Source organism: Struthio camelus, chromosome 6 (genome assembly GCF_040807025.1).
Source record: "Struthio camelus isolate bStrCam1 chromosome 6, bStrCam1.hap1, whole genome shotgun sequence".
Classification (NCBI taxonomy): domain Eukaryota; kingdom Metazoa; phylum Chordata; class Aves; order Struthioniformes; family Struthionidae; genus Struthio; species Struthio camelus.
Window position 1 is genome coordinate 31326445 of NC_090947.1, and position 144179 is coordinate 31470623.

Consider the following 144179-nt stretch of genomic DNA (forward strand, 5'->3'; position numbering starts at 1 on the left):
GATCTGCTGTTCAGAGCTTGTCAGTCACTCTGTTGGCAGCAGCCGAGATCAATGTGAACGGAGACTGGAGAGAATTTTTCAATAACGGTAAGTCAGGAATAAGAGGGAGGTGCAAAAACCAGCCAGGAGCAGGACTCTTTGAAGTCTTTCAGTTTTGATCTGTTATGACTTTCAACAGGAGATGTAGAGTTGGGAGCAGTGTAAAGTTTGTTATAATTCCCCAGCGTAAATGTTCCCTTAAAATGCTTGACACTGTACATTAAAGGTCTGATGCAAGCCCAACAAAGTCAGTAAGAGCCATTATGTCGATTTCACTTGGGTCTGGATTATAACTTTACCAAAAAAATGCTTTCTTGATTTGTCTGCAGAAACCCACTTAAACAACAGTCTTTTGAAAAGTGCATACAGAGAGTAAAGAAATACATGTTAGTGCCCTTATTTATGCTGAAGTGTATTTCCTGATGATAGTAGTCTCTGTTCAGTTATATTTAATAATGCTGATAAGCGGACTTTAATGTACCACTACATGTCAATCATCTGCTCACAGTGTGATTAAAAGGGCCTGGGAAGATATTCCACTTTTCCTAGAACACACCATTGGCAACTCTTATTTTTAGTATAGGAGATCCTTAGGGGTACAAAACAAATGATTTAGCAGATGCCTGCAGACTTTGCATTCTCTGTGATCATCTCTTCTTCCATTTTTTCCTTGGGCTTATGGTATGCTTGAGCAAAGAGTAACCAGACATAGACACACCTTTTGAGGGATTTTGTTAATTTCATGTTCACACACAGATACACCATCAGTCTGGCTGTTCGTTATTTCTGGATGGAGTTAATTCCAACAATATTTTTTCCAGACTGTCCTGAGCTATTTCTAAACGACCACATAACACTGCAAAAGAAGTCACTCCAGTGAAATCAGTGCTTCAGAAAACATACAGAAATTGCACAACTGAACATTTTTTAGACATGTTTCTCATCCACAGCTTGCAGAAATTAGGCTGTACTTATGCCTAAGGGCATAAGAAAAGATATTTTGAGGGAAACATACTCAATTAACCAATATTTTGCCCATAGCATTCCCTTTACCAAGGACGAGAAAAAAGTGCAAGACTTTTCTTTCTCTTAAAATGGATGACAGCTGGTTTATATTATGAGAACTCTGCACTCTCATTACCCAAGGATGCCACTGGCAAACAGGTAGCAAATCCATGCTGTATCTTCATATTTCTCTGTAGTACAACTGCTCCAGTGAAGCCACCTGATTGTAAATGTCTTGGTGTACTAACGATTAGATTTAGAAGAACCAAAAAAATGCTACTAATGAGGTTCCACGACAGATGAACGCAGTCATAACTCTGCTAGAATAACAAAAAGTTGTTCAGCTTAGAGAACAGAGTGGTAAAGTACCTGTAGGATGTCATCCAACTGAGTTATTGGCAGAGTTGCACAGACATAAGAATTCGAAAGCTCATTTACTCTTCAGCAGGGTGCTCTGCTTTACAACAGGTTCTTCCACAAAGCAAACACTTTCCAAAGCTTAATAAGACTGAACAGTACAGAAGCATCCACAAACCAGCATGAGAAAAGGCAATGCTACTCACACTGTGCTGTGCGGCATAAGGGCTAATTGCTGATTCTGAACCTGATTACTCACTATTTCACTGCAAGCTTATTTTTGAAATCATGTTGATGGAAAACCAAACATGAGGGAAGCAGTGGGGAATCAGTCTAGTGTGTTTATGAAGGCCGGAAAAAGAAAGACCATGCAACACTGATCCAAAATAAAGCAGCCACACTACAGTTCTAGAGCTGGAGTTCCCGCCACTCAGCTATGTCGCATCTTGTCAATGCCTTTTGGTCAAATCAAGAGCTTAGATAAATTTTACTTGTTCCAGTTCTCTTGTTTTTCCAGTGCATTTAACACGAGCACAGTGATTTTCCATTTTGCTGAAAAACAACAAGAGAGAGTAAATTGACTGGTTTATTCTTCGGATAGCGGGTGACGTTCAAAACAACACTTGACTGGCATCACTGGCCACTCCGTCAACAACTGTGCCAAAACTTTCAGCAAGAAAACTGTCATCAATAACTACTTTTTTTAAAGCAATAGGCACATTTTTGAATGTTCTCAGAGCGTTTCCATACTCCTTTAGCCGTAAGAAAACTACTAACAATAATGACAGCTGTGTGGCTGACGGAGATATAACTTCTTTCGGTCCCTTGAATGCTATTGGAATTTCAGACAACTGATAAGGGGAAGAACCTCAGCTGTTTTAGAATCATCAGGGCTCCACCAAGTTTGAAGGAGCTCAGTTGAACTAGTTGAAATTCTTACTCAGTTAGTTTCAATATGAACTGTGTTGGTTTTTGATGTGGAGAATCCAAGTTCCTTCTGCCCTCTTTTTACAGCTGCTCAAAAGTGCCTCCCTATAATACATGATAAAGATGTTGATATGTTCCATGCTTAGCCAGTAAGAGGGTTAGTCTGATTTACAGAAGTTGAAGTTCTTACTTTATATTAATACTGAATTAAAAGAAAAATGTTTTTCCCAAGAAGGCTACAATGGATTCATTTTGTTCTAGCTGGAGTCCCTCCCAGGAAGATCCAGCTTCACTCTTCTGGTTTGTGTGAAGTCTGTGGAGTGCATAATCAAATGTCATTATTTTGCTCCTAAAGGATAATGTTGTAATCAGCCTAAAGTGCAAATACAATTTCTTTCTTATGTTCCTCCCTTTTTTAATAAAAATATCATGTAAACATCCCGTTCTTTCAGAAACAAGGGAAAATAAAACATAACCAAAACGTAGTCCAACACTGCTCTTGTAAATGCCAGGCTACTTCCTCAATTAACCTTATGTGCAAAGCCATCTCTTAAATGCTGTATACTATAGTATATCGTTTGCAAGTCACACTGAACTCTCTGGGCTAGGAGTTTTCGATTATACTCACATAAACCAATGTCAGGGGGTCTTCTAGGAAAAGGGATTTACATTCTTGTGGGAAAATCAATGCCTTTTCTTTTAAACCGTAGAAACATCAAGTCATTAAGGGCAGCAACATCAGAGTACACTTTTTTAAAGTAGTTTTAATTAGAATTGGTCAGGAAAGGATTATATTTCTCCTGAAAAAATTTATATAAAGCCCCAAAATGTTTTCCCACCAAACAAAACCATTCTTGCAGGAAATACTGCTTCTGTTCTTTATGACCACTGAAATTTGGATGCTTCATTCTGTCATTCCTTGTTCATGGTAAGTTCTTTTTTGTCTAGCATCATCTCTTAAGATACATATTGGTCCTCGTTTCCAATAAACTGCAAAATGACAGCTTTGCAACTGTACACTTCTGTTTTGCTGAATAGTTCAAATGGTCAAGTAGCAATAAGTGAGCAAAAGAATATAGCACAGCAGGGGATAAAAATTAAAAACTATTGAGCTGTCACTTTAAATCCCAAGAATGTCAACTGTGACTGTATATATGCATGATTCAGCCTAGAAGAATATTATCCTTATGATAAATGTCTCAGAGAATTTATATATGACTACCCACACTTACATTACTATTTATAACGCAATCATGGCCAAAAGGGCTGAGATTAAAGACCCTGTTATGAAAATGAAAAACTTCTTGTTGAGGGAGAAGACATAATTATTACCAGTCTGAGGTGATCCTAAAATTGTCAATAGATAAATGAAAGTCTTGTTTTTATACATATTCTGTTATGGAAAGGTGTATTGGCAAGGTGTCAATGAGGGCTAGAAACCCAGAAGTGGCAGTTAAGACTTTCATAGAAATCACCCAACTCCAGGAGCTGGATCCTGAACAAAAATAACTGCTCAAGCTTCTATTGCAAATCTGATGAAAGCTGGCAACAAACAAATCAATGAGACAAGGAATATGACAAGTTGGAAGCAAGTGTAAGGTTTGAGGTTATAGAAATATTAGCACCATAAGAATTGGTTGGAGCTATTGGCAAAAGTTTTGTAGCAAAATGAGAGAGGTGAGTTTTAACAGCAAGATTCTGAGTTTGGCTTTCCAGTATGAATCTAGATTTTCATACCATGTGTAGAAACAGGAAAAAAAGCAGTGTTTTGAATATTCTCTGCTGAAGATCTTCAAATGTTCTTATGAAGATATTCTGGTATACTTGAATAAATCTTCAACATAGCTTCAGAATTTAGAAGAAAAAGCTTATACATATGCATTCAAGCACAAAAAAAGTGTATTTTTTTGTTCATTTGTTTGCTTTTAAGCTGGTAAGTATACCTGATTTTGTGTTTCATGTTTGGTTCTCTAATAAAATGCCCAAATGCAATTTTATGAAGCTTTCCAAAAAGTGCTTCACCCCTGGGTAAAAAAAAAGCATGAGAAACCTCAGCCCAGAGGGCAATTATTTTATAGTTTTAAGTGCCTGAAAGCAGGGACTTGATTCATCAATCACAACAATGGCAATATTGCCACAATGTATTCAGGAGGAAACCAATGTTACTCTTTGTAATAGAGGAGGCTTTTACCATGGAGATGGGGAGTGATTCCTGGATAGATGAGAATAAAAAATAGTTTGATTGGCTCAGGATAGAACTGGATTTGTTTAAAACAAACAGTGGAGTAAAACAAAAAATATGGTAAAAAGAAGGGAAAAGTTTTGATATCCAATACAGATGGCTTGCCTTCCTTCTGATCTTCCTGCCCACTTTTCACCCTCTCTCTCCATGAATTAATATTATGTATATGCAACTTGTTTGGTTATCTTGGTGTCTCAATAAATGGATTTCAAGCATGACATTTTTGACAGGGCAGATGAATCACTCCATCATACATTTCAGCCAACAGGATATGAACTCAAATGAACAGTGGAATAAGAAAATTCCAACAGATCTTCTTCACTTCATGGAAACTGTTTAAGTCAGTCACTAGATAAAGTTACTGAAAGTAATATTCAAATTTAGTTGGTAGAGTTGATTGTACTGTATTTCAGTAATAACCTAAGCCTCTCACATATATCAATGAATTTATCCACAGCAACATCCATTATATAAATGCATGACAGAGGGGAGTGTTATTATCTCCCTCTGAGAGATGATGAAGAGATCAAATTGACTCAGAAGTCTACGTCTATGGATATCAGCTGGCAAATCTTCAGAAGAGCTAGGCCTCTGATGTGGAAGCTTTTGTGATACACACAGGAACTGACCTCAAATTTCTTCATTCCCACACCTAGGAAATCCAGTCCTAACTGTATGGATTGAGAATGCCCAAGTTAGTTAATTCTCTTTTCAAGTTTATTACTGGTAGCATGGATATCTGGGAAACTTGATACTCTCATTCTATCTAGGAAATAGGATAAATGGATTCAGAGGGGAGGCATTTTTTTGTTGTAACCATTATTCATACTCCTTACAGTTCATAACTTTTTATGTAAGCAAATTATCTCAATTCCAGTTAAACACAGAGCTCATGAGAAAATGTCTAAAGCATTCCAGCTAACTGAAAAGGTTGAAAATATGCTAGGTTCCATTTAATACATAAAGTAAGACCTACCTGTAACTGAAACCGTACCTACAATCTTGTGTTGATTCCCTGTGCAGAACTAAAGGAAAACCCTGATTGTCATTATGCACCTTTGTTTTTCTTTCCTGTCAGACACCTTCTAAAGTAATCTTCAATATCCAAAAACGTCATTGATGGATCCAGTGATCACACAAATATTAATTATAATGCCATTCTACCCAAGCCACATAAAACGTGGTATCACTACCAATGGCTGGATTTCAAAATTAGTACAAGCAGTTTTACTTTGAGTCTCTAGCCTGACTATATTGACACTGTTCTTGGATACAGTTACAACATCTCCTAAGAATTTCACTTTTAAAACTACCTTAAATATTAAACTACTTGTTTACATGATTACTGATTCTTTAACAGCACAAGAACCAAACGATTCTGGGTCCCAGCTGATCAAGAGAACTTCTTTAGCTGTAACAATAAATCTCTACAGATTCCTTAAAGCTAAATTGTTAGCTTTCAGTAGAGGGTTTTTTTTTTCCTTAGGAGCTGAACCTGCTTTGATTTTTTCAATGTGATAGATACTTTAATTTCCTCTCGCTTTTTAATTTAAATTTAATTAAAATCTAGCCTCACTGACTTTAACTTTCAGGTCCCGAGTTCTCACTGTGTTTACCCTCCAAGTGTTTCCAGTACCTTGAGCACATTAGGAATATTAAGCAGTTAATCAAGTGTAAAAAACATTAATTTGTTCGCTAGCATCTTTCATCAACCTTTTTTTTTTTTTTAATCAGAAGAATATCCAACAACTAAGCCCACAGATTCCACAGCAAGCATTTCATCAACAGGCACTGATATTTTGCTGCGTCCAGTTTTCAGGATCGTGAAATAAATCTCTGCTGACATGACTGAACTGTGTTCTGTAAAGGAAACTAAGTAACTCCAGTCAAACTAAGTGTGTGTGTGTGTGTGTGTGTGTGTGTGTGTGTGCGTGCGTGTGTGTGTGCGTGCGTGCATAAACAGAACAAGCTCATTCCTTGAAGTTACATTAAATTCTCCACTCTGTTCTAAAAGCTGAATGCAATTCAGCATATCATAAGCCCTATCCCACTCCATGCGATCTTTTCTAATCTCTCAAACTGGTGTCAGAATTGCCATCTGTCCCAGTTCTGCCAGTGAACCTCAGATAGCCCTTTTGCAGGCTAAGTTCCCAGACTTTGTTCAGTTAAATGGCAGATGTCAAACCCATTGTACATGGTGGATCCTATTTCCTGGCACATGCAACAAAGTTATTAAAAGAGGCAGAGAACTTTCAAAGGCTGAACTGTGCTCATACCTTTATTTTTATTGTACTCACAGCTACTGCTAGCCCAAAATATTTGGCACATCGTAGTTCAGAAACAGCACATCTTCGAGTCTGGGATATTCATTATCTCTGAACTGCTTTATGTAAATGTCGGTAAACTATTGCCTGGCACAAGTCTGGTTTGTCTTCACAGTACTGAAAAGTATCAGCAATACTAATCAGCTCTGGCTACTGTTAGTTCATGTAACTTTGCACTAGAATTCATTTTGACCCTCGCAAAATGTCAAGTCTTCATCGGGGAGGAAACTCCATTCAATGGGCTGGAGTGAGGCTATACTTTCTGAAATCCCTAATTTAAGCCTATATAACTTTGTGCAATAATTATATAACTAATATAATAATTGTTTAGGTTATGAATAAGAACCCTTAGTCATTATGCAGGGATTGGTTTCTGTCATATAATAAAATACCCAAAGAAATGATCTTCCACATTTCCCCATATTCTACTGAATCAAATACAGTGTTTTCAGGTCCTCGCTTGAGCACAAATCTTCAGTCGGGGGCAAGGTGCAAAAGCGATTGCCATATAAACATACAAGCTTCTGGAGACTCATGAACAAAACCTGAAGTTCTGAATTTCGCAAGATATAAGATCCAGTCACTGGAACTAAAAGAAAATGCATCAAACTATTTGTACTGAAGTCCTTTATCCCTCTGTGGGCAAACAATGTAAGCTCCTTCCAGTTCACTGAAATCAATACAAACAATATTGCAAGAACTGTTTGGAAATGGTTTTTGTTCCTGTGTCTAAATATGAATATTTTTTTTGTATTTTCTGACAAAACTTATTAATCTGATTTAACTTGTATCTTTCTGATGAAAGTATGTAAAACTAGTCAACATTTTAAAAGACTTTCAGGAGTTTCATCAAAAGCTTTTTTGACAAATATGTTTTATTCTTCTTCTTCTTTGCCATGGAAACCTGGGACAAAAAACAGCTAATATTAGAAATTTCCCATTGGGAATTTCTGATTTGGCAAAAAAGTAATATTCACCACTTTTAAAATTTAGTATCTCATTCAGGCCAGTGAACATAGACAATAACATGTTTGAGGTTTTTTAAAAGGAAAATATAGGTAACTGCAAGCAGCAAGGTGATTGCCTTCACTTTTTTGAATTCCAAAAATATAACGCTATTTAATGAAAAAGACTAATGCTAGGGAGACATTTTTATCACTTTGTGATATTTCCAATATTCGGTTTCTCTTATTTCATCTCATTTTCAATCCCAGTTGGTCAGTCTGTGGTTTTCTGACTAGAAAATAAAAGATTTGGATGCATCCTGACACAAATGATAGAGAAGATCAAACCATTTTTTCCAGAATTATAAAATACTTCAGTCCACATATTTTCCACATATTTCAAATGACTTCTGCCAGTACAAACATTTACACGTGTTTAGAAAGATTCAATTATTCTGACAGCTAATTTTGTAATCTTTGAAATCAATCTTAACTCTAAAAGAATAAAGACCTGCAGGGTAGTCTACTAGTAAGCATAAACATACTCGTGGAGTACCACAGCATATATACAATTCCAGGGACAGATTTCCTCGAGAAATACAGTCTACATAGAATAAATATCCTTATACAAAACTCTGATGAACAGGTGGCTTTGTATGCATTCAACGGATAGCTGTTTACAGGTTAATTCTGAGTGACTACAGTGATTATATAGCTAATTCTTTTTCTTTGTGCAGTTAATGATGCAGTATCCCATACAAGCAAACATGAATGTATTCCCATAGCTTGAAAGGTTGCTTTTTAAAGTGGGAAATATTAGCCCTCATCCCCATAGGAAAGTTTTGTAACAGATGAGTTTTGCAGTGCACAAAGTGATTCTGCAAGCCTATGGTGTTTACTAATTCAAAGGTAAAGTAATTCTACTCCAACCCTATCTCAAAGGCAGGTGCAGGTAAGCAGCGAGCAAACCAGTTTGCAAATCACCTAACTTCCCAGTCTGTTGGTCTGAGGCAAGCTGGTTGGCATTAAACCACTTGACTGTATGCTGCAGGAGAGCAGGAGTTGCCTCATAAGCTGCTCACCTGATGTCAGAAGCAATAGGTCAAAATGCTAAGTGGTGCAATCTCATCAGCTCTGTCAATATAAATTGTTCTTTTCATGAATCAGAGCCTTAGGCATGTTTATGGAAGAAGACAGGGCAAAACACTAACACACTGTGAACTCCTGCCTGGGCATACTGCACTGAGATCCATATGTAGACAAGCCCTTGAGGCTGAGGAAAAAATAATAACAAATAATAATAAACATCTGAAAGATGTGTGTGCCTTTGTGAAAAAAAGACTTTCATCTTACATTTATCAATGTATTTAGTATACTGTCTTACACATACTGCATTTTCTATACAATGTTATATGCAACATGTTATAATAAGCACACACAGATCAATTCTTTCCAGACTTGCCCATTGGTAGTCATAAAATAATGTAGGCTGGAAGGGAGCTCTGGAACTCATCTAGTCCAGCCCCCCCCCGTTCAAAGCAGAGCTAATGTAAAAGTTAGATGAAGTTGCTCAGGCATTACCCAGACGAGTTTCAAAAATCTCCAAGGACGGAGATTCCACACCTCTCTGCGCCCTGGTTCCAGGGCTTGACCACCCTTACTGTGAATTTTATTTTCCTGTTATCTAATCAGAATTTCCTTTCCATTGCTTCTTGTATTTTCACTTTACACCTCCAAGGGTCTGGCTCTGTTTTCTCTGTCTTTCCCTTTAGGCAGTGAGAAACTGCAATTAGATCCCTCCCTCTCCACTTCCCCCTCAGCTTCCTCATTTGCAGGTTGAACAAATCCAGCTCGCTCTCCCTGTATATATTGCAGTCCAAAGCCTTAATCATCATGGTGGCCCTCTACGCTCAAACTGCCCTCTATGGTCTAGATTAAAAATCATGATTTTTAAAGGTAGTGAAATCTGATGTATGAAATATTTCTGAGGTGCTGAGGTTGTGCAGTGTTCCAGAAGATGTGCTTTATGTGTGTACACTGCTGAAAGGGGAAAAGACTTAAATTTATGAAGTTCGTAACTTAGGTGTCTAATACTTTTCCTTAACTGCAATACACCTACTCTTCCAGTGTGAGGACTGGAAGAAAGCCAGTGTCACCCCAGTCTTCAAAAAGGGCAAGAAGGAGGACCCAGGAAACTACAGGCCTGTCAGCCTCACCTCCATCCCTGGAAAGGTGATGGAACAGCTCCTCCTGGAGGTCATCACTAAGCATCTGGAGGACAAGAAGGTGATCAGGAGTAGTCAGCATGGATTCACCAAAGGGAAATCATGCTTGACCAATCTGATAGCCTTCTATGATGGAATGACTGGCTGGGTAGATGAGGGCAGAGCAGTGGATGTTGTCTCCCTGGACTTCAGCAAGGCTTCCGACACTGTCTCCCATCACATCCTCGTAGGTAAACTCAGGAAGTGTGGGTTGGATGAGTGAACAGTGAGGTGGATGGAGAACTGGCTGGATGGCAGAGCTCAGAAGGTCGTGCTCAGTGGCGCAGAGTCAAGTTGGAGGCCTGTGGCTAGTGGTGTCTCCCAGGGCTCAGTCCTGGGTCCAGTCTTGTTCAATATATTCATCAATGACCAGGATGAAGGCACAGAGTGCACCCTCAGCAAGTTTGCTGATGATACTAAACTGGGGGGAGTGGCTGACACACCAGAAGGCTGTGCTGCCATTCAGAGGGACCTGGACAGGCTGGAGAGGTGGGCGGAGAGGAACCTCATGAAGTTCAATAAAGGCAAGTACAAGGTCCTGCACCTAGGCAGAAATAATCCCATGCACCAGTACAGGCTGGGAGTTGACCTGCTGGAAAGTAGCTCTGCCGAGAAGGACCTGGGAGTGCTGGTGGACAACAAGTTGACCATGAGCCAGCAGTGTGCCCTTGTGGCCAAGAAGGCCAATGGGATCCTGGGGTGCATTAGGGAGAGTGTTGCCAGCAGGTCGAGGGAGGTGATCCTGCCCCTCTCCTCAGCCCTGGCAAGGCCTCACCTGGAGTACTGTGTCCAGTTCTGGGCTCCTCAGTACAAGAGAGACATGGCACTCCTGGAGAGAGTCCAGCGGAGGGCTACAAAGATGATGAGGGGACTGGAGCATCTCTCCTCTGAAGAAAGGCTGCGAGAGCTGGGCCTGTTCAGCCTGGAGAAGAGAAGACTGAGAGGCGATCTCATCAATGTCTACAAGTATCTGAAGGGAGGGTGTCGAAAGGACGGGGCCAGCCTCTTCTCCGTGGTGCCCAGCGACAGGACAAGAGGCAACGGGCACAAACTGAACCACAGGAAGTTCCACCTAAACCTGAGAAAAAACTTCTTCACTGTGAGGGTGACTGATCACTGGAACAGGTTGCCCAGAGAGGTGGTGGAGTCTCCTTCCCTGGAGAAATTCAAAACCCGTCAGGATGTGATCCTGGGAAATATGCTCTAGGTGACCCTGCTTGAGCAGGGGGGTTGGACTAGATGATCTCCAGAGGTCCCTTCCAACCTAAACCATTCTGTGATTTTGTGATCTTTTTAGCTGAAAAATAATACTTTGCTTTGATAAAGAATATGCTCACTGTAGTAGCTGAAACCAAGATGAAAAACTGAAAAGAAAGTTGCCATTATTTTCTATTATGAATAGGACAACTCTAGAAAAAAAAAGTTATATGACTTGACCTAAGTCACACAAGAAAACTGACAGAGAGAAAAGCGAGATTTTAGTTAAGATTAGTTACAGGATAATTTCTTGTGTACTATTACATTTCTGGATTAGATAAATATCCTATTTGCACTCAATCCTGTTTCCCAGCAACATACTGTAACACAATGCCATGTTCGTGAGAAATGAAAAATAATAGTTTGTTATGTGTTTTCTAAACGTTGTGTTGCTGTATTTTTAAGTAAGTCCAACTTTTAGCATCAAAACAAATCCCATCAGTTCATCTCTGCCTGTAGGGACAGAGAATCTGAATAAGAACCTCTAACAAAGGCTAACATTGCCCTGATTTACCAGGAAAGAAACTTCTTCATTGTACTCTTTCAAGTGTTGAAGAGAAGACCAGGAAATTAAAATATTTGTGAAGCTGCCAGGCTAATTGCATGGCAGATCAGTCAGAAATGGCACACAAAAATGTCATTTTGGGCATACCTATTAATGCTCTAGCAACTCATTTGGGGGGAAAAAAAATCATCAAAAAGAAGTAATCAAAAGATCCTCCAACAGTGAAGACATTAGTGCCAGGTATTTGTCACTAGGACTATAACAAGTTTACTAATCTTAGCAAATTGGAACAAGAGATACATTAATTCTGTTCATTAGGTACCTCCTGCTGTTACGATTTGATTAGTATTCATAGTACTTGGACACTTCACTTAGGACTGGGTAATTAAGAGTTCTAAGTACTGCACATAAGCATAACAAAAGTCCAACCCCAGCTCTGCTTTATAGGTTTACAGAAAAAAGGACTTGATTTGCAGTTCGGGAATGGGCACTGAACGAGGTTAAGCAATCTGTGCCCTAGCTAAGAACTGAATAAAGACATTCTCCATCAGACAGACCAGTACCTTAACGCCCTCATACCCTGTCTTTCCAGTGGGCTCCTCCCATTGCAATGATATTTGCTTTAGCTTTGACTCATTTATAAACATCCAGCTAATACATGTCAGCGGCAGCAGCCATCACACACGCAGAAATGTTAGTGGAGAATAACACTGATACATTTGCATTGCTGTCTGTATCAAAGGACTTCAAACAGTTCCAGAAATGCCTGCTGCTCAAAGCAGATCTCTAATAGACAGCGATAGCTCTAGTGTTACGGTCTAATTCCATTTTTGGTAGCGAAGTTCTGCCTCACTGACAACCTTAGCAATTACAATTAGGCAGAGCAGGGTTATTTTCTTCTTTGAATAACTGCCCTTTATTGTGTTTTGAGGTTCTTATTTCTGCAAGAACGCTGCAAAATATCTAAGGTCTGCAAAGGACCAGATTTATATCTGCTGAAAGTCCCGTGCCTGGAGAACATGAGACAGAAGATGATATAGACCAATGTCCAGGGGAGACCAGGATCTTATGGGTTTTCATCAGCCAGATTGGGATCTATAGATCTATATGGTGCGATCCGTCAGAACATACTATAGGCCAAAATTATATATTCAAAATACGAAAGCTGGAAAGTGCATAACTGCATTAACTCTGTTAATATGTTCCTCTTCCTTATCACCATAAATATGAAATATATCTGATTTTTGATTAACCAGGCCTCAGTCTGAATTCTGAAACTCTTTGTGATTTATTTATCACAAACCTTGCTGCTAGAAAAGTGATTATCTCAGAGGGCATAAAAACTTTGTGTTACCTGAAAAAACAACAAAAACTAATGAAAAAATATGCAAGCAAAGAAACAAGTTTCTACTTCTAAACTAAGCAGGATACATATGAATCAGAAAGACACAATGAAGTTGGATTCTCCAAAAAAGCTGCTTTTAGACTCCACTCCCCAATCAGAAGAAGCACTTTGGGGGAAATTGAAAACCTAGCACTAGACAATTCACTTTTCTTTCTGGGAAAACAAATTAAAAAAAAGATAAAACAGGGCTTCCTCCAGACAGGCAAGGTCTCCCTGTGAACTACTACCAAGCCCTGGTAGGAAATTTCATCAGATGTAGGAATGACCATTAATAAGAGAAAGTCTCACTCTCTGGCAACTTTCTGCAAAGGCGTCATAAGTTTGTTGGATGCACATCCAGTTTCTGTTTCATAGACGGAGTTCCCAGCTAATGCAGACTAACTGAAAAGATCTAGATGGAAAATGTGCAAGTGCAGAAGGCCTAAGTTGGCTATTTCTTTGTATTTGTACAGCACCTATCACAATGCACTCTAGACAGAGTCTCTGGAAGCTATGCTGATATATCTTTGCTGCAGAAGTTATCACTAAGGATAGCATTCATCTACAGATTAATATACCCAAATCTCGGTATCTACATGGGCACCTTATAGTTTCCACTAGTCAATGCAGATCTGATCAATCCTGATCCTTGGTAAGAAAAAATCCTCTTGATAGCACCAGTTGCTGCAGAAGGTAGGTTTAAGTCTAAATTATTTTGCAGATTAAGTATTTCCCCACCAAAACTGTCCTGCTGCCTGGTTACAGGAGCAAGGTCATCTGGAAGATGAACACAGATCATGTATGCTTCTACGTCTAGAGAAAAGGTGAAAAGACTGGATTTCCAAAGAACCAATGTTAAGAGAACCTCGTGGACTAATCTGCCCAAGAGTGAATCTTGAAGTCCAGTTTTGAGACTAAGTGTGCCCACAGTGCAGACCTAAACACCATAGTTCTAATTTATCCCTGTTTCAGCATTTATGCAGTCAAGCAGTAAGAATAACTGAAAAAACAAGAGACCGAATAAAAATTCCTCAAGGGCCTGGTAAAGATAAAATTCAATGTCATGTCAACAAGTTAAACTGCAGAGGGGAATTGGCTAGTTATCTAGCTGTGTACTGAGATTTTCCTTATGCTTTTGATGCAGAAGGCCTGAGATGACGCAACAGTGTCTGTCCTGCCCTTGGAACAAGCCCGTAGGACTTTCTCTTCCCGTAGTATATAGTGGTGTAAATCCAAAGCAGCCAATGTGAGAGAGGAATCACAGGGAGAATTTTTAGGTTATGAAAATAATTCCTTCTGTCCTCAGACTCTGTTGTATCCTTTAAAAAAATAAGTATATATATATTTATATATATATATATACACATACACGTATATACACACACACACATATATATACATACACATATATATACCTATTCACTGAAATCCATAAATAACACACTTTGAAAGAATAAATATCTATCCTATCAGGTTTCAAACACAAGTCCAGAGATGCAGCAAATTATCAAAAATCTGTTGATTTTTCAACAGTTCAGGTAGGACTGAGATGAGGAACAGTGACTAGTTACCCTAGGCCAGAATCATATCCAAACAATTTGCCATGAGCCGGAGCACCAAACACTGCTGTCAGCATACTGCCCAGACCCTGTTGTTAACCATTATGGAAATATCAGATACAATAAAACAAAAAAATTTTGTGTCCCCCCCCCGACTAAAAATCACACAATTTGCAAAGAGCTGAAAGGGAAAGGATGAAAGGGACTATTTAATCAGCATAAACCTAATGCATTTCTGCTGGGAAGAGCATGCTGGAGTCTGAGAGGCAGTATTCATGTGGAAGAAGTTAAAAGGCATGTTCTAATTTCATGTAAGTCTTTATGTAGGAGGGGAAGAAAAACCTAATACTTCAATTTAGATTACATTTTACAGCTACTGCTAGTATAGATAAAATTTATAGTTTCACAGCTGTAAAGGTTTTAGATTTAATTAGAGGAACTTGTTTCCCTTTATGCGACAACTTTTGCAATGAGGTATCCTCTGACAATTTGCATTAATGTGCCTTATATAATTTTTACTGAGTTTTCTGCTGTGAGTTGCTGTGCAGTATCATATTTCAGGATACAAATGAGAAAGGAAGTCTTCATTTTTTCTTCGCTGCATTTGGAATTTGGCTGTTAAAGATTTATTTTAAGAATGATAGCCACTGACAAAAGATTTCTATCAGCAGATATGGTAACTAGTTTTCAGTAAGAAACTTTGCTATTAATGAAGCTAATGAAAAATTAAGCCAGGGAGTCTTCCAACAGAGTTCATAGGCGCATTCATACAATAAAAACTTAGATCTTCTGATAAAACTTTTTGTTCACTCCCTGAAACATATAATGTGAGGTTTCAAGATTTTCTTGAATATGTATAAGTTTACAATCCTTCAAGGTACGTGGTTTAAAATGTTATATACACATTTTTTTGAAGTTTGACAAAACCTGTTTTCTGCAAACTGTTAATGGGTTCTAACAGCTGATCTTTTATTTTAACTAAAACCAGTGTTGAGTTCATCTTCCCCTACTTACTTGAGTCTAGGCATCTGCCATTTTTAGTATTGCCATAATACTGGCCTACCAACATTCGTTTTTAATACACTACAGAACACAAAACAGCTTTCAGATCTCAGCATGCTCTTTTAAGACTCTACATTTCAAATGATTAGTGCCTGTTGCTTTGAAATTCCAAATGCCTAACAAGTGCTGGTTAATATTCTACTTTGTATAAATAGACTAGAAAATTATAATCACTGTCATATAACGCAGGTTTGTATATATTCATATATTACATAAATATGGGCAACTATTTATTAAACACACCTACATTTTTCTGCATTGCTAACAAATTTTAAAACTCCACCAGGCACTTTTTTTCTGTTCCAGGTATTTTTTCCTCTTAACTCTGCCAAATACATATTTCTCTGACACCTTTTAGCTTCCCTCATCAACTCTCTACTTCCGAAGTTTTAATTTATATTAATATCATCTTCTTCCTCTTTTTATCTATTTGCTATTGTGTTTTGTTTATAACTTCTGCCTTCAACATTGAACAGCAATGGGCTTGTAGCCAAAGTTGTCTTCTTTCCTAACTGTAGAATTATAGCTTTTTGGCCATCAAGCTTTCTCTTCTATTTCTGGTTTTCATTCACATTCTTCCTCTTAATTGTTTCCATCCCTCTTTCAGAAATCAACCCTTCCGAAACACTAACTGCGTATGTAAACATAATAGTGGTTGGGACACACAAAACAGTGTCCTTTATTTACAAAATTTACTGTAGTTAGATCATCAACAGTATTCCCAAAGCAACTATTAACTTCTAGTGTGGTGATTAAATCATCTTCATCTTTCAGCATATGGTAGCAAACAGATTTACTACTCGAGTTTTTATTTTTTAAGCTACAAATCATCTCTAATTTGTAGTAACTAACGACATTTTATTATTGGCTGCATATAGCTTCCAAACAGAATCGTCTACTCATAACATTTTTTCTCATCCACACACTATTATCAAAGAGGATATACTATATACCAGGAGCTCAAAAAGGTGTTCCTTCACTTGATTTGGTGACCCATAGCAAACCTCTCTGAGTACTTCTACATGGGCTTTGTAGCAAGTACATTGACCAAAATCATCATGAACCTGCTGGTACAACTTATCAATAACACTTAAACAGCTAGGCAAGTAAAGAATGAGCACCAAGAAGGTAGGGAGCCAAGACACTGCCTCTGGTTGCACCTCCTGCAAAAGTCTCATGTGTTTGAAATTCTACTCATGTCAGAATCACCTTCCCAGGTGCAGCCACTTTCTGGTAGCTGGGGAAAGGCATTTTCACTCTTCCTAAACTCACTCATTTATTATTATTTTTTCTCTTAGAAAATGAAATTATCAATTTCCTTCTGGCATCAGGAAGGTTTTTTCCAAAAACCTCAACATTTTCTGTGAAATGGAACTTCTTTCTCTTGGCAAGTTCTACTCAGCAGCATATACACGTACGCAAATCAGGAAAAGACTAATTCATCTCCAGAGACAGAAGTAAGCTATAGGAAAGGAAAATGGTCCAAAGAAATGCAAGGACAAACCAAATACCAGCCTAACATTGGATTGTGGGGATAGTCACTGGCAATGTAAGACGGGGGAAGTCTTGTAGGTGCTCCATATTCTGATGTCCTTGATTTGCCTTCTTTTTAGGGGGTGAGGGAGGAGGGGGTTAGTTTAAAAGAAACAGTAAATCATGTTTTTTGTTTCTTGTATTTTGTAGCATTTATTATCTCATGGTAGCAAGAGAAAACCGGACATTCTATATGCCTAACTAGAAAAAAAGCTTTTATACTGCAGATATTGAGGCTGGTCTTGCATTTTTCCTGTTCTGTAAGCAACTAAATAGAAGGAAATGCTATTATCTGTCACTTGAATCATAGCAGGCTGTATTAGCAGGCTGGTTCAACAAAGGGAAATTGTACACACAAACTGCTTTATTCCAGTTTGTCAACTTTTTCCTTAGTAGAACTTAAATATATAGCCTAATTTTCTAAATAATAAATTACCAAACTTCACACTAGATTAGAATATTACTGCAAAGATGTCTATACACTGCTGGAAGAGGCCTTTAGATGTTCTTCAGGTGTTCTTCAAACACCATCTACAGTTGCTGAACACCAAGATCAGCTTGATTCACCGGTTACGTTAGATGTACTGTTAGGTGAGCTGTTTTAGTTGTACCCCTTTATTACAATATCATAACTGAGGGGAGTGCTAGGTACCTCAAGACACAAGCTCTAAATCTGAGCTAACATTTAACTAAATTCAAGGTCCTTGGTGCTCTGTTCAATCTATATGTTGGTTCTCGTTCTGGCTTCAGCCTTGAGTGAGTGACCGATGCTTTAGAACTAGGTGCTGGGATGGGATGAGAGAAATAAGGAAGTACTAGCTTACACTCACACTCTCTTACAGGGATTTTGTCCTGGAGGTCACTGACAAGTGGCACAAAACAAACAAACAAACAAACAAAAACCTGTTCAACTTGGTTACCAGAGGTAGTATAGCAATAACCCCACTAGGGCTTTTAATTGCACATTTCAGCAGACCCTCAAGCTACTGTAGCCTGAACATGTGGTTTCTACATCTTCTCTCTCAGTTCTATTGCAAGCTGCACATACAATACATTTTATTTTATTTAGCCAAGGGTGATATAGTTCTTGACTTTTTTTTTTTTTCCATCTCCATAAGGTATACAGCAGGATTTATGGGACCAATGCATATGCCTAAAATAAGCAGTTATCCTGCCTACCTTCCAATTGCCACAGTAAAAGAGTATTGTGTCTTGTAGTTCCTAGGTCATATCAACCAGCTCCAAGTGTATTTCTCAGGATTACTAAAACAGATGCCTATTAAACACCTGAATTCTGGTGACAGTCTACAGTTTTTTCTATGTATATAACATGATAACTCTTTTTGCAGCTGACTGAATATTCACATAGATGTCATGAACAAGCAGGCTTATAACATCTGGATGCTTGGAATCAATTCATAAAGAGCTAATCTCAAGCTACAAACTTGCCCCATGTCTTCAGGCTGTTAAAAGACTCATCAGCTGTTTCCCAAACAGCACATGGCTCCATTTGTCTGCTTTGAATTGCAGATGGCCACATGCTCATGCTGCCAAGAATGCACAGTACTGTCTTAGGATACTGTGTGTTCATAGTCTGAAGGCTTTTGTGACTTTTATTAAGCATCTCACTCCTTTTAATCTCAGTTTCTTAAGGTATTTGCCTAAATCATATTCTCTGGGGCTCCACTCATCCTTCATGAATTCTCTGTTATGCTTCAGAGATTGCTTCTAATTCCTTATGTACATCAGGGTAAATTTCATCAGGCTCCACTATCTTGAGCAAATACAACCATATATTTGTCTGTCTACATAATCATTAGAATTTGCAGCTGTTGTTCACCATTAGTCACAGCATATCCTGTAAAGGCAGAACAAAGCTGGAGAAATATACTTTTCTCCACTTCTGCAGGCATTTGGATATACTAAGAGATGGAAATCAGTTGCAAATGGGTTTTTTTTGTTCAAATTATATGTGCTATAGTAGGATAGATAAACCTGTCATATACGTATTTAAATCCTGTCTCCAGAAGTTTCTCTAAAATATTTTGTTGTTCTTTTAAAGTATATAATGAGTCAATAAAAAAACTGCAAGCACTCTGTGTTTAATGAGTTATAAAGCTCTTCATGATACCTAAGTGATCTCTTCCCAACAGCATTCCAGTAAGAATGAAGTCATATATCCATTAGACATAAATCCATGTATTTCATAAAACATTTTTTGGCACTATCCCAGACACTTTCACAGAATTACTCTCATCCCTTTTACATCAATAACCACCCCTCAGCTTCCCAGTATCCTCTGCAATCCCCTTTTTATCACATATTCTGTTGCTGAAAGTTGAAGGCTTTTTTCCCTTATCACCTTACTTGACTACTTTACCTCATTTTGTTTAGTCTTTTTTTAAGTTGAACTGATGGGCCAAATTATTCACAGTATTGCATACAAACACTAGATGAATTATAATTAAATACAATATGCCTTCTAACACAGTTTCACCTGAAATCTCACAATTAGTCCAAAGAAATATACTCCTTAGACAATTCATTCTCTGCCTTGTCTGGCGCAATAGGTCCTTTTAGGTTCTACAATTTGTTCTCTGCCTTGTCTGGCACAACAGGTCCTTTTAGGTTCTACTGGAGTACAAACAATCACCACATTCTTTGGGTGTTTCAGTGCCACAGTGATGAGCTTCATCTAAACAGGTACACAGTCAGAGGAAAGAAAGACTTAATTGGGTAACTCCAGCCTCTGAATACCTGATCGGATTTTTCACCTCAATTAAAATTATCAGTAAGCTCTAGCACACTTGCCACTCTTGTCCAGACTAAATTGGACTTCTCTTAACTGCTTAGAAAAGGCTAACGGTAGAATTTAGTGAACAAAGTAGAATGAATTCCTCTGTCTGAAATTCCAGGGACCTGCCTAGAGGTTGCAGTGTAACAGGATTTGACAACACAATGCAGTGCTTTCAGTCAAGCGAACTACATAATCCACTTTAGAGTTCATGTGACTCCAACCCAATGAACAAAATAATCCACTCCAGATTTCAAACCAATGAACAATATAATCCCAATTTTGATTAGAAACTATGGGCAAAGAGTAAAGGTTTTATGTGTAATCGACCTGTAACTGTGGTCTATACAGCCAGAGAGGGAATTTGTATTACAAGACATTAATAAACTAGTGTTTTAGCACTCAAAACCTCTATGGATGTCTTTCATTAACTCCAAAATAAAAATATAATTGTTTCTGTTAGCCATAAAATGAAAATTTCTTTGTTTCATCTGACCTTTGTGGATTATCAGCCAGGGATGACTTGTTTGTCATTTCCAAGTGTGTTCATTTCACTTCTTTCTTATCACCCAAACACACAGATTTTGGATAAAAAGTGTCCATTAGTTTTGAAAAGCATAGCAGATAGATGACAGACACTTCAATTCAGTGAGTTTGATTTCTTCATTAGTCTGTCTCTTTATATTTTAATTTTAAATCTGTTTTCATGCATTCTGTAAAGGTCTACAGCTTTCTCCTTTAAAGTAACAGAAACCTCTCAAAAGTTGTCAAATGTCTGCAAAAGCAATTCTGGGAATTGCTTTTTGAGTAGCCAGGTTGGGTGCTGAGAATGTTTACTGATGAAAAAAAAGAATGCTAAAGAGGTCATGTCTGGAGATGAGAACTATGAACACTATGAATTTGATAATGAGGATGCTTGCTTTCAAAACTGCTGAAACTTCTAGAATGGCACACAGCATGCAAGTAATAATTACCTGGAGAATCATGGAGATGTCAAACTTTTTTTAACAATTGGCAGTTTCAAAACTGCATAAGATTTGAAAATAAGACAACTTTTGCTCAAAAATACTTACATATGGAGGGACTGATCCTACCAAACATACCACAGCTTACCGTTCGGTACGTCTTGACAAGCTGCTTACATGCCTAAGTGCTCACTGACTTTAACGAATCTTGCCAAATGTAACTGTTCTACACGCTATATAAAATAGTTGCAGTTTTAATCTCTAAAATTAAGGTGGTTATTATTGGACTATGATTACTATCTGTAACTGCTGATGAGTACGATATCGGGTTCATCTGTAGCCCTACTATCTGTCTGACATCTCCACTTTCTATCTATAGTTTCCATTAGCTCCATTTGAATAGAGAGAAATTAACACTCCTTCAAATAAAGATTTGTATCCTACAACATACTATATTTGTACAGGTTTACTTTGGCTCTGGTTCATTGCTTAGTATCTTTGGTCTTTTCACAGTAGTAATCACAAAGAAAAGGACAAAGCGCTGAGCAAGCTGATCTAACTTTGAAGTTTGCCCTGCTTTAGCAGGAGGTTGGGCTAGATGACCCCTAGAGCTCACTTCCACCTAAATGAATCTAAAAGAAAAAAAGATGAGTGAATTCATTTGTGTGAAATGAAGTCAAAGATGTGCTAAGTCAACGAAGGAAGGAGTTAACATTTGCAAGAAGATTTCTTCTGAAGTCACTGAAGTAAAAACTAAACTCTGAATGTAGATGAATGTCTCTGTGATTCTAGTATTTCTCGCTGTATCGCATTTTATTGCTTCCATTGCCTGTCTCTCATTAAGGGTCATTTTTCCATTTGTTCCAAATATTCCATTTGAATCTCTGAGAGTTTCCTAATAACCATTGATGTATATTGATAGAGATTTTATATATGGTTATGCTGAAATCAGGATTTTTCAAAACAGCATCAGAAAAACTCAGAATAACATTTCAAAATGAAACAGTTCATTAACAAAAATATTCTAACATTTTACATTAAATGAAATGAAATGTTTGATCAATAATTGGTATTTTAGGGGGAAAAAAGGCAAACACTCATTTGGTTCAGACCTCCATTTTGATGTTGAAGTATTTAATTTTAGGACTCAAAATAATGGTGGCTTGCCATTTTCTGTCAGTCTTCTGTTTATACTGCAAAACTTCTATCATTAACAATTTTTTACATTAAAAATTGTCACTATTTTGCATGGAAACACATATCAAGATACCGGCTTTTCCCCTGGGGGGCAAATTATTTTCTGATCTGTTTAAATTGATAAATATTAATAAAAATATGTTCTCACTCTAAAAATATCTATTCATCTGTATCAAATATATAAAGTGTTAGCACACTGGGACGGGGACTCTATTCATGGCTTGCAGAGCTCAAACTGTAAAAGGAACCATATTACATGTAGGTGTCAGTATAATGTGAATAATATTAAACCATAAGAGTGTATTCCTGGCTGCTCAAGGTACTACCAATATACTCTTGGAAATGACCTCTGGCTTCCCTATCCATTATTTTAAGATTCCAAAACCAAAAATGCCAAAGAAGAGCAAAATGCTGCTATAGTGTTATTTTTTACTCAGTTCTAGCTATATGACTTTCATTCACTTTAATTGGCACTCAGAAGTCTACTCAGTTACCCCTGTGCTTGACTGTTAGTAAATGGAGAGTGAAAACAGCTCTTTAGCATCTTCAAAACAAGGGTGTTTGGTGAACAGATTGTCTGGCCGTTGCAGTATGATCCCCATCCAACTATGAAAATGTTTGCAAGGAGTAACCTAACAGCCAAAGGTGTTTAAGAGCAGTCAGCCAGTTTAAAATGCTACAGAATTTAATTTCCTGGCAAATGGTCTAACAAGCTTTGCTACAAAGTGTCAACATTTGGATTCACAGCATCCCAAGATACCTGTTAGTTGCAGCTCTGCTGAAGCTCTGAAGGTTTAACTCTCTGAACAATGAAAAATTAGTTAAAGATGGAAATATAACAGCATTGACATCTAACTTCTCTTGAAAACAATGCGCCAAGAACAGGCGAGAATCCATTTGCGCTGAAACAAACGCGCTAGAACTAATATGATTTCCGTGCTTTGACAGTGCTCTCTTCTCACAAAACTTAGATAATTTAATTAACTTTAGGATGTAAACTTTATCTACTGGATTGCTCATCATGCCATCGCGTTCCAATAATAACACTTAGATCTCTGTTTTAGTTATAAGAGAGCCCATTGTAGAAGTAAGTTAGAAGTAAACAGACATAAGCAGTTAAATAAAAAGTTAGTCTTTTTTTTTTTTAATCTGATGTGGAAGCTTGGAACCCATTTTCACAAAGTACACAAGAACAAAATTTCCAGAAGTCTTTGAATGTGTAAATATGCCTTTATAAGCCTGGCCTTTGGCCTAAGCCATAGCACTAGACCCCAGGTTTAACAGGCAGCTGTGAATTTTGCCACTTGTGAAGACAAAGCTTAAATCGCATTTTTGAAAGTAATTTAGAGATTAGGAATTTCAGTCACCTGGAGACCCTGATCTTCAAAGGTACTTACGTGTGTAAATACCTCAACTAACTTATCTTTAGGTTCTATAGTTCCTTTAAAATAGAAAGTGTGGATAGTAACAAAATGAAGAATAGTTACGGGCACTACAGTGTTAGTGCATAATTTTTCAGTAATCCTAACTAGAAGTGTACTCCTATTGTGTTAGGCACTGTACAGACAAAGCGATAAGAGCTTTCAGTCGAAGGGATATTCTGTCAAACAAATGCTAATGGATACCATGGCAGAAAACCAAACAGGGGTTGGCCCTGATTAGCACAAGACTTTGGGATATACAGATCTGGGCTTGTACAGAGAAGCAAAAGGAGCTGCCTGCCTAAACAAATACATTTGTCACAGCTTTTAGGAGAGATGCAGGAGTGGTGGGGAGCAGATCTCGCTTAAAGTTTTGTCTTCAAACATGGATTTTGGAATTGTCATGTCATTTAAATGACATGACAGACAAAAATTATACATTCACACATGCACACGTACTGTATCAGACTTACTAGCAATTGTGCGTCATTTTGTCTTGTCTTGGCATTTTTTCTTGTTTCCCAGTGCCTTGCTGGAAGTCATTTCCCCTCATAGTACCCAGGTGCGCAAGCACTGAACCATGCAACAGCACATCTGAGTATGTGATGGCAATATGCAGACAGGATGGGGAAATGCAGAAGATCTGAATCAGGAACCTTTAGTTTCAGTGAATTAGATTACCCATAAAGAACAGGTGAGGTAGTATGAAGTCCTCAGTCCCTCACCATACCAGCATAAAGCCCCCTCTTCAGGGTATTGGAATTGAAGTTTCGCCCTCAGTACAGAAACATGCCCTAACTGCAAACTGAGAAAAGTTTTGTCTCAGATTCCTCTTTGTCCATATGCTCATAATTAGTAAGCCTTGCCATTCTGTGTCATCTGGCACCTTTCATTCCTTGAAAATCCCAGTCTGGACATAAATGATTTTTGCCTAAACTCTCCATTTTCTCCCAGGTTCTTGACTTCAATGTCACGTCGTCTAGTTTTGTTAGAACTATACATATATTTTAAAAATAAATTTCAAAATGTCTCAGACAAGGTTATCATTTTATTATACTCTCTGTCTTCATAGTAATTCAACTATGGGAGAAGCCAGTTTCCAGTAAGATTTCACAGTTAAAAAGAATTCCAGAAGTCATAAAAAATAATTTCTACTACACATTAAACCTGTTAGCTACACATGTTTAAAAAATTAGGCTTGCACTGAGTCCCATTGGGGTAATAATAACTTAATAAATAAAGTAATCTCTGAACTGGACAGATTAAATATCTTATTGCCCTGAAGTGCATCAATAAATATATTTTTCAGTGGTTATGCAATAAAAATGGCAAAATCTAATATTATAATGCCTTTTGTTCCTAAGGATCATTTTCAAAATTGATGCTGCTCCTTAGCCTTCTGCAGTAGGTGCTGAATGTCACAAGTCCTTCATCACATTTTTCAAAGGATTTTTAAGGACTTTTAAGGATTTTGATTTTGGATCACTGAATCAAGACAACATATTCCATATGGCCTATTCCATATCCATGCCAAGGAATTTGAATCTACTTAGCAAAGTACTCCCAGACTTTCTTCTGGACTGTAACATTGTTCGTTGCCCCACTTACAAAGTGTATTCAGGAACAGATCCTTGATAATGAGAAAATATGTAAAGACATAAAAGGATACTACAACCATGTGATTAATGAATATAAATATATATTAGGAAGCTAATTAAGTAAAGCAGACAAAAAAATTAGTTTTCATTGGACTGAATGGAAATGGTTGTATTTTATTTATTTGGATCCTCCAAAACCTGACTAGCCTTTAGTGTATCTGAAGACATCTCTAGGAAATAAAGTTTTTACATGTTATGTCTTTCATGCAGTATATTTATTGGCGTATTTTATGAACATGTCATTGAGGAAGTCATGTAGTAGTAAATAAAGAAGGTTTGGCTTGAAGAGTTAATAGGATAGTATATAGAACTACCACCGTGACATAAAAGGAAATTTTTTCCTGTTCTAAGGGTCCCACATCACATCAGTTTAGAAGTAATATTTTTATCCTAGTCTATTGCTCTATAAAATGTTCCATCCTGCCTATAAGCTTAATTGCAAAGCAATGTAATAATAATTTTCTTGTCAAAAACTACCAGAAAGAGAATCTGAGAGACCTTTTTCATATACGTATAGACCAGAGCCTGTATAATTACTTTGTTTGACTGTCAAATATCTATGATACTTGAACTATTAAATTGGAAAAAAAAAAAAAAAAGCAGAAAAGTGAAATAAAATATTAGAAGTAGTTGAACATTTTCTAACAGAACAATTCTCTATTTGAAAATACTAATAAAATAACAGCTTTTCTGATGTGTTTTAGTTTAGTGGAATATTTCTAGGGAATTTCTGAACAAAATATTTTAAGCCACATACTTAGAGATATAAAGTGTATGTATTTTGTATTTTTTATAACAAGATAGTTAAAAAGAACAGTATAAGATAGTTCAAGAATTCTCCATTTTGTAAAGAAATATCGGATGTATTCTTCATTTGTTTTGGTGCTGGAGCAAAAGAAAACTACATTTTTAAAAACTAGGGAATCTCTCGCAGATCTGATATTTGGCTGCTCTAGAAAATATCATGTGTATTAATTTTATTATCTGCCTTTAATGTAGTTAGCCTGAAGTGATGCTGATGTGTTACAAGCCTGAAAGCTTCTGCAGTATGTCATAGTTCACAGTTGAGAATTTCTTCATCTGTCTGCAGAAGGAGGAAGAAAGCATAGTTCTATGATGAATTTTTCTTACTCTCTATTTTGCATGGTAAGGTCAAGTAACTGGTAAGAAGTGACAGAGAGACAGAGAGAAGGTAATGATTGGTCTCAACTGTTTAGGTAATGACTACCTCTCTACCTAAAACAATAGACTGTGATTTTGTTTGGACTGCAAAATGCTAGCATAAGTCACAAAACTTTTCAAATTACTGTCACAAAATCAATCCTCCTTTCCATCATTATAAGGCCTCTAAAAGGTTAGTAAAGAGATATTATCTTTGTTAAGTCTAGACATTTTACATTATGATGATGCACAGAGTACTGGAGAATCTGAGGATGTATAGCTCTGTATCTAGACTGACTAAATTGTCCCATACAGTTGACTGACTCTAACTGTCCCATAAGGATATGTGAGGTTTCCAGCATGAACATACAGCTGAGTCTTAAATGAGGGCAAAAAACAGTCCTGACAAAGAAAAGAATTTTCCAAGTTGTGTGGCATACCTGTAACCAGTACACCTTTAATATAAAAATTAACTATAAAGATGTACAATATATACATCTATAACTACTACTGAAGGTTATTAGAACTCTTGACTACAATTAATATTTATGCTTTTCTAAACTTGGATTTAGTCACAGGAATGACACACCCAAATCCTGTCATTTTATCAAGATGTTACTTATTCACTGGAGTCATTTGTATCTGGATTGCAGTGGCTTGCAGATGTGACTGCTTCTGTCACTCCCAAGAGCTTGCTGCACTTAGCATCTCTAAACTACCACATCACCTTCTGAACAGTGTCGAAAAAGATGACAAATGGGTCCTGTCAGGATAACAGAGATGATGTACTGTAAAGCAGATGATTAAAACCAGAGTTTGGACTGGCAAATACACAGTGATCCATTCCCTACTGTTCCTAAAAGTTGATTTAAGACCTAGATCTTTGTATGTCCAGCATATTTCATGAGAAGGGACATTGCCTGTATGGTTCACAAAGTACACCCTGTGCCAAGCCATGCAAATGGGTATAACTCCATTGATGTCAGTGGATATGTGACGATGGCATCACTTGAGACCTGGCCACCTATCTCAGTTAAAATTCATGAGATCCCTTTTCTACAGTATTTTCATTTCTGCAGTGAGACAGCAATTAAGAATAAGAGAGCCTTATGGCTCCACTGTATTAGACCTTAGTTTTTGTATAAACCATCTTAGAAGATGGCTATAGGCATACTGAAAAAGTGGCTCATAAAGAATTATTTTGTACAGTGTTTATTTTATGCTGCTCTCTAAACTAATAAACCTGCCTCCTCCTTTTCATTAAAAAAAGGCTTATCTACATCTTGCATTCTTTTTCTCTGCTCAGCCGTTCCTAGAGAACATACCATAATTAGTCTAGCTTTCTGTGTATATTGTTCAGTTAATTACAGTTTCCTCACATTTTCTGCTGTAATTCTAACAGAGGCAAGTTTTACTACACTACCTTAAGAAATCAGACTAACAGGAAAACAGTCTTATTTTTGCAACCTATTCCATACACATTACAATAGTCTTTGGGGAATAATATAGAAATAGATGTAAAGAGACTTGAGGTCTACTCCCAGCCCTGCCATATGTTTTCCATCTCACCTCAGACAAGTCACTTGACCTCCTTGTACACCACTTACTGTTTGAAAATGTGAGAACTAATGCTAAGCTACTGAACTAGACAAACACGGTGCAAAAGAGTATTGTGCAAATTTAGCTCAAATAAATGCCACAAATTTACGCTAATAGCATCAAAGATATTTTAAAATAATCTGTATTAGCAAATGCGTTGTTCACAAAATATTTAAAGGACTCGCAGCATTTTTTTCTTTATTATGTTACTTAGAAATGCAGAGTAATATTGCTGACTCGCTTGCCAGGCAGAACAAATGGGTCCTATTAGTTCCAACTCAGGAGTATAAAGGCATATATAAAAATTCTTGTCACGAGAAAAAGGGAAAAAAAAAAAAAAGATTAGCAACAGCAAATGTACCAGGTTTTTGTTTCTGATAAGCACTGTATTTGAGAGTGATTGGGAGGGAAACAGAAAGAGATACCCAGCAAGCTCAACCCAGTTAACAATTAAAATCTTTCAAGTGAGATCTACTCAAATCAATTTTTGCTGCATATTCCGGGACCTCTAGCCAATGAGTAGTATGTATGTATGCATGTATGTATATGTCTATATATATGTATATATACATATATATGTATATGTATCATGTTCCTGATTACTGGAATCTCAAGTACAAAACATTACTTCCTGATTCTAGAGAGGTAAGAAGGTTTGGAAGATGAACAATTACATTTTTCAAGATCAAGCTAATAAATTTTAGTATTAGTAAATGACAACGCTCTTTCATTCCCAGCAGGGGAAGATTTTGCTCAGGGACATAGTTAACCCTGTTCATGATTCTACAGTTATATTCCTACTGTCATTCAAAGAAACCACATCTGCAAACCATCTTACTCTTGTTTCTTATTAACACTGATAACCACTTATCACATGAATGTTTATACGAACTTAATCTGGTAAAATATAGAATTAATAGGTACGGAACCTGTGATAAGAAAAAGGAATAAGAGAGGACTTACTGGTAGATCGGTTAAGATCTGCAGGGCGAAAATGAAATGCTATTTCACATGTGGGTCATTTTCCTTTCTAGATCTACAAAGTAAATATTAACAAGTTGTTTAAAATGAAGCAAATCATTTACATTTCACCTCTTCTAAAAATGCTTTTCCAATTATTTCAGCAATTGCTCTGTTCTCTTAATATGATTCAATCGTTGCATATATCAGCTTTAGCAAGCCACAAAAAGTAATTTTGGGCTTCAGATTTTGTGATAAATTTATCATCAGAAAATTACACATCAGTCTAATTTTATGGCCTGTATTATCCTTCTGTCTAAAAACTTAAAGAACTAATTAAATTCTGAATTAACTGACATCAAAATACGCGCCAGGCACTAGCTTCTAATCTAGACAAGCATCTCTTGAAAGAAAATAGAATGAATATGTGTTTCATGCTTCAGGAAAGTTTGCAAAAAGCATTCAACCCCACTGTTCTAGCAGCATGGCCTTGTCTCTACCACAGGTGCCACTTGCTATTAAAGTGTTTCTTCTTGGAAGAGGTTAAGGCACTTTCTTAACAAGTGCTGACCCTGATGTACCAAAGGGATGTGAACTGTCAGCCTAGAAACACATTGTCAAGTCATGGAGAAGTAGTGGTTCACCTTTTTCTTAAAATAACTAACTTGTGTAAAATTGAGTGCTTCAAACCATAAAATGCTATGCAAACAATTTACAACTATTAGGATGCTTGTAGAGCAAGCATGTTGCATCTGGCAGAACCTTTTATGAATAGCAGTAGGGGAAGCCTGATGAAGAGGATATCCCAAAGGAAGCCTGGACAAGGAAATACAAGGAGATGAAAGAAGGGACTATGAAGGCACATACATAATTCTTACTGTTTCTCTGTAGTTTCTAAAGGAAGCATTCCTCACCCACACGCCAGCTAGGTGATACCCACAGCCCAAATGGCATTATGCAGCTTGGTGAATAACAGTGTTAGGGAATGTCATTAAAGTTCTTTAATAGCATTGAGCAATTAGATGAGACCAATGGCACATCAATTTTATTTTATCTCAGAGGCTACACCAGCAGAAAAATAATGGTAAAACTACATGTTGAGGTATAGTGTAGTGCTGCTACCATTCAGCCATTCCTCCCTACTCCCCAGCATCATCTCATCAACAGACATTGTTTCTTCTCTCACTCCCTTTTTCCCTCTTCCAGGGGGACTATAGATGCAACAGAACCAGTAAAAGTAGTGGCATATTGCCTATCTCTGGCATCTCCTTCAGATGGATGCTTGGGTTAAGCTCCTACCCCTGCTATAACCATCATTTATTGTATATACAGAAGCTCACCCACACAGCTGGAATAGATCTTACCTTATTGCATGGCCTATCTGGTAGGTCTGCATGTGAACATCAGATGGGAGTGATTCTCACCTCCCAGTCCCCTTTGTCTGCTTTACTTTCTTATTAATTAACAGCTTTCACTCCTGAGGATTATATATGTCCTGTGGCTCTTGCCAGCAGGACATCTTCTCATTGCTGCCTCCTGGTTACATTTAAATGTTAATGACTACAGGTAATACATGCAGTTGATTTTATCTTAATGCCTACCAGTTTTAAATGTCAGTGATTAGACTTGTCTGAAATGAATTTTGCCAAACTATCTCCTGTTAATTATCTTTTAGCATTTATAGCTCTATCTGATGGCCTGTATTGTCAACTGGGCTGCTAAGAGGCAGTTCAGCTTTCTGCCTTCGAGATGGGGGGAGATGGAATAGTCAAGCCCTCAACACAAAGTGGAATTTGATCTTCCTTGGCGTGGAAAACATTGTCTGGAAAAATGCAACAAATGAACTCTAGCATCTAATGCCACAAAGTTTATGTACCTCTTCAGCTGTAAACGTTTTACATAAGGGATTTGTCTAATGTTTGTTCTTCAAGTCCAAGAGCAGCCATAATGTGCAGAAAGAAATGATGACCCACAATCATTAGTATCTTGTAAAAAGAGTAAAATATAAGCCTGGCATGTATACATCTGTCATTACGGCAACATTCTTAGCCTGCAGGAAAAATCAAAATTGTTCCATATTCATATTTCTAGGCTAGTGATGATGGAGAATTTTTCTGTAAAAATAGTTCTGTTCACCAAATCACAGGCAGCTTTGAAAAGAAGGGGATCATTAAAAGGAAAAAAGAATTTGGAGAATATTTGTTTCCAGTGTTTTCTTTTCAGATTTTACTATTGCCTGAATAACATCTGAAAATATCGTCAGTTATCTAGTATATGAGAAGGCTGTTCTCAAGTGGAAAGGTATTTCAGGGGCCAGAATTCTAGCCTGGTGACAGGAAATCCTATAGCAGGTTAAATTCCCTGTTCTGCAGACTCCTCATGTGATTTGAGCACAATAAAGTGAAGAGTGAATGTAATTTTGAAGAGCTCGATGATTTGTTCTTTCTATCAAAAACTGTGGCCAAGATAACATAGGTAGGGTTAACACAGAGCCCAGGCAGTTCAACATATCCAAACTGGGACCTAAAAGAGCTGATGTCAGGAAATTTGGTGGTGTTAAAAAACATAGTATATTTACTCATGCCCATGCTGGATCACTCAGAGGGCTTGAACAAATTCTAAAAGTCTCTGGGCCTCCAGCTACCTCCAGCGCTTGAGCTGACATGGCCTCAGAACACAGACTTTGGCCTTTACACTTTGAACAGTAACCAGTGCTGGTCTTAAGAGTGGGTTCAGATTTGCACTTAACAGTCACAATGCAGAGAAACCTCAGCGTCAGATTTACAAATAAATATACTGAAAGATGAAAACAGGTTACGGGAAAGGTGCGCTCAGGGGTCTGGAAGAGGGGCAGAGATTTGAAACAGCAGCTAAAGTGTAATACAGTTTTGGAAAGAGTTATAACAACACCCTGTTGTCATCAGTGAATGCACCAATAACATGGCAAATAGGATCCACTGCGCCTTGTTTCTACAGCTGCAAATTGTAACGACAGAACTTTGCTGTATCATAAAGGAATTGTACAGTGCTCAGATATCATGGGTGTTATGAGTCACATATACGCTTTGAAGATTGTCTACAGAAAGGTATTTGGACAAATTAAATCCTCATAAAGACATTTAGAAGTGGAATATTACTTTCTGATTAAATTGTTCCTTATTAAACAACATTAACCCTCGCTAGGACCCTTCTACAATGCACTAATATTTCTTACCTTTTCTTACCTTTTCTTTGTCTCAGCTCTTTTTCAAAGCTAATCAGAAACTAACCACTCCACTGCAAATATATATTTTCTGTGTCACGCAGACAAGCCTTAAGATCAACACACACGTATGCCAGAGAGACTTTCAAGGGCAAAAGTAATCGACTGCTAGGCTTGAAATAGAAGGCTTGAGTGTATGTTCTGAGATAGTTGTACATTTTTACTACAAGGAGCTGACAATCAGTGGAAAACATCATCTATTCTAACAATTTTTACTGGTGTTAGAAGGCAGTGCTACCATCATCGATAGCTGGTCCAGTTGTTTTAAGTTCCAGCAGAGGCCTAGGCTTGAACTGAGAGTAATCAACAGTGTATCATCTTCTTTTCTAGATCATAATCAATCATAAACTAAGGCATTATGAAAATCTAATCTTTTCCTGCCAGAGATGAGTTGTTCATGTTGCGATACGGTACTTTAAGCACTGCTGCCTATTTCTTTTCAGTTTTTAGGACTGTATTTCATAGAAGAAGAAGAGAATTTTGAGCAATCCTTGGAGCAAAAGCTGTGCTGCTCTGGACACTGAAAGTTTCTGCTCCTGCTTAGCTATGTGATAGATTCCTCTGCTTTATTGAAAACAGTGAGTTAAAACCTTTCCTGTGCACAGCACAACTATGCTGAAAAAGCCAACCCTTCTACAGACTAAGAAAGAAACTCAGAGTGAAAGGAGCATGTTCCAGTTGCCAGTAAGGCATTGTCTTTCCAGTCCTACAATGCAGTCGGGTTTTGGAAGAAAGAATAAGCTATCACTAACTATTCAGCACATATCCAGCGCTATTCAGCACAGGAAGCTAGTGTTGTTGGTTTGTTTTGGTTTTTTGCCTTCCCAGAGGTTTTAATGGAAAAGCCAAGTACCAAGAAAATATCTGTAAAGGAAGCATTTTGCGAAAATTGGTTATTTTCAACAAATGCCTGCAAACATTAGCACGTGAGAATTCATTCTGTCAATAAATACACATCTTTGTGACATACTTGTAGTTAGCATGTAAAAACAATATGGAAGTCAGAAACAGAAAGAACTGATAAAAAAAGATCTCTGCCTACATAAAAGTCTGTATGAAGCTTACTCTAAATATGTATGTGTGAGCTCTACCTACACCGTATGCCCTTCATACATACGTAGATACATCGTCTTTGTAGATTTTGTAGAGATGGGTGTGAAAGAAGATTGCATTCATTCTGGGAATCACTCATCCATAGCACTTCTTAGAAAGAAGTACAAATTGAAAACGTAACACAGCTGGTCAGGCCAGCAGCTGCTGACACCTAGAAAAACATCATACATGTTTGTGACTGGTGAGGGGGAGAACCTCAGGGAAGATAAGTCATATCTCAGGTGCCAGAATGTCTTGATATGTGTCCAGTTGTATCTGATTGGCCTGTCTACAACTGCCTAGATATTTTTCACAAACCTTGGTACAGCTTCCCTGCGTTTCCAAGAAACAGTAGAGGATTTGCCCATTCGCAGAAGCACCTGCTTGCTAGAAATAAACATCTTTTTCATGTGGTCATGAATGCAAGAGAAAGTAATGAGATCTAACACCATTTCCTTTCCTTGGTAAGTGTTGTTAATGAAATGTATTTAATCATTCACAAGCAGGTTCTGCTCCTTATTTACTGGGAACAGTTTGACTCCATAGGATTTGACAGTTTTCTGACATTCCCCAAATTGTTCCAATAATAACAGGACAATGACAATATCATTTAGAAATATCTCACATTCTGTATGTGAATAGAGCTACATATCTACTGTAAGTACCAGAATAATGGTACAGCAAATTGTTTTGTAGAGGGAGCTGAAATTAGATTGTGTCATGCTGCCAAGAGAGACAAAAGGATGGATGAATTCTAGAAGGAAGAAAAATTGTTATACCTATGAGAACAATGGGTTGCTGTTCCCTACCTCAACAATGTACAAGCTTTTCCCATCTGGGTAAGAGGCAAAAAAGCCTGATCAATTCGTAAAACAGAACAAATTGCATGTGTTCTATAAACAGAGAGGAAGCATGCAGTTCTCCCAAAGTGCTGACTAAGCTGGGATTTTCAACCTGTATATTTGCTGATTAAGTCCTTTTAATGCCGCTGAAAATTCAAGCCCTCAGAAGTAGTCCTACTTCTAGAAGTACCTAGTAGGTACTCCTGCTGACAGGAGTAACACCTCCTCCCTGTATAACCCATCAGACTTCCTGCCTAAAGGCAAACAAATGCTTTCTTTCCCAGCACTGCAAGGAAGGCCTACAGCTTGAACTGTGCTGCAAAAACAAGCAAAGCTAAAGGCAATGCCAGGTGGGAAACAGGTTGAGCAGAAGAATTTTTATAAGGTGCTGGACTCAAGGGATAGCTTACCCAGTGCCCTGTTCCTGATTTCAGCCGTTATCAGATTCTTTAAAAAGCTACCAGAAAATCCAGGTATAGGAAGGCATTGCTCCTAACCTTGGATTAGTGCTTTTCTTAAACACAGACGTTGTGTTCTCTCCCTTCTCAAAAGTATTGTTCTTTTTTTAATGTACAATTTTACTTCTGAACTTTCCAGTAATTAAACTCTTAATCAAACTCAGTGAACTCTTGGCTTCAGGCATGCAGTGGCACCAGCTTTCCACTAGTGTGTAAGAGCAATGTAGAAGTCACCCAGGGAGGCTAGCTAGTATAGAAAAGAGTACTTTCCACGACTCCAGAAAGGCTTGACTGATCAGAATGGGATGTGCCTGAGCACATGTAAATTGTCATAGATCGACTGCAGCCAATGGAATAAATATATTTTATCCCTTGTGACAATCTGACCCTCAGATCTGAAAAAAAATCTCTTATCTATGCCTGGATATGAAGGAGAAATTCTGTGGAAAATCAGATGACTTGCGCTGGTATAAGAAAGAATAACACCAGGCCCGTAATTTCTATGGAATACAGAGTTAAAGAAGAATTAATGACAATCACCATAAAGCAAAAGAGAGCGCGAGCTAACAAAGAACACCCTTGGGGAAGTTGAATATGCTATGTACAGTTATCTGTGGAAGATTATTTGAGCTTTGCTATCAGCTTAGCGCATCATGCCTGTGGTAGTATCCAATTCAGTACTACCACTGATCATCATTGCTCATATTGCAGTACAATCAGAGCGAGAAGCAAGGGACTGGAATGCTTCCTTTCACTTCAGTTGTTTGCTGTCTGGTATGTTTGCATAATGCTGTATTAAATACAGTAAACTCTCCCCTGTTAACTTATTGCCAGGCTCTCAAAACATCATGCAAAACATCATCATGTAGAACTTAAGGTTTTTAAAGAATTCTTATGGAGGCTACAGTGTAGGATCTGCAAATACCTCTCTCATATTTCTTGTTAAATATAGTTTAGTATAGTCTTGCTTATGCTGTTACAATGCAAGTATTATAATAATCATTCAGGACTGTCTTCTGGTATAAATCAGAATAGTTCTACAAATGTAAAGTAACTGAATTGCTATTGATTCAATTCGGTACCTTTAGGATTATCAGCTAATAGAAAAGGGAAAAGCTAATCTTACGCTATCACAGTGCTATTTTTTCTCTCTTTCTTTCTTTTTTAATTAAAAAGTGAATTTTTCATTACACGCTAGTGTGAAAATGAAAGGTAGGAATAAAAATATGGTAGAATAAGAAAAGCTCTGCAAATATCAAAAGAGGTATAATGTAGTGTGTAGAGCAAATAAGGGGTAGATAGTAGAGGCCTGGGGGCAGGGGACTATGCTCTCAACTCTGATCTGAACCTCCTTCTGTGAGCAGGGGTTTGGAAGAGTAGATATATCTTTGCTTTTAACATTAAGTTGAAGGAGCATTAAAATGTTGTATGAAAACTGTCTTTTAAGTAGTAGCAAAGAGCAGACCTCTGCATAGATTCTCTCCATTTGGATAGAATTGGCATATTACACTTAGGCCAGGGCAGGAGGAAAAATAAATTGTGAGTATTTTCATCTGCTTGCTCTTTAGATTGTCAGATACATACCATCTAAAAGAAACAAGTGTGTGGATTTCAAAACTGGACTAGACGATGTGAATAGAAACTAAACTCCAGGGAATGAAGTCTCAAAGGACATAATCCCAGCAAAACCTGTCAAAAAGGAGAGGGAGGAATGGGTGTATCTTGAAGAGCACAAGCAACATGCCATATTTTGTTAGATATATATGATTCTTCATTGCATGTGGCCCTGGGAACCTAAATCACACATCTAACCATGTAAAGATTGAAAATTTTGGCAATAAGATGTTATATAATAACCTGGATCAAACAATAGTGATTCAGCCAAAAGATACCTGATCATCCCACTGATTTAACTAGATATAACCTTATGTTTATAATGTTATGTTACCCTTCTGCACGAGATCTGTACAGTTAAGACCTATTTCTCATACAGTGAAAACTCAATGCCCACTGCAATAGAGTTACCCCAATTTATACCAGATGGATCCAGCCCCATATTTTATGGAATAAAATGGTTAAGAGAACATAAATATCCTGCATTTCAGTTTGCATTATCCTCACTTAAGGCATAAACTCAGTATGAAAATGTATTCAGTCTGAGGCACTATCCTTGCAAGGAAGAATTTTCCACATGTGGTCATTAGATCTTATCAAGCTCATATCGGCAGTCACAGGAAGTGGCTCTGTCCTAGCAGTGACTCTCAAAAGTCCATGTTAAGAGATAAGGACTGAGAGAAAGATAACGTAGGACAATTTTGCTGTTATTAAAATATTACCTGTCTCTCCATCATCAGTACCGGAGTGAAAATGACTAATGAATCACCTGATTTTGCAAGACAAATTAAAACAGAATTCATTGCAGTTACTAAAATTGGAATCTGGCCAGAATATTCTGGTTAATTTTCCTTCCTGTAGTGAAAAGCTGGGAGGATTTTTAATGATCATGAGATATCTGTGGCATAGTTTTTCATCTCATCTGAAAACAGTTACCTCCTGTCACACTGAGTCCTTACTGCCTTATCTAAGCTTCCTAGTATTGCTTCCCTACAGTGCCACATGTTTGCATTATACCCTGAAAGACTGATCTTTGGAGCATTACACAGTCCTTTTATACACAAACATTCCAGACTCTATAACCAGATGGATAACAAGTTGTATCAGAGAGACATACCAACCCAGAGGATTGGAGCTGTCAGAAATAAAGCATACACCCCTGCTGGTCTATAGCTGCTTCATCCTATACATCAGACCCAGAAATCTGCAGAGAGTGCTCCTACATGAAAACCAATACTTTTGTCAAGTATTACAAGCCAGACTTGTAATCTTCTTTGGACACAGCATCAGGGGGCCAGATAATCCAAGCTGTTGTGACTCAGTAGGAAACTGTCAGAAAGACTTTCAAAGCTTCATGGAGTCTGTTCTGTTGTTCTTTGTACATAGCTTCCCATGTATTTCATATTGTAGGGAAGATCCTCAAATATGACTTATGATGGAGAAGAGAGCTTGCTCACAAAACGAAGTCTCAGAGAAGGGGACTGAGTCAAAACAAAAGTACGTTCTGTTTATTCCTCCATCCCCCCAACTCTCCTTGGATTGATAGGTCGGTGTATATCTGAGCAACTTACAGAGAACCTGCATGGAAAAGCACAAGTTGGAGGAGAAAAGATATAGATGGGGACCTGGGGACTCAGTTGGTATGTACCAAACTGGAATGTCCATACTTCCTCAGTTATTTTTCAGACAAAAAGCAGATTTATCTGCAACCATCAAGTATTCACAATATTACAGAATATGTGAAAATGGATATGCAAGTCAGTTAAAAACACATGTTTCTCCCAGCAATCTTTAATAACTTTAGGGTTTTAGAAGAATTTGATCTGCAAGAAATATGGCTGAGGGAACTAAGGTTCTTCACTGGCTTTTACTTTGATTTTGAGCTCTGGGTGAAGGGAGAAGGATGACAGAGGTCCTTATTAAGAAAAGGAAAAATTTCCTTTTTCCTTCATCTACTGAAGTAAATGGTTTGAAAAAACTTTTTTTTTCAATTTAGTAGAAAATATGTCTAAATTCTGAAAAAGAAGACTGAAAATTTTCTAGAGCCTTTCAATTACCTTTTTTTCTGGATCTGGAATGTCTCTTAGCATTTGTATACTACTTAGGCAAAGGAAGACCTCATTTTAGCTGGAGACTCAGAGAACTACCACTGTACAAACAAAAGACAATAACATGTCTCAGGAGAAGAACATAAGTACAATGAAAAGTTTGGCAGAATAAGTTGCCTTATAAGAGAAAAATGAATGACCGCTGGATTTACTTTAAAATTTAGACCACTTTTGCTGTGGTCTAAGTTTTTATTTAGAAAAAAAAATATCTGCTTTTGATGCTTAAGTGTGCCCTAAATATAGATCTCAAGTGAATCCTAGCTTGACATACTGTAACTGATAATTTAGTGATATTTATTTAAAAAAAAGATAGTTGCACTCCAAACCATCTTTCTCATGTAAATTACTCCTTCTCCACCAATATTCCCATCTGCACTGTGTTTGGTTTTCCAGCTTCTTCCTCTGTGTTTCAAGAACACAAATTCTTTATTGTCTCCTCAGCCACACTTGCTAAAAATCTCATCCAGATCTCATCCTGCCCTGCCTTGATAGCCATAACCTCTTTGTCTCCTCTTCCTTTGCCCACCTCATCCTTCTGCATACCCCTGTTTGTGCAGGTCGTGCAACAGAATACAGATAAATCCATCTTTGAGCACATTGAAGATGCTTGTTAAAAGCAGTGTTTTTCTTCACTTTAGTTTAAAATATGACAAAATCAAATGTTAAAATTTCATATCTTAAAGTGATTTTGAAGCTCTGAACCCTTTAAGTGATGTACAAATAGCAGAATGATATCACATTGCCAATCAATTGCTCAGTTACAAACTCCATTTTCCATGCTTCTTCAAAAGCATGGTATAATCAGCAAGTGAGCCTTTAAAATTAAACAAAGTGCACCTTTAGACTGAAACAAGAAAAGATGCATCTTCACACACTGAGAACAGCAAAGTCTATTTCATCATAGTCTCTTAGAAAGCAGGACTAAGTGAATGGGAGTTTTCAGAGGCCATTTTACCCAGAGACCCCTGTACAGAACCCCCAGAACTTCAATTTCCAAGCCTGTGATTATTTAATATAACTAAACTTTTGTGTGTCACCCATACAGAACAGGAGATTACTGTTGCATGTAGCATGGAAGTATTCCCATCTGATACACACTCCTTGCTTCAGGGAAATGTGGAAAACAAAAATCAACAGTAAAAGCAAAATGCCTTTCATATTACGAAATATATATGAGGGAAAAACCTTCTTGGTCTCTCTGGGTAACCAGCAGAAAGGCTAGTTAAAGTCATCTTAAAATGCTCATAATACTGATAACTCTGTGCTGACAGAAGAGCAGGCAATTCTGGTATTCTTCTCTCATTCTCCACCCTCCCTCGCCCCCAATAGCCCACAAAGAAGGAATGAAATGCATTCACAGATCTTAAGGCCAGACAGAATTACCATGTCCACACATCATAATAGTTCTTTTCCTCACCTCAAAAAGGCGTTCAGATAGGTGACAGAGCATTTCCCTCGTTTCTTGGCTTGAATTATACACACACACACATATACATACATACATATTTAAAACTCTTCTTATTTTAAAAGCTCTGAATAATTTCCAGTCTGCAACCTCCTCCAATAAACTGTTTTAAGTTACACTCACTCCTAGGAAACTGCTTCTTATTTCAAGGTTGAATTTCTGTAGCTGGATCGCTGGATCTGGTTATTCCTTGTCATTAAGATTGAAATTTCTTCCTTACCCTCTGCTATCAGATATCTTCTTTTTGTCTGAGTACCTATTCTTGGTAATCAAAGTTGCCCCTCAGCTGTCTCTCTGCTAAACTGAATAAATTGAGATATATTTTCCAGACTAGTTTAGTTATCTTGCCTTAAATTCTTTTCAGTGATGCTTTCCATGTTTCTTCCTCACGTGCAAATACCAAAACCGGACACTGTATTCAGACAGCATTCTGAACTAAACCTTCTGTTTGGGGGATCTGTTTTGTATCACAGGACAAGTAATGCTGTTAGAACAGATGAACAAGTGTGGAAGTGGATTTTTGTACAAATTCTGCAGAGCCTTTCAGGATACCTTCACATTATACGCTAAACACGAATCACAGCCTAGCATGGCTTTCCACTCAGAGTGAGAACCCTAACCCCGGATTACAAAGTTAATCTTCCTGTCTGTCTAACCCTTAAATTCTTCAATTCCACCATCCTCTGGTAGTAGTGCTAAAGCCCCGTGACTACAGGAGCTCAAGGGCAGTGAACTTATTAGGCTAAAAGCAGGTGCAAACACAGGTTTAAGAGAGCGCGCAGACAGTTCTATTGAATTAGGTTCTCGGCTGGGTGAAAATTAAGATGGCAACAAGAAGAAGTCTGCGTATTTGGTATTACAGATGCTCAACAGCAACGATGCAGAGTGAGGAAGGCAGCAGCCACAGGTAATTATGCCAGTTATGGAAAGTTTACTGCAGCCTGAAAATGCAAATGACTTCAGTGGTCTGAAAAGGCAGCAGGGAAGAAAGCTGCATCCTGCACAGAACCAAGATGACCTAAATGCTTGTGAATTTAGCTCCCCTAAAGTGAAAGTGGGAAGTTTGACTTTCCAGTACTGCCCCATAAGCTGTAAATATTAACATTTCCCTGCTTATAAAGCTGAATCCAAAGACTTGTCACTGCATTTTATACAGTCGAGACACTTGCATTTAAAAAGAAGGTACATCCTATTACGACAACCATCTCATTTGTCTAAATATAACTACTTTCTGATGCATAAAGACAACTGAAAGTCTGCAAAGATGGGACTGCCTGCAAAAGATTACCCTCAGGAAAACAATGGATGCTACTTTTTAACAAATCACCAATATAATCATTAAATTGAAGCTTCATTTTCAAAAGAAGGGGAAGAAAAATGTGAGCAGCAGCCTGTCACGAGGCCCTTTCGCGCTAGGCTTGCTAAATGCTTTGTGCACATCAGTGACTATCCATGAGAATGACTGCTAACTCCCAATCTGTCACCATGCATGACCAGCTAGCAAGCAGGAGCTAAGAAGCACTGGTATTTGCAAGAAGGAAAATTCCATTACTTCGTCAGCAGTTGAAGCTAGTCTAAATCCACCCTAGCAGTGGTACTCATAATCCATCAATTGCAAGTTGCTACTAGTATGAAGCACACATTAAGTCCTCCTATTACAGCTCTTGGACTGAAATATATACTCAAAGCATATTAAGGAGAAGTAAAATGGTCAAAGTAATGAGAAGGTGAAAAAAATGCAGACTGAGGCATAATAAACACACAGCAAACACATGTACTTTTCCATTGGAGGCAGTAGCCTTTGTTAGTGCACAATGTTGTCTCCATTGCATCCCTTATAGCAAGCAAAGACAACAGCAATGTCTGAACACAGGGCTTTCAAATCTCCACTTCAGCCCAGCATCTGGAGTGAAAGTTCATTCACTGATAGAAAAAGAAAACGGATTGTCTCTGAATCAGAAAAAGTGATGGGAGGGGGGAAAGAATGCAGTACACACCACACAGTGGTGGTGTACTTTTATGGTTCAAGCACTGTCTTCTTCTGGACCACTGGACAATGCTGTCACAGACCTAGCAGGCTTTCTTATTAATAACCAAGAATGTTGTGTGTGCAAACCTCCAGCCGTCAGGTATCTGCATGTCTTGGTGCGGGAACAACCAGAGGGTTAGATAACCTGTGGATTCTCTCAAGCATGTAAGCCTCTCTCTGTAAGCCTAGGTCAGGGATAAAGGTGTCCCAACTGAAAGGGTTTCAGCCATTCCCCCCTTCACAAAATAAGTCAGGATTTCCTAAAAAATACAGTAAGCACTGACTTAGGATCAGTAAGATGTTCATCTCAACTTTATGACTTACAACTTTATAACATAACTATCTATGACAATGGCATTTAAAGATAGACTAATAGACAACTAATGGGGCCTGTCTTGCTGCCATGGGGATTCCCCGTAGCTGCCAACCTACACTGCACCCTGAGAGGCTGGTCCTTGTCCTCCTCAGAAAAGAGCTGACATTCATTTTCTTTAAGCAAATTAAGGTTTTTCTGAATGGGTTTTAATTAGTTACACCCCAGTTATTAAAAAAACATAAACCTGATAGCCAAAATCCTCTTGCCCTTAAATTTGGAACTCCGCTGGTTTTGGATTATGAGTGGCTTGGGATTGCATGTTTTTTGGACCTTCTCTTAAAATCTGAATACAGGTCATTGGTGAAATCATTCACTTTAAAGTGGATAGAGTTACAGAACTCCTTGCATGGATTTCCTGGGAACTTCTCTCTATTTTGGAAACTAAAACACTCCAGCTATTTCAAAACTTTGAACTTCTCCAGGTGTCCTTAGCCACAAAATAGACTCTACCTTCTGGAGAACTCATGTTTTGGGGCAAAAAATGAAATTGTTTGGGGAGGTCTTTAGTGTATTCTTCTTTGCTTGAAGTATAACATGTAAGCTGGAAGATTTTTAAAGATTAGTTTCATAATTTCATAATCAGTCAGTCTCAAAGATTTCTTTTAGAGTAATGTTTGTAATGCTACCACGGTATGGCAAGTGGAAAGCATGTTCAGAGATAGAAACTCATTTAAAGTAGGATTCTTTGGGTCTGGTTTCCTTATTTCTTGCTAAGATTACTGCTTCACACAATTTTCAACTCAAATGAGTTATCATTAATCAATGATAGGGTTACCTCTGATATAATATACAATTTCATAGTACAATTTCAGAACCAGACAATCAGCTTCTGGTATCTCTCCTATCTTTGCAGCACAAGCAGGGAACCTAGCTCTGCAGAAATCTTGTGCCTTTCCTTCAGCCGGACCAGCTAGGCTCTCTTCCCTCCTTGGAACAGCTCTTCAGAAATTTGTATTATTTTTACTTCCTGTTTGGATAAATGATATATGTGGTTTACATGCTATCTAGTATGACTACTAGGAGAATAAATTGCACAATGTAAAATAATTTCCAAGGCCAAATTGAACAAGTATGTTACACAGTTTGGCCTGTTGCCTAACACACAGTTTCATCCAGTAACCCTTTCATTAAGTCTAAGAACTTTTGATTAAAATATTTCTGTGAGAAATGCTCACAGGTGAAATAATTCCTGAAGCTTTTGACACTGGCATGCTTTCCATTTGCTTCTAAGATATTGGCTTAGTTTAGGGTTCAAAAACATTAAGTGCCTGGTCCCATAATTAACCTAATACAAATCTGGTCAGGGAGCGCTGAACAAAACAATAATATATGACCTATGTGCCTCATAAAAGCAAGCCAAACAGCTTGAATTTTAGATAACAAACACTCAAAACAAGCCTTGTCTGTAGTTTGCAGACTAGCTCAAGAATCATGAGCAGCAATTCCAGGGTGAATAACTGTGACATTCCTTAATTATAGTACTGCTGATAAAGTTTTTAATTTTTTTGAGAAACAAAGAGGGACACATAAATGGCTAAGACAGATAAAGATAAAAGACAAACAAGAGATATAAAGAAGTGAAAATATATTTTCATATATATAATTAGAATTCGAGGGGACTTAGTGTTTAAGCAAGGCTAAATACTTAAAATGTTACTTTTTATATATGGAATAGTAATGGACATAATCATAATATTTTTCTTTGTGATATCGGAAATAAGTGAAGTGGCTTATCCAAAGTTACAGGCAAGTCCGTGGCTGACTCCTAGATTTGCAAATGCTCCACAATTGCATCTTCATATATTCAGGGGAGCATGCCTTGTTACTTATGCACTACAATCATATGGTTATCACGCAAATATGCTGTATGCTTGTTTGATAAATAAAGCACACAAATGACTGAGTAGAAGTCAGTGGAACCCATAATTTTATCCTCTCGTACAGAACAGACAATCATGCTTCTGTTTTATGAGGGACACTGAAACAAGTTGAATGATCATTTCCAATAACTTTGCGTGCAGTTCCAAGAATTGAATATGTATGCAAAAAAGGTTAGTTTATGAATAGAAGGACTAGCATTGTAACTTGAACAGAAACATCTCAGCATATTTATTACCTTTTGGCTTACAGGTTACTGACAAAGATAAATGTCACCTTTGGATCTCTTTAAAAAACTGGGGAAAAAAACACCTACTAAATTCTGCCAAAAATCTTATCTCTTTCCATCTGGCACTGCTAATGTTAGAGTCCTTCTAAGGACTGCTGAAGTTCAACATAAAACTTAAACTCTTATGTCTAATAAATAGTCATAGTTCATGATACTGAAGATGTTTTGGAAAAGCTGGAGAAGCACAGGCGCCTGAAGAGGGACTTATTTGAATTATCAGAATGAACTGTAAGTGAAAGAAAATGTGACATGCTCCTTTAACAGACATCTAAGAAACGCTTTCAGCGTCTTGGAGAAAATAGCGCAGTTCCTTTTTAAAATAAGCTGGGAAAGGCCTATAATAAATGGGGAACCTCCCATGATCTCCTGCAGCAACATGGCTTGGGCAGGTAGAGTTCCTTAATAAGAGCACTTTTGCAAAAGAAGTGCTGAAAGAAGGCTACTAGCCTTGATGAAGTATCCTACTTGATACTATTTGCCTGTCTGAATCTGTTACACAGGAGTTAATAGTTCTCTGGAAGCAACCCCAAGGAGTTTAGAAAGTTGCCATCTTATTTCGTAGGCTATCCTTCATCACAGGATGTGAGTGAAAAAGGAACCCAGGGGATTACAGACATGAAGCAAAAAAGCATGCGTTTCTCTGTATGATCAACAGATCTAGTGATCCTATTTCTTCACTCTAGACTATACTACACAGACTACAGTGAATAAATAAAATAGTGAAGCCAGCTGAATATTTCCGCTTGCTGGACAACAGAGTGCATGCATGCACACACATGTGCGTGCATACATTTGAAAATTCTGCAATCTCCTACCCTCTTTGGGAATGACTGAAAAAGGTATAGAACCAAAAATGCATATTTTCAGTGTTAACCTGGAATCACCCAAAATGTGATAGTTAAAAAGAGTGAAATTGTATTTCCAATGAAGTAGACTCATTTTTTTCTGTTTACACTGCTGAGCAGCCCTTATGCATTCCATACAACAGAAACTGAGTGCTGCCTGTTCAATGCTGTTAGCAATTCCAGAGTACCTTCTCTGCTACTGCTAAGGTCTTTCCCTGTGAGTGGCTTTGAAATCCAAGCCACACTTTCTGCTTATCCTAGGATCATGGTCTCCAAGAGCTCCATCACTGTGAAGTTAGGGACAGCATACTTGGCTTCCACTGTTTTGCAGTTTTAGTTTTACTTTTGCCTAAGTACTTGCCTGAAGTTTTCCCATATTTTTGATTCTCTAATAGAAAAATGGTTTTAGACAAACAGAAGAAGTACTCCAAACACCCCCATATCACTCTGAAGTAGCTGATTTTTTTTTCAAAGTCTCTGTAGCCATGTTGTGATACGTTCTCAGTATCACTGGGGGCAAAAAGAGAGAAAGAAAGGACATTATTGAAAAATCATAATGAAATGATTAAACAAGCACAGATTTTACCTTGCCAGATAGAAATCTGTACTCTCAGGAGATTATAAGGAATAAGGTCAGGTATAAAACAAATGAAAGAGATAAACCCCCAAAATCTACTAGCTAAGCTACTGGAAGGCATTACTCTGCACATTGGCCCCAGGAGGAGAGTCCCACCTCCCCATACACATCATACCATCTGCGTGGAGAAGTGGTAGAAATAGCAGCAGGCTCTGCTCTGACAGAGGAAGAGCAGGCAATGGGACCACGACTGTTTTGCTGCCCTAGACATGCTGCCCTAGACTACAGCCTACTTTGTGTATGTTTAAAGTTGGCTCTGCATAACTCTTTCTCCTGCTCCCCACCCATCATCATCACCACCCTGCTCTCAATATCAGAGTTAAAATCAGAAGTGGTAGCAGAATAGAGGTGACATTACAGGTGTGAGCTGTAATTATCCACAAAGTTCAGAATCTGCCTAGAAGCTTTGTGTTGTGCCCAAAACAGTTCAACCCCATGGAAATTAACATTAAAATAAGCTGACCTCCTCTACCGCAGCAACTGTGGGGCTCTGATGGACTGAGTCAAACAGTGACATATTCTGTTTCATCCATTGACAAATTATTCAAACTGGAATTAAGTGGGAACAGGCACTGCTGACCACCTGCAGGAGGACCTCCAGGTCTACTGAAACTCAAGAACAATGTACATTTCTGAATTTTCTATAGATCAGCTTGCACCACAAGGAGGGAAAGATAATATGCCAGTAGTGTCTGTGGCTTTTCAGTTTTAGAAACTGTTAAGTGCTTACAAGTATTCGTGTGAACCTGCTCTTACTGTCAGAAGTTTTCAAAAAGGTCCTACACTCCAGCAGTTTTCGAGGGCAAATAATAAAGAAAGAATGAGAAGTGCTCATACAATGCCTTGCTTAAAAGAGCCAGAATCCCCAGGCTTTGGGCTTGGAAATGGCCGTTAGAAGCAGTCAAGAAAGGAAAAAGTCCAATGATCTGCTGAACTGGAATTTTTGGCATTTGGGACACAGTGAGCATGGGCTTGGAAAATCAGCTATTTTCCATTTGAAAGACAATTATCAGCTCTAAACATGAGAAAACTTGCTCATTTACACTAACCAATCTTTATAATAACTCTGATTATAGATTACAGAGGGAAAAATATGTATACTTTGAACATGTATACTGAATAGAAATGCTTGTAATATTTGCATTTGCATTTCATATGGCATAGCCATTGGATTCTTGAGGCTACTCCATAAATTTGAGGTTTGGGATCTCTATCACATCAACACATGCCTCTCACTTTATTCATGGATAGATTCCTCTATTGCATAGTGTTCAGCTAGATTACTGCATCACACACAGTGACTCCAGGCAGAGGAAAATCTATGAAACTCCATCCAACGGATTTAGCAACTTCCTGGGACAGATTAAGGCCATGTATTTTAAAGTGTTTGGAGACTAGTGACGCAGTTTTCTTTATGTGAGCACTATACATAGCACAGACATTTTTTATTAGATCTCTAGGTACTATTTAAATGCAAATATTTATATTACTCCTGATAATGTTTCATATTATACTATGAATACTTAGCATGTATAATGAACTTCTAAAGGAACCGATGTAATCTTAACATCCTATGCAACAAAACAAAAAAAAATACACTTATGAACAAATTTTGTCTAACTGTATGCTCCAGCCCAGCAGAACACTTTAGCATCTGCTTTATGCCTTCTCTGGGGAGTCCTTCTATGCTTAAAATTAAGCAGCTTCTTAAATGTTTCGCTGGATTAGCTCCCTAAAGCAGAAACACAGGATTCTACAGTTTGTCACAATATTTCTGATTTAATGAGTCCCTGTGCTTTTGTCATTTGGCATCTGAACATTAACATTTTTCAAGTATAGCTGTTGCTTGAGTGAATACGGGTAATAACAATCTGTGGTGTTGCACAAGAATACTTTATTCCATCTTTTCATTTGCCATGAAGATATATTTTCTGAACCCAGCTAATAATAGTGCAAGGTAATTGTGAAGTAGCAGCTGCTGTAGTATTCTTGAAGGGTTTCTGAACACAGTGCTATTAGGAAATATAATTCCAGGGTATTGAAATACTATGCATATTTTTTTGTTTTCTCTCTCTTTTCTTCTGTGGTCATCATTTTAACAAACATGTTTAGCTAATACCTCTCTGGAAAGGTAGGTATTAACAGACCCAATTACTGCAATATCCATAGCTAATCAAGAGCTATGAAGTGGCTCAGCAGGGAGTCTAACCTGTAGACTAGAATTGATCTATGCGGAATTTGTATGTGAGAATAAAATGATCTAATTCATTTCAAATACAGTTTAAGGCATCGTGAGCGCTTGGAGCATATGCTGTGTTTTCGCTACTGGATCCCAATCTGCTAATCCTCTAAGCTAAGACCTTGGTCCTACAAAGGACAAAAAAAAAAAAAAAGGCAAAAGACAAACAATAAAATACTTAAATACTTAGCGTATGGCTGCTAAGCTCAAGAAGGGAAGAAGGTTTCTTTCTTTCTTTTTGTTTGTACTGCTCCAGTGGCTGCAAGCTCGAACGACAGGAGCGTTACATGCTAACTCTAATCATTAGTTCTTCTCTGGACTTCAACTAGTACTAGTCAGAAACAGGTTACAGGGTTATGTAGATCTTTGGTATGGACATTTTTATGTTCTTATTTTGGTAGACGCAGTTCAAAAAATAACTAATCCAGAAATTTTGCAGTCTGAGTCAGTCTATGGAGGTGGGACAAAAAGGTTATTTTAAAAATACACACTTAATTAACTAACTAAACTTAATTCATTTAAACCAAGTCACAGTCACCTTAACATTTGCTTAAACAAAGATTTGGTTAAGAACTCCAGAATTTGACCTTCCTTTTTTTCTTTTTTTTGGAGTGCCAACAATACTATATAAGTTTATTGATAAGAGGGAAACAGAATTTGTCACATCTAATTCATGTAAATATAGTAAAGATAACAGGCAGAAAAACTGTTTCATTTTTGTCCTACGTATAAAATACAAGTTTAGGAGAAAATTTGAGAACAACATTAACCACGAGAAAAGCTTTCTGAGCAGCTAAAGAAATGAGAAAGTATTACAGGACATTTAGTTTTAAGAAACCAAGGATATTTTCAAAGGCTGAGTTTTCCCTTAAGCTAAAGGCAGCACCTTTGTTTTGGGACTGCAGTGCAGACTGTGCCATATTCCTTAAGAAGTGAGAAGAAAGAGAAACATCTTCCTATGTTGTCAGCAGAAAACAGAAATCCAAAATTAATGATGGGCCAAATCCATATTTGGTGTAAACCAGTGCTGCCTTGGATGAAACTATCATTTTATTCAAACTAAGAGTCTGCACCATTGCATTTGACTCAAGTTAAAAAAAGGAAATAAAAGGAAATAAAAGGAAAAGAAAAAGGAAGTAAAAAGTCTGCCAACTCCACCTTCACCAGCAAATTCAGTAGGAAGGCTTTCTAGCTCAAAATACTGCAAAGCATTTCAAGAATGTGTCACTTCGGGCATGCTGAAGTAGAACTCTCCCCAGTAAAGAGCATCTTCACAGTTTACAGGCATAAGTATACCCCTTTCCATTCACAGGAGATGGGATCTGTTTGAGGCACTCACCCATTGACTCATTTGGGGCAGCAGGCATAAAACAGACAGCTACCTTTGCAGTAGGTACAACATATACCATGTCTTCTCATTTCTCCTTTCTGTTCTTGGCATTGCATTTTTAAATGAAGACACCAACCCACGGGCTTTCAACAGTACAAGGAAGGAGCATGAGTTCTTCAGATGTGACACAAAGTGAGAGTTTTTATATATCACCTCTGTGCAAAATCAGTGAGGGCACATACATGCTCATGCAAAGGGCAATTCAGAGCACTGATATAAGAATTCTGCTTACCTAAGTTAGGTGCGAGTGGCTTCCTTTGGGTGAGTAAACTGAGAAAGGGAAAGAACCAAGATAGCTGCTGATTGCAGGAGTATGGTCACGCCTATTCTTGCTGCTAAAAAATAATACTGCATAAAGGAAACTGAGAGAGAATCCCCTGAAAGGGCCACCAGAGCTGAAGAACATATTTTTAATTTTTTTAATTTTCTTAATATAAAACATTTAAAATATTAACAAAGACCAACAATTGCATTCAGCCTAATGAATACCCATTATCAGAAACTTCATAAACTTGATTGCCTTTTAAAAGTGTTACTATTGCTTCATTAATAAAGGACTTCAAAAACAGTCCTACTGCCCTGAGCTGTTTGCCTACAAATAATAGCTACATTTGCACATTTGCAGGCCAAGCTTCTCAACGGTAACAAAGTAGTTCTGGAAGCTTTAATTGTTGGTTAGCTGATTTGACATACCAAGATGATCTGCAAATTTACACTGAATTTCTCACTGTACAAAGAGGCTGGGTCTGCAGGCCTCTATGCATCCCTGTTTATCGCATAAAAGATATTTCAGAGGTAATGAAAGCAGAACGGATATCATTAAGACGAGGGTCTTTTCATCTTAATAGGAAAAAATGGAAAAATTTGAAATGAAACCAGCAATTCTTAACCAGCTTGGGAAGCTGCAGAACTCTTTCATCTCAATTCTAGTCACCATAGTACTTATTTCCTAGGGAACAAATAACCCTATACTTAAAGATTGCACCTTACAGAAAATACTGCACATTACTACAGCAATTACAGATATTATTGCTGGATTTTGAATGAATGTTTAGCAACACAACTGTGTATATATCTTTTTAAGCAATAGAAGCTAATATTATTTCACATCTTAGTGAATTCCAGTGGTGGAGCTTAGAAAAACGCTATCAGATCAATTCCACACTGGACAATAATAGTCATATTTTCCATGAGAAACTACAGCAAGAGAAAAGAAGACAACTTGTAAACTGAGATGCTCAGATTTTTGATACATCTTTCATAGTTTTCAGTTCAGTCTTCAATATTTTCTGCAGATAAACGACAATTTTCAAACTCATTATTTTGTTAAAAAATTTTTTTTCATTGAGAAATTTTTCATTTAGCTTTAATCAAAACCTAAAGACCCTATATCAGGAAAGGCTCTAAGATGTCCCTTTCAGAACCATTTAGACCTTCCTTTCCTAAACCAAATCTACATTTGGGTTTTGCTTCATTATCTTTTTCACGCTAGTAAGACCCCAATACAAAAAACAGCTTATTTTCCTGATCGTTCTGTGGCTGAAATGACCATTATTTGCTTTCATTCGTTTGTTTCCACATGTGTACACTAAGGATATAGTTTACTTCTCTGAATAAAGTAGCTGCTTAAAAACAAGGAACCATGGTTGGCAGCAGACTGACCCTCTGGGCTGTCTTCTATCTTAAGGAAATGATACCAAGTAAATCTCCTAAAGATTCAATTTTATTCATCCACACAAAATGGCAATTTTGGCACATGTAAGTGAAAACGGGAAACTAGAAACATACAACTTCTTTAAAACACATCGCTGAAGTATTAGGTCATAGGAGATTACTCCTAAATAAACCATCCTTCCCTTTCCCTAGATAAAAATACCTTTGACATCCCATACATTCTTACTTTTCAGACTCTGACTTGTTCATCCAGTTCTATGTTCTGTCTTTGATTATAATAGCAGAACATGGCGCATGATATCCAATAACAGAGAAGCAGTGAGAAACTTTCTCCAAACAAGTCATTTTCTTACTTCCTCCTCAAACCATCATCACAGCCCCTTCTGACTCCTCAGCTTTTGGCTATTAATATTGCACAAATTTTAGGCCCAGCCTCTTCCCTCAGCTTGGCTGCTTCTTTTTCCCTAGACCAGCTTGACTAGGTTTTGTGCAAAATACCACTCTTCTGTCCCATATGTTACAGAGGATGCTCCTCCTGCTGCAGTTAGCTAGCACTTGCTTCCAGTAAATCCTTCTAGGATTTCAGTGCCTATCAATAGGTTATAAGAGCATGTGCAATCTTACTTTTTGGTAGAAATATTTGATTTTCAACAAAGGCAACTGCTTGTTTTTGTTAGCAGCTCACCCGCTTCAATTTTAAATCCCTGTAGAAGTCACAAGGACAATTCCTGTGCATATCACCCCTTTCAGGAACTCATCCTTTTCTCTTAAGAAAATAAGCATAATCTGCAATGTAGAATGAAAATAGATCTACATATAAAGCACATAAACATCTACATAAAAATTAAATTTTGTATTTTAATTACATTTAACCTAAACTTCTTATTACAGCAAAACGCCTAAGTCTCCCTGTTATCTTCTGGCATTGCATAAAATCCAAGACAATCAATAAGTTAATTGCACAGGTCATGCCACTGCAGTTTAAAATGACCAGGTCTCTCTGTCCTCTCATGAATATCCCTTCTTAATCTCCCAGGAGGAGCACATATCAGGCCTTTTGTCACTGGTCAGTTGGTACTGCCATAAAGCACCTGGCTAATTCAATGTCTATAATAATACAACCTAGCATCAGTTCACAAAAATGCATCACACTATAAATTCAGCTCATTGTTACTTACCAGATCTCAGTAGAGTTTGAACCAGCATGTCTGGAACAGGGGAACCATCAAGTAAACATATATTTAAATATATAAATATGTATATATATGCACACACATACATACATCTATACACACATACACATAAATACACACACAAACACAAATACATATATATATTTTAGAAAAAGACCAGGATATGTGTGTGTGGCCTGCGGAGGGGAAGGTTGATTACTTTTCCAAAGTAGTATCTAAAACAACAAACATGGAGGGACAAGAAATAAATATGATATGCAAGAAAGTCAAAACAGGATTACTGCTGATTACTGATTCTTTACTGGAGTTGATCAAACATGATCAACAGTAAAATTTTTCTTCAATTGATAGGATCATTTATTTATTTTTAATAAAAATTCTTCTTTTTTTCAACCATTTTTAAGGATTATATTATCTCTTTCTGCAATAATTTGACAAGATGTCATGAAAGACGATGGAAAATGATATCTTGTCTTCAGGGGTCTTAAACATCAGAAGAAAAAGGGTAGGAAAAGATTTACATGTATGAATACAACTAAATTTACATATCAGGTCAGCAGTTCTACAAATGTATCCTTAATGAAATTTCCACTGAAGCCTGTCAAATTCCATTGAGTTACAGTATCATTCAGTAGAAATGCTAGGTTTTAGCATTTTGCCTTATCAGTTGTGTGGGACATTGGCTAGATTTTAAGTTTATCAGTTGTCTGGGAATTTTTTAAAGAACTAAAAGTGATTTTTTTAAAAAAAAGATTTTTTTTAAACCACAAATAAGTTATAATTAATATCCACTGAACAGCAAAAAGAGTTTCAAAATCCAGATTCTTAACAGAACATGGACCCTAAACTCCTATTTTCTTTTGGAAAATCTACCTATAAGTGTCAGTCTTCACTGAAATGCAGATGAATAAAAATGGAAAAGCTCTTCTTGTGTGTTCTGAGTTCTGCTTGATTCTATTACTGATAAAATATATGTGGTTACTCTTGATAACATGAATGAGCTACGAAGGCATTATGAAAAAGCATGGATTACATTCTGGCACACATACAAGTAGCAAAAAGTTCTGAAACTGTATTAGAAACTGAAGAATAGCTACCGAGCCTGAAAGATTACCTATCTTGATTGCAGCGTTGTCAGATGGTTAAAGAAATGGAGGAATTTTGCATTTACAATAACTGAGTAGTTATAAACCGCAAATCATTGATTTCTGTTAGGACAAAACAGTAACAGTAACCATTACAGTATGAACATGGACAGAAATTATTCCCGCTAGGCAAAATTTTGTCACCGTAGTTTCAGAAAAATTTCAGTATGGCATCGGATTAATGAATTTTATGAAGAGCCAACAGGTAATTAACATATTATAGTTATCAAAACCCAATGTCTGTAATATCTGCCAATATCTGTAATAAGATGGCGATATCTTTGAGGAAAAAGCTTCTAATTGTTTGTACTGTCAGCACAGATTGTTGAACTGCATGGAGTCTAGCAACTGATGAAATACATGCTAAAGTTAGGCTGCTGAAATTTTTACATCCACACTTTGTGATAGAAAATGCAGTTTGAACTTAAATTATCATGAATACATTTCAGAAGGGTCGTTTTTTTCCCATTGCTAAGAGAGAAAGAAATAATGACGTTAGACCTTTCTTTATACCACTTCTTTTTCTTTGTTCTTAGTTAGGAAAAATAATGATGAGTAAAAGCTTTATTTTTATAGATACTAGAGTGATATTCATGCAGTTTCACACAGAGTGAAGTTTCACTGGGAAGTTTAAAGCCAAAAAAAAACCCTTTCAAAATTATTTAAATTATCTTCAGTTTTTTTTTTTTTTTTTCTCACAACTTCCTTTCTCCTCCCAGCCAATCAAATAACCTTCTAATAAAACATGGAGCAACACATCCTAACTATAAAAAAGTGAAACCAGGTGGTGTTTCAAGTGAAACTGGAGATCATTTTGCAAATGCTTCTAACTGCACATTAGTGCTTATAAAACTACACAGCAGGGAACTAAGTACAAACCACATATAAAAAAAAACATTTTTCCTCTCAGAAATCTCTACCATGCCATGCCTTTGGGGCATACAGTCACCCTACCTAATTAAGTTTCTTGTCATGTTCCATGTTTAAAAAAGCCTCCAGAAGTCTGCTCTTGTTTTAAGGTAAGACTAACTAGGCTTAATTATGCACAACTCCTAGGGAGGTAGTGTCTTCCTTGAACTACATCTTCAACCCTTCTTGGAAATTAACCCAAGAAACCTCAGATCTATGCCTGATTTTTCATGGTTTAGTCCCATAACACATCTGGAGGTTCATATAGAGGAAGTTAAAACAAATAAAAGTCCCATTGTACATCAATGACGAGGAAAATCTTATGGGGACATTTGTGATAAACACTGTTTCAAGTAAGGTCGTGTCTGAATGGGTAAAGCTGGAAGCACAGTCTGTTTAGGGTCTGAGTGTAAATGGGTTGCTGGAAAGCCAGCACCTAGGTGTATCTGACTTGTTTTTTTTTTCCCCCTCAAAGCCTGAGGGATGGATATGTGGAGTATAGGGAGTCTTTTCTGAGTGAAATGAAAAGCATTTAAAATATATTTGAAGTTGACAGGTAAGAAGCTACAAGGACTACATATATAGACAAAACTTTCTCTTAAAATAAATGACATAGTAGCAAGAAAAGCTTTGAAGAATACACAACCAAGAAAGCAGCTGTGTGAGAAAGAGCACTACTTCTCAAAGTTAGTCCAAGCAACAGGTTTACTACTAAAGCCTCTACCACCAAAGTGAGGGGAAACAGGGTCTGCCTGTTGTTAGCCTACGCGATTTTAAGGGTAAAGTAATAAGCACTACAAAGTGACAGGTTCAGCGGGCCATGATGTCACATTTATGGTTCATTAGCCTTGAAAACTCAGCAGCAGAGTAATTTTGCTTCAGCTCTTTTCTAATACGGAACACCTGTCTGTCTGACTTCTCAAAATTTTCCCAGAGAAAGTGTATGTACATATATACTATGTAGTGAGAATTTATCAATTCCAAAATTTTGGGCAAAACCAGGTACATCAGAATATGTCATGCAGTCAGTCAGCTCTATTCCATAGAAACACCAGCCTTCATTTGGTAGGCATTATTTTTCTGCTTTGTCCTTATATCAAGACACTCTGACATCTTTCTGTCTTTCACGAGCGGTCCAGCTGTGCAGGCTGCTGTGACTGAAACCAGGACTCCAGCTGCCCTCTGTCTGCCTGCTCATTGAATGATCACCAGACGTACGATCAATGGCCATTTCCTCTAGTATTCCCACTGAAAAAATCTGAGAAGCCACACCAAATAATTTTGGAATGGCAGGTCATAGCGGTCCTTTGTGCCCATAAACACCTACAAAGTCCAAAGAATCTTCAAACCTCATTGCGTAAGAATAGAGAGTGACTCCGAAAAGCTTAAAATAGATCCCCGAAACAAAGTTGTAAACTATACTTTGAAAATGACGTATGGTAAGATTATAGGATACTGTGGCCAGAGCTAAGGATTGGACAAAGGTCTGCTTAATTACATTTTAAAAATAGACCAGAAGCAGTCTTTGAAGTTGGAACTCATTGCAAGTAGAAGGTTTAATTCTTTAAAAGCATCACTGAAATTCTGTGGTGGCCTTGAAAAGCAAATCAGCAAATGAAGCAAAGAGTTATCCAATTAGAAAGACCAGGAACATTACCTCTTGTGATGACGTAAAACTAGTTAGGAAGGTTTGAGTAATATGCATGCAGCAGACCCCCACATACAGGAGAGCGAGCCTCTCATCCACCTCAGCAATGCTGTAAGTGTCATGTTTGACAAAGTGGTTCATGTTGAGACACACCATTTGTAAGGAATATTAGCGACTCCAAGGAGATGTCATGCTTGATAAAGCTGGTAATGTCAATGCCCATCTGAAGTGCTTGCTAATATTTCAGAGCTTTGAGGAGTGGAGGCAGAAAGAACTGTTAGCAATGAGAAAATGATGAGCTTTAAGAAAGCTCTTCAGAATACAGTTACTGAAAATGAGTACACTAGAAGCAGACAGAAATGAAATTGTTTCTGTCAAACTCTTCTTTTTTGTGCTATGCTTGTTCTTGTTTTCTTTCCTTTTTTTAACCTCTGTTTGGGAAACAACACCCCTTATGTGTTACAACAATTAGTAGCTTAATGCTAATCTATTCTGCTGTCATTTTACTGTGGTGTTCATCCAGTAATTTTATCTTTCTTCATTACAGGTTTTAATTTAAACTGTGCATGGAACCCAGTCTGTGCATGAAATCTTTAATCACCCTTGTTACTCCTCAGAAAACATACCGACATGTACAATTCACCTTTCATTATGGTTATAAATAGGACAACCTTCTTTTCAGATGTATCATTCTGTGCTTCTTGACCAAATCTGAGAGGAAGCACAGAACTGTATTTGGTTCTGCAAAGTTGTACTTAGCACGAGTGGTACAAGGAGCTATTTCATGACTCTGATATTTCAGGGAGCTGATTTCAGAGCTGATATATCCTTATCCTAGAATGAGTTTAAATAACTATACGATGGCTCTGGATCATGCCAGTCTATTCCCAGTACCGAATTCCCACCAATATATTGAGTTCTCTATACTGGTATCAGTCATCTTTTGGTCGAAGATTCGTCATTTAGGACAGTTCTGTGCTATCACAGTGACGCAGAGGAACTTTACTGTAAGCCTGAATTTTACTTCAGAGGCTTACAAGTTAGACACAAATTAAACTAATATCATTTCTTGGGGAGGGGGTGGTAGTGGTATCCAGAACAGGTGTTAGTAAGATATTTCACATCCCGTTTTTCCAACTTACTGGCCTTTTTCCAGTCTCTAATGCCTTTTTTTTTTTTCATGTTGGTCATCTTAGTTACACATGCAAAGTCATAGTTATTCTTAGATGAATCTCCCCTTCACTCTGTCAAAGTCACAATGTAAACCTCACTAGCAAGGGATTTTGCACCAGGGTTAAACTTGGCCCATCCTAAGCTGAAGAGGTTGGAAATGGACAGCATCATTTGCAATAGAGGATTAAACATATGCCTCCTGCATTATAAACCAGAACATAGCCATACAATGTGATTAACCGATTGTAATTTATCCCTTAGCCTTTTCTAATCTTCTGTCTCTTTTGCATTCACTAATAATGTGCCTGTGAGTTTCTGTTAATGAATTAAACCTCAGCTGTATAGCGAGTCTTAAGCTTTTCTTCAATTTGTTCTACAGGATATTCTGTTTGCTTGACATAGATTCCTTTACAAATGAATGAATATTAGTCCTAAGCCTCTACTTACGAATGTAGCCTTATTTGTGATAGCAAATTTTAGAAAAGATAGACCCCTTTTTGGCATTACAGAATATTCTGCAGTGTTAAAATAGAGATGCGTTCTCATCTAACATTGTATTGTTAGCACAGGAAAAAAAAACAAAACATATTTAATTTTGATTAGGGCTCTTCTTAGATCATTATGGCACAATTTTTCCTTAAGGAAAAGAGACTTTATTAAAATGTACATGTACTTTCTTCCTTTACCTCACATACATTTCAGATAATTCTTTTTCTAAAATAACATTTCATACTACCAGACAGCTCATTTGTGATACAAGAGATTTGCTGTTCCCTGATCACTCATTTTCCGCTGGCAAAAAATGCTTTAATTAATTATTACAATCTCATTTGCTTGTGTTGCAACCATAAAATACCATTTTGCCAAGTTAAAAAAAAGGCAGGCGCAGTCAGAGCTGTATCTTGAGTAGTTGTAAGAAGACACCTTACCCTATGAGAGGTTTAATTTGGCCCATAGACCGGACTGGCCCTTCCCCTGTGAGTCATGGTTTGCATACAGGTTTCTCAAAATAGCACAGGGAACAGTGAAAAGAATGAAGAATCTTACCACAGGGGTATTCAATATGAAACTTTTCACTAACGAAAAAATATGCCCTACACTTACTCTGTTCCTACATGCACAGTCCTATCTAGAAGAGAGGTAGAGATAAAAAGCTTCAACGGGGCAGCTACATTAAAGACTTAAAACAGGAAAAGTACACCTGCCTAAGTGTCTAACGAATCCTTAAGCTGGATTTCTACAGCAGCCAATAGCAGTTACACTACTGTATTATCGAATTCCTCGAGGGGGAAGGTTATGAATGCTAAGGGTGGTCTCTTTCTAACCCAGTTACCCTTGTTTGAAAGGGTGCCCTCACCATCTGAGGCAAGGTCACCAGGCACAACTTTTTTGGATCATCAGTTGCCTATTCTTACTTGTGTACTTTGAGTCATTGAGCTTTTCAGACATTACATGCAGTATGACCATTTCTGGTAGGATTTGTTCTGACAAGCTCAGAACAGGCCTATATAGGCCTTTGTTGGAAGTAGGAGACACTTAGTAGGTCAGCCCTGCCAAGACCATTCCTGCCAAGACCATTTAGAGGGAAGGTTTATCATTCATTTTCTGGTCAGTCACTGAGAAGTCTCATCTTCGTTATATAGTGACTTCTGGATTTCAGTTTGCTTTCAGTACTGTTTTCTTCTATTAAAAAAGACAATTTTTGTTACCTTTTTTTTCAATTTTATGTTACCAAGCCCACTGCATCATACTGAATAGTTTCCTTATGACTCAAGTCTTCAAGTCTTTGCTTGACCTCATGGTTCAAATCAAGCAAAATCTGCTACACAAACTGAAATCTTACATCTGAAATAAGACATCCCTTTTTAAAGATTAGTGTTCAATACTACAGAAGCCTCAACTCATTAGCCTTCCAAAAAACACACTCCTAAATGTTTAGGGAGAGGTAATGACATCGGTAAGGTATGACTCTCAGGTACGTGAGATGTATGCATATCCCTTCCCAGTTGCTGCTGTTCCCTGTAGTGCAGACATTAGCCATTGTCCACATAAAGGCTCTGCAGTGCACCTAGACTGTTAGACACATCTGCTGTAATATTCATGCAATTATTCTAGCCATAGTAGCAACTCAGTGGCTGCTCTTGGCAGCGTGTTGTTAGACTACGTATACAGAACAGTGAGGCAATAAAACAACTCCTGCAACAGTACTTGGGAATTTAAATCCATTCTACGCTCCACAGCCAAAGAAACTAGATTGAAATATTACTAGAAGAGATCTTTTCATCTGTTACTTTTAGTCCACAGTGACCTCTTTACAATAAAAAATGGATGGCATTTTTTAACAGTCAATATAAAAGGAGTTTGTTGTGATTCATGGAAATGTTCCCTGGAGAACAAATCTTTTATCCTATTATTTACTATTTCTATATACACCAAAACAATTTAAAGTTAGATTTCTAATGTGGTAGAGGCTGGAATTCAGAGGTGAAAGCCTCTCCATCACTTGGAAATGGTTCTGAGATACCAGCCAACCAGCACTCACTTGCTTAAATGTACTGCAGTTCTGATGGATGGATAGCTTAATGCTGCAACGGTACCCTGCGGATCAATTTATCACACCAACTATTTCTCCACCATGATCCCCTTAAGGAAAAGGAGGAAATAGGGAGAATAAAGCCAGGGACATAAAGAGAAGTAAAACAAAAATAATCTCCATCAAGCTAGTAGCAATATCCCAGTGGCACTAGCAACTGACAGGGCCTTTGTGCTGTAAGATGATGAAACTTGCAATAAGTGTTATGACATCTGCTAGCTCCTCTAGTTAAAACTGCAGGGCTGCAGGTCTCAGAATGACAGAAGACCAGAAAAGATTTTAAAACTTCATTTAATATATATGGAATTTGTGACTAAAAGAGGCTAATAGCACGCCATTATTTTTTGTTGTTGCTTCACTGAGCGGTTCTTTTTACGATCCCCTATCTCCTGACAAAAATAAAGAGGCTATTCATATCTTGTTTTTAATCTCTTGCAGTATTATCTGCTTAAAACTTCCAGTACTGATCTTTAATAAAAATATACAAGAAGATAAAGATAGCTAGTCCTGCTTTCAAAAAGAAAGTTCTTGCTACCTTGTTAATTCCTATCAAAAAAAAAAAAAAAGTGATGAAATTTAGAAATTTGGAAGTCTTGAGATGGAACTTTTTTAGCGGGTTAGAAAATGTAGAAAAATCCTGGTATATTTGTTTGACATAACATTATGACTAACCTTCGTAAAGTGATATATTTAAATCACTGGTTAATTCACTTAATGAATTATAATTTAAATTATAAAATTATAATTTAAAAGCTGAGTTTGGGCAGTTTCATTCAATTCGACAATGTATTCTGAAGAACTTAAAAGAGATCTTCGATTACTGTTAAGTGAATTCATTTTGAGTCAAACTTAAACTCTCAAAGTTGGAATGGTCAAGTCTAGAACTACAGACTGGGCCATTGTGGATGGAACAAGAAAGGAAATCTCAACACTGTTCTCAACTTCTCCAAAGTGAGAGTGGGAAGCAGAACTGATAGGAGATTTGCCTGAAAGCTGTGTATATTCAATGACAGAGTCTAGAAGCAACATTAATCCTCTGAGGAATGACTGTAGATAGTGAATAGAAGTGAAGTGAGCAGCCCTGGAGTCACAGAATGGTTTTTTTTTTCTTTCCTTCCACTCCCATCCCTAGCTGCAAAATTTTTAAGAAAAAAACATCTACTCTGTTGAGAGGTTTAATTTTTAACGAAGGAGTAAGCCTATATCTCATCTTATGTTTTCATTAAAATGTTATTGAAATAGTTGTTCCTCTTCTGTTTACAGTCCCCTTAAAGCCAAAGATTTTATGAAACACAGTCAAGATTTGAAGTATGCTTATAAATCAATATCGATGAGGGGAAAAAAGTGATTCCCCTTCCCCCCTAAATCAAGAAAGGAATAAAGAAAAACATCAGAAACATTGATAGAGCACTTCTCTTAGCCACATGTTGTCTGAAGATGGAAGAGTATTCTGAGGAAGTATTACTATGCTTGCCCCGTTCTTTTACTGTTTCTCAGACATCTGATATTGGCCACCATTGAAGAGGGGATACTGAGCTACATGTCTTTTTCATCTGACTTCTTTTGAGGAGGGTGGTGCATCACTGGTCACCCAGAGAAGTTGCTCTTTCTCCATCCTTGGAGGCTTTCAAGATTCAACTACATGAAGTCACAGCGGAGCTGATCTCGTCTGGACAGTAATTCCACTTTAAACAGGGTATTGGGCTAGAGAACTCCAGAAGTACCTTTTAAGCACTATTTCTATAAATCAATAAATATTATTATGTTCCTACATTAATTCTTATAAAAAATTTTATAAATTTTAAATTAGTTGATTAAAGAAATGTTAAATGTGTACCAATATGCTTTCAAATCTCTATAAATGGCTTCATGTAACTTTTAACAGAAAAACAAACAAACCAGAAGAAAACTTTCTAATTAAAAAAAAACTTGGGAAATATCAACTAAAATGGACATTTCCACTATCTTCAAGCAAAATCAAACCAGAGCCCCAGAGCACACTTTCCATTCAATCATGTATACAGAAATGAGAAACACATCTAAGCAGAAGTGAGGACAAATAGGCCTTAACAGACTTGGTGGTCTCCAGAACTTTTAAGGTCAACAGCTAAAACTTTTAACTGAATTCAACATTTTAAAGCTGGGAGGAGGAACTACAGTCCTCACTAACTGGCAGGTTAAACAGCATGGATTCAGTGTGTCATGAAACAGCATCTTCTGCTAACCCAGACTCTTCTCTGTTGGAAAAGATGACAAGTAGAGAAAACAGCTCATCTCAGACTGCAAATGAAATCACATCTGCTGCTGATAATGCAGACAACAGGATATACCTATGCCCTGCTTACATCCAGACGCAGGGAAAGTCATTCATCTGTGCTGTCTTACGACCCTCAAATCAGAGTGGCAAAACAGAGCTATAATTGGAGGGTATCAGCTGAATTACTATTGAGCAAACTGCTTTGGTTTGCAACAAAAAGAAATTCCTACAGTGAGTGTCATACTGCAACGTAGTGCCAGAGCCTGTGGAGATGTGAAATCTGAGGGGCTCTGTCACTGATTTGCTGTCAGGTACAAAGGGAACAGACAAGTCCTTTCTGTGGGCTTTTGAAAATAGTCTTTGCTTTGCTCGTTACAAGATGCTTTGTTAACAAACATCAAAATGTTTGTTTTCTACGCCACAGGAGAGAGAAAAAGCCAACAACATCCTGGATCCAGATGTGATCCCATCAGTTTTTTTATCAAAGTGTTAATTGCACAGCAGTTTTAAGCTCTATTCAATGCTACCCATACTGGAATTCTTCCCAGGAGAAAGATATTTTCTGTTGGTATTTGCTCCAGTTTTCTCAGAATAATCTCTTTGTTTAATGCCGTAAAACCGAATGCAGTTTTAAGATTTATTTTCCTAGAGCTGATGAAAGAAGGGGATGTTGTTTGCTTTTTGTTCTCTCTTCCCTTAGCACAGGAAAAAAAATGGTGAGATTTACTATAAGGATCTATTTTAGACAAGGACTTTCACAAAGATACAAATATGAAATCCATGGCCCCTTTGGACATTTCACTTTCTTAAGTAATTGAATCTTTTGCTCTTCAAGAGCAGCCTATTACAAAGCAAATTGGTGCTTTGTTTCTCTGTAACAATATTCCTTCTCCTCTGATATCCTAATCTCGCCAGTCAGTTAGTAGAAGCACGTTGTTCCATTTGCTTGAATAAACTACTGCAAAAAGGACTCAATGACCTACATGAACATAATGTTCAATTTACTCCCTAGGACTGAATGACAAAAGAAAGGTGACTTTTAATGATTCTAAAAGCATCAAATGAGATCAATAAACCATCAAAGATTTGATCCCAGGAGACCTCTTAGCAACTCACTCTGCTCATAGTTTCCTTTCAGAGAAGACTGTACGTGAAAATGAAGTTCTCTGTCTGTTAATGGATTTTTAGGCTTTTTCCTGTGCATTAAGTAAAGTATAATTAGCATCTGCATTCTTCAAGCTTTCAAGAATGCTACTTGTGTCTGTGTCTCTACTATTTCCTTGTTGTGATGGAAGTTGCAACCTTTCATCCTCAAGAGCTTTGTTATAAAAAATGTATTGTACAGAAAAATGATGCTATCCATCGTAACTTGATTTAGTAAGAAAATGAACATTTTCTCATAGGAAAGGCTGGATTTGGGGCAACAAATTAATTAATTAAAAGGTGAAATACTACAGATAAATATAGATATAGATTCGGTCATTCTCCTGTGTCTCATGGGAGTGTGAGCTCATCAGGGGTCCTTATGTTTTCTACGACACAGCTCCTTGTCAGGTCTCTATTTTCCCTGATCAGAGGAAGTAGGGCCTCTAGGTAGTCCCTGGTTGTAGTAAATCACGGGAATGGTATTTTGATGTGAAAAAAAGAATATTGATCAGTTTAGCGGTGACTGAAATGAACTAATTTTAACAATAAGACAGGTTTACTAGATGTCCTTAGTGGTACATGGTATATGACTCCTGACTCCCATTAACAGTCACCTGCTTGATACAACAAAAGAGATAGATTATTTTAAAAGTCTGTGTTATGGTAACCTATATGACTTTGCTCTTTCCCTTTCATTCCACTTGGCTCATGGAGGTAGCCAGAATTTCAGTTTTTGGTAGATGAACATTTTTTAAATCAAAGCTTCAGATATATAATTCACCATATCTCCCTGAGTGTAAATGCAGTTACTCTTAAGTGCATTACTACTGCTTCTACTACTTGTACAAAATGTGCTCTTAATTGAAACAGCTTTTTTTTTTTAATTCAAAGATATGACCATAGCGTCTGCAGCCCAAATGCGTTCCAGTGTTGTGCCAGCACATTACAGCCAGAAGTAGAAACTGATCTGAACAAAATTTAATTGACTTCTACTTCCCAAGTTGCATTGTATCCAAACTACATACTTTGAAAAGTAAGTAATTTCTGTTCACTTTTTAAAAAATTGTAGAGAGATAGTAGTAGCATAAAGGAAAATTAAATATGTAAGTATATATAAGAAAGCACAGTAGTTGCCAAAATGAATCGAATTAGGAATCCAACTCATCTGGCATGGCATCCTATCTCTGATAGAAAGGGGCCTGATATATCAGAGAATAATCACAAATTTCATCAAACTGGTCCATGTATGATTTATATTTACATAACTGCCCTTGTTAGACTTTGATGCGCTACAGTAAGCTAATGGAGAGATTTTAGGAATATAACTTCATCTATCTCTTCTTAAAAAGAACTCTAAACATTTAATTTAATATCAGAGTTACAAAGCTAAAAGTTTAAGGGACCAAATGGACCTGTTTCTCTGTTTGTAAGTTAAATGTATGTTTAAAGTATGTGGCGGGAGTACCACTAGCTGATCTGATGTGCAGTTCTGGATTTCAAGGCATTTTCTGAATTCTGTTGCTTTCTTTATTACATCTCATAGGACAATGAACCCATCACTGACTGTCTCTCTCTTCAGCTCCTTAGTAGAAGAATAGAGATTTTAAAGCTTTGTTTTATCTGTCTTCTTTATTTGATCAATTCAGACTAAGTTCTTTGAGTCTGAGGCTGGCAGTCAAGAAGTGTACACATGTAAGTGAGAACAACAAAATCCAGCTTCCCTGTGCTCTTTAAGTATTATGCATATATGCAATATGCACACAGGTGCTCTGAAATATTTCTCACTAAGGCAAAGACACTACATATCTTGTTCAGACAAATTGAATACTGGGGTATATTATTAGAGCTCATAATTTCACAAGGAAAATTGTAAGCAATTTCTCATGTAGTTCCCCACGTTTCCCTAGAATAATCCCATTATACCTAAATGAAGATATATATCCAGAAGCATTGGTGACTTTTAGGCTAAACTAATGCACTTGGAACTAGGCCACAGCAGTGGTTTTAGTAGTACTTAGAATTACAACCAGTTCTTGAACAGTTTATTATTTTCACATTGAAGCACAAGCCCTACTCCCTACCACTCAGGTGGGATTTTTTCTTTCTTCCCATACTCTCTTTGCTAATCTGTTTATCCATTTCACTTTTTCAAATGTAAAATGGCTTTGTGCAATGATCATTTTGGAAGAATTTCAAAAGTGACATTTTCTATAACACTTTCTCTGGGTTTTTTTTGCTAAATTTCCAATGAATATAGAATTTGAAAAACAGAAAAATTCTCATATTTTAGTTCTAGTGTGGTCATGTAAATAAATATCATCATTCCCCCATTCCTATGAGTCAAGTAATTTGGATTAAACTGCAGAACTTCCGACTTCAACAGAGTCAGATAAATCCAGATTTCACTCCACTGCCAATTGCAGTTCTTCATTCAGGTATGTCGCAGTTTAACTCTTCATCTCCTTGTCTCCAGTCAAAATCAGTAATAATTTTAATATTTCAAAAGTTTGAATCACATCGATACCTTGTAGCTTGTTATAATGCGACTTATATGAAGATATAACACTTAAGATAAACATAACATTCTAAAATTTAAAGGATCTTGCACTGAGATCTGAGCTCATAGCTTCTCTCCCTGTTCCATCTTCCACTGGACTTCAGAGGGACTCTTTATCAGAGGAGTATAATTAAAAATTGCTTAGTCTGTAGCTATACTCTGCAGGTCATGGACAGTGATTTTGTTTGCTTCTTTGTGGTCCCCAGCAAAATGAGACAGCAGCTTATGATGAACTTTTCTCAGCAACGCAGCTGTGAGAAATCTGGACGCTGGAAACCTAACAAGATTGAAAACCAGTGGAATCACCCACAAAAGTTTAAATCATAGCCCTTATCTAGGCTTCTTAAAATATGCCTTTTTCCAGCAAGTTTCAAATAAACATATAAACTAGCATTCTCTGTAAAAAATGGTAAATATCTACTTGCACAAGATCTGGTTGAAGTGATTTAACAGAAATCATATTACTTGATTATAACAGAGAGGAATCCAGGTCTCCCATTTACTGGCTCACTTAACTCCACATCAATATGATTTGGAGTCAAAATACTAATAAAAAAATGAAAATAAAAATAGTGTTATTGATCAAACAAATTAAACGGTGCATGTTATGACAACAAACACTCTTTATTCTTTTTTGTGTCTTGGGAAACAGTTATTGATTGTCAACATCTGGCTACCAAGCAAAACTTGACTTAGAACCACCCCAGTTTTACTGAGGAAAGTGAAAAGTACTAGCAAAATTAAATAAATAAAAGTAATTATACTTTTGAAAAAAAAAACAGACTAAGATAATTACATTAAGAACAAATCATTGTAAGGCAAGAGAAATAAGTGGCCATGGTAAACTATAATGACGGAGTTTTAAGGGTTTACAGACACATATCATATACATTTTCACTATTCTGTACCATGTTTCCAGAACATTTTGTATGTGTCTTTGGACACATGTGACTAGCTAAGAACTCATCATGGCAGTACAAATCTAAGCTCCTCTATTTTGTGGCAAACAATTTTCACAGACTTCTATAGATCTGAAAACAGGATAAAGCTCAAATAGCACCGCTACAGGGTTCATAATCTCACTTAGTGAAAGATTTCACCTATCAGTCCTCTATATAACTCAGGAGCACGTCTAAACTTCTTTCTGTAAGTTCTTCCTGATTTCCAGGTCACCAGAAGACCTTTTGTATATGGGTCTTTGTATAATCTCTAATATGAGATTATTCTCTTGGGAAGGTAATGGAAACTCGACAACAAAATCAGACATATTAAAACTAATAATTAGAACAAATTCAGGTGTAATCTCATGTGGTCAGTTAATTGTTGGGGTTTTACTTTTATTCTGATCTGAATTTTTCCTTTCTTTTTGTCCTTATGTCATCATCCTTTTCCTTCTTCCAGGGATCACCAAAACAATCAGCGCTGGAAGCTCAACTTCTTGGGGCTCCTTTTGAGTGTGTATGCTCTAGCCTGAACTTCACTCTGGCTATTCCTGTCTCTCAGGGCAGGGGGGAAAAACCCTTACTTATTAAGCTTTTAGAAGTGCAGTAGATGGGCATGTTTGTTTCCTCTAAGGTTTTTCCCCTAAGGTAGGGACAGCTTCATTAGTGTTTTCTAGAGTTTAAAAAGAACTATTTTTCTACTTAAAATACTTTAACAAGATCATTCTATATACAGACTAAAACAAAAAACGCAGCGTCACCACAAGTTATTTATGAGCGCACAGGGATTGCTTAGCTTTATCTCCTAAGAGATGCCTACCAGCTCACAATGAAGAAAAGGCAGAAAATAGACTGCATCTTGAAGCAAAAATGCCACTTGTAAATTAAGTTTGTCCTCAGTTAAAATGAAGCAATAAATGAAATTTACACTGGTAAGTCACTGATGAACTGAAAAAAGACTGTATGGAACGAGACTGTGAGATCTATTTACAGAATATGAGAGGGTGGCATGACCTGATGCCTTTACAAGCGCATTGTGTAGCTTCATGTGCAGCTGTACAACCGCAGAGTCAGCATCAGCAAACAAGTTACTTGAAAATATTATGATGAAACATTTTTGTCATTTAAAATAGTTCTGCCAAACAGCTTTATTTCAATTAAATTCCTTGGGAGAGGGTGAGGGGGGAAATAGTCAGAACGCAGCTTAGTTTTCTGTTAGTTTGGCGATCCATGTGTCCTCAGCACTTCTGGCTGCAAGATTTGCAAACCAAAACTCCAAGTCATTCAGACTAAGAATAAGCACTGCTATTCTCAGAATATTTCTATCGTGCTAAATAAAATAGGGCCAGGGATCAGGTTCAAGTATCAGTCTCTTGGACACATGCTGCTTAACTAGTAGCTCACTATCTAACACTGTTTTGGGCTGCTCTGCTAGTTCTCTACCTCTTCTCTGGAAGAAACTAGACTAAAGTTAACTGAGTAAGAGTCAGTCCACACCATCTCACCAGTCTACTCTTACTTAGTAATGTAGTCATAGCCTGAGTTGTCTAAAGTAGATAAAGTCTGGTTTATCGCCTTACACCTGTTATTGTGATAGTCATAAAAGTCTACACGAGGTAAAAATAAAAGGATCTGATTAATCTAGGACAAAAAATAATCTGTTCAAAGCACTGAAGAACTCTTTTGGCTACATCCACAAAAGTAAATGAAATGAGCCAGGGCACAACCTCTGGCCGTGAGGGCAAAAAAGCATAACATAAGCATATTTTATACGATTATTCACTTTCCCCTCCACCCCCCACAGGATGCTATCATCCCTACAGTCCTAGGCACAGGCTATCCCCTGAACTGTGTCCAGACATTCTGCTAACAGTGACTTCACTCTACTCAAGGCAATCACAACAAACCTAATCCAATTTCTGAGCAGTACGGTACCATCTTCTGCTGTATGTGAGGGGCAGATATTCCTAAAGGCCCTCCTCCATTAAAGCATTTAAGCATATGCGTAACTGTGTTTGAGTCAACCAAAGAATTTTGGAATTGCTTTAAATAAAGAATATATTCAAGTGCTCTTCTGGGCTGAGGCTTAAATCCCTTTCCACTTTGGAATTTGTTCATCCAGAAACCTCTCCCTTCCCTGTTCTCACAGCTGAGGTTGCAGCTGTCAGCACTGAAGTTCAGCTGCCTGCATTTGGCGGCAGAGATTGCTCAGCTGCCAGCCTTTGGACAAACGACCATCAGAACTGGAGTGGGTTGTGCCTACTTTCATTGTAGGCAGTCAGAAGGTCAGCAAAATATGATGTGCAGGTGTGTGTGTGTATGTATGTGTGTGTATGCATATGTGTATGTTTGTATATGTGTGTGTATGGGATCTTTCCTGTTTGATAAATCTGTAGCCTGCATTAGGCTAGATGTGCTTTTGTTCGTAACAAGATATTTTGCTTTTCCCTATTATGTAAAAATATTGTCTTATTGGGCTGAACCCAGTGTACACTTAAAGCAACTGAAAATTATCTATTCTTTTAAATACATCTATCTTCTTATCTATCCAGATCTCTAGATTATTTTAATCACAGTTACCTTATCAGACAATAAGTTTGAGATTGTATATTTTGTCTCACTTCTAATAAAATCAAGTTTAACTAAATTTTTTTTTAAAAATCACTGCTCTAATTATTTAGTGAATTTTGAAAATTAAAATGAAGCTAATCAATCGTGCTATTTTCAATTAAGGCCTCCCAATTGTACTGTTATTTGCAATGTATAGCAAAATGCATATTCATTCCAATCTTGCTGCCCAGCTGGTGCAATTACTAAATATTTATATTAATATTTCAGACAAGATGGAGCACCAAATTAATCCAAATATTCAGATAGCATCGGCCCGATAGATGCTAATTTGCCTTTTATCAATAAAGATCAAAGATATGTTACCAACAAGCTGATGTTCCTAAGTTTTGCAAGTGATGCTTCATCAAAAAGGATGACCACATAATTTGAAACCAATTACTGTAATTGTGAATATAATATTTTTTAATAGGTCTCCATTTGAAGAGCATTTACCTGAAATATTTGGGACATACAACAGTTTTGTAGTTTTATTTAGAGCACTCACCATTCTTGCCTTTGATTGCGCAAATGACTTGGCATAAAAATCTTATTAGTAGATAATATGATGATGTCCTGCATATGAACAAAACCCTCTTATAAACAGCCATATGCTGCTTCTCACTTTTCCTCTTCCCCACTTTTTGTCTTCCCACTCTCATCTTCTCAATATCGGATCCCAACTTTCTGCCTTAATAAGGGTGGAATTGCCTCTGCCGTTACTTAAGCTGAGGGCTTATAGAGAATACAGGACAGCTCTTTTCCAAGCTCTGTATCTACATATACAGGAGTCTAGGACTAAGGCAGCACCATAATAATGAAGTCCCATTCAGGTGCGCAAACTGTTTTCTTGCATTAACCATGGACAAGTAAGGTCTCTCATGTACTTAGAAGACAGAATTCCATTTGAGAGTCTTGAAACTATTTAATATCTTTTGTGCTTTTCTTTAGCTGTATGGATTTGAAACCAAATAGGAACTTTCAGTCTGCCTAATTGTCTCAGTTATGAAGGCCATTCCGCTTAGTGAACAACAGGGCACTTCTATTATGCAAAACTACCCAAGCTGTTTTTCATCCTGCATTACTGAAGGTACAACAAATGAACCTGACCTCAGCATAGCAAAGGAAGAAGTCCCTGTCGTGCTTCAGTCTTACTATCTGCGGTGTGTCACATGAAACAGAGCGAAAATATTCATATATATTTCAGTTGCTGATAGTTCTAACTATGAAGATGAAGGTAAATAAATCACTTGGAACTTCACCCACAGTTGAGGCAATAATTTAAAATATAAAATTGCTCTGGAACAGAACATTAGTAAGGTTGCAGAGAAAATTTCCCTGTTTTCTTCCCCAAATAGCTGCTGATACTGTTTGGTACCTAAGATAGGCAAATTGTTGGTATCGCTAAGACTTGCACTGTCTCTTTCATGTGTCATTTGTCCATATTAAAAGACATGGACACAAGTGACAAGACATTATCTCAGTATTTGACTACCTTTTCAGTGCAAAGACACCAGAATCTATCTAAATGCACAACTGAAATTCTTCCAGGGATGGCAAAATTCTCACTTAATTTAACTTCTTCTTTCTAAAAGCTTTCAAGGAGCTTAAAATGCTCAAGTAGCTATTGCAGGCACAAGCAAGAGTGAGGGCTGGATCAGGTCAAAGCAGCAGTTACATCCTCAGTCTTGCATACGGTCTCTTGGAAATCACAGCTAACTAATTAGGGCAATTTTTCTAACTTAAGTCAGAATTCAAGAACTTGTATCTTAGGATGCATAATACTTCCTCCCTCTTTGTACTGGGGAACCTAAGGTGGCATCCCATCCAGAAAAATTATGTGGTCTATCCACAAATGGGATTTCCTTCACACGCAGAAAACATTACAGCAGGGATTTCTTCTGGAACAGGTAGACAGGTAAAATGAATATCTTTATCTCCAGGCTATGTTACTTGCTTGTTTGGAAGACCCAAAATGTTATTTTCGCACCAGTCTGAAAAAAATGACAAAGTCATTTTCTATATTCTGATGGTTAACCTCTAATATGCCTTCATCCTCCTTCAACACAACATAGAATTGCTGAAACACATCTCATCCACTTTCATTCTCTTTTCATCTTCTCCTACAACAATTGTGAATCATTTGACTTCTGTAGGTACTAGGCCAGTAAAAAAAAAAAAAAAAAATTATCTATCTTTTAAAAAACCTACCTTGTGAATAGGGCTACTGCTTTTTTTTTTTTTTTTTTTGGTAGCTAGAAATCAAGCAAGCAGAAGTGGTGACCTCAGACAACGTGCAGTTTCCCATAGAGGTCTCAGCCCAAGGCTGCCCCTGAGTTTTTCACTCTTACCTCTGCAGAGGATCTCAGAAGGGCTGAAAACCATTTAAAATGTCACTGTAATGGGGATTACATAAAGAGCTACATGTTTGATTAGCTTTACATGCAGATGTTTGAATGGAACAACCACCAGATTAGTTTTGTTTCAGAAGAAGCAAAGACACGGACTAGATCATTCAATGCAGTAATACATATATAATCGTATTAACTCATAGCTGCAGTGCATGCTAAAGTCCAAAGCTTCATTCACCCGTATTTTTAGTTTTTGAGTGAAATGAATGGTTTTCCATGGTGAGAAACTTGAGCAGAAAATGGAGTTTGATCAGACATAAGCATAACAGCTGTAGATAGTGTAAATACCACGCAATATTGAGAATATGAGCTCATTTACCAAAGATGGAATAGATGGAGGCTGAAGGATATTTTGTGAACTTTCTTGCTATAGCAATTTTACATTTCTGTGAAAAGAAGGATTTTCTGCTGTGCTGAATCATTTACCATTGTCGAGCATACCAGGATGCGTCTGAAAGAATATTCAGAAAAAAGGGGCCAATATTAGGCATTTAACTGAGTCTAGAGTGCCTGGATATGTGTTAAAACCCATTATGAGGAGCTATAACAGGAAATACTTAGCTTTCCCTTCTCCTTCCTCGCTCCTGGCCACAGAGGAAGTCTTTATCACTTTTGAAGAAGTGACAGTTGACTATGATCAAGAAAGGAGAGGAGAAAGTAGATGAGAAAACAACTTTTAGGCATTTCTCATCTGGCAGCAAAATGCAAGAAGTGCATGAGACTGAGTTTGTTGGCATCCAAGAAGCACATGGGCTGACAGAGGGGACAAGAGAAGTTCCTTATACTTTTTCCTTGGTTAGGATACACATGGGCATAGTCTAGCTGTAATGAGGTTGCTTCTTATTACTAATATAGCTTCATTCATAATCCTGTAAAACATGATAGGTAAATATGTTCTCTTCTAATTAGGGAAGATAATGTTGCATCAGAGATGCAGAAAAATTCTGAATAAACATACTGAGCCTCTAGTAAAGATAATAATACTTATGTGTCATGTAATTACTTTAAATATCTGTATAATCAAATACATACTCATTCTTTTTAATGTACTCTGTTCTGCAGTAAATCTGTCGCTTTCACATGGTCTTGTAGGATAGGAAAAGAATAGATCGTTTCCTTGTGTTTTCATTCTGCGAGACACTAGGAGCCGTAAAATTGTGTGTCATTTATTTACAGCAAAATGCTTTTCTGTAACACTCCAGGCTAAGTTTTCAGAGGCAAGCAAGCTTGCAAGGGTATAAATCTAGTCTACACCAACTCTAATCTTTTTTCTTATTTTAATTTACTTACCTCTTTTTACCAAATAGTACTCTAAAACTGCTTGTTTAATTCAAGGTCACGAAAAAACAAAACCAGGTATTTCTGTCTTTCTAGGAGCTGGAATGCAAATATTTGGTGAAGTAATCAAAATTTATTCAGACTGCAGGAAGAAGGCAGATTCTGCAACACACTTCATTGCTTTACCCATCTCTTAGACAAGGCCCTTGGCCTTTCTAATTGTTCCAAAGTTACATATTCAGCCTGCTATAAATTCTTTCCTTCAGAAAAGGTTATAATCACTGGAAGGATAATGCATTGTGGAAATGACGTGAAGTCAGCTAGGCTCAGTTCACTGTCATCTCAAGAGGGTACTCAGCTCCCAGTGCTTGAAAGAATAGACTCTTCATTCAGATGAATTGTTTTGTGGTACTGACACTAGCAGCACATGTCTGAAACAAACTAGGGAAAAAACCCTTAATATATTCTGCCTTGCCATTTTCTGTATGAAAAACTGAATGCTTTCCTACTGAAATGTGTTCCGAGTCACACTGCAAGATAAGCAAAAGCAGGTCTCAAATTAAGGGAAATACAGAGAAGTATCAGAAACCTGTGGATTGAACTTAAGCCTCCTACCCAGTATTCTGTACCATTACCCACCATTTCCCAATTGTATAGTCATGATATTTGTTTGGAAAGTGAGACACATGCCTTAAAATCAGTTCCAGGCACAGCTGCTCATAGGTGCACGTTAGAAATAAGCTTATAGGTCTATGCCCACTTCATTAAAAATTAAACGGTAACGAGATTGCATAACGTGGAACAGAGACTTGGCTGTTACAGAAACCAAGCGAACATCACGTGTGGTCACGATCATATTCAGAAGTTGATATGACATGAATCGGTTTTAGTCCAAGACTACATGAAAAGTGAAACAAGAACCAAATTCTCAAGGAATTCAGTTTGACGGACAGGAGTCTATCCTGAAAAATCAAGCCATGCATGCTCAAATCATAACCCAGTCATTCTTACTAATTGCAGCACGAGTCACCAGACTGGATAAAACGTAGAAAATAGCTCTCCTCACAACCTGCGCCAAGTCACATTATTTCTGGTATGGTAAACGGTATCTTTGCTGTTCACATTGTGCCAGCTGCATGGATAGTTTTACAACATTACTTCAAAATATTGTCAGCTTTATATTTAAGTTGTAATATCTGACAGATTAATACTACAAAATACCCTGTAACTGGAAGAACAGCAAAAACTGGAATAAATTGCCTTAGACAGGTTGAGACCTCCATCATCAGAGGTGTGTAAAAGTAGATTAGACATATGTCTGTCAGGAGTGCTTGGTTTTGCCTGGAGTAGGCTTTAGAACGTTTTCTCCAGATCTATTTTAGGATTCTAAAATCCTATTACAACTCCCAAATGTATAAACATCAAACCAAAAACACAAGGTGTGAAAATATCTATCAGTCACCAATATACAAACAAAGTTGAAAGAAATAAAAGGAAATATTCTTTACTTCACATGTGAAGAGTAAATTCCATCTTATCAATCACTGAACGCTTCTCTTTTGAAGATTTGAAACCACCTCCCAAAATTAAAACTTGCAGTAATTTTTCTGAAGTAAACTCTGAAATGATGCATTTAAAAAGTACACAGAATGGTTTTGCTCCATTTTTATATCATCATCCCATCAGGGACCAGATATGATGCAATATGAATGATCACAGTATCAGCTTGAAGAGTAAACGTGAATTAGTAAGTTTTTGAATTCTGATACAGAAGCTGAAAAAAAAATTCAGAACAATATTTCTGTTTAAGAATATCCTGGCAGGCTGTAAATAGAACTCACCACCCTGTTTAAATTCAGGAGAAAAACTTAATCATGCTATATGTAAGCGTACAGTCAGTAATTCTCTATGTTGATTCAACGAAGAAACATTGTATAGTTGAGAGCCCTGTCACTGTTCCCCAAACCTGCTGATCCCATCTGAGTATGAGTATTTGAAACATCTTAGTGATAGTCATCTTCAGGTAAAGAGACGGAGACAGATAATATTACAAGTTTTTAGCCCGAACTACAGCAGCCAGGGATATTAGTTAAAAATTATTTCTCAAAAGACATCTTTAGAATATTAGTTCTATTTCCATGAAGCATCTGTCTTCATGTTGTGTTTTCATCACCCAATTTATCCTCTCTTTTTTTAATGTGTTGCTAGAAGAATCATTTTTTATTCCAAGACCCCATCCATAAGAACCACAATAGTGCAGCAGGATTCTAGTTAGACCTTCTAGCTTATAATTAGTAATTCCCAATTACCTCCTCTCTCTGTAACGGAGTTTGAGGTATCCTTAAACTAGCCAAGTCTTTGTTAATTCAAGCTGCTGTAAGACACAAAATATTAAAGAGCAAACCATAGCTCTTCACCTGAGTACGTGCTTAGATGTAAACTTCCAAGTATGCCCATTTTATTTACATGTTTGCAAAACAAAAATATTTCTCACCAAACAGCAAAAGCAAAAAATGGCTTAAAATAATGGTGAAAAATGGTGAAAATTGGCTTAAATAAGCACGAGTCAATTCCTCAAAACACAGTGTTAGTCATACGATATCCTGTACTTTATTACAAGAGGAAAAAAATTTATCTGCAAAAAGAAAATACGAGAAAAATAATGAAAAAATAGGGAGGAATCAACTGCTAAGAAGAAAGCAAGCCATTAGAGTGCTAAAAATTTTCACCGACACCACTTAAATAAGCTTTTGAGGATGCTTCAGTTTGTGGTAGGGTAATTAATAAGGAGGTTGACCTCTGCTTGAGATATCTGGGATCAGAGTCCTCCCGGTGATGCAGATTTCAAGGTCAAGAGTAACAGCACAGAATGGCCTGAACTCTGAACCAGCAGTGCCCTGAAGATGAGCAGATTTCAGCTTCCTCCTCAAACTGAATGCTGACTCTTACTATAATTAAAGAGCAAATCAAAATTGTGGGTAGTAACACTTTGCCAAATTCCAGTGAAGTTTAAATAAGACTAAATGTTGTAGGTTAGATACATATATAATATCAAAGCTGTGAGCTCAGAAAAAAGTAGCAAGAGAAACCCTGACAAGCCCGAATAAAAGGATATGAGAGAGTTCAAAGGGTGAATGTGTAGAAAATGTTAATATATAAAAGGTACTACTACATAACCTTATAAAATATGTTGCATAGTCACTGTCTCTATTAAGCTTTCTGCTGCTACTCCAGATCATTTCCTTTTCATTGCTCTCTGTCAACTCTTGACTCTCAGCCCGGCCCACCCCAAAGGAAAAAAAAAAAAAAAAAAAAAACACCAGCCAAACTCATTAAGCAAACAGCCAAACTCTTGCAGGAAGGGGACTATCAGTATGGCAATGCAAGACATTAGAACCTTCTAGGCCCTAAACAATGAGAAGAGAGAAAAGGAATCAACTGCACCACTTCCAGTCCTTTTCCTTCTATCCCTACCCGTGAATAAAGTCTCAATCTACTAGTGGGGAAAGTGGACGAAGATGGGAAAAGGGAAAAATAAGCCGATTGTTTCAGACTTACTACGCATATGATGAATATCTTTGACTGTAAAGATTAGAAAGGAAAGAAATAAAAAGTTTGACTTGACTGTTCCTCTGAATAAGTATTTTTAAGAGAGCTTTGATAGCCTTGAAACAGTTTGAGCTGGTGTGTAACACGGACTGGCAGACGATGCCGTGCCCTTGAGCTCTCTGCATCACAACATGTGAAACACAGTAACTTGTGGAAAGAGAAAAATGTGAATAAAAGGCTAAACAAAAAGTGAAAGAATTTTAAATCTCAAATATTTTAAGAATATTCCTATTAATACAAACAGCTCTGGCAGAAAAGGAACCTCTTCCTACCCTGACTTTTGTTTCTTAATTCAGGCTCTAAACATCTGAAATATTCACTCAAGAGCAGCTTCCTCAAGTGACCCTCCTCAAAACCTTGATCTGATTTCTACCATTTGTCAGCTCCTCATATGAAAGCCTTGCACTCTTCTTGAAAACACAGCATTATCCAGTGAACTACAGGCATCTTCAGTAACTGCTGTTAAAATCCTATTAAGATTCACTGAAAAAAATTCAGCGACTCCCCTGCCTTTCATCAAAATATCAATTCTCTGTCTATTAAAGAACTTCTTAAAGAGCATATTGCCAGTTTGCAAGGGAAAAATCAGAGTAGTATTTCCAGTAACCTATTGCTGTTATCAGAGTACTGTAGCTACAAAACCTGAAATAACCAAGGTGTCTGTAGCCTGTCAACCTTAAAATCTATACAGAAAATAACCACAGTAACACACACCTTGGATACACAGATCAAGCAACAACCAGATAACACGTACAGCATAGATTGTGTTTGAAGGTACACTTAATATCAGAATAAGATCCTCCCATTCACAAAAAAATGCATGATAGATGATAGCTAATAGAAAGATGTAAGATACATGTTTAAGAAAGTAATTAAAGGCATATAAAAGGGGCCTATGACTTGTGTCTTCAGTCTTGGGCTTCTTTCTTCACAGTGGGTCCCCATCAACTTGCATGAAAGGGATTAATACCCCATTCAAAGTAACAGATGACAGAGCTGCAACATCACCTTTTTAAGGTGTTCATACAGCACTAAGCTCATTGGGATGCTATTGTATGTTTGTGTATCTTAGGCTCTCCCTCAAGGCAAAAAATAATCTAGACTGGCACAACCTAATCAAAAAGACCTTTAGACCAAATTCATAAGGAGCCAGCTAGTTCTCTTTATGATTTAAGATTTCTTTTTCCTTCAAGTGAGAAGGCTGAGGTTTTTATAGACCTTAGCATGCCTTTGGCAGCTACTGCCTTCCTCTCTCACATAGGTTTAGAGAAAGGATTTGTGCCTCACTGCATAGATTCTCCTGTGCCTCTTTCCTTTCTGGAGCCATATGCAGGAACTAACAGAAAGAAATATTCCTGCAAAGGAATCACATTTAAAAACTCCCATTAATTCACTATATTTCATTAATAGCAGATTATTGTAACTGAATATGAAAAAAAATTGAAATCAAAAGCAGAGTCTCCATACACTCTTAACTAGCATATACACAGTCTTGAAGACTGATGGCCTGAGCTAAGGGTTTTTCTACAGCCAACTGTAGGAGAAAGGGGTGGGGGGAAACTACATATCTTGCCAAAGTAAAGAGGAAAATATCTCTGTATATTCAAGCCCAGAGACTGACCTAATTAGAAACAAAAAATTCTTCCTATAGTTCACTTTTAGCCAGCAAAAGCATTTTCTTCCACAGCCCTTCCCACCTACCATTTTCTATTCCTCCTTCCCACACAACATCAAAGATTTATCAAAATTCAGCAGTGATTTATTAGCGCTCCCATACCTTTTTATACCTCCTTGCCTCCTCTTCCTTCAGGGTGCTATTATTACCACATGAAACTAGTTACATTCCCTCATTCTGTGGCTGGGTAGTGCTTGCAGTGAGGATAACACAGCTGATAAGGATCTTCTGCTAATCTTCTGCTGGCTTTCATGAAGAAAAGTGGATTTGAGAGTGTTAAGCAAGAGAGGATATAATAATATGCAGGTGTTTACAAGGGAATCATCTTAGGTAGTTGGGTTTTTTTCCATTAAGAAAATCAATGGTATGAAAAGATTTAAAAGGGAGGAAGAAAGAAGGGGGAATGCAATATACGTATATATGTATAGACAGGCTTTAATTTTAAAGAAGCAGTTTCAGCAATTTCACAGCTTTCTCTTTTATTCTCTTTTGGTAGGAGGGACTGTTATCATCACTTCTGACCCTTCTACCTAATTCAGACTAGAGCACTTTACCTGATCATTTCTAATTCTGTATGCCTTTAAAGCCATGCTGAAATAAGCATGAAATTAAAATGCACCAGAACGTCAGTCAGCCAGCAGCAGAAAATAAAAGCTCTAAATATTCAGGCAGTCATTTAACCAATAACCCCAATGCTGTAATTCACAGCTCCACAGTATGTTTTCCAATGTAAATTATGATATCTAAAAGTGTGCAGAGTGCACCTGAGCTACTGGAAAAGTCATTATCTCATAATTTTTTTTAGGTAACGTGCTGGTTCCAGGCTTAGCTGTTTCAATATGGTATCGCTTCTGTATGGATCAATAGGACAAAAACACTTACAATGCCTTCGCCTAACACCCAATACATAGGAAATACATCCATAGGGATGTACAGTATAGAAGTAGAAATACTGGAAGCATCAAGACATTTTTATAAAGAGGATGGACTCTGAGTCCAACTATTTTTCAATACTACCGAATCCGAGGGGCTAAAATTATTCCCAAGTGTCACATTAATTCAATACAGATTTATTTTCTTCTAGGCACCATAATTTTTTGAAAGGGGAAATTCTATCTCACTTGTAGAAAGCAGCCATCACCTACTAATAGGTTTCTGGGTAGCACCTTACAGGGTGCTAAACATCTCATACTCAAGATGCTAATAAAGTTATCCTTGATAACACAGCATCAGCCCATAGTCAAGCTTAATGGAAAACATTATGCCAGTCTATGTATCTGTAGGTGCAGAGAAATAAGGGGAGATTTTCTAAAGTATTTTGGTGTCTCTGTTCCAAAGAAATCCTTTTAAAATCTGTCTTGTGAGGAGACCCTCTTCATGGTTAACAAGGTCCATTCCATCAGTGAGACTGGAGGCAGTGAAGAGGAATAGAAGTGAACAGAAATAAAATAGAATAAAGAGAGTAAATTCAAGCATGTATCCAAAAAAAAAAAAAAAAAAAAAAAAAGGCCTTTTCTGTCATTGGTGATGTATAGCAATGCCCTGGAAGGATCTGTAATCAAGTAAGAAAAAAACGCGGACAAAGAAAATGTTGGTCAGCACTGGTTCAAATATGAAACAGAATGAATTAGGTGCTACTTCATTCAGGGGGTGAGACAAGGAGATTGCACCACAAAAGAGCTATGATCTCATCCTTACAAGCCCAGAAGCTATCCAAAACACTGAATAAATGCACAAAGCCCCAGTTTGGAAAGATGCAGTATCAGGACTGAACATAAAAAGAGACCTAGGTGAAATGAGACAGATGAAAGGAAGCCTTCATTTTTGTTAGAAGAGTCAGTCACTGTATTTACCTGTACGGTCCTATACAAGAACTGGAGCCACAGGATGCTGTAGGCACATACTTGCGAACAGGTACGTCCTACAGAAACTTTAACACTACAGTGACAACAGTACCAACCTGGAAGGAATAACTTGAATAACCTAAATTAGGTCTTCACAAAAGAGATGGATAAGAGTAGCCTAATTCTTTTCCTTTTACAATAAATAATAAGGCTTTTTAGTCGAAACAGTTTAGGCCAAAGATGGGTGTCAAGAGATCTTCCAAAATAACTCTGAAGGCTTTTGTCATACAAGATATAATGCACTGCGGTGGGACAGCTCTCCTAATCCTTCAGGTGTTTTTTGAAAGCCTCCCTAAGAAATCCAGATGAACAGAAATACCTAGGTGATTGTGCCAAAAACAGTATTGATCATTCCTTCACTGCCACTCCTACCCTATTCTTTCATCCTGGTCTCCTCTCCCTCATTTCATATCTCAGTGGATTCCTTTCATTATGTGCTTGTATGCAATATAACTCAATGTTTCAATTTACGAACTCTGTGTTTGTTATACATCCTTTTCTGTACCTACTACATGAGGATGCAGATTTGTTAAAACTCCTTAGTATGTTATCCTAGTTTCTTAATCATAACTTATACAGTTGCACCCTATTTCCAGCTGCCTTGCCTGTCATTCAGTCATTAGCTCATGCAATGAGTTAACCTCCTCTGTAATCATTAAACTATATTTTCAGTGAAATACATATCCCAAGGCAGGTTTTCTTTATTCCTGTTTAACACATAGGGAAAGCAAGACATAAAGGTTAAACAGTTTTTCCAGGATTAAGCAACGGGGAGTCAGTAGAGATGGACATTTTGTTTCTAAAATTCTAGTTGTGCTTGTGATTATAGCATGAGAGAGAGGGGATTCAGACCACTGACTACTAGAAGGTCTCATCTGCGGCACACAGGAAGAAAAGGAATACTCTAGCTGGGATTCAGAGCTTTATGCCCTGCATTGCCTAATTTGTCCCTCTTGCTTGTATTCCCGCCCAGTATTTTTGTCATGCTTGCATACAGAAGAAATAATCAACCCTTAAAAGCCATGCTGCAGTACAGATGGAACTGAACTTGTCTCCTGAGTTTTAGAGAAGGGCTGAGAACGCTCTTTGCCTGGACAAAAGAGCGTGGCTTTAATGCTACCTTTTACTTCTAAGTTTAAACAGCAGCACAGAAGAACAAAAATAAAATAAATGAGAAGGCTTTTTGGAACTTTCCACTGAGCAGAACACAAAAAGGCTATTTTTCGCTGACGCACACGCAATCGCTACATATCTATTAAGACTGCTCATCAGGGAAAATAGCTTGTTGTCTTAAGACTATGTCCCACTAGAAGATTATTTCCTGAATGCACGCACAGAGTCTTAGGATCAGCTTTGCGAAAGACTTGGACGCCCAAAGGCAGATTTTAACAGAATTTAGGAATGACCTTCATCACACCTAACTCTAACCATATGAAAGCATCTTTTACGGGCTAATTAACTTGGCTCTCACTATCATTTACACAGTCACCCCAGGGAGCAATTCATCCCGTGACTCTACCTTATAACAGGAAGAATTGAGTTCTGGAGTGCCAAGCTCTATCTCTGTTGGCTATGAAAGGAGGATAGATGATGGCCGTAGTTGATAGTTGTCTTTTACGTGAGCACAGTTAGGTGAGACGCTTCCTGTTCTATGACTAAACCTGAAACGTCCCCAGGTTCCTGAAACTTCCATTCCTGCTCAAGTCCTCGAATAAGTATTTTAGGGAACTGAACAGACCAGCATCCATCTCAGAAGTAGCACTAACAGGCATGCAAAAATGAAGCATTCATTACCTGGAACAAGTGTAAAGAAATTTTGTTTCTGCAGCTACCAGATCTTCCATCCCAGGACCTCTATTGCTATGTTTTATCCGGTTTCGTGTGAAATGCAAAAACAGCCCTGGGAGCAGGGATATGACCCACATCTCCCCCACTTCTTACACCTAGTCTGAGCTGTCTGGCACAAGATGTCAGTCTGGTGACAAAAATAGCTTGCTGTTCCTCCTCCAAGCACAAATTCAACAACTTTTAACAAAAACTGAGACCAGGGCAACTAAGCTCTGTGGACCTTCTTAGCCTCAGGGATCTAAATGACAAAAACTGATTCACTCACAGCTAACAACACTTCACTGATGGGTGCTGCCTGAGCAAAATGATGATGTAGCGTTAGTCTCGTTACCTGAGGGCATGTGTTGAAATCTCTCTGCAGCTGGGTCTGATTAGGCAGCCTGAGATCAACAGTCTGAGAAGAGCTGCTACAGAATGAATTATCTGCTTCACTTCCTCTGTCTCATAAGTTCACCTATGTGATGGAGTTGAGTTTCTCCAGCAAGGCAGCGTAAAGTTGGTGTTCTTGTTCCAAGTGCTCTCTAGATTGTCAAACCAGCTGGTTGGGCAATGCTGACTTAACTTTTTTAAAAGTACCCACACAGAACTCCTGAAATTTCTGCAGCAATACATTTTCCTTCTAAGGGATACAACCTGAATTTATATGAAACATCAGGTTTTATTAATTCTCCTCCCATGTCCTACTCACGGTCCACTGGGAAATGAGATTATGTATCTCCTAGAGACCATCCTTGAAAGAACATTTTAAATAAATAAATCAGGCCCATTTGTCTCAGCCAGGAAATATCTTTTAAATAAATCTCTGCTCGTCCCCACTGACTGCGATGTGCAAAGCTGGAATTGGTATTGCCATGGCATCCTATTCTACTGTTGTTCTCGCCACTCAATACAGTGGACACTTCACTTTTATTAGCATCAAGTACCTTTGTTGTCAATCTAAACTCCTCTTTAATTTCTTTTCTCCAGCTACAGTTTTTCTCACTAGTAGTTCCTATTTGCATTAGGATTGATATTAATATTGCTATCCAAACTATTAGCTGATGGTATAACCTGTCTTTACCCACTGTAAAAACAGCTGCCTCTGGGTTACCTCTATTATATGACGAGAATAGCAATACAAGCCAGAGATGTGTGGATGCTTTTTTTATGCTTGATGCAGTGGCAATTGGAATGAACAAGACCATTCTTTGGGGATGGGTGAATCAAGCAATACATTTGCTGAAGAGCAGAAATTTTAGTGTTACTCAGCTAGCTGAACACTGCTTGAATGACATTGTAGGCCCCACTGCAGACTATCTGAGATAAATGCAGAGCATCAAATTTCTGAGGCAGGAGAAAAGTGGCTGGGATCTATAGCTTAATAAGCAAATACTGGTGTGATCTAGGTTTTAATCTTTGAGCAGATTCCAAAGTTTTGGACATTAGTGGAAAGTCCATTTATTCTCCATTTCCTCCATGTATTTCTAGTTCAATACCTAGTCTTTCTAGTGCTAAGGTCTTAACTGTTCTGAGCCACAAAATACTCTGAGTAACTCACTGTTACAACAGGTTTTGGAACCAAGTATTAGTATATAGGTCTGGAAAAGACCCCATTGTCAATGAAACCAATTCCCTGCATCCATGCAGGAAGAGTTTAATCCAGAAGGGTCCACAAAACATCCTCTGTTCACATCCCACTCAACACCCACTGTAAAACTACTCCTAGTATATTAGCAGCTAAAAATCTTCACAAACAGATTGGCTGCTTCTACAAAGAACAAGAATATTCAGAGGGCTTCTTTTTCCTGCAGGAAAAAAAAATGCTTTTAGAATCAATAGAAAACAGCTGTATCCAACAGAGTACAATTCCCTCGCTAATTCCTCTTAGAAGGCAGATGTGCCTACCTCTGCCTCTTGCGGACTTTCTGGTACCTTTCTGTGAAATGGCAGTTATTAGACTCTATAAACACGAGTAAGGACCAAGGTTTTCTAAGGAGTACGAAAGTTCTAGGGTCTACCAGGCAAAAAGAAAAGGCATTCCTGAGTATGCTCTAAAACGCAGGAATCTCATACCCTGTGCCCCCAACTCAAACATGTAACTTAAGTTGACCAGAGACTTCCTCCAGAAAGGCACTTAACTGGAAAAAACGTTGGGCACTCGTGGGCCTAGGAAGCATCTGAAACACAATATGGGGCTAGCTGGATCTCTGCTCTGAACCATTGAAGCTTTTCCAATGCGTTCTCCAACGAATGACACCTTGACACTCCATTCAGTTTTCATTTGTAATTGAAACCCCTAAGGGTCTGATTCTCTTGTCACTGCATCAAAATACCACGATAATTCCACTGGGCTTAATTCCCATTTATACTAATGCCTTCTTACACCGCTCTGGCCTAGAGTGGATAGCAGTATAAAGCACTACTAATCAGAATCAGGCACTGCAGTCTTGATTAGAATTGCTCTTAACTTGCCCAAAGAAAGGGGGAAGAGAATTAGCACCTGAGACTTGTTTCAAGTAAGTGCAGAGGTTGCCCCTCCTACAAAGAAAGGGGCTATGAAGCTCTTGAGTCTGACTGAAAGCTGAAATATCTTTGTTTCTATGCTTTGCTGCTTTTTAACACCATAGAACATAAAGCCAAGAGAAAGGGAAGAATGATTAAACACCTGCTAGTGGAAATCTACAGATGCAAAGAATTTCTCATTCAGGATCCTAGCCACCAGGACTTTTGCTAGGCAAGAGTGGTTTTCAGCAGCATACACCTGTCAAGAGTTACAGAAGTTGCTTTGAAGAAGTTTATCTGCATCCATCTGGAGAAAATAACTCACAGTCACAGAAATACATGTACCACAGGCAGCAAAGATGATAGCACTGAACAAGTCTGAAATGAAAATGATAGCCATAAAATTCTTTGTTTACATTTGCAGAAATATATGTTTTCTATAGGAGCCTGAAGTTTGGGAGGCTGCAATGTCATATACCATCAGAGACAAGTGTGTACCTCTCTCTGTGGATCTCTTCAGGCAGACAATGCATCAGAATTATAAAAGAAAAATAAAGAAGATGCAATGAAACACAGCAAAAGATAAAGTGAGGAATAAGTAGGGATATAAAGGAGGGGAATAAGCCATAGTACGGTTAAGTCTGGCTTTCTGACTATCAAATCAAGGAAGACCATGTTTCTTAGAGAATCTAGCAGTGAAGCGGTAGTCAGGATTAATGAATTATGTTCCTGGTTCCCATATTGACTGTATGGCTTTGTTCAAATTACTGAATTTCCCCATCCTTCACTTGACAAAGCTGTTAAAAAAGATGAATAAAAGTCAGGTTCAGTTCATTGTTTGGATGCTCTGCAATCCTCAGATAAAAGCTACTGAATATGATTGTTCTTATAAATGTCAGTAACTTGCATGGCTGAAGCAATTTACTTCTATGGAAAAAGGGTGGTTGTAAAGCTCTACCAATTGTTAAAGAAGATTGAATGCAGTGGGGCAAAAATTTAAAATTTTCTGCTTCTGAAGTAAGCATTGATTATGTTGACAGGATAGGTAGAGTACCTTAGCGAGATAAGGGGAGACACCGGCATTCTGTTCCAGGTTACAGCTGAACGTAGCTTTAGGAATGCGCTATTTGACACATTTTCTTGCCTCAGTTCCTCCATCTTAAATAGGGATGATGATAGCTATACTGGCGAACAAAAAAAGGCTCAAGAAGAAGTACAACTCTTCAAACTTATGCTCCTTCTGTGCAAGCATTTTTCTGCATAATGCTTTACATGTCTGTGCCTTCACTTACATAAGAAGACAACGTGTAGCATTGTTACTGTGGAAAACGCACTTACAAACACGTTGACTAGCGCTGCATATGTGGCATCCTTACACTTGCACCCAAGCACCTGGATTGCCTCAAAATCGAGTCTAACTTTTTTTTAAGGCTTGCTCCAGCAAAGTGGCAAGTTCTTTTGCAACCCCAGGAGAGAGTGATTACTCTGGACTGTGGGAGCAATGAACATGTTAATATTTTGTTTCATCCCAGATCAGACTAGCCCTCATAATAACTGCTGCACTATTTCAGTAGACGCTTCTCTGAAGCTTGATATATTGCCATTTCCAGTTGCTTTCTTTCTCCCAGTATCTGGACTTTGAGAAGAGTTTCAGTCTGTACAAGTGTTCCCATCAAAGCCAATTTGGAATTAATCTTTCAAGTAGGAGCTCATGTCACAGTATCAAATGTTCTAGTCACTAACAGAGTTGCATCTGGTAAGTTCCCATCGTCCTGCAAGATTGTAATTCTACTTTTAAAAAAGCACTGACATTTTTGCCTGTCAGTATTTTCTCATTGCTTGTGACATAGCTGTCCTTAACATGCACAGTGAATCCTTCCTCTATATATATTCCATCATTATGCAGGAATGTAAATTAGATTTAGCACATATAATTGCCATAATCATGCTTTGTTCTTGTTGTGTTTTTTTAATCCTGGAATAATTCCTTTCCCCAGTTTTTCTTTCACCCCAGCGAATACCCACACGTTTTCAAGTAAAGCAGTGGGAAGAAGAGACAAGAAGCTACCCTCTTTCATAAATTAAAGGTCTAGCATCTGCATCACTAGACTTATCTTTGACCAAACTTTCCATCCACTACCTTAGCTGCTTTCTCTCTGTAGTTATCTTTAAAGCATCCTAATCTACATTACTAATGCTTATGCATTATTACTGCTTCCTGTCTTTATTACAGATATTCTAAAGGTTAAGTCAATTAAGGCTACCAAGTTTACATGAAACAAAGTTAGCCAGTGAATCATCATTTTTTCATTTGCATGTAGTGCTTATTCTACCTTGTAATCTGATCAAACAGGCAGTAAGGATGGCATTAATCTTATGTAACATTAGGCAATTAATAGGTATATATTTACGACTGATCTCATCACCTTGGGCTCCTTTTCTAGTCTACTGAAAGATGGGACTATTTGAGGACATGACTAATCTGATCTATATGGTATGTCTATTTTGGAAAAGATGACTTGCATATGGGCAGAAAATTCCTAACCAGAGAGACAGAGGCTCTCAAGATCAAAATTCTTAGTACTGTGTGCATAAGCCAAAGGTGAGTACACAAGAGAGTCTCGGAAGTCAAAGGTTCATAAGTTACTTGAACAGAGTACAAGTATCACAAATAAGGGTCACAAATAAGTACTTCCAGAAGATTTTTTCCTAGCATTTCAGAATAATATTTATATTTCATTTCAATACTCATATATCCTTTTGCCCGTTTGTCCAAATGAACCATTCTGAGGTTTACTTAACTTGATACAGCACTTTGAGACTATCAGATTTCAGACATCTAGTATAATGAGAAAATGCACAGGAAGCTATGATCTAGACTGCAAGCAAAGAATGCTGACTGGGGCTTCCTCTCAATTAAAATCAGGAAGAACTTGTATAGGACAGTATTCAAAGAAGTATCTCTGTTAATTCCCACTTCCATTATCTGACATACAGTGTAAACATAGAAAACATCTCGCATCATCAAGCGAAAGTGAATTCCAGAAGCAAAGTGCACACACAGTGATAGAATTATAGTTTATAGAAGATTCATTTCTTAAGTTTTATTATGATGGATATGTTTCATTAGTAGTACTACTGCTATTATTAATAATGATTATGAGTTACGATGATTTTTATATGGTAGGGAAATACTGGTGATGTGGAATGAAAAAGGTTGTAAAAAAGGATCTTTTCAACTCCTGAATGTTTTCAGTTTGTTTTTATGGCTTGGTGAAACGTGCTCAGAGAGGAATTTCACGCTGTGTGCAGGAGCGATGCACCCGCACAGCACATCTGTGGTGCAGTTCTGCTCTTCCTATAGGAAGCACTGAAATATTCTAGCACAGCCAGGAGAAAGTGAGGGTGTAGGAAGAAAACTTTAATGTTTTCCTGCCTGGTGATTCCCTTGTGATAGAAATTAGTTATTTCTGTAAAAATATATTCTTGCAAAACTGGACATCTGGAATGCTTAATTACGCCAAAGCTCCATTTATCTGACGGCAACCAGCAAAGACATTTATAAGGCAGCACAAATCATTTGTCCCATCTCAGTTATTTACTCCCAGTGGTTACTGTCCCCAGCTGTTTCCTCTCCATTGTTAGCCTTGTTTCAAATGCTGTTGATACAGATGAGTCTTCAAATCCTTTATCTGAAGCATTCTCATTTCACTGGCTGTTTTTGAGTTTTCAGATCTTCTCAGATCTGGAAGGGGAAAAATCATCTGCCTATTTGAAAAGGCCAAGTTCTCTGTAAGTAAGTGAAAACTGGTAAGAGTGTAATTTAAGCCATTACACTCTTGCTACAGGTCCCTGAAGGTATTCATAGTCCACCCAATATTCACAGTCTTGTTTGCTAGTGTTACTTTGATTATTCACTTCCCTTTTTCATAGGGCAGTACCAATCTGACAGGAAAAATCATGATCTGTGTTTATATAGTCTAATAGGAACTGTCAAAATAGTCATAAGCCCATCAGTCACCTGTCTCTCATTTTCCAGACCATTTTATAACCCTAGGCGGACTTGTACAGGTTCTAGATGGATATTGCACAAGATGCAGTTGGTTTACACTGTCATATACTAACAACGAGAACTTTCATGGACTTCCTCTTTATCTCATTATGAAGCAGAAGTGAAAGAGTATGGCAGGGAAAATACTAGACCTGAACAGATACAAACTTTTCTCTGACTCTCTTCATACGTCATGAAACATAAGTATTCTTGATCTTTACATAATGTAACATTCTGACCAGCTCATACAACTCACTTGCCCAGAGGTGCTCAAGAGTTTAAAGTATAATATTTTTCTGCTATATGGCTGACCTCTCTGTTCTCTGAAGGGTTGTTTCAAAACCTCTCTGCCATTCTGTCAGAGTTCCCATCGCTTAGAAGAGCGCTACCTTTCTGTCCAGGATTTTCCAAATAGAAACCTATTTGCATGTGGTTTGCAGCAAGAAGAAGCATGTGTGTGCTGCGCTTGTGGTCTGAGCAAAGGCAGTGTGTCCAGTGTGTTTGAGATATGATCCATGTTTTAACAGATGATACAGGAACAGTGGGGTGGTCCTGCGCACAAGCTGTGTGTGCAGTTAGGATTTCCAGAGGCCCAAAGTGTTGGCTCACAAGAATTTTTGAACACTGAATGAAGACAGTGTTTCTCACAATGTGACTAAGATACTTCTTTCTAACTAAAGTTGTCATAGTTATGCAAAACTTCAGCAAATCACAACTCAGACATAAACGAGGAATTAATTATATAACCAGTTCATGGAAAGATCTGGCAGTATTCTCCTGTGCACAGAAAAGACGCCTTTGCATTCTAGCAGAATAAACTTTTGGTTATACTGAAAAAAAGGCATCTCTGAAACCTTTGAAGAATCACTCACATAGAAGAAACTGCTATAGACTAAGACAAGAAAATACTTTTGAAAACAATAAACTCTGAAAACAGCCCACTGCCACACCCGTTTCTCCAAGCTCTAACTGCTTGTGCACACGCAGCTAGAAGTACTCTCTACAATAGTAAACATCTTCTGTTTCCAACCTGTCAAGTTCAAAAATCTCCCTGCTGACTTTCAAAAGCACAAGAATATTGACAAGAGCAAAGCAAGGAAGACAAGAGTGAAGGCTCCTTCAGGGATTAGATTAGATAATGAGTGCACATCGTTTAGCAGTGTGTTGCCTCTGAACAGAACTCAGCTTCTGTCTGATCTCTTGGAAAAGACAGTGGTGGTGAGATAAAGAAGCAACAGTCCTGCTCTTACGTTCTACCTGCATTCCAGTTGCATCTAGATATTTAATCTGTCACTACCTTTAAGCCCAAGATGAAAAGTGACCTCTCCAGCTTGGCTTGCAAAGAACGTTTCTATACTAAATAAGAAAGCCTAAAGAACAATTATTTACATTCATCTAGTACCACATAAACTGACAGGATTCAGATCTGCCTTCACATCTCTTAAGCGTTTTTTGTACCATTACAGGTAATACTTGATAACTTTTTCACATGCTGCTGCTGAGAAAACTGCCAAGCTTCCTTCTAAGAAGGAAGGAACTGGATCAAGAAACAAGACCAAGGGGAGAGACTGAGTCCTCTGGTCTGCTGAGCAAAGAACAATTTTACAAATAGGCACAGATATTGATGCCTATTGGCAAGTATCTTCAGCACCAGCTCTAAACTTTCTTAAGTCAATGGAGAAAAATTGACTTCTGTAACTTGAATCAAGTTTTTAGTTTAGCCTCATGTAAAACGGATTGACTTCTCAGTTTTGGAAAGAGTAACTAGAACTAATGAAGGAGAAAACATGTCAGGTGCTGTGATACTTAGTTTAAGCTCATTCTGCTCTGAAGGCTTTCTGAGAACGAAATACTGGCAAGATCACTGTAAATCACGGTTTGATCCTTCAGGATACAGGACTTATTGCACATCCAGACAGAAACAGCTCAAGATTCATGGTCACAATACTACTGACTACACAATCTGAGACCCCCACTCATTTTGTATTTTCTCTGCCCTAACTCCTCACAAGCAGGCTGGAAAACTGCTCATAAGAAAGCATTTCTGAGTTCTGTGGTGAACTTCATCACCGCCACTATCAGAAAATCCATTTGAATGACTTGGATTAGTCAATTTCAAATGCTTAATTTTCACCTGAATCACAGTAAAAGAGGACAGGTATAGCAGGATCTGCCACAAATTCATTATTCATTAAGAGAATTTATTTGTCTTCCTCCTTTGTGGACTGTCTGTATGTTTTTCCAAAGTACAGTAACAGAGCTAGAGTGCAAGAGTGAAATAAAACACCTTGTCCTGCTGCGAATACATAGTGAAATGAATTAGAGACAACTGCTGACATACCATCGGCAGCAGAGCATCTGCGCTCTCTCATTCAAGAACTGATCTAAACCTGCTGTTGAAATGTTCACTCTAGTTGACAGAAACCCAGTCCCGAAACATTACAAACTGATATGAGCAATCTAAGATCTCAGAAGTTTTCCCCAAAAGAGAATGTGCATTCTTTAGTTTTTCATCCTAACGTGCCTGTCGCTGCTGTTATACAGTCAGGATAGCAAATAACGACAGGAAAAAAAGTGAGTACTCCCATTCTCACTAGGGGCTTTAGTAACATCCTTAGTCCTATCCAAATGTAACTTACCCATGGCCTTTCTTCAGGGCTTTCTGCCAAATTCATGTCTTACTACTTTCGCTGTTTAGGATGCTTTTCATGATAAAGTCCTTTGGAAAGGTCATGTTTCATGGATTCATAGAATCCCAGGCCACATGTCCAAATTCAAGAAATTATCATTATCCACCTAAGTGAGGCACTTGTGTTTTTAACTTCATAAACACAAAGAGTCGGGCACCTCCATGGAGCAGCCTAAGATCCAATCTGTTTTTTGGAACCACCTGTCTTTTTCCATCAGCTGGAAGAATTCATGACGACTAACCTGGGTGCCTCAGACTCCTAAGTTTAGATAGGAAAAACTAAGGCACAAGGATTATCTGAGCTGGAAAAAAATGTACATACAGCAAGAGGGTTTGTTTTATTTTATCTTTGCTTGTTTCTGGGACTGGAGTCCCTTTCTGCTTTCTTACAAAAATGTTAGGAAAGGTATTGCTTGTGGTTTATTCCTTGACCTTTCCATTTTTTATGCATAGTTCTAGATAAGAGATGATATTTTAATTGCAACTCCTTCCTTAGAGATGTCATTTCCTTCAATGTTTTCAGACAGACAGTAATGGCTTTGAAGAAAAGTTTCACTTCAGCTGTTGAGAAGATACAGAAAAGGAGACAACAACCGAACGATATGACAAAAGATTCTAACAGTAATGCTATAATCGGAAATCTTCTTGAATATAGATCAGTTATGAAACGCTACAAGTGCTACCTAGGCCATGAAAAGAAGAAGAGAGAAGAAAAGAAGAGGGAGCCTCTTTTTGCTCATGGGAAACCAGCTGAAACAAAGCTCTTCGGCTCTTTCATCTGAAACCAATTTTAACAGGCTGCTGTGGGAATCAATTGCATAACGTTCATAATAAATAGTCTGATAAAGACCTGAATAAATATCTGAAGTAACACTACATACGACACTATTGTTTCTTTCTGGATAGAAGGCAACTGAGAACCAGTTTTATGATTTGTCCATCAAGACTTCTGTGGGCAGAATTCTATAATTCTATCCTATTTTCCCTCTTGCAAATGTAAAACCCTTTAGAAATGTTTCCACTATGAAAGGCTTAGACAGTCGTGGAATTCTGTTAGCCAGAGTTGTTCCTTTCAACCTGATTCTAAACCTAAAAATCAAACGGACTCATTTGCAAGTTCGCAACTGACCTGTGTTGCACACCTTCTCTCTGCTCTTGAAATAAACAACCAGACCGCTATGTTTTTTAATAGGAAACATGCTAAAACTGTATCAAAGCAGTTTTGTCGCAAAACTCCCCTACCCAAATTTAAAAAGACCAAAGGACATGGGTTAGTATCACATCCTTTTTCTTTTGGGAAATCACAGTGTGGGGGGTTTGAGCTAGGAAGCTTAAGGGACTGAATTCTCCTCTCAGTTATACCGGCATGATTGCATCAAGCTCCTCGGAGCTGACAGAAAAAACAGAGTCTAATATCTTGTAATTGTTCTTATTGGAAAGCTGACCACTTTCACACTAGACATTTGTTTATTGTTCTGGATTCATAAGACACTTTACATTCAAAAAGCTACCTGAACCTTTCATGTCCTATTAGGTACTTTTATTTTCCTACAACAGTGTGATGGAGATCGAGCTGTGAAAGCAGAGAGAGAACATAATTGATTGAGTACTGGGACTTTTGGCATAAGCAGAGCATACTATTATTTGCCCTAGAATCTTAGTTCAGGGACATGCAAAGGGGCCCTATCCTAAGGGTAGAGCTTGTTGTGAACTAAGGGTGAAACATTATACAGACTCTCTAATCTGATGTAAAAGAGATTCGTGTCATAGAGCAACCAGTGTAAGAGCTGATATTTGTTAGAGGTAATAGAACTGAATTAACTCAAGACATTCTTTGAAAAATCAAATGTTCCAGATGGGTTTCAAATCACACTAATCAGTGAGATGTCAGCATGGGCATCACAAGTTAAGAAAGGTGTAGGCAGATTGGAAAGAGTCCAAAAGTATGTTCTATAGTAAAGGTTAAAGGAAGTGACTTGGCTTAAGGAAGAGAATACTAAGAAGAAACATGATACAAAGTGCTTCAGTATGCATGAAGCTGTTGTAATGGCCATCAGTTGTTTGTGGACACTGGGGAATCAGTCAAGAAATCAACTTAATTTGCATTCGTGAAGATTTTTGTTCAATACTAAAGAATAAAAGCAGGTCTGGTTAATAAAATACCTCACTAGGCTGTCTAAGAAAAATCTCTTTTCTTCCAGCTGTCTCCTGTGGTGGAAGTGTTTCATCCTGCATTAGTGTAGCACAGAAGAGATGGTCTCTCAAGGTCCCTCCAAGCAAGCATTTTTATGATTACACATTCAGAGAGAATTCAGCCTTTAGCGTAACAAATAAGGCAAAACACTTCTCACCAGACTCTAATCTAGTTGGTACAATCTTTGTGTAGGAAAAGGACAAACATTTTGAAATTAGAAGATTGAATAAATGTTTCTTTCTCAATGTGTGTTTCAGGCCAAAGATGAGCTACTCAGCTAGAACCTCTCTAACCTCAGCCAAAGCCTCCTTGCCACAGCGAACCATTTAATGATGATCTGCATTTGAACCTTACTGTTGTTTTGATCTAAACCCCACTGAAGCTGGTGGAAGACATTTGCATTGAGTGAAGCCCTTGCCCTTCACACATTTAGCTTCTCCTCAGATAAATATGCAAACCCTCATGAATTTGGTGAATGAAGAGATGGAGAATTAGATCTTTAAAATCCATCTTGCCTATAAGTCCCTTTAAATCTGGACTTTTGGGTTTTCACTGTTTCAAGTCTAATTTCATTTTAGCTTGAAGAATTCAGGCATGGCAACTCCTCTAGTGGGCATTTAGGAAAACTGTCATTGCTAATAGCTTTTACTGTTCTTAAGATTTAATAGTGTGCCTCCCAAAACAAGCAGAGGATACGTAGCACCTCCTTACAAGGACCTTACAAACAAATGTTCAGTACGATATAATGAGAAAGCAATGAGATGGGACTGAAGAGAGAAGAAAGGAAAGGTGAAATATTAATAAGATTACGTATGACTACTCCACAAAAGCATCCGCATGGGCTGATGGCCTGAACAAAGTATGTCAGGGGAGGGGTTACATGCATATATTTTTGCATTCTATTTAGTGTAAATAACCAGCTGGCATTTTGCAGAATTTTAGTCAATCTTGTTATTTATAAACTGCAGCTGAAACGATGCCTAGAGCATTTTTGGTTTAGCCTTTTTTTTTTCCTTCCTTAGTGCTTCGGCATTCTGAATGATGCAATTAGTTTTTTACAGTTGGGGTTTCACTTTATATTTTATTCATAGCAAATGTATATCCGTAAACGCACATGCATGCACACACACAAAGAGAAATTTTTTTTACCGTGACATTAATGACTTCTGTTTGCAAAAGATAATTCTGCTGGTGCCTTGGTACCTTCTCAAATCTTAGCAGGTGGACCCTACTGCTTGACTGTAAAATCTGTTATTGTATAAAATTTCTATTACCATCAGTGTAGAAAAAGGTTTTAGAGAAACAAAACTGCTTAGGATGATAAGTGTGTGGTTAGCTGTATTACGATTCCATTAAATCTTACTGCATTGTTTCTATATTGATACCATTCCATTAACTTACACTGCGTGTGCAACCTTTGTGGGAGTAATTACAACAGCCTATACTATCTCGCCAGAGAAGCATGTGCTTCCTTGATGACAAACCAAGAAAAGAAACAACTCTGGCTTTATCGCCAGAAATTTGAGAGGAGAGATCTGTCGTACTATTCTTCCCTTCCAAACCCCCACCCAAAAAACTAATGAGGAAGCTTAAAAGGCAGAAAATGTGTCTTGTTAATTGCAGTGTAGGTAATTAAAAGTGCATAACAGTAAGGATGCTTTCTCTTCCCATAAAGTTCAAGAAATTATCTGCATGTGCAAAATCCACAGGAGAAATTAGAGAAGCAACTCAGATCTATAGATCAGCAACAATGCATTCCTCCTTGTTAGGACAGTCAAATGCTTTTGCTCACATCAACTGAAATCTCAGTTTCCAGTGCTGCTGCCATAAGGTGCATTCTTTTTCCCCTAGGTACTATGTAGGTTAACTACTGCAGAATATAATTCTGCCAAGCATGTCAATCAGCCAACATACTTAAATGTTTGCCTTTTTAAGTCCTGTGATTACTTCTCACTGATTTTATGCTCTTAGGCAGGGCAGGCAAAACTTTGAAGGTCTAATTTTACACTGGGCTATCTCCTAGCTCAATCACTGAACAGGCTAAAGCAAATATAAAATACATACATTTAGCAGTATTTAGCAGCGTGACTGCCACAACTAACTGGAGAGAGACTCTCAACACAGTATCATTACTACCAATGGCAAATTATGAGCAAAGGTGTCCTAGGGGTGGCTAACTTAGTGCCAGTTCTGGGAAGTCTGGAATACTAACAAAAAATTTGGGGGGTGATTCAAGATGAAGGGAAAATAAAACACTTGTCTGCCAAAAAGAAAAGAAAAAAATTATGATTTTTTTCAGGCAAGCCAAATGACTTTCTGACCCAAAGCAACAGATTTCATCTTACATTGAGAATATTTTTTAAAATTAAAAATAATTTAGGAAAATTTAGAAGAAAATATTTAATCTCATACTAATGTTTTCAAAATTAAAAGCTTCTATTTTTTTTATTTTGAAACAGAAATGTTCTACATCTCTCAGATACCAAAAGGCCGTTTTTTCCTATAAGCCTGTCTAATGAATTTGAAAATCACTTTTCATTCAGTCCAGGCAGACTTGCACTTCTGGTTAGCATACTATTTAACCAAAAACTTCACCAGCTCTATCTTATATCTGGTAAACCAATTCAACAAAGAAAGAAGACACCCTTCACAAAGCTGGGAGCCTAATATGAATCTTAAAATTTAAAAAAATATGGGTAATCTCTACTTTTCTAAACAACTAAATTAAATTTTACAACGTATAACATGAGTTAGTGAAGAACATATTCAGCCCCTGCCTAGACGAACACTTCAGGAATAGTGGAAATTATGAATAGATACAATCCTCTGAAGTAACCAGACACAATGTTCACACATTCAGCACCAAGCAGGTTATAGCAAAATGGCTATAACAACAGTCTCTGTTTTTTTTAGAGTAAGATGGAAAAAAGAAACTATCTGTTTATAAATAACACTGCCTCATAAAAGGTTGAAAATAAAATAAAGCCACATATAAAGAGCTAAGAAAACCCAGATATCGCAATTTCAGTTCTTCCAGAAACTCTTATTTATCCAGACATTAGAGCCGAGAGTTGGTCTCATGTGACTTTCCATTAGGATGCCAGCTCCTACACTGTGGGAAATACTAGGCTAGCTTCATCCAAACATAAATTTTGCTCCACATGTGAAATCAACTAGGCTGAGGAAACATTTCTTAAAACACTCTCTGTGCAGACAGGGAGCCAAGCATCGAGGTAACACAGCTTCAAAAGGGAAAAAAATCACTCAATACAGTGTTAGGATTAAGCTCTTTTGAGCCAGACTTATTTACCCTACATGCACTGCCATGTTGATATGTCTCTACTGCTTCAGGAACACAGACTAATATCTCTGCACGATGCTGCATCATGCAAGATACATCAGTTTATTTGGAGCTACCTCAGGGATCTCGGATCTGCCTTGCATCTCTGCTTTGCAACTTACAAACATACCTCAGGATCTGCTTGACAGAAGAATATTGTGCTTGAAAAATCTGATCTGACAAGAGCCAAAAGGGAAGATGCCGATTTCACTGAAAGCTGTATGGTACCCGCCTAACTCCCTATCAGCCTGCACGTGTCCCCATGCCCCCAAGCTGCCCGTTTTCCTGTGTGCCTTACAAGGCTGCCTGTACTTTCAGACCCCACTGCCTTGTAGGTTGCTTGACCCACTCCTTATTCCCAAAGGATCCTTGACATCTGGGTTGTGGGCTTGAAAGGGACAAGGCTTCTTTGACTTGTTGGACGCTCCGACCAGGTACACCTTTTCTGCAAGAGCTGATTAGCTCTGCAGACAAACAACTTCAGCCCACCTTGGCTGCCAGGCTTCCCAGCTGACTGACCGTCATAGCTGACTTCTTTCCTGAGTCTGCTGCAAAGTTAGGGGACTCAGCAGGAGAGAGAATAACCTCTCCAAATGACTTTGAGAAGATTCTCCTTCTGCGCATCCCAGCTTTCAATTTCAAACTTTTTTTTTTTTTCAATCTTGATTTGGAACTGTTTGTTTTTTTCAAGAATTTGGCGTTTTCATTTAAAGGAAGCAGCTATAATCTTTTTTCTTCTCCACTTTCTGCAGCACTTTTTCCCTGTTTCATGTCACCAGCTCAGCCTTGTTTTAAGCCCAGGTATCTTCCCTAGTCGAACCGGAGATAATAGATCAGCGCTTTTCTTCTAGACTTATCTCCACACGTAGTGAAGGTAAAGGAGGTATATTCAAGATGATGGCATTTCTCTCTCAGCACTGGTCCTACTTATTATAGCAATGTAAAGGTCAATGACAAGTCTGGCCTGATTTTTCTCTACGTTATATAAAACCCTTGTATGGTTTTCAGCATACGTTAATTTATCAGTTTCATGAAAGAATACAGCTATGCAAACACGCTCATTTATATTAAAAATATCAATCACTTTGCCTTTATTGAAATTATACCTTGCATTACTTCTGCATCTTAGCAAGTATCTAATTTGCTTATAAAGATGAGAAATGTATGGCTCCATGACTGAAACTTCTAAAAATGTTTCTTCTAATCATAGCTACAAAACAGAGAAAGATGGAACAGAAAACATTTCAAGAGCATTTTTAATGATAGACAAGGTCTTTGAAACCCTTGAAGGCTGCACAACAATGATTTTGTTTTAGTTCACTGAGGAATAGCTGTTTAGGTCTGTAATACATATTTACTTGCCTAAAAACTGTGAATTTGGGCAGAGCAGCCTACTATAGACTTCTGAAGATCTGAGTTTTATATATCTGACAGACTGCTTTAAATACTCTTACGGTGGTACTAGATACATAGCATGATATTAGCTAGACAGATGAAAGTGGAACAAGGAAAACAAACCAAAATTGGGAAGTGAAATAAAAAATTCCCTGGGATACTAATCCCAGGTCAGGCTGGGAACCTGGCTCAGTAAAGCTGATGTCGTTGGTAATTTGCTTGTGTTCAACCCTCCGAGAAAGAAGCCTGAAAAGAGGCAATGAAAGTGAAAAAATGAACAACTCTCCATTTCTGAAACATTTTGAAATAGCATCCTGGCCCACAAACAAAAAACAGTCCCTATTTTCCATTTGGACTGAAGTAGTTTACAAAGGCTATAAAATCGACTTAAAATTTTGAAACATAATATTCATAGGGTTTTTAACTATACTGACGTAAACAACACAGAAACATTCACACTAAAACATTAATTTTGAATCCTATAACATAGAAACAGTTTTAAAATTTTCAGCAGGAAACTATTTACCCATATACACCTACAGCATCCCTTCTTCCAAGCATCACTGTTTAAGAAGGTAACTGAAACTCCTATGTTTGATTATTTCACCTCTGTAGCCCTATGGAAACGTTGCTGTAACACCTGAAACCATGACAACTGATTCTGCTCTCTGATTTCTTTACAAGTCTATACTTTACCTAGGTTCACGAACCATTCACACAAGACTGAGTTAATCAATAGTTTCACAACCACATTTTTCAAAAATGTGTGGCTTAATCGAACAATATTGCTTCATTTGACTGTTCATTTTAAAGATGTCACCATTACATTACTACTTTACTCATATTTTTGCCCAGTACTTCTATTATTTTTTGGAAAGAGGTAAAGTAGGAAGGCCTCTGAAACAGATACAATATATCATCAAGAAATAGATAGATCATGTAGATTTCTGGCCTGAATACACGCTGATAGCTAACCTTGCACTAAGTTTGCCACATAAACCTATTGCTTTGAGCAGTTATACTTAATTAATTCTTGGTTTTTAAGACGCATTTTTAACTTCCTGCAAATCACCAGCACTTGGAGATGTGAAGTTGCTGCCATTCTTTAGCATAGATCTATTTTACTTGTTATTTAAGTTTTCATTAGAAGTTTACCACATCAAGATATTTACCCATACTGGGGAAGTGCATTCAACATCAAGCTATTAGATAAATTTGGACCAATGCCACCTCTCCTCTTCATTATGCTTTTGAGAATGAAGTGCCCTACCAATTCACAGGTTAGGATTGTGAATCCTGACAGCTTTGATTTCCCTACACCTAAGAGCACGTCTCGAATAGAGTATGAAGCATGGCGTATCCTATTAGCTAGGTTAAGCAGCTCTCCTTTCACCATGTTAATATTTCTGATTACACTTTTTCACTCCTGATTTACATCCTTTAGCTGTAAATGGGAAGAAGCCTAAAAGTTAAATGTGATGATACTTTGTATTATAGTGCTTAAGTCTTCAACGTCATCTAGTCCCTATATAGCTATCAATACCCAATTAAACAGTCTGGAATAGGTGGCTTGCACAAGTGTGTAGTCTGAGGCCCAGGCAGAACCACTGTCAGGAAAGAGTTTTTCCTAATTCGCTGATAATGCTGACTTCCATAATTTACTGTATTCATTACTATGTTAGTGCTTTAAGAACACAAGCAGGAATTAAAATGATCTGCAATTAAATGGAAAACCAACTCCTAGCAAAATAAGCTTTAGAATGACTTTGTATTATGACAATTTGTTCTTTCCTGAATCCTTTGCTACTGATGATTACCAGAGGCAAGATTTCAGAATAGACCTTGATCAGTCATGGCCAATACAGCATTACTTTATCTTTATCTTTATCTTTGTCTGGAAAGAAGCCACAGTTACCAAGAAGTGTCTGATATTCCCTGACTGTCTATGCCAAAGTTTTTCCGTCAGAATCATAGTGGGTTATTATTAACCTCTATTTTCAGAAAGAAATGTTTGTTTGGAAAATAATATTGAAGACTGTAAGATTGATGTGTACATAAATACTTGCATTCTGACATGTAATTTGAGAAAAGACTAGAAAGTTTTAATCAGAACAGAACCCTTCTTTTCCCCGCAGAGAAGGAGCGGAATGTAAAATACCTTCACCTCTACTGCTCAATGACTGATATGTTGTATCAGCTCCTATCTCTGCGTTTCTCCCTGTCTTATTCTTCTTTCAATTTTGATCTTACTCTCATTTCTACTATTCATAAACTTTGTTTTCAGCACTGGATATTGCTATTCCTTTTTTCATCTGCTTCCAATTCACTTTTAGCTAATAGTAATTTTGCAGCTGTCATTTGTTTCCCCTAGAGAAGGCAGGTGAACCTCAAGTTCACCTACTTTCTAGTGCTTGGGAGTTATGGAGTTTCTATCTCTGCCAAATACTGGTTGAGTGAACTTTGGGAAGTCAGTAACATCAAGTTATTCAAAATAGTCCACTGATGTGGGTGACCAATTTGAGACTTATCACATTTAAGATTATAAAACAGTGCATCACCATCTTCAGTTGAACTCAATGGGGAATTCAGCTGTTCTGTAACTCTATCAGTTATTATTGTAATACCTTTCTGTTGTTTGTTTCTTCGTGAAATAATGAGCAGCTGAGGCCTGTGTATGGATATATGCTTCACGCATAAGTCAGAAACCAAAGTGTGTAACTGTCAAAGCATTATGTGCAATCCAGCACAATCTAACGTGGAGGTAACCTGTAAGTACTTCTAGGGAGTTTGAACTTCCGAACGAAGTACAAACAGCCACCTGTTTCTGATGGATGCCACTAAGTTACCTCAACAAATAGAAACTGGAAGGACTTTAGTGATATATAATATATATATATATATATTTAATAACATAGACTTGGTTCATTTATTTGTGTCTTTAAAAAAAGGGGGGAAAAAAAGAAGTCTCGTCTGTATTTCACTTACCGTTGCCTAGTACAGGGCCAGACAACCAACGCTTTGTCACTGACTTCCAAGTAGGATTGGGCTTGTTGGTTGCTTCTCACCTTGGTATGGCAGTGAAGAAGCTCTCCTAAAGGTCTCTACCATCTCCCGCTCTGAAAAGGCAAATGTTATATCCAAATTAATTAGCACCTTAGCAGAAAAAGAAACAGTAAAGTAAACTCGCGGAACTGCTGCAATCAAAGTTTTGCTATTGGCTTTGATATGGTCAGGCTTTCTCTCACATCATTTAAAACCTTCACATCAGGTTAGAGACCGGGCACAGTCCACTAGAACCCAAAAGCACGAGCAACAAGAGATGAGAATGAGGAAGGTAAGTACTCTCTTGCACATCTTAAAAGGCTCTTATAAATAACTTTCTGGTGTGCACCTATTTCTATTATGTTACTTCATGTAGTCCATAATGGACTTATCTGTTTAAAAGCAACATATCAGCCTTGCATTTGAAAATATCCCCCTAACTGATAATTCTTTGTCTAGACAGTGGTTCTAAAAAGCCCACTCTATTTTCAGTCACCCTGAAATTTACAGGTATATTTATTATAAAATATTAATGGGAGTGATTTCAACTCTGCTATGGAGTATCAGTACGGACAGGACCTACTTATCAGTCTTGCTTGGGGTTCAGCTATTGGCCAACATTTTTCTTAAACTTTCTCCCTCTTTAGCTTCACCTCATTGAACCTTGTCCTGCCGTATTCTGAGTCTGTATAATTCTATTCCTTATTTTTATGTTTACCTTGCAGGTGTTTATAGACTGTGGAGGGTATTTATAGACTGTGATCATGTCCCCCGCTGAATCTGCTCTACCCCAGGTCCTATATTATTTCAGCTCCCTCTGCCTCAGCTCATATATCTGCTTTTCTAATCTGGCACCATTTTTGTTGCCTTTTTTTGTATTTTCTCCCGACTGTTCTATGTCCTTCTGTATTGTAAGAACCAGGATAATACAAAAATTTTGCAGGTGATTTTTCTCCAGTGTAATGTAAAGTGAAACAATTACTGCACAAACCCTGAATATGTTTTCTTTAGCACGTTGTTGCCTTGAGTTTGCAATGCATAGTTCAAAACAGCCCCCGCTCAGCTCTGGGATATATTTTAGTCAAACCACAACAGCCTTTCGTGCGGCTGACTGAAATCACTGCTTTTTTTTCCTGTGTTTGCTCTGGTCAAGTCATTTTATTTCTGTATCTTTCCCTCAAAGAATTCAAAGTGGTTTCCATCTAAGCTCCCACACTGCTGTATTTCAAAAGTAAGAACTATGAAGAAAGAGTTTCAATCTGAATCCCTATCTTTTAAACACTTGTGTGGAGCACTGGCTTTTATGTTTGCTTAGCCCCTTGCCCTATATTATCAGTATTAATGGCAGCTTTGCCTTTAAGTTCAATGGAAATAAAGTCAGGCTCTGGAATTCGGTGATATCCGCTTGCTACAACAGAGAGTTCTTGTGTTTTAATGACAACTGAAGTTACACTTCTTTTACTATCCTATTTCTGTTAGATCTTTGTTTGTCATATCTCTGTGCTTTCTACTAACACATGAATACTGTCATTACCTTTGTGTAAAAGAGCTGACCATGAATGTTTGCTTGACTATCTTACACAGATCATGTTTCTACAGACTGCTTTCGTCCCAGGTTAACCTTTCATGCTTTCCCAGCTCCACTTTGGACTATAGTCTGAAACTCTCACACCCCCTGCATAGAATGTTATTGTCTGAATAGTCCTACTAGTTTCATGAAGTAAAGTACTATTCAGCAAGAGGGTAAAAAGCAGAATTTTGCATAGTTTTCAATATTTTGATCAATTACAGCTCTCATAAATCTTTTTATACATTTCAAATACATTTTACTTGTGTGACACATACTAAAAGCTGTTATTTTTTTCAAGAACAAAGTAATACCAGGGCTCTGACAATGTATGTGTATAAAATGATTACATGGCGAAGAAAGCCATTTAGATTTCAACACTTATGTAAATAATCCAATTATGCCTTTAGACAAAGCCTAGTTAAATAGGGTTAAAATACATGCAATCAAATTGTGCACTTATTAAGTAGAATTTTAGAATGTCATCTCTCTCATGAGCATAATTAGGTTGCAAAATAAATCTATATGTAAGTAAGTAGAGTTCTTGTATTTGGGGATAAACAAAAATTACAGATGAGTCATCATAATTATAATGATCCAAATTTACAGTTCACAGACAGTAGGCTCATAAAAAGGTTTTGGTCTCTCAAAAAAAGAGTCATTTCCGGGCCAGAATCCAATCGAGATAATCAGTTTTTCTCTGCCCTACCTCATCACATGCCATGGTCAGAATGACACAAACAGTGAAGATGTTTGTAAACCTGCTTTGATACCATTTACAACTTATCTCACTTGTTTTTCTACCACTATTCACTTACACTGATGAATGCTGATGATCACCAGGGAGCCTAACTCTATGTATTTGGCACGTATTTACACAGAAATCTTTTTTTTTTTCTTATGGGCTCACAGGGATGAATCAGAAACTTTAAGGGAAGAAACTGAGGAAAGGATTCTCTCCAAGTGTTTTCAGTTTGCACTATGGGCGATACAAGCCAGTTACATCAGCTGTCAAGCCACTTCTGGTGTCATGGAAACTACAGCCAGGAGACACCTGTCATGAGGATTTCAAAAATCTCAAGGACTAGTGGTCCTAATTGTGTGTGTGCCTTTTTTATGGCTGCTTTTTGTAGCTTGATTATAAAGGGAAGTTAAATTGAACAGGGCAGTGGCCATAATTACAGTAGTAATCCACTTCATATCAGTGTCTTGCTGGTTTATCCCTCGGTAACAATGAAAAACACCCACAGCACCCACTCAGGCAACTTCTGAAAACGTTTCAAGTGCTTGTCTGGAGCTGGATAGCAGCTTTTACTAGACTAAGTCTCCCATTGCTCTTTTGTACACTACCTCTTCAGCAGAAGCACACAAGTTCACCCCTGCCTATGCTTTTAATCAAATTTATGACCTTTAATTTCAGATGGTTGATTTTTGTAAATCTTCTCATTCTTTGCGGTAATAACAAAGCATTTAGAATAAATACTAGCCAGGAACTCAAAGCTACTTTAGGTCGTTAATATTATCTTCTGCTCAGCAGGGGGTAAGCAAGGTGTGTTTCTGAACTGGCAGGGCCTAAAATCACTACAGAAGAAAAACATGTAACACAGTTTGGCACAGACTGCCTAGGGAGGGTGTGCAGCTGCCAGCCCTTGAGCGCTTTTAAGATTTTTGAGAAATGTCTCTCAGGAATGAAATACATGGCGCTCATCGAGTTTCAGGCCAGGGCGCAATCTCTCACAGCCCACAATTCTGTATTGGTGGGAAGAGCCAGGCACAGCTCCAGGGTCTTGTTCTGAACAGCACAGGGACACATACCCCAACTTTTGCCTCTCTCAACACTGGCTTTTTGAAGAGATGGGCAAATGCTTTAAGTATAAACAGCAGCATTTGGTAGCAGAGACTGCTTACACACGGACCCCGTGCTGCCTAGGACCGGTCACAGCCGGTTCCAGCCGGTTCTGTAACGGCTGCAAACAGTCCGCCCGCCCAAACCGCAACCAATCAGAGGGGCGCACGCGGCGCCGCCGCCCAGACCCGGCGGGGAAAGGCCGGTAGCGCCGAGGGGCGGGAGGCGGCGGTGGTGATGGCGGGGTCGCGGGAGGGGGCGCCCGCGGGCGGAGCAGGAGCAGGAGCAGGAGCAGGAGCAGGAGCAGGAGCAGGAGCAGGAGCAGGAGCAGGAGCAGGAGCAGGAGCAGGAGCAGGAGCAGGAGCAGGAGCCGCCACGCTGGGGGCGGGGGCGGGGGCGGCGGAGGATAAAGAGTCAGCCGCGGTGGGCGGAAGCGGTGCCGCAGCGCCCCCGGCTGCCTGGGTTGTCCGTCGCCTGAGCGAGGGAGTTCGGCGAGGGTGAGTGTAGGGCGCGGCGGCGAGGAGGGCGGTGGGGCTGGGCGTGAGCCTGGGGAGGGGGCAGGAAAGGTGTTTGCCGAAGTGCTTATCCCCTTTCTTCTCCTTCTCTCAGTACTTGAATCGTAATTAAAAGTTAGTGTTAACTGGCAGTGTGGTAAATCAAGTGAGATTTTCCCAGTAGGGGCTGTTTGGCCCGCGGAAGCGGCTGGTGGAGAGTGTGGGCAGCTCCTGGGCCAGGCCCACCCTGGGGTGGGGGTAACCGTCGGGGCTGTAAAGTGCCCAGGGGAGCCTCGGATGTGGCGCCGGGGAGTGGTGGGGGTAGGAGACCTGTCGGGCGGGCCGGGGCTGGAGCTGTCCCTATGTGTGGGACCCAACAGCAACAGCCCGGGGGCTGCCTGGGGAGCGGGGAAAGGGCGGCTGGGGCTCACTGCCCGCTCCTTTTGCTGCTCCGGAGGGCCCCGTGCGCTTAGCAGAGCTGCGGAGCTGGGATAGCGGCCTTTGTCGGGGTGATGGGCTGCTAATAGAGGCGTTAAGCGACGCTGGGAAGGAGCCCCCGGTCAGCGGTGGGGAGTGCTGAAGTGGGAGTGACCGTGCCGGGGTGACCCCGGCCGCCGAGGTGGGGAAGCGGAGGGCTTGGGCAGAAGAGACAAAGTACTTCCGGGCTGCCCCAATTACAGGGCTGAAGCGGAGCTGCGGGGCCCATGGGGCTGCTGCCCTAGGGAAATGTCCCTGTTGGGGCTGTAGAGCTGCTGAGAAAAGGGAGCTGCTGGGATGCAGTTGATGGCTTGGGAGAGCATTGCTCTGGAGAGTTTGGGGCCTGTGCCGCTTGTAAACACTGCTGTGCACGAGGAAGGAAGGAGGGTTAAGCTGATGGGAGGGATATGTTAAGCAATGGCCCGATCTTGCTGTTCCCGCAGATGAGATGTGCCTGTGGAAGAGCATAATGTGGAATTTGTAATAACTGCTATGCATACTGCTGTAATGTTCTTGTTACCTACCTTGTAGGGACAAGGCCTGAAGTTGATGTTAATCATCATAATTATCTGAATCCTTATGTTTTAGAAACAAGGGGTAGAGTTGCAGTGGACTTATGTTAAAACTACTGTCTTGTTTTGCAGGTGGTGAGGTTTAGCATAGGTGCATGCGTAGCCTGTTACAATAGTAGAACATTGTGAAAAGGGATGAGAAGACTTTTTTGAGGTTTTTGTCAAGCCCCTTTGTTAAAACTGATATTCTGCCCATCCAGCTATCTTGTGATTAGCATCACAGCTGCTGTGCCATTCATTTAGTGAATCTAACTATAATAATCTGAGGTGACTCCTGTTTAGCTTCCTCAGTTGAAGTCTCTGGTGCCTTTGAGATGCATATTACTATTTGCTGAATTGGTTACAGTGGGAAGAAAACTCCCACTGAAGATTCAAAGTGCAACACCTGGGAAAAGAAGAAACACTTATCCATTTGTTTGGAATAAACCTCAAACCTGGTAGAGGTCAGCACTTTAGCCTGAAGATCTGAAAACCTGACCTTTAATTACTGTAGTGATGTAGTTCAAATAATGAGAACTTGAGAGTGTAACTGAGAAGCAGCTAGAAAAGTAGTGAGCAGGATGCCTGTTGCCTGTCGAAGGACTGCCAGATGTGTGAATAGGACACCATAGAAGACACAGGTATTGTATGCAGGAGAAGGTGCAGGCCAGAACACTGAAGAACTGTAGTATGAACTGAACACAGTGCTGCTGACTGGAGCTTGTGTTACCTTCTGCATGGATGAAGTAATTAATCACTCTAAAAATAGACAGTGGGGGGTTATAACTAATAAAAGAATGTGTGGTATACTATATGAGGAAGAAAGTGTAACTTGGGCTCTTTGAATTTCAGGTACTGGACTCTAGGAGTCCCTTCCGCTCATTTGTAGAGAACATAGTGCTGCTTATCTGCTGTGATCGATCCAGTTTCGAGTTGACTCGAGCTTCATACTGGCCCAGGATGAAGGAAGTACTTCCTGAAGAATATAGGAATGGAAATGACTTTGAGGTAATCCTTGCTCTATCCTGGGGTGCTAGCTGTGGGTCAGGCTCCTTGCATGACCTGTAAAACCAGCAGTGACCAGTAGTCACTGGGGTGGCTGTAATGGCTAGTGGCAGATGCACACAGGGTGTCTTAGACTAACAACCACTATTATTGTTGGTTTGCATCTAAAATGTTGACGTAACTTTCTGAAGTATTAGACAAACTTTATGGGAGAAAATGAAAGGGACAGTGGTGTATCTACTAGTCCAGTGGTATGAAACCTGAAAGAAGCATAAATGAATTTGAGCTGCACATCTGATCCAGTGCTTTGAAGGAATGCTGTCATTAGGACACAAACCTGTGTATGACACATTCCGTTGTCAGCTAGACATCTCAGAAGAAGGTTGCAGAGACCTTCTGTTTTAGGCAGATCCTCGATGAGCCAGGCCTGCTTCAAGCCTTCTCCTATACTCTAGTGGTAGCAGATAGTCTGAGGCCTGACAGTAAGACTTAGTCCTGCGTATAGTACATGAGAATTAACTACTGTAGTTGTGTACTTTTTTTACTCGAGCACAGTTTTGTACACTCTGCTTGTGCTCTGTCTGTTTGACCGCCTCCCGGGTTCTGGAGCGGCAAGGACCCTACAATGCATCTGGAGATATCTGTCTGTTCTACAAAAGCTTATAACCTTCTTTCCTCTTTGAGGAAGAGATCATCCCTTTCTGTAGGGCAGAATGAACATCCTTGTTCGTGCTGACAAATACTACTGCTGTGAGTACTCCCATGGAAATTCCAGGAGTATCTTGGGGGGAGCATTTAACACCATTAGTAGCAGCTTCTGCTTTTCTACTTTCCAAGAATATAATAACCTTCAAATGCATAGGCTTCAGAAAACATCAAAACATGAGCAAGGGGAAAAGGATATAGTGTCTATTTAATTTTAGACTTGGGATATCACAGGGAATGTCAGTCTGTCCCTTGGACTGAGCAGCGAGGTTGATGGGCTCAGTAAACTGAATACCATTCATGTGAATCATTTGTATCCTATATGCTTTTACAGAACATTACCTGTGTAATAGCTGCACAGTTTATTAGTACGTAAGGCAGTAACGTGCGCAGCATCTTTATTTGCTGATGTTTTTGTTCCATTATGCTTTCTCTTATAAACTAAGCAAATCTTTTAAAGCGCAAAATTGGCAAGCCTTGGTATTTTTGAAGTTAGATTTTCTTGTGGTTTTAGAGTTTAAATACATAAGAATTCTCTTGCTATTGCTATATACTGTACCTAGCAAAATAGAGTTCTCTTACTAGCAGAGATCTTGAAGTGCTGCAATAACAGTAAGAAACTTAGAATTCTAAGCAATCTAGTCTACTCCCTCTGCTGGTGGATGTCTCCCGCTATGCGTTCACTAGCAAAATCAATCAAGAGCCACAATAAATCACTCTGAGTTTTTTTTTGACTAACAAATACTGACTGTAGAATTTAAAAGTACTTAAAAGCAAATACCTTACACCTGAATTCTCCCTTTTTTTAATTAGAAAAAATTCAATATAGAAGAATGACCTCTTGCAAGAAATGAGCCATACCCATAACATACTGTGTTTTAGAAATATGGAGCAAAAATGGTCAACGTGAAATCGTAACAAGCTGTTGACCTTCCCTGGTCCTTAGGCATTTTCATGAAATGTTGTAACTCATTATTTCCATTGATGTGTGCAGAGAGGTGGGCCAGCTTACTTTGTATTCATTTATTCAGTCCTGAGTAATCTGTGTTTAATATAGAGTGCTGGAGTGTGTCAGAATGAACAATTAAAATGTGATTGTTACGGGAGACAGCTTGCCGTTATTGCCAACATCAGTTGTATATGCTTTATTCTTTTAATAAAGAAGGGGTGTGGCAAGTTCACTGTGTAATCCTTCATATTAAACTTTTACTTTTTTCCTATTTAGAATGGAAGTCTCTCACACGCTTGGGGACCAGTACTTTGCATTGAGCTCCCAATTGATGGATGATGCAGGCTGTAATTTTTTTGTCAAGCCTGCTCTGGAAGGATAAGCAGGCTGGGAAGGCTTTCTGAACAAGGCGTTAGGGAAAGAAGTGGGATGGAGAGATCAGCCATCCTGTCAGCAAGGTGCAGAGTTTTGGAAGAGTGTCTTCTACAGTGCAGAAACTGGATGTTGTTCTTGGCCTGCTGACTTCACAAACTGGGGACTGGTGGGAGGAGGGACAGCCTTTTTCAGGGATAATAGAGTTGATGAATCCCTCCTGCTGATGGGGGAGAGAGCAAAAAATCCAGGATATTTCAAGCAAGTGGGACAGAATACATAAAGAGAATCACAGATAGCTGGTTTAGATGAGTTTTGCTGGTATACAGCTTCTGCTGATTCTGAGCCTGCAGAATATCAGTGCACTTGAATATGTGCACCATCCTCATATCTCCTCAGTACGAACAGCCATGGTGGCCAACAGGTGCCAAGGCAGTGGAGAGGCTTGTGTGAGATCTTCAAAGACACTGCACCGCTGGACAGAAGGAATAGTACTGAGAGGAGCTGCAAGTGCTTGGGGCCAGCCTCCCCTCGTACAAAGGCACTGTCGACATCCTTTGTCCCCTCCAGAAAAGGGGAAAACCTGGAATGTCTTGCCTTTACTCTTCCTTAGCATCAGTCAGCTGCTAGAATGATCCCTGTTGTGATCAAATCTGTCAGGCTAAGGGGCTGTGTAGCCCTTTTGCAATTACCCTGTGTGACCCACGTGGGCCAAGTAATGCCCTGTCGAGTGAATGAAGGAAGGTGAATGTGCAGAGACAGACCACATAGCTAAAGATCAACAGCTGAAGATCAGCTGTTATGATGTCTCAAGTCATTGCCAGCTGTCATCTCTGTACCCTGTAGATCAGCAAGAAGCAGTCATGTTGCAAAGCTGGTTAGGGGATGAAGAGCAGTGAATGCAAAACATTTGAATGTGGAAGGGTATCACGTACAGTTTGCCACTCTGCCCTCTGGTGTTTGGGAGAGAAGAGATCCTTTGTGTAAGGAAGCAGATAGCTGAAGGAAGTCTTGAGTGCTGTGATCCGATGTCATCAGCTGCACCTATACTTACTCCTCGGTGCAATGTGAAGCCTTGTAAAGTAGGAGCAAGAGTGGTGTTTATGTGCTTATGCATGTAGGCAGCTGTGAATTTCTAAGATTACAGAATGAAATTCATCTTGTAATAGTAAAGATGTTATCCAGCATAGCAGGGAACACCAACTCAGTGTTTCAGTTCAGAGGGACAGCACAGATAAAGCAACCATGCAAGTAACAAAATGGATAGAACAAACAGCATGAGTAGGTCAGACCTTTTCTATTAATGCTGAGACATAAAACTAAGGGGGGGGGGGGGAATTGTGAAGTGCTTATCAGCCCAGTTCATAATAATAACTCCTGCCCAGAAAAAAAGTAGTTCTTCTCTTGCATCACCTCTGAGTGAAAGGTGTGAAAACCTAACCTGGAAAAAGTGTAAAGTATATTTTACATGGTTGAGGCAGGGGGGTCAACAAACACTTGCAGACTAGAAGCAGTATATTAGACTAGGTGGTGATTCTTCAGTGACTGACTTGCTGTGATAGTAGTTCGCTAACTTTGGGGCATCTTTCTGTCATGCCTCTTAACTCGCTTTGCCTCTTGTTCCACCGTTCCTGAGCACACGGTGATCTAGCCTGATGTCCTCCATGTTACCCCACACCATGGTAAAAGGGGTTATCCTTGTTGGAGACTGTAGTAAGAGTTCTTGTAGGGTCTTTATTTGGTTAACCGTTCACACTAAGGAGTACCAGTTATACAGGCAGTTGTTGGCTTTAGTGAATTACCTTGATAACCAAATTACTACAGGTAGAATGCCAGGATAGCAGGAAGTATCCAGCTGCCTATCCTAGTGGCTGCTTCCTAGCTGAATGCTTTAAATTCCTCTCACAAGAGAAGGCTAACTAAGGACCGCTCAGCCCAAGGAAAAGTCCCTGGAGATGAAGGCACAGTTGTGATGGTCAGGGAACACCACTGTGAGTGTGTGGCAAAGTAGCACAGGCAGCTTTGGGTATGCAAAGCTGGCTAATCATGCTTGCCGTGACAGTCAACAGAATTTCATTATGGCACCATGTGGACTAGAGAAGTAGCACCCATGTGAGGGGATCATTAGATGTAAATTCTATCTTCTCTTCACCATAACCTTGTTGTTACCTTGCAGTGCTTGATGGATGGATAGGAAAGGTTCTTCATAAACCTTTTCTTTTTGGGAGTTACTTCAAGGATTTTCTTCCCCCTTTCTCCTTAAAAATGAATCCTATAAAAATGAAGTAGTACAAAATGACATTTGGTAGCTTGTTTTAATAATTCATTTCCCAGTTGGTTTCTCATTTGGTTTTTCTGGTGTCTTTCACTATTGGATCTTGTGATGACCTGAATCCTTCAGGACCTGATATTTCTCTCAGTGGAAAGCACTGTTTAAGTGAGATCCGTGTACCAGTTGACATGGATCATGCTCTGCAACTCACCAGTCAAATGACAAATGTTGCTTTGCCAAGCTAAAGATGGTGTGCCTTTCCCACTCCCCACGAAATTGAATCTTCCGCAGCCCACTGTGGTAATAGCAGGAGTTCTAAGCAGAGTGCTATCAAGGTAAACAGTGAATCACTGTCGCTAATGTTGTCCAGCAATGACTAATTTTTACAACCAGCAGACTGTATCCTGCCAGTTAAACACAAGAGCTATTAAGGATTACATAGGATGCTCTTTGGATATTTCTAGCAGATCAGCACAGTTGTTTAGAGCAGGTGTGTTCTTAATTGTGATATATGCTGTTCTGAATATATCACAATAGCATGCTGTATTGGAAATGACCCTTAAATGCCCAGCTCTCACCAGTGAGAGGAGAAGACTTTGTGGTGCACTAAGCTGTGCAATAAAGCAAGGAGAGGGGATGACAGTGGTCCAAGACCTATTCACCTGTATTTGCTGCTATTGCTGTCAGGGCAGCCTCTCTTCTTGCGTCTCAAATCTTTGATTTAGGTTTTTAATCTATCTTTATGATATGTTACTTAGGGTTCTGCAAAATGAACTAAGTTGCCTTTACGGAAACCTGTTAAATTTGGAGCCAAACTGTACAAGCCAAAATGGTAAAAGATGTATGGGTTGGGGATGTGAAGCTCTTGGTTCATTTCTTTCCTTTTTTCAAAAGATACTTTCTTCAAATTTAGCATTATTTATCCCAAAGCAGTGGGATCTGCCAGTGAGGGCCTGCCCAGGGTGTGGGTATCCCCACCCAGTCCTGTGTGACCACCAGGGCCTGCTCGGGCTCCCCACTGGCTGTTTCTGCTGGTAATGCGCTCACTGCCCATTGGAGCACCCAGCTACTGGAGCAGGCACTGCCTGCTGATTGGCTTTTTCACTTTGGGCAGGCCCCCCATTGGCTTCCCTGTGTGGTGTGACCTGAAAGCAGAGTAGCAGAACTCCCCTGGGCACTGTTACCCTGAGGGAGGCTCTGGGAAGGGCTCTGCTGGCCTGAGGTGCCCGGCTGCTGGTAGCAAGCAAGGCCCTTAACAGTGCCAAGGCTGAGGCACCAAAAATCAACCAAGTAGTTGCAGTTTAACTTACAAATTAGAACTTTTCCAAAAATAGACCACCAGAGAAAACTGAAGTCATGAAGGAAAAAAGCATTTTGTTTTTTCTACCTAGGATATTTTAATTTGTTTCTTTCTGAATTATCTTTAGAAAAAAAATTCCTTTTAAAAATAGAGAGCAAAAAAGAATAACTGGAAGTGGATATTTATTCAGTCACCAGTTTTTTTCCCCTATTTGTTTACTTTGTTGGCTGACAAACAGAAATCCATTTTTCACGCAGCTCTAGTACAATATTAATCATCATGAGTATAAACAGTAGAGTCTAAGCGGATGTCGATTCATACTGTGTTATGATGCCTCATGCTTCTGCATACTGAGTAGTATCTACTCCAAAAGTAAAGAAAATAAGGCTCTGTGTGATTGAACGTGAGAATTAGGCTAGCAGTTTCAGGTCACTTAGCTGCTCTCAGGACCTCAGCTATTAACATGGTTATTTTGGCCTAAAGTGATAAGAGCAGTTCCTATTCTAAAGCCTACATTTTTAATTCTTTTCTCGCAGATTTTCAAATGTGATCTCATGTGTCTGAGAGCTCCCTGCAAGATAAGAGGTGTAGATTTTAACAAGGCAACTCATATGGACTGTGCAAAACAGCTTTGTGTGGGTGCAGAAAGGCTCTACAGTTCAGAGGGTTCCTGAAGCAAGGAGAAAGGCATGTTGCTCCTTCCCTGCTAGGCTTCATCCTTAGTGTCAGGAAGGCTTTTTGCCATAGCATTGAACAAGAGCAACCTCCGGGGGTGGAAAAAACAGGGTTTGCCTTTTGAGCTCTAAAATCCTGCTTTCTTACAAACACAGGCCACAGTACTCCTAAGCACTAAATTACAAGCTAACAGAAAGCATTCAGATTTCCTTCTCTTATGTTCAAATGTTCATTGGGTAATTATAAGTTCTACTCACCAGTAGATTGCTGCTTTTTCCCAGAAATCCCATGGTGTCTCAGGCATCAGTAAGAAAAAATCAATAGCAAAAGGAATGACCCAACTACCACTATTTTCTGTGGGCTATATCACAGTTTAGGATAATACTCATTACTGAAAGCAGAAATCTAATATTCAGGACATAAAGGCCAAAATCTTAGGCATGCGTATGAAAAATTCACACAAACGTCCTTAAAAGATTTTTCTACAGCAGTGAAGAGCAGAAGCTGTTCACATGCATATTTGTTGAGATCCTCTGGTGTTCATACAGTTAAAATACAGAACAATAAGAGGATGAGAAAGGCTTTTAAGGCATGCTATGTCCACTGCTTTGGTAAGATACATGCCCATGATCATGAGCATGTATAAACTGAGAAACGGGATCTTCTGAGGGGAGGATGGATGAGTCACACTTCTATCAAAAAAACAGAAGTGAGGTGACCATGTAGAAAGTTACATGTTAGCTGTTCTGTGGTAATTGTCAGTGTTTACACTTAGACAAGCAGCTAATCCAGAGTAAATTGGTCCACAGTGAGAGAGGGTTAAGCTAAGCTGTAGCTGAATGGTGTGTCTCAGCTAAGAGTCAAAATATCAAGGTATTTCTGTATCTTGCTGGGTGTATGCAAAAATGCTGGGGCGAGGATTGGCTAGAACTGAATGTGCTTTTGGTTGGCTCTTGGCAGGCATAAGTAGCAAATTTATGTCAAACTTGGTTAAGAAAAAGATCTCCGGACCTTTACACAATAATATTGTGTTGTAATAGACTCCAACAGAAATTAAATAAATCATGAGTGAAAGGGATGGACAAGGAATGAAGATCAAGGCTGAGAGGCCCATCTTGCCCATCTAGACAGAAACTGAAGTAATGATAAGCCAGCCAGGTATATTACCAGTTTAAAAAAAGGAATTGAGTCTACTGTAAAGGGCAAAGGGCAGTCATTGTAGAAACTGAAGCAAGGCAGTACTTACTACACTGGAGAAACAAACTTTTCTCAAAATCAGGAGTCTTTCTTTGACTTTTGCAGCAACAGTGATGCCTATTGTAAAAGGGTAGAGTAAAAGTGTTAGTTACTGTGATATCTCAGAGCTGCAATACTGTAGCTGTAAATGTGTTTTACTTAGGCCTATGTCCATTAATAGCTACTGTCTGGAGACTGATATGAGTAGATTAGTACTAAGGGCAGTTGTTATTTTAGAAAGCTTTCTGCTACCTAAATGTGAAGCATCTGTGCTTATGTTCGTCCTTTCTTTTTTAATAATCTAGAGGATTTGAGACTTGGCCTTGGGCAGCGGGCTATGCGTAAGGTTCACCAGCTGGTAAGTCTCAAGAGGCATCGGGCCTAAGGCTGTGGTTCGGTAACACAGTAAACTCAAGTTTTCAGTCTCCTGACATCACTTCAGAAATGTCTCAGCTTTGTGAACTGGTGTCAGCCGCACTGCTAGTTCAAGTTTGTTTTTAAAAAAACTCAGATAGGTCAACTTTTTCCATCAGGCTTCATGTTGTATCAGATATTGCCTGCCAGAAGCACCTTTAACTTGAACTGGGATCTGGTGTCCACCTAGAGCAGAAGCATAATAATCCTCAAGGCAGGTATTCTGGCTAAGGATCCAGTTTCACATTACAACAACCCCTGAGTACCAATGGGTTGTTGTTAAGTGTTTCCTGACAGCAATTTACTCCTACTGTCAAGGTACTAGTCAGTGTAGGACTACTGTCTCCAGCACGGAGAAGGTGAGGTGAAATGCCCAGAACTGGGGGGCAGTGCAGAAAGGCATGTTTTTGGCAACAGCCTGCATTAACATCAATGAAGCTGTAATGTGGAACAATACCTTCAACCCAGCAGAAAGGCAGTGCTGCACATATGACTAAATCAGATTTAATTAGCAATGCTGGTGGATGCAAGACGCTTAAAATAACTGCAGAACCAAAACAAAGGCACCTTGGTGAGTCAGAATTCCTCCAGTGCACCTCATTGGCTGCAAGCAGGGAGAGTCTTTATCAGAGCCTTGTCAAGTAATTACTACCCAAGTCTGTACTGCCTTTAGTCTTTTCAGTGGTGACAGTGACTGCCCTTGTCTTTCCAGGTGAAGTTGGTCCAGCAAAACTTTGTCTGGAAGGACAAAGAGTAGGTGAGCACCACTAAGTCAGAATCTGCTTCAAGCACCTGAGCCATTTCAGAAGGACTTTATTAAAAACAAACTTTTTAGCTCCCCGGTCTTTGTGTTAAAGCATAGGCAAGAAGCTGTTTTTTTTTTTTTTTTGTTTCACAATTACAGTAATTCCTTTTTAGCACCAAATTACCCAAATCTCTCCATCTTGGAGGAATTTATTAGTTTCTGAAGTCATGCCATTTAATCACAAATAGGATCTTGGTCTCTGAATGCAGCTGTCAAGAGAGGAAAATAAATAAATAGACTTCCTTCAGGTCCCCCCACACACTTTTTTTATTGTCCACCTTTCTTGATGTTTATAAAATGTTATAAAACTTTCTGCCAAGAAAAGCATGAAGTACACTTACAGTATAGTTGTGTTGTTGATTACCAGAACGTTGTTGCAGTACCAATAAAGCGATAGGCTTGTAAATCTGCTCTGTATACTTGGCTTTCATTAAATTTAGTAGAGTGACGGTTACCACTCTGAAAAATGCAACATTTTCAAGGGAAAATGAAATACTGTTTCCAAGTCTGTGTTTTTTGTGGCAAGTCAGTCAGTTGTCACACTAAATCTTAACTGGAGATTCAGTATTGTTGGGAAAATCATATTTGTTGGAGAAGTGCTGGGTCACGCAGCCTTTTATTTTTCAACAAGGGTACTTGTTAGACAGCATCAGTTACAGTCACTGCACCAGTGATTATTTTGGCCAGTGTGTGAGCTCTGTGCTCCTTTGTGCATACTCTGAAAATCCAAGCATCCCACCTAAGGTTAACCAGCTGCCAAGTGGTCTTACTGTCTGCTGCTTTTGATTTGACATCAGCAGTTTGTATCCTTCCCACTGGGCATTATTCACTGCTGCTCACTAGCAGCAAAAGTCATTTATTGCAAGAAAGATTTCCAAGCAGCACATTCCAGTGAACTGTTGACTTGGTGTTTGATATTCGTGGTGAGTGCTTGGTTTCTTCAGACATACTGTATTTGGCTCCTCGTTAGAAGATGGAGTGCTCTGAATTACAGAGGAGGAATAATAGGAGATGAACAGTCATAAACAGTAAGGAAGGAATCAAGAATGTTCCTACTTTGCGCAGATATGCGCACAAAAACTTAAGTAACATTTTGTTAGTATAATATTTATATGGGAACTGCCAGTTTGACTGCCATCAAGGACACTGACGAGTTTGAACTGAGAGCTAAGAGTTTAATGCCCTATGATTTTTAATTGAATGGCCGAATTTGGCATCGGGAAACTGGAACTTAATTGATCTCATTCTTCCAAAGAAAGTAGGGGTTGGTGAGGGAAGGTCTTGTGCTAGAACCTGATCCGAAAATCTTGTCTGTAAGGCAATGGCCGCAGAAGACAAACGTGGCTTTGTTCTGTCTTCAGCCACCTGGTGAAGAGCCAGCTCTAAAGGCTAAGTTGCAGGACTATGCAAGGGGTATAGCTCTTCTGAACACTGTGCTGAGGTAGTAGTGTCTTGTGCTGTTCCTCATTTACATACAGCCGCCTTGCAGTACATGCTTGCAAGTGCCTGCAAAAGGCAGTGTCAAATGCCCATTGTAGCTAGTGAGTTCTAGATCCTGCTGGTGTAGGTGGGAATTCTGGAGCATTTTCCCCATGATGCAAGGCAAAATCTCTAGGGAAAAATAAGCTCCAGAGAAACCAGCAATACAGGCAGGAGGTCTGCATAATCTCTAAAAATCAGTAAGCCTGTTTATCTGTTGACCTACAGAAGCAGGAGCTTTAGTTGCTCATGTCACAAACTTCTGTTTCAGTTATCTTGCTGGTTCCACAGAGACCTGTAGTATTTGTTTCTTTTTGTTGTTTTTTGTATAAACATGTCCATTTTATTTTTAATTTGGTTTTCGAGTGGGCCTTAAGTAAATATTAGCAATAAAAAATTAGAGCCACCAAATGTGTATCTTGAAAAGAGGAACAGTGTATACTAAGGTTTTAAATAAATGTTTAAAAGAAGGTACAATTTAAAAGTAGTTACACTTTAAAACCCTACAAGAATGTGGAATGTTTTCCTCCTTCTCCTAAACAAATATTCTGTGAAGCTGTCCCCTTAAATGAAGTTTTAAAGTCACCAAATGCACTGCTATTTAAAGGAACATAGTTTCAGTCTGTGTTTGAGAAAGAGTGCTGCAAGGGTATCATCCAGATAAATAGGAAGAGCCAAATCCTGAGATTAGTAAAACGGCAGTGTTAATTGTCCGGTTGATGCTGAGTAGACAGAGGCACTTAATTGTTGTGTTTGTGCTTCACTGAATCATTGTCTCTTTGTGTTGTTTTTAATTTTCACTGTAACTCATGAAACTTGCATTACTGCCATTAAGGTGAATTTTTTGAAGCTGCATCTGCTCATTGGTTTGCTGATTCCCTCTCTTGAAATTAGATTGATGTAGTGTTATATATTCATTCTAATCTAATGACTTTTCCAGAGCCCCAGAGTAAAGAAAATGGGTTTCATTAATTTCCCTAATAGCATCACTGAAATGCATGTAATGTGTGAAGTCAAAACTTCTTTTGTTTTTAATCTCTTAATAATCTATTTTCCCTTTGTTCAGACTATTCTTAGTTTTACAGAAATACAGAGGAATGAAAATGTGTCTTGATGGATTTGCCAGGGAAGTGAGACTTCAGCCGTTCTGGTGGAAATGTTTCATGGCATCTTTATGTTCTCTATTGATGTTTATTCCACTATTCAGTCCATTCGTTGCTCCATAAATTGCAATGTGTATGGTTTTTTATTTTTTTTTCAAACCCGAGAAAAATGAAGACCAAGTTGTTCAGCCACATCTTCTTTGGCGTCCTGAATTTGTGACCTGTCTCTGGATAAAAGTGTAAGAGTACTGCTGTAATAATAGGAATTATTTTTATTGCAGCGGAGGCCGGATCTTGGTGTTTCATTTCTCCAGGCATAACTTCACAGTGGGGTGAACCAATGCATTGGGCACACCAAGCTTTTACTAAATGCTCTATTTCCTGGAAAGGAGTTACCATTATTACAGTTGTGCTGTCACTTGGACAACATGAAAAGGGAATAAGTACCTTCAGAACGGGCTATCTGAGCCTATGGTGTAAACCAACATCAGAAGGAATGAACAATCTTAATTCTGAGGTAGCTCTAACCTTTATTCCTCAAAAGGTCAAGGGTGAGGTTAACAATTAATTACAGGCTTCATCAGTGTCAGATCCAACAGTTCATCATTTTGTGTGCCTCTTTTGTACAAACTTTGACATATGATTTGGCCTATGAATGGAAACTAAGTGATAAAATTATGGGCCAATATTGTGTTTCCTATATTTATGTGAATTACCATCAGGGTTTCATTCCAAAAGCTTTAGCACTGCAGAAAGGAAACTTCTGTCATCTTTGCAGTGTAATTGTGAACTTTTCATTGCATCACCTTACAGGATACCTCAGAGTTCGGCTACGTTGTGTAAGAGATGCAGTGAACTACTAAATGACTGCCCTTACTCAAATACAGGGCTTGCAGGCTCGAGCATAGTCTTGTATTTGTGTAGTTTGGACCTGAATTACTTGACTCAGGAACGTTTTGGTGCTGCAGTGCCCAGTAGAAGGTGCAAGCCAAATGCTAGGCGTTGAGGATGCTGTCAGTGCTGCAGAGATCACTGTGGACCCAGGACCACTGTTCCCTCTGTTGAACAGTACGAAGGACAACATTCATAAAAAAGCCTCCCAATCTTTTTTTACACTCGGACTTAAGACAACAAATCTATCCTAGTTGGCAAACGTAATAAGTATTTCCTGTAGACAGACCTAGTCCCAGTACTCATTGACCTCTCCAAGTCTGACCATTGCCAGACTATGCTGAAGTTAAGGATGGAATCCATCCTTTGTCGTTAAGCACGACAATAGTCAGAAATCACTCACGCTTTATTTCCTCTAGTTAACAAAAAGTCGCAAGAGGATAAAAAATGAGCTATCAGAGTTTGTGCATTACATACCAGATTTTCTAATGGGCAGAGGAAGAGTGAATGGTCACTCACCTTTTATGAACCACTTTTGACTCTTGATTTTTGGCTCCGCTCTTGTTCCCAAAGCTATCTGGAAAGTCTCTCTTTAATCGGTTGAGCATGTTTCCTTGCATGTCTCTAGCTTATCTAATTTCCTAGCAAAGGGTTTTCTGGGAGTGTTCTACTAAATTGCAAGTTCCAAATTTTAGCATACTTTTTTTTACACCATTCAGCTAGTCTTTTTCAGTGGCAGTTCACTGGTTTGGGACAGTGGTAAGCATCAATTGACCTACTTTCCCTATTATTTACCAGCTAAATTATGTACTTCGGAAGCTTCCTTGACGTGCTCTCAGGTCAATTCCTGTATATGCCAATTTTGACAGAAGAGTCAGCTCATTAGGGCTCTGCCTGTGCTTGTGTAGGAAGAGTATCATCCCATTTTAGCCTGATGTGTCTGACGCTTTCTTTCAAATGGTATAATACAACAAGAGAAACTAATCTTGAACTTGCTCCGCTTGCCATGGATAATGGAAACCTGTAATTATACCATCTTGGATCCACATCTATTGTACATCTCGTTGGAAGTCCCCCAAGTCTACATCACACACTAATGAATATTTCAGTTATGAGCTGAAGGAAAAGAAGTTTGGGAAGGTTTCTTAACAGAAAGATAAGCAGAAACTCTTCTGTGTGATTTGGTGGCTGCTTATGAATTTTTGTGGAGACAGGACAGTGGCTGGTAAATCTCGCTTTATGAGGTAGTGCAGGTCATGCAGTCCTTGAACTTCACTGGTTATGTCATGTTCTGGTTTGTGGTGGTTTACATCCAGGCAATGTTTCTCTTCATTTAATACTATGGAACTGCGTGTATGTTTCCCTTTCTCTGTAACTTCTTTGATCATTTACCTTATTGCCATATGACTTGATGAGTTCAAAGACTTCATAGTTACTGGTTGTTATATCCATAGGTATAAATACATAACAAGAGGTCCCAAAACTGAGAGACCTGCAAGGACAAATATGTATTCAATGGGACATGAAGAAACTGGTCCTTGAGAGACAGTTTTGGACCAGGGATGAAGTAGCCCAGCTTAGCAGTAGCGCCACATGTCCAACATGTTCAACACTGCCGCAAATCAGAGAATCGATTCTTCCACTGTTTTGCCAGGTAAGGTGTTTTCTATTGGTCTAGAGATAACTGTAAGTAATGTTTTGTCTCACTTCAAAGCAGTCAGTTCATACTAGCCGTCTTACCAAGGTACAGAGAAGGAAGTTGAACATTATTTATTTTTTTTTTTGGACACAGAAGTTACAGATGCTACTGTAAAAGCAGAAAAAAACTAAGGTGAAACAGCAGTCTTTGGAAGCTGTGAAGAATGCATGACTATGCAAACAATGAAGTAACTTCTGTTCTTCCTGACAGCATTTTGGAATCTTCTGTGTGTCCTTATGTTCTAGGAGAAAAACCACACGAGGGAAGGAATTATAACGCACTATATAACCCTATCTGGTTTCCAGGTGACAAAAAAGCCTAGGCGATATTGCTCACTTTTTCCTTTTCCAATGAAAAATCCCCTCAAACCATCCTCTTATTCCATTTTTTATAGATTTTGTTTCATAGTTAACAAAAAATCTAGAAATGATTTTTCTACCTTAAGCTTTTTCTTTTGATTTTGAAAAAGCATAAGGATTATTTGATCCCAAAAGGAATGTTCTGTTTAATGTCACATTATTTTCAAGTAAAAGGATTTTAATTTTTCCAATAAAATTACATCTTGTTTTAATCAATTTTAATGAAGAATACATTTCATGTCGAAAGAAGATAGGTCAAAAGATTTTGTACTTTCTCAGTATCAAGCTACTAGTTACAATACAACTCGGGGATATGCAGGAGAATAAAAAACCTACAGTATGGAAAATCCTCTCTGTTTCACTCTGAGATTGGGTTGATCCAAACATGAATTAGTTTACTGGAGATTCTCTGACATTCTAAGGGCATTAGTCCAACTTTGAAACGGTTCAAGTCAATTATGTGAAATCAGAATAGTCCTTTGGTTCTCTGATTTGATGGTGAAAGACAATATACAAGAAAGAGGTTTTTCACTGTTAATATGCTGGGCTACAGTTGCACTGGCTTCACTGGAGGCTACAAGCATCAAAGGACAAGTACCTTACCTATTTGGAGATGTCATGTGTTTGCCAAGGGCAGTACATCACAAGCAGCCACATCTGTGCTTACACTACTGCACCATCACTGCTGAAATAGAGCAAGGAGAAACTGCTGTGGGCATCAGCTCACTGCTGGACCTTGTCACTGATCTGAACAGCTGAAAGTGGTACGGAAACACCCTGATAAGGGCTTCAGGTTTCATGCCTCAAGAAAGGATTCCCTGCAGAGAGATCGTAGGTTTATCAACCTTAATTTTGACAGTAGCTGAACCATCTGAACTTGATTTGTGTAGACACAGAAGAATAAAAATCAGGCAGTTTACTCTCATCTCACTTCTCAGTTGCAACCTCATAAGCAAGAAGAGACTTAATTTCTTTTATGAACCCAGATTCATATGCACTGTATTTTAATCTCAGCCCCACAGTACTTAGACTCAGGAGGAGATTACTAAAATGAATAAAATTCATTGGATTATAAAAGGAGATAGAAAAGTTAAATGACCTGAAATACATTTTATATGAGACTTTCATTTTTCAATAAACCTTCAGAAAACAAGCCTGTCTGTTAGAGGAAGGAATATATTACTGCAATGCAGAAGATTTCAGTAACTTCAGCCATTCACAAAGGATTATTGAGACATTTATGGCTGAGGGAAAACGTTCCCTGTCAAAATAAATTGAGATAGGTTTTCTAAGATGCTAGTCAACATAACTGCTGGAGGGGTCAGAAGACTTACTTTGGAAGTGCTGGGCGTTAGCGGGATGTATTATGGCTCTCAATGCATTGAGTACAATAGCACAAAACGTTGGACCTGATACAAATAACCCGGTGTATGACCTTTGTCTTGGGCTCTGTACATCTGTCCTTTTCTGGGTAAAAAGACTGTCTCATTGTCAGGGTCTACCTTAAATATAATGACTTCTTCAGGATGTTCATTTAAAACCGAAGAACACAAATTGAGAAAGATGTAGCAAGCTCTTTGAGATTATTCTGGAAAATGGATGTAGTTCCCCCTTTTCCCCCTCCCCCACCTCTCTTTGTCTCCTCTATTTAGATTGAAAACTCTAGAATAAGGAATATCCATTACACTGGACAATGAGTCAGTGCTCTGTAACTAAATACCTTTTCAGGCCTCTAACCACTGACTGACTGATATGTGCCAGGTTGCCCACTCTGGGGAAGTACTGTGCACAGAGGCAGAGCATTAGGATGCGGTGGACTTAGATAGGAAGATGTTTTGTGATTGCATTAGTAGCTAAACAGGGCCTCATTTGAAATCATTTTGGACTTGGGTGGTAAACACCATCATGTCTTTGCTCTCTGCCATGCGCATCCTTTACGGATCTAGTTTGGTATAAAAAAGGCAGGACTACAAGTCCACCTCTTAATCCTGGATGTATCAGTTTCTGAATACTAGTTAGTTTCAGCTCAGAATAGGAGATGGGCATTTTAGTCCTTGTGCTCTGGATTTTCTTTTGATGCTTTTGTTAACCAGTGGCCATCTAATGTAAAAGAATTGTCACTTTTTGAAGCAGAGACAAAATCTAGGCCACTGTCTTCCAGTTACGATAAACTTAACCATAGGCACCTTGAGCAAAAGCTAGAGGCCTTGCCCTTCTCTTCCCAAGACTGTTTTTCTTAGCTGGTCTCCTTTCTTGAAAGGAAGACTGTACTATGAATCCAGTGTAGGTGGCAGCACCTCAGAAGCCGCTTTGATTCAAAGTCTTAAATTGCTGAGCCAAGGGGTAGGAGTTGAGCCAGCTGCCTTTGACTAGCTCTCAACAGCCCATGTCGCAGCATTTGGGCTTCCCTCAGAAAGCTCTGGGGATCGAATTGCTAGGGCCAAGAACAGTTGAGCATCCAGAGGAGCTGTTTTGAATCTGACCCTATGTGGCGTGGCGTACCTTGGAAAAGAAACCAGTAATAAGGATAGAAGTGGGCCCTGGATGACTGCCTTAACTGAAAGCCCATTTGTCTTTGAATACGTTTCTTCCATTTTAAAACGAATTTGAGATAAAGAAGATATTCAGTGTGGATGTTGTTTACCCTTTCCCCAAACTGCATGTGGAAGTACCAGTTCAGGTCAGTTTATCGCTATTCATATCCTGGTCGGTCTTTCAGACAATACAGTTACCTAAGTAAACCGAGTTATCTAAGTATGAAGTTAATTGGAGTCTTCTGCATTCATGAGATGCAGTCTCTCTGAGAAGCTCCTATTTGTGTCTGAAAAGTCTGTTCTTAAGTCTTTTCTGTACAAGAAGAGTTGCACCAGCTGAACAAAATCAATTTTAAATTGACCACGTGAGATCTTGTGCCTGCCCCTTCATGTGATGCTCTGTATCCAGTTGATCACTTATTTAAATTGCTTGGCTTAATTTGCAGAAGGCCACAAGCTAAATCAGTTTAAGGGAGATATAAACTTGTTCAAACACCTTTAGTGGGGGAGTTTGCCCTCTTCTAACATGATTGATTTAAGGTTGAGTCACTTAAACTCATACAACACCTGTGTATAGACAAGGTCTTGGATGATATTAGGTGAATGACATTCCCCCTGGTTATTTGAGGACTCTATCATAGACATATAGGATATGCTTAAAGATCTTCTTTGTTTTACCAAGAATGTCCAGAGAACATCATGTATTTTAGGAGAGTAGAAGGGGAAAAGAAAGAAAGGCTTAAAACTTATTATGTGGAAAGCAGCCCGTCTATACACGTTTGGCTGTTAACAAAGCTTAAATGAGCCCAACCCACTTTGTTGAATGACAGTGCAAAGCATCTCAGTGAATTTTGGCAGCACAGTAGTGTGCTGCTGAGACAACATAAACATACTACTGTGAAGTGGACGCTGCAGATTAAAAATCTGAGCAGTCAAAAACGCTCTTTAGCCAAATCTATGCTCAATAGCTTTTCCTTTCCTTATCTCTGTGAGGTAAGACTTATCCGCCAGAGGAGACAGTGCAGTTCTGTTTTCTTAAAAGATCTGGTCAAAAAGTCACAGTTAAGAAAGGGTAATGTTACAGAAAAATGAGATCCTGCATTTTGACTTGCTCTGTTTCTCACAGCAGGGATTCAGCTTATAAACAAAGGATGCAGCCTGTTAAGAGGGAAGAAAAAAAAAAAAGATTTTAAATGTTACTTCATCTTCCTACTCACCAGTCTCTTTTTCTTTCTCCTCTTCTATCTATATTTTATAGTCCTAAACCTTTGAACTCTTTGGATCACAGACAATATGGTATCACCCTAGTGCCTGGGATAATCGACTACCAGTATTAAACGAGCCACAGAAAATGTCAGCTTGGTGTTTCTAATGACATGAGACATTAAGTAGTGACAGAACATCAGTTCTAGTAAAGAAAAATAACCCCACAGATATTTATCCAAAAGAGCACTTTTCAACCTCTTGAGAAATAGCGTGCGGCAGAGGTATTTACTGTAACGTTCCTTTGCAGGTTTGTAACTTGCGAGAACGTTAACTGCCTTTGGCACAGACCTTGGCTGTTTTCACCTCAACGCATACCTCTAATAGTAACTGTTCAACTTCATCACACCCATGCCCTTTTTCACAGTGAAAGCATCTGGATGTTACTGAGGGAACCGCTCTCTTTCCTTTGGGCTAATGCATGTCCAAGGCGTTTGCCTGGCACGTTGCACGCTCCTGTGGTGTAGCAACATGCCATGCAGCAGTGCCTCTGGTCTAAAGATCTACGCAGAGCACTTTTCAATGAAATGCATCTGTGCTGAAATACGCTTTGAAAGCCAAATGTTTCATAGAGAGCAGTTCTGATGGTGCTTTTGAGGGGAGGAAACCTAAAATTATCTGAGTTAAAAAACCACCCCTTTCCAACTGAAAATGGATTTTTCAACATGATACCCATTTGAGGAATACACTGAAAAGTGATCAGAGAACAACAGAAACCAGTTTAGAAGCATCAAAATTGTCACAAAATGGAACTGTTTTCCTCTGGCTATTCCAGTCCTTTCTGTAGCATTACTTTCATCTTGACTTTGCGTTTTCTGTGCCTATCTGCATGGGCCTGGAATTAATAATTCTGACCTCTAATGTATTTGAGAGATCATGCACAGACCAGCTATAACCCTGACAGATTGTTGAGCCCCTTTCTCAGCTTCTTGGAAAATACCTGAAGACTGGCAACCTTCAATCTTTGCTGATACACAATCACCAAAACTTTTTCTGCAGGAAGTACAGATCCCTCTGTGGCAAATTTAACTATGGACTTTTTTTTCTTAGTTACCTTTTTGGGGACTTCTCCTAAGTGAACTTCAGAACCACAGAACTCTGACCATCACAAGGCGAAAACAAGTACTGCAGGTTAATGAGTTGGGGAAAAATCCATCTTTTTTCCTAAAATACTTTGTGAATGAGAAGGTCTTTTCAAATTATTTTAAAGATGAAGACCAAGGAAGGAATGCATATAACAATGCTAACACAAAGCATGGGGAGATTATGGCAGATTAAGACCAAAGAACAGATTATCAGAACTCTGAAAATAAAAGAGTGTTTTTGACCTGTCCACAAAAAAATTTCTGAGTTTGAGTCATTTTTTCAACATCAGATTGAACCTTTCTCCTCTTAGGGCTTTTCCAGCTTAGGTGACGTTGCCCTCTGAAAAATCAATTTTGCATCCTTAAATTCATAAACCCCCTGGCGTGTCTATAATATTTTTGCTTCCCACTTTAAGAGACCGTAGCTGAGCACCGTATTGTATGACGTGGGTAATGTTCTTGTCAGTCAGCATGCTGTCAATCAAATCCTTGTTCCATTACCGTGGCCCTGTCCTTTTGTCAGGACGTGTTCATCTGCTTACAAGCAAATTTTGCAGGGTCAAAGGTGATGCTTGCTTTGTTTGAGTCCTCATGGTCCCCCTTATGCAAAAGCCCTTCTCAAGTGAGGCCCACACAGTAGCTGGTGTATATCTGTCAAACTTAAAATGATGGTTTTTGGTAAATGCAAGCTGAATATTCTCATCAGCTTCACTGCTCCCCAGTGCTCAGAATGAAAGAATTGCACAGGATGATTGCTCTCCTCTGTTGCCTTTCATTTTCACTCTGTTTCACATTTCACAGTTGGGAGATTGTGTCCTTACTTCTCTTTCCTGAAAGGGAAAATACCCTTATTTCTCTCAATATTGGAAACCCTTTATTCAGCATTTGAATGGACCAATATGTACAGAGGCTGATCCTTTAGGTTTAGGAAGCACCAATCCCTGCACGTTATTTACAGCAATCAGTTGCATCCTGAAGACAATATGAAATGTTATTCATTTCTAAAATGGAGAGATCAGTAATATCCAGAAATGTGTGACTTTTTCAGAAATAGAGGAACGTCCCTCTCATCTCCTTTGGTTAGTTTAGACATTTTCTGTACTTTTTTCTCAAAGAAAATGATGTATAACTTTTATCCTTACATCATATAGAAGGGTGAAAAACTTTCTGGTTCCTGAGCCCTGGAGCATCACTGGAATATTATCCCTGAATAAACTTGTGCAGCACCAGATCCTGGATCTACATAGACTGCATGGAAGCCCTGCAAGAGATGAACTTCCTCAAGCTAGGGGTAAAACTCATATCAGTAGGAGTTTTTTGTCTGACTCGAGATGCTACTTTAGTTCACATCTGTAGCTATTGCTGTTGCTGCACCACCACTAGCCATTACAGCACAGGCACTCAGCACTCCACAGTGCCACTGCCTGTCCAAACAGCCCAATAGGAAAGGCAGAAATGAAATGCTGAGGATATCTGTTTTCTCTCATCTTATCCCTCATCTTTACGTGCTGATGATATGGTAGTGGGGCCCTTTATGAGGATATCTGATCACTGGAATAAAGGTGGGAATGACCTTCCCGGCCTAGACGAGCTTGGATTGGGACCAGAGGTGCAAGCATAATAAACCTCACAACCCCATTGCTTATCCTGCAAGTCATTAGCCTTTACAGCACATATGGACAGTAACGATCTATAGATTTGAGGAAACTCATGGGCTCTTTCTTTATTTCCACTGCAAGATCCTCCCTTTTGTGTGTCTTCTTCTACCCTACCCTTCATTCTGTGTACGTGGTTTCTTAGTGGCCTGAATATGGCCTGTCAGGGAAAGCTAGGTGTACGTCATAACCCATTGAGTGCATTTGGGAGTTCAGTTGCTACGCACACTGAAAAAACACCTTTCCTGTATCACTGTCTATATTTGAGTACTTGTCGTTTGTCGCACTTCTGAGAGCGGACTTAAGGTAGACTTCCTGAATGTCCAGATGGTTCTGTATTAGAGACAGTCTCTCTGTGATACAACAAAAGCTTTCAATTACAGTGCTAAATGGAAACGCATTGACCAATGGACAGGCACATCAGAGTCCACGATAATAAACAAACATGAGAAAGAAAAATGGTGTCCACATCATGCAAATAACACCAATGCAAAGATAATAGGGTCATCAAATAAGTTACACATGGGAAAACTGTTTTTCTTCATCTGCGGTATGATGGATTTCTACTTAGCAGTATGTATTACTCGTTATGATATCAATTTCAACCCCTGTTGCTTCAAGTCCCCGGGGATTGGGGGGGGGGAGGGGGGGAACGACTAGGAAAATGTGCAGCATCTTCAGCCTAGAAATTCCTATTCTCGTAGTGTGGTCCAGTCAAATGGACTGGAAAGGACTATGATTATGGTGCTACTGACCTTAGGCTATTCACTTTTTTCTTTTAAAGGTTTGCATATCCACAAAATGAGTAGAAAGATACTTGACTAAGGTACCCGATGAACATGACTGAATAGGAACTGCTTATCAGTTAAATGAATGCATTTCATTGGAGGGAGACCCCAGCCAGGTGGCACCTCAAAGACTTCCACCCCCTCCTTTGCAGAAATGAAGAGGTACTACAGAAACATGTCATCTCGACAACCGCGACAAAAGTAAAGTCTAGAGTGTTAAAATTTGCAACTGATCATTCCAATTAAAGTACATACCTTCAGTACAGGGCAATTTCCATCTGATGGCAAGCGAATAAAATGCTCTTACTTTCAGTCTTCTTTCCCTCCCTTTTTTTCTTGTTGGTTTCATCCCTAGGGGGTTGTTGCAGCATTTTGGAGCATATTCTGAGAAATAAAACTTCTATTGCACATTGTAAATTATTTAAGAGTGGAGATTCAGGATTCATTTCCTATTGTCTGTCAGTGAAAAGATCAACAAAAGCAGTCATGATTGCGTCCTTTTTATTTTCTCTTTCTTATTGCAGTCCCTTTTCATATGTGATTTCTTAATAAAGAGCGTACAGCACTTTGACATACCATACCTGGGAAGATGGTTAAATAAAGCAGGACTAAGAGCGTGAGAATCAAAACTGCTGGGACAACTGATATTTCGGATTCCTGATCAAATCAAAATAATAATGTCATTGACATAAATACTTTGTTCCCTTCAAACTGAAATATATTCGTTTTAGTTTTTCAGTCTTCCTTCTCCGTATTATTGTTTTGAACTGAAGCAGATTTGAAACAAAATACTGCTTCAGAACAGAGTATCAAAATACTTCGTTTTGAAAATGTCAAAATGAATTTTTATTTTAAAACAAGCATATTTCAGTGTATTTTGACTTGCCCTGTTAGCCATACTTCAGCATGAATTCACAATAACCTCAGACAACTGAAATGGCGTTTTTCAGTGAATAGAACGTTTTTTCTGCTCTATCACAGGTACAAGTCTCCTGCTGTGACTTTGCCAGTGCTTCTTTTTTTCATTGTTGGCTGCTGCAAGGTAGTACATGAAGGTAAAGAAAAGAAACTGAACCAGTTATGCGGTCCTCTAAAAAGGTTCAGTTTGAGAGTGCTGTGAGTGGCTTAAACCAAATTTGTTTATACAGTCTGGTGCTTTGACAGTCTGTAGCTGCGATTTCTGTTTCAGCTGACCCTGCTCCTATCTTGTTCATTCTTGCTATATCTTCCTTACGTATTTTCTCTTCCAGGCCCAAATATTCCCTCTCTTTTCAATGAAAAAATGTTAGTACTTTTCCTTTCCCCATCAGTGTTTTAATGGCAAATATCAAATAACAGGAAGAAATTTCCTAATCTAGATTAAATCACCATTAGATTTGGATTATGTTAGATGTCCTTTAATCAAGATACGAGTTGAAAATAGTGCCATCATTTTAGGAGGGTGAAGTCCATGTTTCATGGCTACAGTGCAAATCATCTCTGGGTTCCTGTTGCCTTGCTTTGTTGTAGTCTTAGTGATCTTCGTCTGTGTTTGCTCGCTCCCCTAAATATGTGTGACTGTATAACACTACTTTTGCTTGTCATAGAGTCATGTCAAAAAGAATCATTGATGTCTTATTAACATGTCAGACTCCCCGTGTTCATGGAGCATCTCCTATTGTGCAACAGCCTTCATAGTTCTTAAATGCCAAACAAAAAAGTTAATTCATATGTGTTGCTATGTCCTAAGCGCAGAAAGAAAAGGATGATTTTAGCAGCACATCCCGTCATGTTGGCAGTTTCCAAAATTCACCTTTGAAGATGATCTGGGAAACATCTTATTTCTTCTTCAGGATGTATAACTCTAGCACTGTCCAGGAAGATTTGCTGCTGCTTCTTTTGCATTCTTGTCATTGATACTATTAGAGCGGCCTGCGCGTTTTACTCCTACCTGACACTCGTTGTTTTCCCTGTCTGATCCTAGGCATACATATGCTTTTGCTTTTCATCTCTGAAGTTCACTCAGGTTTCTTTATTGTATTCAGATGTTGGTGCAGATAAAAATCCACTCCTTGCAAAATGCAAGTTTTGACTGGCAGGAGAAAATCAGTTTTTATTTTGTTAAAGCTCTTAATAATGCCAGTACTACTATTGAATTTTATCCACACTTAACAGATATCCTGGGAAAGAAGACAAAGATGTCATTCTTTGCCAGAGTGTGCTTCTAAAAGGCTTTCTCCCAAGTGTTCTTCCCCAAATCTTTTCCTTCCAGGCAACTGTGGGATAAGAGATGCTACTGCAGAAAAACACTGTATTAAAGGTAGGAAATTGTTAGGCATAATTATCCGAACTGTACGCTAACACTGCTGTTCAAATAACAAGCCAAACATTTTTCTTTCTGAAGCATGCTATATGTTTCTCAGCTACCCACTGATATTGTATTCAGAATGCCATAGGCATAAACATTTACCATCAAACCAGAGGAAATGCATAGGCCTTTTGTAGACTTATTCATGAATTGTTACATCTGTATTAAGGTCCACCAATAAGCTTTGAGCTTTGCATACCAGGAATACATGATCACTGAAAAAACAAGCATGTGTCCCTGCCCTGAAAATAAGTGATTTAAGCATGAACCAAACAGGTAGGAGAAGAATTCATCTCTCTTCCCAGGGTTTGAGAGAGCGCCAAACAGAGTTAACAGGAAGCTTCCCCTTGACTTTAATAGAGCTGGAAAGGACCAGTGAAATGGATTTGCACTGATGATGGCAAGGACGTTACGCTTGCTTTGAACAACATACTTAAAAGAATCGAGTCCTTAAGTCTCAATAAGGCAGTATGAGTTAGGGATTAAATTCTGCCTCAATTTCCGGTTTAATATGCTGGCTTTACATTGGTGCTGTGTCTTGGTACACTGAAAAGAAGTGAATTTATTTTAGAGAAGCTGTAATAAAGTCATGATTCAGCCTGAGATAAGATTGATCTAGTTGGATCTTGTCCTTACAGAAAGCTTTCCAAAGAGGACCAGAAAGATGGCTGAACAGATGCGCCTGCTGCCACAGCAGGAAAGAAACGTGAAAACAGACTGTTGCCACCTGGAGCAATTGCCCTAATGCAGCCTAGTAACATCTAGCATTTATAAGGCCTGTTTTGTTTTAATTCTTCCCCTTGGTCACAGGGAGAGAGGACGTGCAAAATAATGGAAAGATTCTGTGCTGTTAGGCCTACTGGGAGAAGGGTTTTCCTTATTATCTGGGCTACTGCTGGGACAGCCGTTCATAAAGTTGATGAGGAGACAGAAGACTACTATGATATTTCAGCCAAAAAGGAAGGAAGATTGAGGTCCTTCCTAGAAATTTAGAAGAGTATTTTACAGTGTTTTGCTGTAAGAAGTGCAAACAGAAAAGCCCACTGTTGGGATTTTGGTGCAGTGAAGAGGTTTCTGAGGAGAATTTAATCCGAGTGTTCAGGGACTTGATCTGAGTTTCTGGTCCTGCCTTGTATTTCTTTTGTCACATTGGCAATTAATCTCTTATTGCTTAGGTTCTTCTGTAGAAAGGGAATTACACTTCTCTGCCTCACAAGCAGATGACTTCAAGATGACTTCAAGAGAGATTTTTTGGTGTCCAGATCCAAAGGCGATGGAGCCCCTAGCGCAGAAATGGAAAACTGAGGTAGCAGCGTGAGTGACACATCCACTTTAATGTTTGCTACCGACAGTTTCTACAAAAAATGCTTTCACTCTGCTCTCTATCCAGGCACCCGCCTTCTCGTGAAAGCTCAGTGTTCCTCTGTCCTTTCCCAGTTTATCATCTGACATTGCTCACTATCAAGTTTCACATTCCTGTTTGTCTCCACAGGTAGCAACAATGCAATCCGTTCTGCGTTAGGCAAAGAGACCAGGAATTTACACGTTGTCTTTAATCAGCAGGGCAGCTACAAAAGAGTTTTCGTTCTGGGAAATAGTATTGTTGACCAAGCAGCACTGCCTAGTTGTGTGCAGACTGTCTGTAGGCTGGAGCTCAGATGCATACCATAAGCCAACCTCTAAGCAATATTTTCAGTCAGGGAAAGGTTTGAATGAGAGCTTGAGGCCTAGGGAGTCATGAAACCACAGATGCAGCCTGCGATACTCTGCCTGCCTCCAGGTTCAGAGCCAATCTTCCAAAAGAGACCTGACGAGCCAGTTTTGATTTTTCCTGTCAAGTTGCTCAAAACATTTTTTTGAATCATTGCATTAATGATGGCAGATCAAGACGCTTTTAATAAGTTCAGTCCATCCGAAGTTTTAACCTTCTGTCGTATTTCATTACTTTTTATTCAATTTGTCAGAATTTATCTTAAGGATTTAATTGTTAAGCCTCAAGCCTAAAGCTTATATACATATATGTAGAATCATACATACTGGGTTAATGTCTTAAGTTCAAAGTCACAGTTTACCTTGCCTCACTTTTATATAAACTGCTGCAGCTCTTATCAGCCTGCTAGCTGTAAAAAACTTCTCCCACTCCTCTTTACGGAAGCCAAAGAAGTGGAAGGTGCTCAGCGCTGCAGGACAGGCGAGTCTGTCACTGTACTATTGCTAAAATAAAGGTAATTATTTGCTGCAGTATCTCTTGCCAATATCTTCGTTTATATAAAGCATGCGGCAGTACCCCGTGGTATATATGGAGAAGATGCCTAGAGCTGTTATCAGGACCTAGCTACTTAGTGATTTCACTGCTGTACTCAGACACGCTTAATTTTTTTCGGGCTTAACGTTTTAATAGCATGCCACCATTAATAGATTTCATGCCTGTTGAGGACAAAAGATTAGGCAGGACAGACTTTTTAGTCTGAACCAGTAGAGCCATTCTTACCTATACTTTATCTTTCTCTGTAAAAGATGAGGCCTAATTCATCCTTCTGGAAATATTGTCCCTAACCACACACTGCTGTTCTGTCTCTGCAAGAGAAATTGCACTAAGGAGTCTCAGTAAGACTTGGTACTTTTTGCAAGTACTTATTTAAGGGACATTATATATCAAAAGATCACTGAATTTATGGCAGTTTGGTAATCAAGTCCATTTGAATTAACATGATTAAAACTGCAATAAAGGAGGTTTCTATGCACCGAACTTCTCAGCAATCCTGTTTCCTGCTGTGTGTATTGAACACGAGAAAGTCTGCCTTCATGTTCTTTTCAAGTTACTCCACAAGAGATTTAAAGATTTACTTGAATCACGTATTTTATTGCTTATACGCATACCTGTGCATGGCTAAATCACACTTAAAGTTAGCCCAGTGTCTTTCAACTTTTAGCCATAATAATAAAAGCTGCACTTCCCCACAGAAACCTGTCCTTTTGCTCTCATTTTTCTGTATTTTTCTCAAGGCTTTTGATATTAATTCTCCCAGGAGTGAACACTACAAAGATGTAACATCAGCTTTGATGTAATTTATCGTAAACTCAGCCCATGCTTCGTGCAAGAAGCCGCAGAGACTGACAGAAAGACTCTGTGTCATTCTTAGATTTCCATGGATACCATATCCTGAGATATGCTGTGGGATCACCTGGTATTTAGGGCTGGTTGCTTAACCTTTGAATCTAGGCATCATACTGGTACAAAATGGTAAGGCAATAATTACCAGAATTAGAAAAAATAATAGGAGTTTATTAATGAATCATCTTCCCCCCTCAAGCTGTACTGTAGCAAGAAATAATCACAGTAATAATGAACAGCGTTATTATTGGACCATATTATGAACACTAGTGATTTTGTACCAAGCTTTTACTGTCAAGGGAATGGTTCATTAACCGCAAAGAACACTTCACATTAGGGATTCAGTTTATCTGGCCAATTTAGACATTGTTTAAGTAATTTTTAATTAAAAATGGGATTCTGCACTTCGGATGGTGTACTGGTTCAAAGGAATTATAAGCAAAATTACTACAATCAAGTTGTTAGTAAATGTTTTTGTTCCAGATAAAGGTTGGACACTGGTAAATCTGTTAAGCAGCCATTCTGGCCTGCCCTGCAGTTTTCATTCTAATTAGTGGGGGGGTGGATGGGAGGAGAGGAGAAAGACAAAACCTTTCCATAACATACAAAGTTTTTATTTGGCAAGAGGTGAGTAAAGGGAATTCCCTGGCAAGTGGGGAAGGAAGAATTTTGCTTGTAACCTTAATATCAAAACCTGATTTCTTTTGATCATGACAGCTGCATGTCACGTTATTTGCTGTGCTTAATATCCTTTCTGGGATGAGACTGAAGCTGAGGGAAAAAGAAATGTCCCTTTTATTGTTCACAGTATTTTGTCCCATTAATGAAAATTGCCTTTAGTCTGGAGTGGAGCCCTAGCCTGCCAAGCACCAGGCAAGGAAGGTGCCAGTGCTCCATTTTAAGGCGGATTTGGACTACACCACCCCCCCCCCCCCAATCACTGTAAACATTGCATAAGTTCATGGACTTCTACATCTTAATGCCTGCTGAGGATTTATCATAACTGTAGTGTGGGCTTGATGCCATGTTCCACTTCATTTAAAATGAGAAGCAAGCATAATCCATTCCCATAAATAAACCGAACTCTACGTTAAGATCAGCCATCAGTATGAAGCACTAATGCAAGTGCAAGCAAAACGTCAAGTGAGTTTGTCATGAGCGTTTTCACTCCTTTCCATCACCCCATAGCCAAACTGGGCTCAAAGTGCCAGCAGGAAACTCATCTGCTTTCCAGGTGGATGCGGTGAGGTGGATGCGGTGAGGGAACCTGGCTGAGCTAAAACGATATCTCGGGGTAGGGGGAGCAGGGAGGCTGTAGGTTGTGGCTGCATAACCTGGGGCTACTGTTGCCAAGAAAATGCTTGTCAAACTATGTCCTTATAAGCTGCAAAAAGACTTTAAAACTTCATAGGAAGAAAGACTTAGGTCTTGAGGCTATAATAAACTCTGTGTGGGTGGAGGAGAGAATGATGACCACTGTAAAATTAAAAGATGAGACATCAAAAAGGCACTTAAATGCAGTTAAATCTATCATCATTCTAAGCAGTACTGAAGCACAGGCTTCAGGAGTTTGGTACTTAAGCATATGCTTCAGTTTTCAGTCCTGAATAGGAATAGGTTTTCAAACACAGGTTTTAGAGAGAGGGATTCCTCTTGTGGCAAACTCGCTTTTCTCAGCAAGACAAAATTGTTTATTTAGCTCATCAGCTGCAAAGCTGATTTACACCAAAGGCATCTAAGTTAATTTTTTTCTTCTGGAGATTGATTGTGATAAATCTCTTCCAAAGGTGCTAAATAATTAAATTAAACATATTTTTTGTGCCTAAATGGATGTTTTCTTGCATCCTAATGGACTATCAATGGAGAATTACAATAGACAGAAATGGTTCAAATACACTTGTGAGGCAATAATAACAAACAGGTAAAGGCAGACCACAGGGACTCCACTGGGCCAGTTTTTCTTTGATTTCATCATTTTAATTCACCTGTTTTCTTTACACTACTCCCTTGGCTCTGCACTAAAGAAATAATTGAGATGTCTTTTGAATATGCTAATGACTCCTGAAGTCATATTTTTGTTGGAATTTATTTCATGTGTGTATTCCTTCATAGGAAGTGGCTGTGAGAAGATGTTTAGAGGTCTCTGATGTCGGGGGGGGGGGGGGGGGGCGCGGCATATATCTTCATCAGAGAAGCGGAGAGAGTGTGAAGGAGAGAAAATTCTGGTGATTGCTCTTTTTATTCAACATATTTAAAATGGTTGTCCCTCCAGGGAAGGGGGAGGGATAGGCTGTGACACTGTTCCCCTTGGCCTTGCTGCACTCCCTCCTAGTGGTTTGGATGACAGACTGAACACAGAAGTGCTCATCTCACCCTAACATATTGGCATCTAGCTTCAGTTTTAGTATCACGAAAGAGTTCACACACACACTCTAAACAGGACTTCTTCTTTCTTGGAGTTGTTCAGTGGAGCAAATATATTCAAATATGCCCTCTCAAAGATACTCCATAGGCCTTTTAACCTTTCCCATTTGCTCTGATTAGAGTTTCTGCAAGCTATTTGACTTCTTAATCAAGGACTGTGAAGTTACTCTTAGTAGTATGGCTTCAGGTGTCAAGAACCCTGAGAGCATTAATGGGCCTTAATGGCCCTGACCAGCCTCACCTGGGACCTCCCTCTGCTCCTAGCCTACCCTCTGTCTGAGCTCAGTCCAGGGGTCTTGGTTGCTGCTTGAGCTATATTGGAGGGTGCCGGTCTTTAGTCTAGCCACAGGTGCTGTGCCCTGCCAGTCTGGACCCTTACCTGCAGGTTGAGTTCCTGTTTTGACCTTGACCCTATCCTGTCACTGTGGGCCTGCCTGGTTAAGAGCTGGCACCTGATCTAGCCCTGAACTTGGGGTTGACTTTCCTGCTTGACCTCAGACCTGCCTCATCACTTTGATACTGTGTTATGATCTGGACCTGACTGTCTCTGGGGCTGCCCTGCTTGCTTTGTGTGGTTACAGTGAGACTGAGCCCTGGCTGGTGAGACCTTGCCCTGCCAGCATTGGAGCTGCTCAGCTGCTGGCCCCATTCCTGAGGGAGCAGCTGGCCCTCACTGCTCCCTGACTGATATCAAACACCACAGATGTCAGCTCCTAACTGTAAGTCTCTCTAATGTTTCTTTTCTACTAGTAGTTTGCTGTTAGTGTTTCTGGAGTGTCTTGCTCTTCTTAAATCTCCTATCTGGTCTCCATTAAGTGTTCAGTTTTTGCAGTACCCTGGTGGTAGCCTTGGAGGCTAGTGTGCACTCAAGCCTCCATCTGTCTCAGCAAAGACATATGTCTCTTATTTCCGTTTAGTTTGCATGACATGTGGCAGACCTTGCAGCTCTCTTGAGTACTGGTGAGCAGGACAGGGTAAGGGTTCAGGCTCTTCAGTGCAAGTTGACCTGCGAGGTAGGAGTACGCTGGCTCCACTTGGTCACAGGATGGGGAAAGCCCTGCTCACTGGCTCTTCGGAGTGTGAAGAGTAACCCTCTTGAGTAAGCTATCTGAAAAGGTGGCATACTTTCACTGCAACCTAGGAATGTGCCAGGTTAAAACAAAGCTGCACCCAGTTCATGAGTCTGCGGGAGAAGAGAAGCTGCAGTGCTGAATCTCACGTCAGTGAGAGTGAGGTGCCGCAGCAGCAGCAGAGTTAGATAAAATGAATCTCATGCTGATTAGGAGGCTGCTGTAAAATGATACCTACCCAGTTTTTAGTCTGACTGCTTGTATTGTTTGTGGTTACTTCAGAGCAGATTGATTAAGTTTCTCCCTGAAAGCCCACAGATGGGGAGTTTATATCCCATCACAGAATGGGGACGGGGAACAATGATTGTTGTGCGCTGGGGGACTTGATCTTGGTGTATAGATACTAGAATGAATGGCCGTTTGCTTTCTGGACAGGACTTTTTTTATAACAAAGCAAAGTATGACAAGATCCCAAAGTTGGGAGATGAAAATTGGTATCTAGAAATAAGGTATAAACATTCAACAGTGAGGGCAGTAAGTTTCATAACATAGTAGGAAACAGTCACAGATAATTACATGAAGTAGACTAATATACACAAAGCAAACCATAAATTTAAAAACCATGGTCTGGAGCCCAGAAACAGAGGAGACAGTAGCACAAGATGGTGAAAGACAAGTCAGGAGGATGACGTCTTCCACTGGAGCATGGGGCATAAGGTAACAAAAAGGAGACCAAGGTGCCAAAGGAGAACCAGATGTTCTGATTTCTTTAAGTCTTTCACTGCAGTTTTCAAACCGGCATTGGGGAATGTTGATCAGGCGTGGGCACCTAATTTCCAGGGTTTAAATCTGAAGACTGCAGGTTTATTCAAATTGAGAGCCAGAAAGAGAGGAGTTGGGGCATGGAAGAAGCCACAGGAAAGCTTAAAAAGATTGATACTTGTCTTCATTCATCTTCTTCTGTAAGATGATTTGAATATCTTTTAGTAACCAGCTACTTTTGCAGATTGTTACTTAATAATGTTGAGCAGGGGAGAGGCAGTAGGTGTGGGCATGAGGTGACTCATACCTTGTTCGAGAAGGAAGCTGCTGGGTTGCTCAGAAGGTACTGAAATTCACAAATACGGAAGTTTCTTTCTCTTGTTCCCGCACCTTTTCTTTCCATGGTCTTGACAGAAACCCAAATTCATGACAGCTGCTTAGTATTCACTTGTCACTGATAAATAGGCCTAAATACTAGTCTAATCCTGAGAGATGATAGCGTGTTCTTTGTTCATACATTAAATACAGTAAAAACTTACTGTATTTATGTACAGGACTGTATAGAGTGCTCTGTGTACAGCTGGAGAGGCTGCTTCATTGGCTACCTCACAGCAGCAGTCCAGACCAGTTCTAATAGTCTCCATATTAAAGAGGAGAGGGCTGTCACCTGGCTGTTTTTCTACTGAGACACCCTTTTCTTTGTTACTCACTTCTTACTATTCAACAGTGTGAGTATTCTGCCTTCCAAAGCAATTTATCTGTCTTCTCCGTAGTATGCTTGAGAGGCTCCTAGGATAAGAGGAACATCTTGCAGCCACAATGGAGTGAGACTTTGAATTGTGTTGTTTCATATCATTACTATGAACTTTTACTTGAGTGAAGTGGCTCATCAGGAAGTTAAAGGAGCAGTGAAGGAAGCTGAGGAGATTCTGAAGCTATGCCAAGTGAGATTCATTCTGTTAAATGATTTACATAAAAAAAACTGGACTGTTTGGAGTTAAAATCAGGGGAGCATATAGTACCACAATGCTCTATCAGTTCAAGACTGAAAATTGTCAGAAGACATTGAAATCTGGTGAGTGGAAAATAGATTTTGGGGAGGAGGGAAGAAAAATTCTAACAAATTTATGGAAGGGGTGTGATTTTTTTTTTTTCCCTTGTTTAATTACAGTGATTTATAAGCAGATTCAGATGTCATTCGTAAGGTAGGTTCAAACTGAAGTTACTTAAGCAAGCGGGAGAGAGTGCTGGGTAGCAGGAATGAAGAATCTCTCTTTTGAGACTTTGTTGAGAGGCCCTTGTGAACATGAGCCATTATTACAATAAAATAAAAGCTGCAGTCTGGGATGTTTTATTGGGGGTACCTCTGGGCCTTTAAGTGTCACTTTCTCTCGTTTTATCTGTGAGCCAGTTGTCCATGCGGAATATGACAGTTAATTTTGCCTCTCTGTCTCCCTCTGAGAAACAAAGCACAGGTAATGCCAACGAGGATTAAACTATTTGCTTTCGATTTACAAGGAATTAAAGAGCGTGTGCAGTAAATTTTTCCCATAATGGTCTTCCTTTAAGCGGTAGACTGGAGAAATAATATTAGCAGCCACACAATGTGTGGACGCCGAGCTCGGTTCAAGCTTTAAATAAAAGGCCAGTATGTCTTTTCCCTCCAGATGGGCTTTACTTAAGGAGTGTCTATGGAGGCATCAGCAGGCTGATGTGAGCACGCAGTACCCATGCTTCCCACCAGCCAAGCGTGCACACAGCCAGCCTGACAGCCCCAGGGGGGTTCATTAGCCAGGTCCAGTGCTGCATTAAACCCAACTTACAGTTTCAAGTTCAGAGTCTTATTTACATCTGTCTGGCTCTGAGTGCGAGCAGGACAAGGCACACATTGCAGTGGGACTCTGAATTCAGGATAATTCAGAGTTGGACATCCTCCCCATAACTGTCACTTGCTTGGCTCAGCCAATTTCCCTCCTGTCCAAATGCTCTTTTCATTGTATATAACAAGAGCTGTCATGTTCAGAACTACTAGGTCTCAGTGAGAAGGCCAAGGACTGAACAAATGGAGCAGAATATTAACCCGTCTGCAGCTGGTTCAAATCTGGCAGACACTGGTGCCGTATATAGGTTTGACTTCAAATCAAGTATCTCATCTAAACTCTTACTAAATCAGGCTAATAGGAAGTTGGTGTCCTGTGTTGGCTGTCTTGTAGGCAGCTCTGCTGCTGTTTGTGCAAGGCTAAGGCTCCCTGAGGCCCAGGAAATCACTGCTGATTCAGTTTTCTTGATAGTTTTAAGAACAGGGTCCCAGAATTAACGTGACCTGGATGTTGAGGGTCTCTCCTTCCAAGCAGAGCTGGCTCAATTCCAGCACAAGGCTGTGCTGAACATGCTCCAGTGGCCTTTCCAACAAGCAAAGTAAAAATGTATCTGCCTTATATTGGGTCCATGGCAGGAACAGCCCAGGAGAAATGGGGACTAGAGGTGCTGGGGGGAACTCGGCAGAAGTTAAAACCTCAAAAGCTTAAAAAAAATGATCGAAAGATAGCTTACTTCAAGTGACAGGTTCCAGGAAGAGGGATTAAAGGGGGCTTAAAAAAAGTGAGTCATCTATGTGGCAGGATACCTAAATGATATGCTTGGGCTCTAAGGTCAGGATAGTTCTGTTTTCAGGCATTTACTGTGGTGTGTGGAAGTCCAAAAACCTACTCCAGCTTTTTAAGATCGACCACAGAAGAGCTACAAGAAGGGAACAGCGAGGGGGAAGACTGTTAATGCTTCAGATTTTCTGTGGAAAACCAAGTATCAGTGGCCAGAAACATTACGTGAACTTACTGCAGAAAAAAAATACATAAAGGATACGCAGATACAGATTCTGCCTCAAGAAGTCTATAATACATAGATACCGAGAGCCTGGGAGAACGCACCAGGCAAAATATCATTGTCTGCTTGACCTTTTCTTTCACACTGGCTATATACCTTCGCACACTGGGGAATTCTTCTCATGCACGTTCTGTGAATAAAGAGCAGTCTTGAGCTTCAAACTGTTGTCAACAACTGTTACCAAAAACTTGAATCATTAAGGGGGAGGGAAAAAGAAAAATTCCAGAGCAAGTCTGTCTGTCTAAGGTGCAGGGCAGACTGGAAAAACTACTAACAGACTGAAAGGAAAAGGCACTGGCACTGCAGGTGTAATGTTTAATGGAGTGTTAATTGTGCAGTGGGTGAAAATAAATAGGCAGCACAGAGGTGTTTTTTTTTTTTTGGGGGGTGAGTGGTTGATTACAAGTGCTAAGCTCTACAATTAGCGCTAAATATGATCTGAGCTCACTTTTCCGTGCTGTAATTTGTATTAGGAGTTAGATGGACTTTTTGCCAACTTGTATGAAATACATACTGAAAAGGATAAAAGCCACAGGCTTTGGCTTCTAGCAGTCTACCCACTACTTACTCTAGGAACGTGTACCACTCACTCCCTCCTTAATCTCAAAGCCTGTCATCTTAATTATATTGAGTATGAACTGAACTCCTGTTTAATAGCACTGAAGTATTTCAAGCAGAAGGGTAAGATTTTTGATTGTTAACATGGGTCCCTGTCCTAATAAAGACTGACAGGCAGGAAAGTCTTTTCACTATTAGAGCAGAGCTTTGATAGTGTATGCTAACAAATGAACCATGAGATTCACAGCTGAAGATGTCAACCAGTATATTTTATCTCAAATTCTGATTCAGATTTAAAGCTGGAAAAAAAAAAAAAAAAAAAACTACGCTTTTATCTGTCATCAAATTAAGCCCTTTTTAAGCTTAGAAAGAAAGCTTACTAACAGAGTTCATCTACAGTAATGGTCATTAATCCCAGTTATTCAGCCAATAACTTTAGCAAATTCTGAAAATCTATGGATTGTTCAAAAATCCTATTTTGCATGTCTTCTGCTTCTAATTCTTTACTTGTAGTCTGTGGTTAGCTGCCTTAAATGATAATGTTGGTGAAGCATGGCCAGCTATAAACCCCACCAGGATTTGACAAGGTGACTTTTTGGTTTGGAAGTTGCCATTGCGTGCACATCTGCAGTTGGATTTGCATAAATATTTTTAACTCCTTTTACTACACTGGTGAACAAAATTTCATTGCCATGAGTATTTCTACAAAGCAAATAAAAAGCACAGAAAATATAGTTACAGCAACCATGTAAGTGGATGGATTAGATAAAGTACCATCAAAATACCATCAAAACAGGTCCTGTAGTTTTATTTGGAGCAATGTCTCTGTATACCTTTTTGTCTGGTTTTTCACCATGATTCTGTCTCTTGCAGGATGTAACACTGATCTGGTATCAGGCTAAAGGAAAAAACAGCTGGAGATACAAGCTGCTTTTATTTCTTGGACTCATCTGTTAATTTGGAAATGCAGATACAGCTGTGTATAAGTAATATGCACATAGGGCACACACAAATATAAAAGAATAGCCTGCTATGAATTTTTTTCTAAATCATCTCCCCCCCCCCGCCCCCCAAATTTTTGGCTCAGACAGGTTTGTTCTAGGCTTTCCTACACTCTTGTACCAGGTTCTCCTGGCACAGATTTTGTAACACATTGGATGTTTGGGTCCTTAATTTCTTTACAACTAATGACAGTTGGGTAAAACTTTTTGCCGTGCTATTGGCCAATTTCATAGCCCAGATGTTATCTGTACATTAACAACAGTTAATCCTGTCATTAAGAGCCTGACCCTAGTCCTTATTTTTTTTATGAAATAAGAACTATTTATGTTTGGTTGGGGGGCAGGGGATTTGAAGGAGTAGGCCTTACGTTGTGGAGTTTATTTGTGTTGGTGCTGTTGCTATGTAAAGATACTCAAGTATAATGCAACACCAATTATATTTCTGGAACACTACATTTGTATATCTTCTTTGCTATCATCTAGGAAGAAATGCAAGATTACTAATCTCAGCTACCCAACCAAACTACTTTAAGTATATGCTGCTTTCTGTTGTTACTACGAGCATACGTTTCTGTTTGCCTGCTGTTGTTTTCTCATCTACTAAAATATCAAGATATCTGTTCACGCTGAATATCACTTGTAAAATATTATCCTGTGCTTTGCAGCCTTTCAAAAAGTAAGTAAGTACTTCAAACTGTTTGTACTTGAACATGCCTGTCCCTTCCGCATGAATTAAGTGAAGCTGATAAAATGGAGTGGAATGGCCATCTATTGAAAGAGAACCTACTCAAAAGGTCAAAAACTTAGCAGCAGATTCCTGTGATTCACAGGAGGCATGAGACTTCGAGAGTTGCTGCCTCATTCGTGTAACAAAGATTGTGTCCAGAAAATCAAGTAACACAGTACTTAGCTATTCTCATGAGCGTTCATCAAAAGATGAGAAAAAGGCTTTGACAATCATTCTTATGAAGACTTTAGCTTTACAATCCCACGGAAGTGGCAGGTTGCTGTACTTTGTAAGCAGCACAACAAAACAGCCTAAAGGGTTAAAAAG